Source organism: Copadichromis virginalis, linkage group LG3, assembly GCF_057382275.1.
Source record: "Copadichromis virginalis isolate Kocher_CV1m ecotype Utaka linkage group LG3, C_Virginalis_male_GT1.1, whole genome shotgun sequence".
Taxonomy (NCBI): domain Eukaryota; kingdom Metazoa; phylum Chordata; class Actinopteri; order Cichliformes; family Cichlidae; genus Copadichromis; species Copadichromis virginalis.
In genome coordinates, this window is record NC_140620.1 from 37422473 (window position 1) to 37566651 (window position 144179).

A 144179-nucleotide genomic window follows, 5' to 3' on the forward strand; every position below is an offset into this window, starting at 1 on the left:
TGTGGCACCTTGGAGGAGGCTAACAGGTACAGGCAGGCCAAGCATACTGCAACCCTGGCTGCAGCTGAAACTAAAACTCAGTTGTGGTAGGAGAGTAAAAAGTTTATAGTACACCTGGAGCACTGATGTCAACCAAGGATATTGTAAGCAGTAGAAGGAATACTTCAAAGATCTGATTGAAAAGCCTTCCATAGAGGATTCAGAGTCTGGGGATGAGTGGGCTCCATTAATAGGAGTGATGGTGGTGATGTAGTGAACTTATTAACAGTTATTAACATTCACAGGGTAGACGTGATACTTTGAGATGAACCTAAAAATACCAAAAACCTGGAGCAAAAGTTTTGAAACGCCTGTTTTGTGGTGACAGTTGAAGGCAGCTGTATGAAGGCAGTGTGAGAAATTTATTTTCATGGTTTCACAGCACGTCATTTTTTCCCTTTAGTTTAGTATGTGTCATCACTGCAGTGACACCATTTTTAATCTGCTGTCACACACTGTCATCCATACTTAAATGTACCAGAGAAAATTATTACTGTTATTCGGGTACAGGGAGCAAATATAAACATGTGTCATGCACACAGAGAACAAAGTGAAATTCCCACTGTGACCTTTGTGTGAATTCCCTGTTAATTCTCTGCTATGAGCTGATAACATAAAACAGCATATCTGTAACACAGAAGACTTCAGGCTGAAACCACAGGCTGCATTTCCTCTTTTCTAGGTGGTCACAAACCACGAGGCCTTTCAGTGGATAAAAAAAAGCCTCTGAGAGGATAGAAAGTAACCACCAACAGTCATTTACACACATGTAGGTGTAAAAAGAGATACAGAAGACTAGAGCAGCTTAAAGGGGTGGCAGTAAAGGCATACAGAGCAGTAGTTAATAAAATTCTATTTATTTACAGTTAATTCCTGTATTTTAAAGCCAACTAAAAGATGAACTCTTCCTAAATAAAACAATAAAAACAAGCCATGCAATGAAAAATAAAATCACACAGAGCAAACTAGCAATGAAAGAGAATACTATGCATGAAGTGACAACAGCCGTAAAATAAATCAGAATAATATGGTAAAGATATACTCTGTCGTCTATCAGTTGTATATCACCTGTTACTGGGTCTGGCTCCTCCTCCAGGTCTGACACTGGTTCCAAAGAAACAGCTCCACGGCCTCCTGCCACGACTTCCTTTATGTCCTCTTTGCTCTAAGTTTAAGTTTACCTCATTGCGTTCAGAGGATGAGGTTAGGAAGTAACAAAACTACTTTTCAAAATAAAAGCATACAAACAAAATACATATGTTGCAAAAGTGTACTAACTAACACAGAGTGTGATACTAAAATCATTTCCACCAAGTGACAAAAGCACTGAAGGCTGCTCAGAAGAAATAATTCATCCTCTTTCACTTTTAAGGCTCATCACACTTTGTTTTTTATAGACACAGAAAACTGTGTGTATTGTATTTATTTATTGCAACATGACATGGCAAATAATAGACTCTGAAGTCAAAGTCTTCAACTTTTATCTTCTAATATTTAACATCCAGCCAAGCAGATGAAGTCATAATAAAATGACTCCCTCTGTTGGCAACCAACTCCAAACACAACCCAGTGATTATATTTTGTACTAAAGTACTACACAAAACGTCCTTAAACGATGACTTAATGTATTTTTGATAATGAATACTTGCAATAAATAACTTAAAATATTGTAGTAACACATCAGGTAGCAAACAAACTGAACACAGAAGCACTAAATGAGCAAATCACAAATCAACAATCAGGAAAACAGCTGCTTATGAAATTCCCACGGTGCTCTTTGAATTCCTTGTTTCCTCTGCTGTGTGAAGTTTGCTGAAAACATCAAACCTGCTGAACAGAAGATTTGTGGCTCAACCCACAGGCACAGCCAGAAATCATGAGATGTTTCAGTTTCCTCTGATAAAAAGACAAACAGCAGAATAAACAGTTTGTTACACACGTGTAAGGACGACAGACCGCTCAGAAGAACAAAGAGGTTGTTCTCTATCGTCATGTTTCCAGTTTTAAAATACACCCATCAAAAAATATACACAATTCTTGTTTTATGACTTCAGACTAAGGCTGCCACAAATGCTTATTTTGATAGTTGACTAATCAGATCATGCATCCATTGGATCGTAAAACGTGCAGCTTATTGCACCAGCAGCATCTGCTCTTATATAACTATCATTAGCTTACAGCATTAAGTGTTTAAGATATGTGCTAACTAAAAATAAAGACTAGATGATAGTTTATTAAACTTTAATGAAATTTGCAGATTGTCTCAGTAAAGTTTAATAATAAACTCAGCCGTCTGCTCCTTGCTATCTAAAATATAACAGGACACTGGAGTAAATTCTACCATCTCACTCTTTTTAATCAGTTTTGTGTGATGTTTATTCAGCTGTGTAAAAACTATAACTTTAATCTCAGCCAAACCGATTTACTCAGGAACAAATAAAACACTGAGAAAAGCCAAAAAAATATATTTTTTTAAGTCATCTAAGTGACTTAGATCATGTTTAACCTGAGTAGCCAAAGACCGCAGGGATCTGAAAATGATGTGCCGGGGAGTTCAGTGTTCTCGCCGGCTCTTGTGAGCCTTGAAACCCCGGCTAGCTATCGAGCTGGTGGGTAACAAAAAGGAGCACTTTTGCCAATATGTGATGTCTTGATAAACAGAGCAGATATTTGAAGTGCACACAGCTACATTCTCAGCTGAAAATATCTTAAAAGTTTATTTTGTAACCCAGAAAGAGTAATAAGAGTAATATTAAAACTAAGTAGCTGCCGCCATTCTTGGAAACTGGAATTGGCTGGGCCGCGCTATGAATTTTGGGATAGGTTGGGCCACGAAGGATACACCCGACCCATCCTTCAAATCTGTTTTAAATGTTAAAAATATAGTTCAGTTTTAGAAGCTTTTATTCAAGTTGAGCAATTCAGATTCAATCTAACTATAAATGCATGAAAATGAATAAAAATGTTTAAGATAAAGCAAAACCCCCCAAAACAAAACAAAAAAGAAAAGAAATCAAGAAATACATTCATTACATTCAAATTCACACAGTACTGATCAGATCATTTATTTAAATAATGTAGATTTTTAAACAAATACAGTAAAAGTATGTGTTGCTGCCCATAACAGTACTTTTTAATGTAACACTGCTGACTTAAAGTCGTGCTATCAGCTACTAAAGATCACATATTTCACACTTTGTTCTCACTGATGTTGAAACAGGAAACATTCAGTTAAGTTTTATATATAGAAAGCTTTAAGAATATAAAAACAGCTGACTATATAGAACACAGTATGCTTTATGCTATAAGAGAGTACTAACTCTATATGATATTATGATGTAATATTGTAACTGCACATAAAGCTGAGCATGTCTGATATTTGGGCAGCAGAGGAGCAAGAGTGGCTTCATAAAAAGCTTCTTCTTGGCTTTGCTGCTACAGCTCTCCTCACTGACCTGTAAGACAAGCACAAAAAGACAAAGTGATTTCCAACATGTAAAGATATTATGAGCTGAAGACATTTAATAATGTGAAGAATAAATCAGCCTGCATGGCAGCAGAATTACTGAGAGAGCTTCCTGATGTGACTTCAGAATAAACTGCTGCATCAGCTGCAGGACTTGATTTTCCTGTGAATGACGAGAAGATCATTGAAAACAATAATATCATTAACCAGGAGGAAACTGGATGTCTCCACTAATGCAAAGATAAAATAGTAGATTTTTAAAAGCTGATGGATTGTGAATACATAAATATAAATATTAAAATAAACAGATTTACATTGTAAGAGCAGATAAACATGTTGAACAATATTCAGTGGAGATGATGGCAGACTTTGCTCACCTTTGTTTTTCTTGGCTTTTTCTTTTTTGGGCTGTTTGACCTCAGCATACATCAGACTGTCCTCTAAAAGAGACGTCAGAGCTCAGGACACATTTGTTCAGCACAGATATGATACAAACATGTTGAATACATATGGACTTTAAACTTTTTACAACTACAGTGAAAGAAATCTAAGTAAAAATCATTTGTTGCCTGTGACACTTCAGCTTTGCATGTGTGTGTTTTGTGATTGAGGTCTGGGTCAGAATCTGTGGATGCTGTGATTCAGTAAAGCTGAAACACTGATTAGTAAGTGAATAACTAAACTCCATGTTGACCGATAATTACCTGCAATATAATGATGTGATGACATGTTCAAGTACAAACACTGAATGAGACTGTTTTGACTGTACCTGCAGCTCCCGTCTTCACCTCAGAGTAAACAGCACTCTGCTCTGGTTTATGATGCTTCCCTGTGAAGATGATCGAATCCACAAAAGAAAAACATTTAATATATTTTTAAACTTTTCAAAAACTTTCCAGGCTTTTCTTCTACATTCTATATGTTTTGTATACTCACACTTATTTCCAAAGTTTTCCAGTTCAATATTAGAGTAAATGACATCTGGGGGTTTATCTGCACCTGAAATGTTCATATTTTAGTTACACAATTGTAAACCAATGACATGGTGCCAGTTTCCTTAAATTAAAAGACTGTTTCATCTCTAGCTGCTCTGTGCTTTTCACATGATGTACTGCACCAGTGTTTCAGTGCCTCACACATGAAAACCAACATGACACATTTTTCAAAGATAAATGAAAAAACAGAAAAACCTTTTACAGAGTTTCATTAGTTGTGTTTAAATCAACAACAGGACTATCAGATATTTTCAGAGCATGAACCCATCATGGTGTTACTGTTTGTGTTGTTCTGATATGAAACAATAACATTTGTGGATTCTTTCAGTCGAGTTAAAGATACAATCAGTTTATAAAATCCTGTTTGTTTCTGATCTTTTGTGCATGTAGTCAGTCAGTTATTTAGATGTTTGTGCAACTAGATTTTAATAAAAACTGAGCACAAACTGAATCTAAGACATGTGAAAGTTAATGGAGATCTGGAAAGACCAGCTGTGGGGAAGACAAGCGTCCTAGGGTCAGCTGCAGGGACAGTAGGGAGACCTCCACCCATTGCTCCACCACCACAAGATGTTCCATGATTAATGGAGCAAAACATCAATGAAGGGTGGCTCCCAGCTGATGACCCTTCAGCTACCATGATGTAACTGTTGGAGGTACACAGTGTTGGGGAGTAATGGAATACATGTACCGCCGTTACGTATTTAAAATACAAAATATGAGTAACTGTATTCCGTTACAGTTACCGTTTAAAAAGGTGGTATTTAGAATACAGTTACTTTGTTGAAATAAATGGATTACACTGTGGTACTTTCCTGTTTCATTTTGTCGCGGGTCAGGACTGATTGGGTTTTGTTTGACAGCTACGTTCTGTTGTTCCAGGCGGCAGCGTTACGGTTGCCATGGTTACAGGGCGACGCTCTCTCTCTCTCTCTCTGCGACTGTGTGTTTCCTGGGCGATCCCACAACTTAGACATTCACATTACTCACACCCTCATTACACATACATATAGGATCTTGGGGGTGGGCACAATACACGGAGTCCAAGTTACCATCAGGGTGTACACCTCACCCCAAGAATCATTGCCCACCTCTCAATTTTAAATACACGTAGACAGGGCTGGACTGGGACAAAAAATCGGCCCGGGCATTTTGACTAGAGACCGGCCCACCAAAAATGTGACGTCATTCAGAAACCGCAAAGGATTCTGGGAACTTGTGGCAAACAGGTACTAGCGCATGCAGGCTTTCAATTGAACTCAGTTACACAGCTATAAAAAGAAACACAAAAAATGGCAAGAAGCTGTTGTATTATTAACTGAAATAGCCGGTGTTGTGCCAAAAAGTGATTTCCGGTATTTGCCAAAAATTGATTGCTCGTATTTAAATTGCTATGAGTAACTTGTTGGGCTATAATATGTGAAACATATGTCAAATGCATCCCTCATGGATGACATAAAGTCATCTCTCCATCTCTCTCTGCTGCTCTTCTGTCTCCTGTCACGGACTTCTCCACTTTTGATGATAAATCAGCCTGATGCAACATGTAAGGATTGGCACAATTTGTTAAGATTGTGAGGAATTTGAGAAACTAACCTTAAGCATAAAATACAATTTACTATCAGTAACTTCATAGCACCCGCCCAGCAGTATATAAACGCCGCCATGCTAGCTAGTACGCAGTACCAGTTATTCTAAGCGACTGTAAAAAGTCAGCACAACGAAAACAAACTCCAACTAAACTTGGTTTATATCTGACACAGATAGACAGCAGGTCATAACCTCTTACCTAAAGTTCAGTTCACTTGCCACTATGACCGGCGGCCACCTCGGTCTCTCTTCCTCCTGCCTCCCCTTTCCCTTATCCACCTGCTGGCCTCCGCCACTTGCTGATGTTGCTAAATCTGTGGAAGCTCTGTCATAGCCACCGCCAAACAATTCAGTTATTTTTACACATTTGGCAGCGTCTGCCTGAAGGGCTTGTTTCTTTTTGCCCCTAATTTTTTCTGCACCTCCTTTCCTTTTTTGTTCTCCATTTTCTTTAGTTCGTCTATAAGATTGCTAAACAAGGGGGCGGGTGCATCCGACCTCCTCAGCTGTAATTGGTCCAGCCCAGAGTCGATCATGACCAATTGGCCAATCCAACACCTTTCATTATTTATACCCTTCCAAAAAAAAAAAATCGATCGGCCCATAAAAACAAAAAATCACCAGCGGCCCACCGGGCAAATGCCCGGTATGCCCGATGGCCAGTCCAGCTATGCACGTAGACATTGAGGGCTAGCAGGAGGAACTATGCGCTTACCTGCTGCTCCTTGGCAGGTAGCTCCATGCCCTCCTGGGTTTTAATTGCACCTTAGAACACACATGCATCAACACTACTATGAGCGGGTGGAGGGAGGTTTGGAGTCTTCTCTCACCCCCATTCTCTGCGGCCTGCTGGAGCGGGGGGGCTAGGAGGAGTTGGCCGTCCGGCTGCGGTCTGGGGTGTGGGGCCTCCCTGCTGCTGCGGAGTCGGGGCGGTCTGCCTCTCCCCACCGCAGGGAAAAGGGTAACACCACCTGGGTCTGGGTGCGGTTCCCCCCTCCAGGGGCAAGGGTACCTAGACCCGGTTTGTAGAGTACGCTTGGGGAGTGTGATCGTGTATACAGCGTCTCTTTATGTCTGTCTCCACGTCGGTTGAGTGTGAAGTGCATATGAGAGCATGAGGGTGGGAATGGATGTGTGTGCCTGTATGTTTGTGTCTATATGTCAGGTTGGGTATCAGACGCCACCTCTCTGGGGACATCTCGGGCCCTCCAAGGTTTGGAGGCCTATCTCCACCCACCACCACTTCCCCTACCGGTGGCGGACTCCCTCAGGTGTCGTGCGTTGGTTGTTCTTTGTATCTGGGGGTGGGCGTCCGGGTACACACCGGCTCACTCCTTGGCGGCCGCTTATTGGGGCTCGCTCGGGCCATTTCGGAGGTGGGGTGCCCCCGGCCTCTCGGCCTGGGGCTCGGTCACTCAGGCACAGCTGGCTGCCGGCGGAGCTCATGGGCGCGTCACTGCAACTCCCCCTGGCTTCTGCTCCGCGGCTGCTGAATGAGCCCTCATCTGGGACTCTCCTTAGCTCTTACTGGGACAGTGGCGCAGCTGCCCCTCTGTGGGTCTTCCTTGGTCTCTTGTGTTCTGGGGGCCTCTGGATGTCTGGAGTTTTGATCTCCTCCATACCTGCTTGATACCATAAAGGACAGGGCTGTGGCTCCCCACACTCCCTAGCAGATCATTACATGGAGAAACCTTTGGAATGCAAGCATGCTGATCCACACAGGTATGCACACAGGTGTACACATGGGTATTCACAGACGCGGACTACAGCTTTCTTGGCTGCTGCCTCAAAGCACACTGTGCGCTGTCTATCTTGCGTGTTGCACAATATCGTTTATTATTTAGTAACTATTGATATCAATGGCTGGCTAGTTTATTGTGATGGTGCTGTTTTTTTTTCTATTATTATGTTGCTCTTTGTTGTTTGCTGTCTCCTCTGTTTTTTTTCTCCATACAGGTGACCCAGGAGTTTTTTTTTTTTTTGTTTTTTTTTGTTTGTTTGTTTTTTTCTCTCTTCCCCCCTTCTCACCGTCTCTTCTCCCCTTTGGTTTTCTTTCTTTCTCTCCCCCTCTTTCTTTCATTCTTTCCCCCTGTCCTATCCCCCAGTCATGTCTGTCCCGTTTGCAACTAAAAATAAAATAAATTCATAATTATAATAAAGGTCAATCAAATGGACCAATATGGCAAGGCCATGATGATCCACTTGGTAAAATAAATCCGCTTGGCATCTTTCTTGGCCTCAAGACAACAATTCTGATGGCTATAGATCCAAACGGGACAAAAAAAGAAAAGAAAAAAAAAAAAAAAAGAGAGAGAGAGCGCCTTTTCGTTGTTGTTGTTGTTGTGCTAAGCTAACAGGCAGAATGCTACAAGCATAGCTCTAAAGAATGTAGCATCATGGGCAGTGTAGTCCGTGTTGCAGGGAGAATGGACTGCCATACACGTTATGTGTCTGTGAGCGCGAGGAGGGAGAAAAAGGGGAGTGGAAAGGTACGAGTTGTCATCGAGGAAAAACGGGAGCTGGAAGCATGTAAATATAATAATAACCACTTCAGCCAAGAAGAGTGCCTGACGAGCCCAGTTGTAAGTAAGCTATTAAGACTCGACTGTACACCGTGTTCGTGTTTTCCTCCGAAAACAATAAGTTCCGTTGGAGCAGCCTTTCAACGCCTCTTTCTGTCTCTCGCAAGAAAAGTTGACCCAGACAACAAAGTAAAGCTATTTTTTGGCTACGAGCCGACAGGGACCCCGCCGTATTAGTCAGAGGTCCCTTTACTACAGTTCGGAGTCGCGCACCTTCAGTAATAGTAATAAATCACACAGCAATAGAACATTCACGTTGTTGTAAAAAGCATGATAATATATTAAGTAATCCAAAGTATTCAGAATACGTTACTGTCATTGAGTAACTGTCACGGTCCGGGGCAGCGGCCGTGTGGAGAGTGGAAGGAGGACTCAAAGCGCAGCACTCATTCAGGTGTGAGGGTGATTTATTGATAATAACAAACATAAAGAGGAGATGGCAAAACAGAACTACGGATGAACTAAACTGGGTGAAACTACACAAAGGAGTGGCAAACCTGAACACGAAGGGAGAACAGCAGGGAGAGCACGCAGAGGATTTCACAGGGTAGATGCAGAGTACGCAGGGTAACACAGAGGATGAACACAGGTAGGAACACAGACGACGCGACCAGGAGCAGAGGAAATCACACGCTATAAATATACAAAGAGACACTGGGAAATCACACACAGATGGGGGAAACAGCTGGACCTGATTAACCTGACGAGACAGCGGAACACTAACACCAGGGACCAACAGAGGGAGCACAAACCCAGAACCCAGTGTCTAAAATCCCAAACACAAACCATCCCAAAACAGCCATGAATAATAATGAAAGTAATAACAATAAGTACATAAACATAAAGTCACTGAGTCATGGTCGCAGGACCATGACAGTAACGTAACGGAATACGTTACAGAATACATTTTGGGGCATGTATTCTGTATTCTGTAATGGAATACATTTTAAAAGTAACCTTCCCAACACTGGAGGTGCAACAGGTAACAATGTGTAGCAGGTAACTTCCTGCCTGTGCTTCCTTCAAGGTCCCTGAATGGTTGACCCGGGGTTTGATGTTTTGGTTTCTCTGGTTTTCTATTTTTGATCATTCTTAGTTTCATAGTTCTGTATTTTGTATTGTTGACATTCTCGTTTTCTCGTATGATGTTATGTTTACATTACAGTTATCTGTCTATTTGGTTAATGAGAGGTTGTTTATCCCCTTGTGTTCTCACTCTGTTCTTTCTCTCTGGTCTCCATGTTTTGTTTACTGTCTGCGTCAAGCTCGTGTGTCTTACTCCAGGTCTCAGTGTCACTCATTTCCTGTTTTATTTTGGACTCTGTTCTCGTCTGTATCGTGGGTCTAGTTTTACATCCTCCATAGTCATTCTGTTAACCTCTTTTCCATTAGTAACTACTCAGGTCAGGTCACCATGGTTTTCAGGGTTTTCCATCAGGTCATAGTTCCTGTTACCAGGTACTTTTTCAGTATTTACTCAGCCGGAGTTCCAGGCGACCCGAGGCGATCCCAAAATGTGACGTCAACAGCCTGCATCCCACTGATTGACTGCTCAGTGGCGTCACTCAATGACTTATGAGAGTATTACATTGATGAAAATCAAAACAGCCATTTTTGAAACCCAGCAATGAGGAAAACAGCTACAAAATCAACACCGTGGTCCCAGAGTGTGACGAAAATTCACAGACTGAGCAGCAGGTATATCATCGCCTCAACGTCCACCTTCATTGTAGTGTGTTTGACGCATCCTAATTACGTCACAGGATGCTCAGCCACGTTGCTATTAGGACGACCACACACATTAGGTGGTACTTGACTGTAATAGAAAACCAGTCAATACGATTCGAATAGTTGTGAGTTGATCCAGGTAGGTACTAATGCAGGGGTGGCAATTCCAGGCCCCGAGGGCCGGTGTCCTGCAGGTTTTAGATCTCACCTTGGGTCAACACACCTGAATCACATTATTAGTTTGTTACCTCTGGAGAACTTCAGGACATGTTGAGGACCTAATTTTTAAATCAGCTGTGTTGGTTCAAGGACACATCTAAAACCTGCAGGGACACCGGTCCTCGAAGCCTGGAGTTGTCCACCAATGTACTAATGGAAAAGGGGCATTAGTTATCACTGTGTTCCCACCTGTTTCCCATCATCTCATTATATTGTGTTTTATAGACTGTCTCAATCTTCCTTTACTGTCACATCCTTCATCAAAGTTTGTTTTAATAAGATTTGTAGAAATTTGTTTTCCTAGTTTTTTTTATTTGGATAATTTTCTAAGTTCTGTGATAAAGTTGTGTTTTAGTTTACTAACCGTGACAGATACTCAATGAAATGTCAATATCAATACTAATACTAATAATAACAATAATAATAACAGAAAAGAGGCTCTTACACTTGGACTGTCTGCAGCGATACAACAAGAGCAGGAGAATAATAATGAGAGAGACTCCACAAACCAGTCCAACAATCAACCACACAGGAGACGAAGAGCTGTCAGCTCCTGACACAGTTACTGTAACAACAAATAGCAATTAATTATTAATAAATTAGAATTTTATAAAAAAAAAATACTTTTATAAAATGGAGCCGAGTGACTTTGAGACTTAAATCAGACAATATAACGTTCCTTCTCAGTCATTGGTTTATAAAAATCCATCAGATGTTTTGATCCTGCTCACCTTTAACTGACATCCAGCTCTGTGCTGACTCTCTTCCTGAGTACTGACACTTGTAGAAACCTTCATCAGACTTTGACACTGCAGAGATCTTCAGCTCCCCTCGGGGATCATTTTGAATAAGTTTGTCATTGTGATAGAAAAACACATTGGAAAGTATTTTATGTGTTCTCAAACTGCAGCTCAGACTAACAGAAGCTCCCTCAGTCACAGGATGAACAGGACTCACCAGGATAGGACCATTACCATCATCTGTGACACAATCACACACAATTGTTTCAGTCACATCAGCTGGTGCACACTTTTAGAAAGAGCTGACAGACAATAATAAGAACAGATTGTACAAATGTTTTTCATCATGAAGATCTGATCTTGTGTATTTAAAAACTGCTATTTTTCTCCAGATAAAATGACTTCACATACAGCAAAGCTGGGACAAAAGTTCATGTGACGTCTAAATCATTCAGATCCAAGTAGTAAATGTATAATAACATACTCTGTACAGTGATGTTGACTGCACTGCTGAACTCTCCTGATCCAGACTCACACCAGTACACTGCAGTATCTGACTTTGATGTGTTGATGTCACATGTGGATCCAGTCATTCTCCTACAGTCAGAGAGTCGGCCGTCCTCAGAGAACTTCCTCACTCTCCACTCAGTGAAGTTTCCCTCACAGGTCAGTGAGACAGAGTCAGAGGTGAAGTGTTGCACTCTGTCAGGACTCACTGTGAGAGACTCTGCTGAATGAACATCTGGAAACAACATGCAGTGAAGACACAAAGCTCACAGATGTTAGGATCAACATATCACAGTGGAAATATACGTTTGACTTTTGTTTGGTTCACAAGAGTCCTGATAGTTATGCAGCCAGATTTACAGACTTTCAAATCATCAACATCAAGATTAAAAATCCTCAAACTGACCTGCAGACCAAACAAACTTTGGTCGACTGTGATCAGTGTGATACTCTGGGTCTCCTCTTCCAGCTCTGCACACATATCCTGCTGTGTGTGTCTGTCCATGAATGATGTAGGAGCCCTGTGCAGTCCCACTGCCATCAGGTAGCAGCTCATAACTGGAGGATTTCTCTGATAGATCAGGAACAGCTTTATACCAGTAGAAGCTCCATCCTGCAGACGGATGTTCAACCTCACAGTTCAGAGTTACTGAGGCTCCAGGACTCAGCCATGATGGAGACACAGTGAGGACAGGACGGGGTTCATCTGTTCAACAAAGATTTTCTCTCAATCTTTCGTCTCTTAACTCTGAATTCAATGTCACTAAAATGTTGACTCACAAATATTTACGATGAACTTTAAGAGTGAGACTATCTAAACATGTCAAATATCTCAACATGTACTAATAAAAACACATTTTTACAAACTGTTTCTATTTCCAGGTTAAATGAACTATGACTCTACTTACTGTCAGAAACTGTCAGTGTGACTGAATCACTCCACTCTGTTGTTTCATGCTGTGAACTTTTCATTCTGCCCTTACAGCGATAGTTTCCACTGTTGGATGATGAAGCAGATCTAATCCTGTATTCATTTTGATTTGGAGCTTTTATCATGCTGTTTGTTTCCCACTCATAATCCCACTCAGTGTCTCCTCCGTGGATCTCACATCGGACAGTGATCGTCTCTCCTCTGTATATCTCAGACCAGTTTGGATACAGAGTCACAACAGGCCTGTTTGAGGCTGTTACTGTTCAAGAAAGTACAATAAAAACACGTGAATGTCAAAAATGTTGAAGTTTTTTTTTTCTTCATCTTCCTCCTTAATCAGGAATTTATCTGACCTCATGTTAAACTGACCAGTTTTCCCAATCCTGACTGACTGGCTGTCCTCTGTGTAGTAAACTGGGTTTCCTCTTCCTCCTCTGCACCTGTAGAGTCCTTCCTGTGAGACACTGATTTGTCCATTTGAGTGGAAAACTGCATCTTGTGTGGTCAGGGCTTCAGAGGATTTCTCATCTCTGTACCAGTAGTATTTCCATCCAGATGATGATGATGGGCTCACAGAGCAGGTCAGGGTCACACTGCCCCCTACTGGAACAGCTGTGTTATCAGCTCTCAGTTTGGCCTTTGGTTTATCTGCAGTTCAGTTTAGAAAAAGAACAAAAGTCAATGACTGAATCAAACCAGTTGAAATAACTTGGTGGAAATATGGAAATAATAAATATCACATAACTTTAATGGTGAAGCTGCAACAAACTGTACAACTATCACACAAACACAACACCAATCTTTCATATTTAATTTGCTGCATTTCTAAGTTAAAAACACACATGAGGAACAATCAGTGGATTTAATGTTTCTTAGTGGATGTGGTGGAGCAGCTGAGACAGATCCAGCATTTGTTCTGCATTTCATCTTTCATGTATTAGAGCTGCACAGCAGAGAAGTTACTCTCATATCTTTTGTTCTCTTCACTGTGAATAAAAAGCTGCTGTTCAGGTTTTTGTTGTTGGAATAAAAACTAAACATTTTACTGACCAACATGAAAGACAGTTATAAAGCTGTAAGAAAGAAGAAGTGCTTTTTCTTATTTAGATACTCTGGATGAAAGATCTTACATGATACAGTCAGTGTGATGATATCACTCCACTCTGAGAAGAAATAGTCCCTTCTGCCCCGGCAGCTGTATCCTCCACTGTCAGACTCAGTAGCTCTGATGATTCTGTATTCATTGGATGTTGGAGGTGTGTTTAACTTGGCTGCTCTCCATTCATACGTCCACTGAGCTCCTTCACCTCCCTGAATCTCACATCTGACAGTGACTGTCTCACCGCTGTATATCTGAGTCCAGGATGTCTGCAGGGTCACAGTGGGCTTACTGGGAACTGTTCACAGAAAAATATCCAGTTAGAGACAAATAGAAACATAAAAATTCAGATGTTTAAAACATGAGAGTAACATGAGTGGAAAAAAAATCAACCTCAAACAGGCTACAGGGTTAAACCACACCTCGGGCCAGTCTGACCACAGGTAACTGTTTTCATCACGGCCACATCCCACTTAGTAAAATTGCTACAATCAGCACAAAGACAGTCAAAACCAGGCCAGAGGCAGGACTGTTTCATCAGGATGCACTGAGATATTTTCAAACACCCTGACCTGTAGCTGGTTTTTGATAGCATACTGTGCTACATGAAGAACTGTATAGCACAGCTGCACAGTAGCACAGAGGAATTAGCTCCACAGGGTTATACAGGTCACCCAGAGGATAGTCGGCCATCCTTTGCCCTCACTTGAAGACCTGCACAGCTCCCGCAGTCTCAGGAACACGAAGAAAATCCTTCAGGATCCATCTCACCCAGGTCATGCACTGTTTGAACGTCTACCTTCAGGCAGACATTTCAGAGCCATAAAGACAAAAACTAACAAACTAAGGAACAGCTTTGATCCCTCAGCCATCACCATGCTGAACGCTGAACAATCAGATCCAACACAACTCTCATATACAGTGTTTACATTGTTACAGCACAGTCTCATGTTTACACCTGCAGGTACGGCTGGTGTTTACATCAACACTGTAACACAGAAACATTTGTTTTGTTGTTTGTTATTAAAACAAAATCTGAAACTTTTCACTGCAAGATCTCACTTTTCTCCTCAATTTGAGGTTTTGTAGCTAAAACACATTTTTTAAAGGTCTGAATCGTTTTGTTGATGTTTTTTGGAGAGCACATTCTCTGTGAGGGTGAGTCCTTAATCTCACAATTTTGGACTTAAATCAAAAACAAAGTTGAATAAATGTTTCTATTTTCCCACATTTCCAAGTAATCTTAATGAGCAGAAAACTTATCTGAGGGTTAATAAACTCACAGCTATTAGATAAAGTTGTTAGCACACATTACATAATGACCTCTTAGTCTGGTAGAAATAAAATAATTGAACCCACGAGTTTCTGTAACTGTGACGTCACTGCTGGCCTCTGTGTAGTAAACTGGATCTCCTCTCCCTCCTCTGCAGTGGTACAGACCTCCTTGTGAGACACTAATAACTCTGTTTGCTTCATTTCCTCTCATGAGCTGAGCTTTAGAAGAGACTGAATCACGTCTGAACCAGTCAAACTTCCAGCCAGCAGAGCCCTCCACAGAGCAGCTCAGTGTCACACTGCCCCCTGCTGGTATGACTGAACTGTGTGCTGTCAGTGTGGCTCTGGGTTTACTTGCTGTTGAAGAAACAAAATAAGTAAAACATTAAATCACCCTCAAGAATAAACTTGTTACAGCACTGATCAAACTTTAAACTTTCACTGATTAATTTATCTACAAACAGAAACAAAGTAGTTTTTGTTGGAGCTCTTTAAAGCACCTGCAAGGATAGCATGCTAATGCTAAGCTAGCCAATAACCAAGAGTGATGAACTTCATCCTAACAAACTGATGAGCAGTCAGGCTGCAGCTCCATTTCTACCTGTTCATGTTTCTACTGTAGAATCACCATGACAACCGATGTAAGGTCTCTTTGTGCTGATTTTGTGTAAGAATTTTTTTGCTTTACTTTTTTCTAGTAATGATCCCAACAAAGAGGGGAAATACCTCCAACATGCACAAACATTTGACCTCACAGCCTCTAATTTGCATGAATGTCTTTGATATTGTGCTTAGAGATGGTGGCGACTCTCAAAGTGGAGCCAATGAGAATCAATAAATTCTTATCAATTCCCATCCCTACCTGCATGTGACACATTAGACTGTCTAACAAACTAAAGATTTCACTGATTTATCATCCTCTTATCAAACTGTCATCTCTGTACATTCCTCTTTAAACTGCTGATATTTTAAGAGCCTCCATGGTGTCTCTCCTTTCTGTTTGCACAGTGAGAAAAACTGTTGTCCTGAGCTGCCTGCAGACAGCTGGATCATTGTTGGAGTTTTCCTGTTAAGACAGATGTAAACATGAAAACATGAAATGTCAGCATGAATCATGGTCCAACTCACATGAAACTGTCAGTCTGAAGGCATCACTCCATCCTGTTAAGAGATAGTCACTGCTACCCCGACATCTGTAGTCTCCACTGTGGGACACTGAAACTCTGCTGATCCTGTATTCACTGGATGTTGGAGGGCTGTTTGTGTTGGGTGCTGTCCATTCATATTTCCACACCTTTCCTTCACCTCCCTGAATCTCACATCTGAGAGTGATTGTCTCACCAGTGAATATCTGAGACCAGCTGTGCTGCAGATTCACAGCAGCCAAAACTTTTCCTAACAAACAAATAAACACAAATATTAAACTAAAAAAATCATAAATTAATTGTTACTTCAGGTTAATCATGATGTTTCGTTTTATTTCACAACAAGATTTCACCCTCACCTTGTTTCTGAATTGTAACTGCAGCACTGTCCTCTGTGGAGAAAACTGGATCTCCTCTCCCTCCTCTGCAGTAATAGATGCCTCCTTCTGAAATACTGATCGTGTGCTCTGATGTTCCAGCTCCTATTTTCTGACCTCCAGAAAACTGTGAATCACGTCTGAACCAGTCAAACTTCCAGCCAGCAGAGCCCTCCACAGAGCAGCTCAGTGTCACACTGCCCCCTGCTGGTATGACTGAACTTTGTGCTGTCAGTGTGGCTCTGGGTTTACTTGCTGTTGATGTTACAGGAAAGACAAACATCAGACTGTCAGTTGCTTTAGGAAAATCTTTGTTACAATAAATAAAGATTTTAAAGAGAAAGTAAAACATTCAAGAATCATTTTAGAAATATGCAATTTGTTGTTTTTTTCAGTAAGTGCTTAATAGTAATGATCAAACTTTACACATTCACTCAGTCATTTAGCTTCAAGCACCAAACAGAAAACATTTACCTGCATGTGACACATTAGACTGTCTTCGTGCACAACTACACTACAGATTCCCTCTGATTTATTCTTCATCTATTCAAAGACAAATGTTACAAATACAAAGTACTTTATCCATGTTTAATCCATGGTCAGTTTGTTTGTGTCCTCTCTACATTTCCCTTTAATAATAGTCTAAAATCACACTACACTGAACGGTGTCTGTTATTGTTCGAGCACCGTGACCATCGCTGACATGGTTCCAACATCAAGTTCATGTAGTTTTCTATGATCTTAAATGTAATTTTGAATAATGTAAACACCTTATTTACAGAGGAAAACTGAACAATCAGAGAGGCTGACAGACTCCAATGAAGTCTCCAATAAAATAAAACCACACAGGAGTCCTTTGAGTTTAATTCAGCTAAAGATGGAGTTTGTGTTCCTCATGAGACCAAACTTGGCAAAATGTGAAAAACCTGTGGAGGGTCTTGTTTAACGCTGCCACTGCAGCTCGTCTAACATCTGATTGGTTACCATGTAGAGTAAGTCAGCACAGATCAATACTAGACAATCGAATGCGATGAACTGGTGGTACTGTGGACGTGGGGCAGCCAGGTATCCCAGAATGCATTTCAATTCACAAGCAGTAATTATAGTGGTATAGAGTATAAGTAAAGTTTTAAAATACCCTGTTTGTCTGTCACCAAGTGTAAATGACCTCATTAATATTTGGTAAAGTGTTTTGTAAACTTATGAGTGGCTATTATATTGTTGGAGTGAATGCTTTTATTTTGAAAGTCACAGAGCGACAAGGTGCCGTAAATCAAGTAGCGTAAACCATATGGCAGAAGCGCGAGTTTTAATGCACAGAGAGAAGGTGTGCTCTATGGTTAATGGACGGGAATGGGAAAAAGAACGGCTATTAAGGTGCAACACTGAGTGGAAAGCAGTTTCTTAGCACCTGGTTGATGAGGGAACAAGGTTTGTACCAAAGTTTGTCCTGTAGATATGTATTTTGTTGTTTTACGGAGCATATAGCTGCTGACCGCTACTAAGCATGAAGGCTAAGTTTTCACCCACTAGAGGGCGCAAACGTACCTCGTCATGTTTAGGCAGCGATGCAACGATTTCCCTGTTATATGCAATAATTTACAAGTTTTAGTGTTATTTGTTATGTAAGGTAAGGAGAATTAATTTGTGATTAATGAATAAGTCAAAAGGTTAAAGGTAACACACTGTTTGATTTACTAATAGTCTTTTATTCTGTATGTTGTAGCTCTTACGGTGTGTTCACATACACGGCTGTTTAATAAAAGGATTGCGAACCATCAGTTTGAGAGACCATCTTTTCAACCGGGGATGCTACACCAAGTGTACTTTTTTAATCCATACTCATTTTGTTCGATCCTATTTGCAAAAGTGCTTCAATGTTAGCTTGGCTAACTGTTAGCTGTTAGCTCTCGATGCCACAAAGCACGACTCCAGTCACACAGTTTAACACCCACACTGAGTGAACACTGGACATAATTCACTGAGGTTGTATCTGTGGGGTGATGTTTATTTCATTGATTTATTCAATGCTGATTAAATCAGTTTGACTCAGATTAAAGTTTCATAACTGCACAGTGTTACTGAAGTTTAATGTCTGACTGGAGCGCTTGTTGAACTGAAACATTCACTTGCTTTTTCTATGATGTTTATATGTGTTACATGTTAATTTTGAATTAAAACTAACATTAAAATATTTTTATACAAGAAGAAAAGAAATAATTTCTACCCTGAGAAGAAACGTCTGAACCAGCATGTTGATGCTGTTCATGGACACTGAAGACTGCAGCCTGTCCACAAATGGTTAAATGATATGTTTTGTAATATAAACAAAAACTGTCTGTTATCATGTTTGAAAGTTACTGGAATAAAAAATAAATAAATTAACATCTTATTTGTGATTTTATTTAATAGGCAGATGACTCATTTTCCCAGTTAAAGGTTAGATTAACACAATAAGTAATTTGAAATAATCTGGATGAAAGATCTTACATGATACAGTCAGTGTGATGATATCACTCCACTCTGAGAAGAAATAGTCCCTTCTGCCCCGGCAGCTGTATCCTCCACTGTCAGACTCAGTAGCTCTGATGATTCTGTATTCATTGGATGTTGGAGGTGTGTTTAACTTGGCTGCTCTCCATTCATACGTCCACTGAGCTCCTTCACCTCCCTGAATCTCACATCTGACAGTGACTGTCTCACCGCTGTATATCTGAGTCCAGGATGGCTGCAGGGTCACAGTGGGCTTACTGGGAACTGTTCACAGAAAAATATCCAGTTAGAGACAAATAGAAACATGAAGTCATTTTGAAGCCTGATTTTCTTTTTTCTGTTGTTCAGAGGAGAAAGATTTACTGCATCCTGGTGACACTTTGACTGTAAATGAAGCTGGATTTAAAAATCAGTGTTTACATTTATTTACCGTGTGGTACACGTGTGTGGTGGCCCACTGGTGTATCTGACTCACACAGCCTGTTCTCCACACACTCCACATTTATAAAGTGATCTACAAATCCTAACATTACAGCTAACAGCTGCATTTTCCCTTTGAAGAACCACTTACAGCTACAGAGACAGGGAGTGAAGGTGGACAGTATATCCTTGTTTTTATGGCAACAAATTTACCTTGAAAGTGGTACAACTGTGTATAATATGATTCACAAGCAGAAAGTAAGATTTACAGTTGTGTGCAGTGATTTGTGTGCAACTTTTCAGGTCTCCAGTTCACACAAACTATTGTACAAATGTGTCGACACAAACCTGAGTAACTGCTGATCATTGAGGCACAAATTTTAACGTCCGGATTGTTTTTCAGATTTCTTTCTTTAAAATTCATCGTCCATAATTCAGGATGATAATAAATATACTTAATACAACACAAGATGTCTTAATAAGAAGAAGAGCTTTTTTACCTTTTAAGAACTTTTTAACAAAAACTTTAAAGAGGAGAAAAACAGCACAGGCCTGTGCAGGCCTACTTTAAATAAAGCATCATTCTGCAGGTCTGTTTGAGTTCAGAATAAGTAAATAAAATGTAGCTGTGGTCCAATAATTGTAAAATAAGAAGAATAATCATGAAAACTATTTGTATATAATTATGTCTTCAGTCCATTTCAATGAGCGATCATCTTCTGTTGTTTTCATGCAGCCACGGGCAGCCCTGAGTATAAAATACATCAGCTCAGGGTCGAAAACATAAAGATATTTATTGCACAATAACAGCAGATCTGGTGATAATACACAGCTCACAACAGCTTAAATACATGTGGACGAATCACCTGACACGCACAGATCACGTCTCGTGCCCACGTGGGGTTTTGAGTCTAATTTAACTGCCAGCTTCACACAGATCCACAAATGTGAGCTGCTTTCAAGTCACAAATCATTGCTTGTTGATCATGTCGTGTGTGTTTGTAATACTTTCAACACAAATTTGTCTCCTTATGGAAAGCAGACTTTGTCGTGTTGACATGAGTGTCAGAACGGCAGGTTTATCTCCAGATCCACGGCTCTGACCCACGGAGACCTCTGGCTGATGCTCCGTGTTCTGAGTTTGGCTCGTAGCTGCTAACTAGCTTTCTGCTCTGGGTCAACTTATGGCAAAGTGCAGAGATGGAGAGAGGCGAGGGAAGGTTACAGCAGCACACTTTCTTCCTCTGAAGGCGGTGAACACAGTGAACAGCTGGATACTAACATGTGGCTCACAGCTGGGCCTGTCAGACTCTCTCTGGCTGCAGTAGCTGCTGCTATAAACACACTTTTCTTTTTCTCACTCTGTAAACTTCCTCCTGCAGATGTTGGGGATGTTGTGTGGGACTTTTATTTTTCATTTTTTCACCCAAAGCTTGCGGGAGCCACAGCTGAGGGGCGGAAGAGCCGCGGGTTACCGACCCTGATCTGATCTGATGTTAGCTGAGCTGTTGATGACCTCGGATGAAAACATGTTCAGGATTAACCTTTATTTTTGTTTGTTTGTTTGTTTGTTTAATGGCTCTGTGGCTTAATACATGTAGTCTTTCATGTCCACTTAAAGTCAGTTTAAGGTGAAGAAGCATTTAAAGAGAGAGGCCAAAAATATTTAATACAATACAATTTAAAGACTAACAGCAGCTAATGAGCGATAAATGTGCAGTTTTTTTTTTGGAGTTGATGCCACAATGTTTATTTTTACATTTGTATGAAACACATGAGAAACTTAAATAACAGAAAGTTTAAAACTCACAAATCTCCACAACTGTGACGTCACTGCTGTCCTCTGTGTAGTAAACTGGATCTCCTCTCCCTCCTCTGCAGTGGTACAGACCTCCTTGTGAGACACTAATAACTCCGTTTGCTTCACTTCCTCTCATGAGTTGAGCTTTAGAAGAGACTGAATCATGTCTGAACCAGTCAAACTTCCAGCCAGCAGAGCCCTCCACAGAGCAGCTCAGTGTCACACTGCCCCCTGCTGGTATGACTGAACTTTGTGCTGTCAGTGTGGCTCTGGGTTTACTTGCTGTTGAAGAAACAAAACCATTAAAAAAATTAAATCATCATAAAGAATACATTTCTTACAGCACTAATCACACTTTAAACATTCACAGAGTAATTAAAAAAAATTAGTTTCCCTGCATGTGACACATTAGACTGTCTAACAAACTAAAGATTTCACTGATTTATCATTCTCTTATCAAACTGTCATCTCTGTACATTCCTCTTTAAACTGCTGATATTTAAGAGCCTCCATGGTGTCTCTCCTTTCTGTTTGCACAGTGAGAAAAACTGTTGTCCTGAGCTGCCTGCAGACAGCTGGATCATTGTTGGAGTTCTCCTGTTAAGACAGATGTAAACATGAAAACATTAAATGTCAGCATGAATCATGGTCCAACTCACATGAAACTGTCAGTCTGAAGGCATCACTCCATCCTGTTAAGAGATAGTCACTGCTACCCCGACATCTGTAGTCTCCACTGTGGGACACTGAAACTCTGCTGATCCTGTATTCACTGGATGTTGGAGGGCTGTTTGTGTTGGGTGCTGTCCATTCATATTTCCACACCTTTCCTTCACCTCCCTGAATCTCACATCTGAGAGTGATTGTCTCACCAGTGAATATCTGAGACCAGCTGTGCTGCAGTTTCACAGCAGCCCAAACTTTCCCTAACAAACAAATAAATACAAATATTAAACTGAAAAAAATCATAAATCAATTGTTACTTCAGTTTAATCATGATGTTTCATTTTATTTCACAACAAAATTTCACCCTCACCTTGTTTCTGAATTGTAACTGCAGCACTGTCCTCTGTGGAGAAAACTGGATCTCCTCTCCCTCCTCTGCAGTAATAGATGCCTCCTTCTGAAATACTGATCGTGTGCTCTGATGTTCCAGCTCCTATTTTCTGACCTCCAGAAAACTGTGAATCACGTCTGAACCAGTCAAACTTCCAGCCAGCAGAGCCCTCCACAGAGCAGCTCAGTGTCACACTGCCCCCTGCTGGTATGACTGAACTTTGTGCTGTCAGTGTGGCTCTGGGTTTACTTGCTGTTGATGTTACAGGAAAGACAAACATCAGACTGTCAGTTGCTTCAGGAAAAACTTTGTTATATAACAAATAAAGATTTCAACATAAAAACTCAATAGTAATTTAAAAAAATCCAATTCATTTTCATTAATTTACAATTTATGTATTTTTTTAATTCAGTAAGTGCTTAATAGGTCACGACCCTGGATGATGGGTTAAGAAGATGGATGGAGTTCAATAATAGATCTCAGGTTTCTCAGGTAGGTCGGTCCCTGATCTCAGTGTGATCATCACACTTGATGCAAACAGGCACAAACAGCACAAGAAAAAAAAGTGACTTCAAAGCAAATTTGATGAGAATCAACAACTGGCAGCAGCACACATGAGGGCAGCACAGGTATCTCAGCTAACTGTTAGCCAGCTAGAGAGCCAGGAGCTAACGCTGGATGTATATAACATGATGAAAACTTTATCAGAGTGAATCAAGAATCAGGTGAGACTGTTTTTATGCTCTGTCACCAAACTGTACTCCTAAATGCAGAGACAGGTGAACTATACACTGTTAGCTGATCTGAGGCCAGTTGATTGTGGTCGCTCTTATTATCAGATTTTTTGTTAATCTGTTTTTTATTTAAATGTTTGTTTTAAGGATCATGATCACATAAATATATATGCAAAAAGATGCATAACCAGTGCACAGTCAGCAGCATTTATCATTCATAATTCACACAGATGTTTTTCATACTGTATGCTATCCCCGACCCCAACCAGGGCTGTGATGTGATAACAGAACTCTTCTCTGTTGATGATCAGCCTTTTCTTTTTTCAGCATCTGTATTTTCCATCGTCAGACAGCAGCTCTGCTCATTCTGTATTTATTGATCATGTTTGATCCACAACTTCAAATAAATTATAAAAACAAAATAATTGTGTCATAATTCTGAGCTGCAGTGGTGGAAACTACACATGTGCAGGTACTGAAGAAACTGAGATCATCACATCTGTGTTTAATGTTTGTTACGATTTTCTCTGATTTTGTTACTAAACTAAAACAAAGAACAATATGACTCAATGAAATGTGTCCAACTTACATGATACAGTCAGTGTGATGATGTCACTGCAGACTGAAAGACTCATGGTGCAGCAGCTGTATCCTCCACTGTCAGACTCAGTAGCTCTGCTGATTCTGTATTCAGATGTTCGAGGTCTGATTAATGTGGCATCTCTCCATACAACCAGCGACTGACTTCCTCCACATCTGACAGTGACTGTCTCACTGCTGTATATCTGAGGCCAGGATGGTTCGAGGATCACGGTGGGCTTATTGGGAACTGTTCACATAAACACATCAAGTTAGAGATTGATGGAAGCATCAAGTCATTTTGAAGCTGAACTGATTTTTATTGCTGCTGTTAAGAGTCAAAAGATTTACTGCATCCTGGTGACATTTGGACTTGAAAATAATAAGATGTGTTTTTATGAAACAAATTAAAGCAGTTAATTAATATTCTGAGTAAAACCACAGAGTGACTGCACAGACCTGCAGGATTTAACTCACTCACTGTTTATAAACCCATTTAGTATCTTAAATAAAACGATGCACAAACAGAGAAACAGGATGTGATTTAAAATGGTGCATGGAAATATCAGAGCAAAATTATTCATATTTGATAAATATGAAGAAAGGAAAATGAACCATTTCTCACCTTCAGCATTAACGTAGAAGAGAGAACCGAGCACTAAAGTAAAGATTAAACATCATCAGGATCAAACTGACAGAAAATCAAACTCAAAATGGACAAAAGTGTTTTTTAAAGATTAATTTTCACATGACACAGTTACTGCTCATCAAAATATTTCTGTGCATAAAACACTATTAATATATGAACTTGTACACAACAATGAGTCAAGTGCAACAAGCAGCGATGTATCCAACACGATACTCAGACTAAACTGAACCAAGGAACCAGCCAACATTTGTCTGTAACTTTCATAAACATCACAAATATGCTTTGTTCAAACTCTCACATAAACACTTCAAACCAGTGATACACTCTAATTCTCACACATGAGAAACACTTTCATTAATCAGTGCCATTCAAACAATGTCACAAATGTACTTACACAATAACCCCGTCATGCAGAGCAAAGAGTGCCCCATCCTCACATCCAGCCCTGCTGCACTCTGATCCTCAGCTGATCTCAAACACTTTGACTTTACATCAATAATAAAAAGAGAAGCTGCATTTAATACAGATAAGACCAGAGTGTTTCTTCTGACTGTGGCCTCTCTGTGCTTCCTTTCCTTTTATACAAACCTCAAACAGCTCCTGTAGCTTTGACCACAGCAGTTGTGTGACGTGTTCACATTTCCTGTCCACTGCAAACATGCAGGCTTGCTTCTTGTGTTTGCTTCTTACCTTCTGTTGTTTCAGGTCAGGTGACATATTTTACCAGCTCATAATTATGTTTTATTCTCAGAGACTTTTATGTGATGTGTGCAGTGTGCTGTGGATCATCATAATGTTGGAATATTTTATCTTGAGTCATCTTATCAGTCAATGTTTGTGTAGATCCACAGACATTTATTGTACGATACATGAATGCTGTCTTCCCAAAATGTGTTGTTTTCAGTTTCTGGCCACCACACTCACTCACTCTCCAGGATTATGCACAGACAATGATCTCCAAATATTTATTTGGTTTCATCTGTTCCCAATATCATATCAAATATCACTCATAGGTGCCAGTGTTCACATTTGAACAGACAAGTATGATGGTTTGAAAGAGGAGTGAAAGAGGCCGTCTCTACTGTGAATGACCATCATTAACCAGAGGTGGTGCCTTATGGCGTCAGCTGTCAGCCAACTACAATCCTGTTTTGAGATCTCTTCCCAGGCACATCAACCTCCACTAGTATCTTTCTTCAGGTGACCTCAATACATCACATGATGGGGTGAGGCAACCTCTCACAGCATTCTCACCCAAAATCTCCGATGATAATTTCTGAATAAGCCAGAAGTTGGAAATTTCTTTTTTTTTGTGGAACTCAACTCACATTTACCGCTTGGAAAGTCTGAGCAGACACACATACTGTGACTTAAAACAATGGTAAAATTGTAAACTTTCATCTGTACGGCCACTCTTTTGTATTTTTGACTCACTAAATAAGTCATACACAGAGCACTGATTAGCTTTGATTCATGAATGTGTTTTTTAAGTACAAAAAGCTCCATAACGGCTCACTTTCTTTTTTTTTTGCCTGTCCCATTTAGATCTTTAGCCATCAGAATTGTTGTCTTAAGGCCAAGAAAGATTTACTTTACCAAGTGGATCATCATGGCCTTGCCATATTGGTCCATTTGATTGACCTTTATTATAATTATGTATTTATTTTATTTTATTTCCTGTTGTTACAGACGGGACAGACATGATTAGGGGATAGGACAGGGAGAAAGAATGAAAGAAAGAGAGGGAGAGAAAGAAAAATAGAGGGGAGAAGAGACGGTGAGAAAGGGGGGAGAAAGAAAAACAAACAAAACACCTGGATCAACTATGTGGAGAAAAAAAAACAGAAGAGAAAACAAACAAAACAGAGCAACATAATAAATACAACACCATCACAATGAACTAGCTAGCAGTAGATAACAGTAGATACTAAATATTAAATGTTATTGTGCAGCACGCAAGATCGACAGCGCACAATGTGCTTTGAGGTAGCAGCCAAGAAAGGTGTAGTTTGTGTCTGTGAACACCCGTGTGTACACCTGTGTGGATCAGCACACTTGTATTCAAAGGGTTTCTCCATGTAACGATCTGCTAGGGCAGCGGTCCCAAACCCCCGGGCCTCGGACCGGTACCAGTCCATGAGTCGTTTGGTACCAGGTCGCGAGAGTTGAGGCTCAGGTGTGAAATGCATGGTTTTGAGGGTCTTTATCGGTTTTCAGCGTTATTTTGTTATCGTTTTTATCGTTAACTCGGTTTTCCTGGGTCTTTTCACGTGTGTTATAAATCAATCTTCTTTTTTTCGGTACCGGTACTAGTTTTATTTTGTTGTATTTATCCGCGACACCTTAAAGGCCGGTCCGTGAAAATATATATCGTATATCTCTCCCCCACCTGCAGAGTGAGCTCCTGTAGAGAGGAGACCTCCTGCAAAGATATAACAGCCTCCTCACCAGTTAGAGAGCCCTCCAGTTGGGCCGATGCACCAGGGGTCCCCTGCACTGGGCTGAGTCCCCATGCACCCACAGCTCCAGCGACACAACAACCAGGACCTAAGCCCCCAAGGCCCAGCCAGCACCCCAGACCAGGGCGGAGCACCCCAGACCCCCAAGCCTCCACGCCCGTCCCAGACCCACCCAAGGGTAGCCAGGCTACCAGGCCAGTAACCAACGTCCGCCAGCACAGACCCTCCCCAGACGCTCGCACCTTTTTTCACAGCTTGGCTCATGTGATGACTCACGTCATTAATTGTGGGTCTATGACCCACTTAAAGTAAAACCCTCACTGAGGTTGAAATACCTGAGACTCTCTACTGTTTGCTTTTAGAAATGAAAGAGCCTCTTAGATGAGAGGTGACACGTCTTCAAGAAAGTTAAAGAAGTTTAGTCACTTTCCTTCCAAACTTCTTAGACCACCATGAGCTGAATGACTGTGGTTCATACTGTTGCCTCACAGGAAGAAAGTTGTTGGTTTGAATCCACCAGCTGGGCTGTTTGTGTGAAGTTTGCATCTTCTCCCTCTACCTATCTGACTTCTCCCCAGAGTCCAAAGTCATATATTATTATGTTAACTGGTGATTCCAATGATTGCCTGCAGGTGTGAATGTGAACATGAATGGCTGTCTGTCTCTCCATAACCTGTCTAGGTGATCTTTTACACAATGAAAGCTACTACAGGCTCCGCCCACATTAGAGTCCAAAAGGACAGCAGAGCAGTGAATGCTTTGTGTGGTAACTTTGTGATTGGCTAATCCCCTCCATATGAGAATGCGGTGTACCTCAGTTTCTCACTTCTCATTCTCAATATACAGTCTATAATATTAATAATAGTTAAAGCCTGCAAACACAGCATCTATCCTTATTCTGTCAAACACTTTCTTACAAAGGTTACAGTTAAGGTTTGTTGCAGTATCATCTACACACACTCACAAACATGTTGATATCGAAGTGTTTTAGATTGTTGAACAGCAGGTGTGTTTTTCCTTCCCTCCACTTTTCTGTGGGAAAGGAAAAATACATTAAGATGTTACTTCATGTTTTTATGTTATTTGCAGTTTATATGTAAACATAAGTGCAGAAGTTTCAGTACATATCAATATGTTATGAGGCTTGAAGACAGCAAGTCTCTGTGATACTGCAGAGTCCAGCAGACAGTTTGGAGTCAAACACTGACGTCATCATCACAGGTGTAGGAACCATTTCTGTAACAGCAGCCAAACAGACACATTAGTATCAGTAGGTTTAGATGATTTACTGGCTCCTCTGCTGGTTACAAAGCTGTGATTATACTTTGGAGTTTTGTGTTATACTGTGAGGAACTGGCCTGTTTGGAAGTTGCAGTAAGAAGAAAAGCATGCAGGGAGGAACAGAAGTATTTGAACACCCTGCAAATTTGCAAGTTCTCCCACTTAGAAATCATGGAGGGGTCTGAAATTCACAATGTAGCTGCATTCCCACTGTGAGAGACAGGATTTTGAAAACAATTCAGGAAATCACATTGCATGATTTTTAAATTTATTTGTATCACTGTATCTGTATATGATGTTGTGGACAGAGAGAGTGATGGATGATTTTATTTATCTCAGAGATAAATGAACATTTACAGCACGTCCATGCAGAGACTCTTAAAGACATGAGCGTGAGAAACAAGCTTTTCACCGTTTCTCTTGATGCCCACATGCTTTATTTATCCTTTAGTCCAGCATGTGTCATCACCACAATAAAGCTACTTTTAACCTGTTTTCACACATTGTCATACCTGCACATTTCCACTGTGCTGTGTTGACTTTAAAGAAGACAAACGTTAGACTTCAGGCTGAAACCACAGGCTGCATTTCCTCTTTTCTTGGAGGCCCAGACAGAAATTTTGTGGTGTCTGATTTTCAGCAGATAAAAATAAACCAACAACAGTCTTTTCCACACATGCAGTCATCACAGTCTGCTCAGAGAAACAAAGAACAAGCAGGGAGGGGGTGACGTGCACCATTAGACTCATATGTACTATCATCTACAGGTTGAGGAATCTGCAGTACTCTGAAACTTCCTTAATCCCACCCCAAACCCCTGATTTTTTTTTTTTAATGAAACTGATAACTCTGTAGGATGAACAAGGATTGCATAAAAAATGTGAGAAACTGAAGCATGTTTTAACACAGTCCCAACAGTGGTGGTCTCACAGGGGCTCGAGCTCTCCATCGGTGGAGGGTACTCAACCAGCCTGGAGGAAGGCCAAGGGATGGGTCATGTGACTTACCACTAGTTGGTCCTCACAGATGACTCCCCAACAGGTTGGTGCACAGTCCATGAAGGCTCTCGGCTCAGCAGCTGTTAGATCAGTCATTGGTTGTCTCAGACATTTACAGTGAGGTCAATAAGTATTTGATCATCCTGTGATTTTGCAACTTCTCTTACTTAGAAGTGATGGAGGGGTCTACAATTTTCAGCATAGGTGCATTTCCACTGTGAGAGACAGAATCTAAAAAGAAAAATCCGGTAATCACATTGTATTATTTTCGAACAATTTATTTGTGAATTACTGTGTCAAATAAGTATTTGATCACTTGCTTATCAACCAGATTTCTGACCCTCAAAGACCTGTTATTTTGCTTTCAAATAGTCCAGCTACACTCTGCTCATGATTCTAAATAAGTAGCACCTGTTTGAGGTCGTTAGCTGTCATAAAGACACCTGTGCACCCCACAATCAACCAAGTCTAAGTAGCAGCATAGGCAAAACCAAAGAGCTGTCAAAAGACACAAGAGACAAAACTGTAGACCTTGCTGGAAAGGGCTACAGGGCAATTGCTAAGCAGCTTGGTGAAAAAAGAACAACTGTTGGAGCAATTGACAGGAAATGGAAGAGGCTAACGATGACTGTCAATGTCCGTCGGCCCCACGGAAGATCTCTCCTCGTGGGGTTTCAGTGATGCCAAGAATAGTGAAGAATCAGCCCAGAACTACACGGGAGGAGCTGGTCGTTTCCAAGGCTACTATCAGTAATACACTAAGACATCATGGTTTAAAATCTTGCATCGCACAGAAGATTCCCCTGCTTAAGTCAGCCCATGTCCAGGCCTGTCTGAAGTTTGCCAGGGATCATCTGGATGATCCAGAGGAGTCATGGGAGGAAGTCCTGTGGTCAGATGAGCCCAAAGTAGAACTTTTTGGTCTTAACTCCATTCACCGTGTTTGGAGGAAGAAGAATGATGAGTATCATGGCCTGCATTTGTATAGCGCTTTTCTAGTCCATAGGACCCCAAAGCGCTTTACACTACATTCAGTCATCCACCCATTCACACACACATTCACACACTGGCGATAGCCACAGCTGCCCTGGGGCGCACTGACAGAGGCGAGGCTGCCGGACACAGGCGCCATCGGGCCCTCTGACCACCACCAGTAGGCAAACACGGGGTTAGTATCTTGCCCAAGGATATTTGGCATGCAGCCAGGATGCAGCCTGGGATCGAACCACCGACCTTCTGATTAGTGGCTGACCTGCTCTGCCACCTGAGCTACAGCCACCCCATCATCCCAATAATACCATACGTACAGTGAAGCATGGGGCTGGAAGCATCATGCTCTGGGGGTGTTTTTCTGCATAGGGGACGGGACGACTGCACTGTATTAATGAGAGGATGAACGGGCCATGTATTGTGACATATTGGGCAAAAACCTCCTTCCCTCAGTTAGAGCATTAAAGATGGGTCATGGCTGGGTCTTCCAACATGACAATGACCCAAAGCCCACAGCCAGGAAACCAAGGAGTGGCTCCGTAAGGAGCATATTAAGGTTCTGGAGTGGCCTAGCCAGTCTCCAGACCTAAATCCAATAGAAAATGTTTGGAGGGAGCTGAAACTGGAGGAGTGGGCCAAAATCCCTCCTGCAGTGTGTGCAAACCTGGTGAAGAACTACAGGAACCGTTTGACCTCTGTAATTGTTAACAAAGGCGTCTGTACCAAACATGTTTTGACTCAAGTGATCAAATACTTATTTGACACAGTAATTCACAAATAAATAGTTCAAAAATCATACAATGTGATTTCCGGATTTTTCTTTTTAGATTCTGTCTCTCACTGTGTAAATGTACCTATGCTGAAAATTGTAGACCCCTTCATGATTTCTAAGTAAGAGAAAAAAAATCACAGGGTGATCAAATACTTACTGACCTCACTGTAAATGCTGGAGCTGCAAGCTGTCGTCCTGGCACTCAAGTAAGTTCTGTTGTGTCTGCAGGGGCACCATGTCATTGTCATAACAGACAGGGCAGAAGACAACCTTTTTCTTTTTTTCCAGGGAGTCAACATTTTACCATCTGTTTGTCTCCCTGCAGAACGATGTCCCTCCCCTTGTGTGTGACAACCTGGCAAACCCTTTTGCCTTCCCTCCATACTCCCTCCTCCAGTCATTCCTTTGCCAGGTCCAGACCAAAGAGGTGGGGTTGATCCTGGTGGCCCCACTTTGGCCCCACATGGCCTGGTTTCCAACTGTCCCACCACTCAGAAAGGGACACCCTTTTCTGAAGGTCCTCCTGTCCCAGGTGAAGGGGGTCACTGTTCCACCTTTTCCCAGTAGGGCTCAGGCTGGCAGCCTGTTGTTAGGTATAGCTATGGGTGGACTCAAGAGCAGAAAACATGGAAGTTTGGGGTTTGCAGTGAAGGAAGTTTATTTACAGTGAAAGGCTATATACAGGGAAGGAACGTATTTACAAGACAGGACATGTATGGAAACACAGAGCCAGGATGTGCAGGGTGAACATGCACTGGTGGCGCACTTGATCTCAGGGGGAGGGATAATAGTGTTAGTGGTGTTTTGCCATAAACCGAGAAGAACACAAACGGGAAAATAAACGAGAACTGGAGAGCTTACTTGATACAGTCTGACATATAGACACTGGGGAAGTTATTAGAAGCCAGACTTAAGAGGCACGGAGGGAGACTGAGAGGTGAGGTGCTGGGACATGAACTGAATCTCCGTATAGACTCGGAGAAGATGATCTCCACAAGCTCCGGTAGGCGGGCGAACAGTTATACAGACACCCCTGAAAAGGACAATACTCTGACACTAGACGACCATCGTGCAGCTCCTTAAGAACGCTTCTGATGAAAGCGTCTGACGAGTAGCAGGTGTGCCAGAGGCTCAGTGAATTGGTGCCCTGCCTACCTGTGCCATAAAAAAGGAGACAAAAAAAAAACACAACAATAATCCAGCTCCACAGTTGACATTATCCTGCAGTTTCTGTAATCCCTGATCCAACTTGATCCAGAAGTGAGAACACTAAAGGAGTCTTTTACACCGCCCACCAGGACTACTAATCCTTCTGCTGGTGGCTGTTGGCCTCCTGGTGTGGTCCACCAGCTGGACCCCCACAGTTGACATGATCCTGCAGTTTCTGCAGTCTCAGCTGGAGGTGATAAATGTGCAGTTACCCTGCGAGACATGGTGGCAGCAATCAAGGCTGTTCTCTTGGGTCATTTAGCACTTAATGAGGCCGACTCCTCCTTAATTTCACAGTTTCAGATGGAGACCCAGTGACTTACAAGTAGAAGGACTGGAATATTTAACAGTCATCCAAGCAGATTAATTCATTGCAATAAATAACTCAATTGCGCCCTCTGTTGAATACCAGCTCTAAACACAACCCAGTGTTTATATTGGAGAGGTGTTTTTGCATGAGAAAGGTGGAGAATGACAAGGATCTGACTGTCTGAAGTTACACAAAGATCTGGTTTTGTGGGCAGAGAGAGTGACAGATTCTCTTGAGATTTCTTATTTCAAATATAATTACACTGTTGCAGTGACATGATGTAACCCAGGGACAGGGACCCTAGAAACAGTACAACAGTAAATTATTTCATTTTTCTTTTTAATGAAAATTATTAACCTATGCCCATAAATGTGAAAGAGAGATCTATATGTGCATGCAGCTAAATTTGTGCAGGTCCACCACGACAAACAGTCACGTGTTAGAGAGCACAGCTCATGCAGTGAGAACCTTGTGCGCTGTCCATGGTGCTGAAATTGTAACAGTTTAATAAATTTAATATTTCACTATTTCTGGACGTGTGCAATAAGATGTGTGTGCAAGATTTGATATTAATCTGATACCAAGTAAAATACAAGGCCTGTATCGCTGATACTGATACCAGTACCAATACTTTTTAAGTATTAACTACATCATCAGATTGCTAATTCTGAATGAAGGAGTTTTCATGACCATTAAGTTTTTTTCTTTTGTCCTTTGGATTATTAATTAGTTAAAAACTGGGACCGAAATAAAAAACAATAATCTAGCACATCTAATAGTATTTTAACTACAGTAATCATACAGTATCCTTTGCACATTTAGCACAACAGGGTAATTATATTGAATTAAATCTGAGTCATACTATGTTTGTTATATTTGTTTCAATTCCTGTAATTGTTTTCATTTAAATGTTTCAGTCAGATAAATGTATTATATCAATGTTTTAGCATAAATGACACTTTATGAGTAAGAATCAGCCGGTTCCACTTTGAAAATTAAAGTAATATAACTGAAATATTACTATTACCACAGTTATCTACATAGATATTCTCTGCTTACTGCGTTGCTGGATGGTCCTGGTTAGCTGAGCACGTTTGCTTACTTGTTTGCCTGGCACTGCTGAGTCAGTGACAGTAAAACATAAAACACAAGAGAGGAGAAGCAAACTGTGGCTGCTCTGTGACACCTGAAAGCAGCAGCATTTACACAGACAGCCAGGTTGCCTCTTTGATGAAACTGCAGCGGTGCACACAGGAGAACAGAAACTGAAGTATCAAGCTCATTACACTCGTATTGATCAACACTGATACAAATGCTGGTATCAAAATTATCAATATTTGAATCAATCTGCACATGATTACTATTTATTTGAGTCCAATAAAACTTTATTAATGAAACTGTATTTTTAAAGTTTGTTAATGTAAATGCTTTGATCACTATGACATCCATCCAGGGCCTGATTATTTTCATGATAGGGTCCAAAGTCAATATTATTCCTCTGTTCTGTCTGTTCTTCAGTCATATCAACTCTTCTCACTCCTTACAATAAATTATAAATGGATTAATGTCTCCCTCTATTGGCCACCAGCTGTAAGCACAGTCCAGTGATTGGACTTGGAAGCTGTGTTCAGAGTTTGACATGGGAAATATGGGACAAGGAGCTATAACTTTATATCCACACTGACACTTAAAGCCCATCACAGGACCGACCTTGAACACTGATGTCTCTCTGATGTGGAGAATAGATGACTTCAAATGTTCTGTTCGCAAGATTTCGGGTAGCAATGAAGTGAAAACAGAATAACTAAATGAACATATCATAAATAATGATAAGAACAGCTGTTAGGAAGCTGGAGTTCATGGAGGAAACCCACACAGATGCAAACTCAAATGAATGTGCATCTAAAAAGTAAAATATGAGAACTTACATTAAACAACGACTTGATGGTTCTTTGATAATAAATAAATAGCTTCAAATGTTCGAGTAACACATGTAGCAGTAAAGTGAACACAGAAGGACTAAATGAACAGATCATAAATCAACAATCAGGAAAACAGCTGCTCATGAAATTCCCGCTGTGCTCTTTGTCTGAACTCCTTGTTTCCTCTCTGCTGTGTGAAGTTTGATGAGAACATGAATCAATCATAAATCTGCTGAAAGGAAGACTTGTGGCTCAAACCACAGGCTGTGTTTCCTCTTCTCTATGTGGCTCAGTCAGAAATCATGAGCTCCTTTAATTTCAGTGCATAAAAAAGTCATGAAGCAGAAGAGAAAGTTAGAAACTATATTTTAAGTAGTTTAAAAGCGATTTGATTTTATGTGTCACACACAGAGTTATCATGGTCTTGCTGAACATGTGATTGACACTGTCAATATAAATCGGTATTACATGAAAGTACAGGCCGAACCACATCGAGAAAACTGGAAAAACTGCTACACAGTAAAAAGGCTGCTGAGCATCATCAGAGCAGTTGTTACTTCCCATCATGTTGATAGCTTTAGTTCATTTTGGAGGGTTTGAAGCTGTTTTAAATGACAATGAGTGCTTTTAAATGAAAGCTCTCTTTCAGTGGATTCATGCACAACACTGAACAGCTGTAACATTGTCAGGGGTTGACATTTGTTCAAACACAAGTAAGAGAAATGAGACACTGTAGACCGACTCTGAGAGTATTAGAAAGCGTGCGCACGGGTGTGAATGCCTCTCAGAAGACACACACCCCGAGTGCAGGCTCGGTTGCTTTATTTATAGTGAAAGTAAGAACCCTTTCTGTAAGCAGTCGGGGAGAGGTTAGACGTTAACTCAGTGCTTATCTTGACCTCACACCTACTCACATACTAAAATATAACAATACAGAAGTATATCATGCTTATCTGACATCACATATTGAAGTAAGTAATGCATCATGTTCTCTTTAACAATAAGCTTGGTTATGTGAAAATATATGAACACACAAAATATAAGGCACACTTGATTATATTGTATTATAGAGATTTGGTTATATTGTATAATGAAGAAAATCTCTTGACAAACATGTACTCTCAGTCTGACACACAACAACAACAACACACTTTATTTATATCACACTTTTATTAACAAAGTTGCAAAGTGCTTCACAGAAAGACATTTATAATATATTACAAATAAAATAAACAATTAAAAAGATTAAAAAAAAGATCTACAGTACATTAAAGTAAATAAAAATTATTATCTAAGGGGAGAGAAACAAGTGAAACACACTAAACGATTCTTTCTGAAGGAAATATAAACTCAGGCATCAGGATCATTGCTTTGAATTCAAAACCTTCTCCTTTTCACTCAAAGTGACTTCAAGTATTTAAGAGACTTTAAAGAGAAAAAACAGCTAAAGAGCTGCTGTTAAGACTTTAGAGCTGTGGCTGAATTTGGATTTTGTCACAATCTGTGGCTGCAGACTCTGTGGCTCTTTGTAAGGATCCAAATGCAGACAACGAGAGGCAAAATCAAAATTTTAACAAAAAAACGTTTTTCATGGCCAACAAACATGAACCAAATCAGGTTAACCAAAAATAAATAAAGAAAAAAAAAACTAAGCTGGGAAAGCTAAAACTTAAACTAACAGAAAATGTGGAACACTGGGAATACCTTGAAACACCTTGGAAGGATTGAGAGATGATCAGTGAAGTGGAAACACATTGGAAAACAGCTCTGATGAATTGAATATAACGAGACAGGGAAGCCAAACCAAACACACTGAACACAGGATGAAATACTGTCACACTAAAACAGGAAGTACACGAACGCACGAGCTTGATGCAGAAACAGGGATAAACAAATAGGGAGACAAAAGACGAAACAGAAGGAGAAGACAAAACACATTGACACAACTAAGACACACGGAGGGCGAGTGAGCAGAGACATGGATGACACAACAGACTCTCACAAGCGACACAGGGATGAGACAAACACACAAGTGGAACCTCACAGACAACAAACCATAAACTGGAAATCAAGAAAACTCAGAAACATAGAAAGAACTAAACTCCTGCTTAAACTGTATAAACTTAAACCTAGACCATCTTCACACTTTCACAGAGAGACTCACAAAAGCAAAATAGCCTCAGAATCTTTGGTCAACGACCCAGCACCCTGACAGATTGACATTATTGTAGTCAGAGCTCTCCTCTGCGTCACCACGTTGCCCTGTTGAGGTGATCAAATGAAAGCATTTCAAAACAAACACCTTCTGTTCTCTGCTTAAATGCATTTATTATCAGTGAGAATAATTACCAATGTACATTTTGCATTTAAAATCTCACATTTTGTGCACTCACTTGTCTTGTTAATGACTTTGAGCTGAATCACAGATGCGACATTGGCAGCAATGAAATAATAATCTTACTGATGTTAATGTTCCCTTCCGTGAATCTCTAAATTATTATCTTGGAGGGGTTTGTGTGTCCCATGGATCCCAGGGGCTGTGTTGTTGTTGGAGGAGGGGGGGGGGGGGGGGGGGGGGGGGGCTCCTGGTAGGGTCTCCCATGGCAAATTTTATCCGGTCCCTCACCCAGGACCAGACAAAGAATAATAAAAAAAAAAACCTGAATGAAAGGAACAGTTCACTCTGCCCTTGAAAGGGTTAATGGGGTCCCACTATGAAGCAAGGCCTGGGGAGGGTGCCTAAGAGCAAGCACCTGGTGGCCAGGCATTGGTCCATGGGGCCCGGCTGGGCATAGCCCAAAAAAAGGACATGGGTCCACCCTCCTATAGGCCCACCACTCGCAGGAGGAGAGGGGAGTAGATTGGCGCTACGTCCACTGTACCGGTACGTCAAGATGAAGAGAGAACTGACCGTAAATGTGAAGCTCTCAGTTTACATCTCTACCCTCACTTATGGTCACAAGCTCTGGGTTAGTGACCCCAAAGAACGAGATCGTGGATATAAGCAGTGGAAATAAGCTTACTTCAAAGTTTGGCTTGCTTCTTCTTTAGAGATAGCGTTAGGTGTTTGGCCATGTGGGAGGGGCTCAGAGTAGAACCACATTTGAGGTGGTTCAGGCATCTGACAAGGATGCCTCATGTGTGATGTTTTTCAGGCATGTCCCACTGTGAGGAGACCCTGGGGCAAAACAAGGAAATGCTGAAGAGATTATATCTCTCGGCTGGTGTGGGAAGCCTTGGTGTTCCCCCAGACAAGCTGGAGGATGTGGCCTCTCTGTTTAGGATGGTGCCCCCACAACCTGGTCCCAAGTGTAAGAAAATAGTTGGACGCATGGACTTCAATGTTAAACACAGTTATTATATAATCATCCAGCTTCCACAAGCTCAATATTAATGAAAGTTTATACTTTACCATTTTCAGAGTTTTCAGACCTTCTGATTATCTCATAGCCACAACGATCACCTGCAGGTCAGAGAAAATCAGTCACCTCATGTCTGTGATGCTATTTTAAAAACAAATATTATTGAAAATAACATTTATATTAAAAGCTGCAGCAGATTTAATAAGTACAGTCTTGTTGCAAACAGCAGCATAATATTATAACTGGATGAAAAACTAACCAGCAAGAAGAGAGGAGTACACTTGTTGCTGATGGTGTTGATTGAAGGTCTGCTCATTAACAGCACCTTTATTAAAAATGTAAAATAAGACTTTTGCTTTTAAATGAACCTCATGATGCATTTGTGTCTTTGAAGGATAAAGAGTTTGTGTTAAGTAAAGGAAAAGGTCTCACTGTTGGTTGTTGTGCAGCGATACAACAAGAGCAGGAGAATAATAATGAGAGAGGCTCCACAAACCAGTCGAACAATCAACCACACAGGAGACAAAGAGCTGTCAGCTCCTGACACAGTTACTGTGACAACAAACAATAAAGTTTAACTATACTTTATAATTCATAAAATCATTTTAGGAAAGTTCTCAGAAAATAAAGCGAGGTGACTTCAAGCCTTAAAACAAAACTCATTTATAAAAATCCATCAGATGTTTTGATCCTGCTCACCTTTAACTGACATCCAGCTCTGTGCTGACTCTCTTCCTGAGTACTGACACTTGTAGAAACCTTCATCAGACTTTGACACTGCAGAGATCTTCAGCTCCCCTCGGGGATCATTTTCAATAAGTTTGTCATTGTGATAGAAAAACACATTGGAAAGTATTTTTTGTGTTCTTAAACTGCAGCTCAGACTAACAGAAGCTCCCTCAGTCACAGGATGAACAGGACTCACCAGGATAGGACCATTACCATCATCTGTGACACAATCACACACAATTGTTTCAGTCACATCAGCTGGTGCACACCTTTAGAAAAAGCTGACAAACAATAATAAGAACAGATTGTACAAATGCTTTTTTTTTATCATGAAGATCTGATCTTCTATGTTTAAAAACTACTATTTTTCCCACATGAAATGACTTCACATACAGCAAAGCTGGGACAAAAGTTCATGTGATGTCTAAATCATTAACATCCAAGAAGTAAATGTATAATAACATACTCTGTACAGTGATGTTGACTGCACTGCTGAACTCTCCTGATCCAGACTCACACCAGTACACTGCAGTATCTGACTTTGATGTGTTGATGTCACATGTGGATCCAGTCATTCTCCTACAGTCAGAGTACAGTCGGCCGTCCTCAGAGAACTTCCTCACTCTCCACTCAGTGAAGTTTCCCTCACAGGTCAGTGAGACAGAGTCAGAGGTGAAGTGTTGCACTCTGTCAGGACTCACTGTGAGAGACGCTGCTGAATGAACATCTGGAAACAACATGCAGTGAACAGACAAAGCTCACAGATGTTAGGATCAACATATCACAGTGAAAATATTATTTTGCTTTAATGTTTAAAGGTCAGTGTTAGAAGCAATGTTCGTATAATTTTCACCTTCAATGCTAAACACCCTGCCCCCAAAAAACCCCCATCAATTTACATTTTTTTGCTGTTGCATTACTTGAAAAAAGATAGAGAGAATCAAACTGACCTGCAGACCAGACAAACTTTGGTTGACTGTGATCAGTGTGATACTCTGGGTCTCCTCTTCCAGCTCTGCACACATATCCTGCTGTGTGTGTCTGTCCATGAATGATGTAGGAGTCCTGTGCAGTCCCACTGCCATCAGGTAGCAGCTCATAACTGGAGGATTTCTCTGATAGATCAGGAACAGCTTTATACCAGTAGAAGCTCCATCCTGCAGACGGATGTTCAACCTCACAGTTCAGAGTTACTGAGGCTCCAGGACTCAGCCATGATGGAGACACAGTGAGGACAGCTTTTATCATGCTGTTTTGTTCCCACTCATAATCCCACTCAGTGTCTCCTCCATGGATCTCACATCTGACAGTGATCGTCTCTCCTCCGTATATCTCAGACCAGTTTGGATACAGAGTCACAACAGGCCTGTTTGAGGCTGTTAATGGAAAATTGTATTTAGTAGTCAGTATAATCTTTTAGTGATATAAGTTTGCATATGGTAGAATACTGCATGTAGTTATTTGTATTAGGAAATATTCAACCATGTATACTTAGAGGCATATAATTAATTGTGTGTGATCACTAACAGGCTGCAGGCTTGGGGTGCACCCCAGGAATGCACCCCCACGTCCTGGGAGCACGAGAGAGCTTGTACCTGGTTTTATTGTTTTATGGCAGGATTAACGTAGTTACGTTTTGTTTTAGTCTAAGTGCTCTTTGTTTAGATGAACTGCAGGACTTCCTCACCGTGTTATCTAGGGTGAACCATCTAGGGTGAGGGGGAGGCTACCCTCTTCCTGACCAAGGATGTTTGACCCTTTGATCAGCAGTAACAGACACACACACACACACACACACACACACACACACAGACACACACACACACTGAAGTATAAATAAAGACCGGGGCAGTTTCTTAGTGCGAGTCTCTCAGTAGGGAGCTGCCCTTGCTAGCAAGAACTCTGTGTGTTTCTCTTCTCTGAGTCTTTACTGAAGAAGTGTTTTAGAACATTTTCCCTAACAGAGGCTGTTACTGTTCAAGAAAGTACAATAAAAACACATGAATGTCAAAAATGTTAATGCCTTTTGTTCTTCATCTTCCTCCTTAATCAGGAATTTATCTGACTTCATGTTAAACTGACCAGTTTTCCCAATCCTGACTGACTGGCTGTCCTCTGTGTAGTAAACTGGGTTTCCTCTTCCTCCTCTGCACCTGTAGAGTCCTTCCTGTGAGACACTGATTTGTCCATTTGAGTGGAAAACTGCATCTTGTGTGGTCAGGGCTTCAGAGGATTTCTCATCTCTGTACCAGTAGTATTTCCATCCAGATGATGATGATGGGTTCACAGAGCAGGTCAGGGTCACACTGCCCCCTACTGGAACAGCTGTGTTATCAGCTCTCAGTTTGGCCTTTGGTTTATCTGCAGTTCAGTTTAGAAAAAGAACAAAAGTCAATGACTGAATCGTGTACATACGGATGTTCACTGTTCATAGACACAAACTACATCTTTCTTGGCTGCTACCTCAACATTGATTTTTTAGCATTTACTTCTATTTACACTTGGATCAATGCAATCGTGTTGTGTTTATTATGTTGCTTTATTTTTCGTTTGTTTCCTCTTTTTTTCTGTTTTTCTCTCAACAGGTGATCTGGGACATTTTTTTTTCTTTTTAAGTTCCTTTCTCACTGTCCCTCTGCTTCTGTTTCATCTTTCTTTCTCCCCCAGCCACGTCTGTCCCATCTGTAACAACTGAAAATAAACTAAAATAAAGTAAGATAAAATAAAATAATAACAACAAAGATTGATCAAATGGACCAATATGGCAAGGCCATGATGATCCACTTGGTAAAGTAAATCTGTTGTGTATCTGTGTTCAGACATCAATTCTGATGGCTAAAGAAATGGGACAGGCAAAAAAAAGGGGGGGAGGGGGGGGAATAAATGACTGAATCAAAACCTTTTAAATAATTAGATGTAAATGGTGAACATCACCAAATCTTGGTGATCTTGAAGAGATACTAACTGTACAATCGTTTTGATCGAAGCTGTGAAAGTTTTATATTTTCTTTGCTGTATTTAAAAAGTACTTGAAGATTGATTAATAAGCTGGTCCGTCTTTAGGACCTGGGAGTTTAAAGGGATCAATCTCAATCAGCCTCCTGCTAAAGGTGAGTGGCAGTGACTCAGAGTTGTGAGAATGTTGATCATAGAAACAGTAACATTATTTTTGGTGGTGTGTCTGTGTTTGTTTATTTATTTTAAAAGATGGCAGTATTTGATCAGATGGTAGTTCAGAATTATATTTATTATTTTCTTTATATAAATTGTAGATCAATTGTTATTTGTTTGAATATATTATTTATTTATCCTGTTTATGCCATTGTTGTCCTCAGGTGGTGGAGCAGCAGGTCAGCATTGGCGTCTCTATACCAGCTGAAAGTTCATGACACAAAATCATGAGTGAATGTATATTTCAAACTAAATGACTGAACTCACAGGTTTTCTCAATGATGACATCATCACTTCTGTCAGTGTAGTAAACTGGGTTTCCTCTTGTTCCTCTGCAGCTGTAGATTCCTCCTTCAGATACTCTGATATCTCTGTTTTGTTGATCTCTGATTTTACCTTCAGAGGTTGTTTGGGTTCGTCTGAACCACTCATATTTCCATCCATCAGAGCTCTGCACAGAGCAGGTCAGTGTCACACTGCCCCCTACTGGTATGATTGTTGTTCCTGCTGTCAGTGTGGCCCTGGGTTTATCTGCAGTTATGGACAAGAAAAGAAAGAAATGTACACCTGATACAATATGAATGTATAAAAGATTTAAAAAAATCCTTTTTTTTTTAATCGCCCCCCAATAAAATCTACAAATGTCTTCATTATATATATTTTTTCTACATTTTAAGTCACTTTAAATTTTTCTGAATTCTGTCTCAACATGGTGACAGAGCTGCACAGATAAGCACAGTATGAATGTTTGTTCAATCTCAGGCCTGAAGAAGTCACACTGAATGTAAACTAATGCAGTTCACTGTTGAAGGAAACACACACACACACACACACACACACACACACACACACACACACACGCACACACACACACACACACACACACATTTAGACAACAGAAACATCGTCACCTTAAATTATATGGATCTTTTGATGTTTCTTTTTTCATTATTTAAATTAAGTTTCATCCACAGTTATTCTTGTTATACAGTAAAACATGCACATGCTGTAATGACATAATGTCTGAGTATTTTGGTTGCAGTGTGTACTGTGAACAAAGTTAGGTAAAATGCAAGGATCTTTGTTAAAGTTCCAACACATAAGAAATACAATACTTTCAATGAAACATTTATTAAACACACATTTTTATAATTCAGATGAGTATTTTAACAGGAATCATCACATTATTAATCACTGAGGACTTACCTAATACAGTTATAAAGACAGTATTACTGATCTCTCTATAATGTGACCCCTTCCAGGTACCAGAACACTGATATTCACCACTTTGATCTGTAGAGTTAATTTCCAATGTGTAGTCTTTGTTCTCCCTGTAGGGGACATAGTCTCGACCATCCTTCTTGATTTCGTAATACCAGTCAGTGTCTCTTCCTTCATTCATGTCACACTTGAAGGTAACAAACTCTCCAATGAAATAACTGGACGAGCTGGGTTCAATAGTTAGCACAGCGTCTAGAATCCAACACAAACAATCAGACAACAGACAATCTGAAACACTTTATGCTCAAGGCAGAATGTTGATTGATTATTAATACTTTATTTATGTAGAGTCATACAGGTTGAGAATAATCTTTGCTAAATAAAAAGGAAGAAATAGAAAAAGTGAAAACTGTTCAGTCACCTTGAGCGTGTCCACTGCAGACGAGCGTACAGAGCACTACAATAAAGACAGAAACTTCAGACATTATCAAACTAAAGACACGCAAATCATGTGAGTGTTTTGTTGATGTTAGATTTGAAATGTAACATAAATAAAACACTGTTGGTAATGATGTGTCTCATTTCTTGATCAATGGTGAGTTAATGACCTTCTTAAGGAACAATCCCACCAGGGTTTAAAGTCCAGTCGCTTTCTTACCAAGCTCCTTAAAACACTTGGAGATTTACATCTACTATGATCTGAGTCAGTGCACTAAAATAGAATCCAGTCTACAAACAAACATGGTGATAACAAAACATTAGTGTCCTAAAAACGGTACAGTCCATCCTCTTTGGGCAACAGATGAACGACTGGCTTCCAACAGGGAAATGATCTCCCCAGTATTTCCTTTATGTATTTGACAATCTCAAAAAGTGATGTCATTGACAAATTGCAATGGGTCACTTCTCTCAACAAGAATTTCTCTAGAAGGTGGTATATAATATAAGGTGGAAATAATTTACATGTCTTCAACAGCAAACACCATTAAGCTGAAGTTAAACCTGCCTACTGGGAGGTTTTTTGTTTTTGTTGTTTTTAAATCTCTATTTATGGCTGGACGAGCTCTAATCTTCCTTTAGGAAGCAAGTTTCATTTAGTAAGGAGTAGGATCAGTGTAGTACTCTTTTATATCTTGACTAAGGAAGCAGTTTACTGTTAGTCTGCATTAAAAATTGTTTAAATCTAGCACTGGCTTTAATCACTGCCGTTATATGTTTAATCAGTGTCTACTATGATTGGTTACATTTTATATTAGGATGTCAAAAGCATCAAATTATCACTGATGGAGAAACAAACCTTTCTTAGATAAACTAAACCAGCTCCACTCTGATCTGAGTCAGTGCACTAAAATCTAATCCAGTCTACAAACAACCATGTTGGTAACAAACATGAGAGTCCTCTGATCACATGACCTGAAATGGTACAAATGACTGATGCTCTGTTCTTCTTACTAAAACATGTTTATGGATCAGTATGAATCAAACAATAGAAGTCAGTGATGAACTCACAGAATAGGCCCAGCTCACAGAGCAAAGTGGCTCCCATCCTCACATCCAGCAGTGACACGTCTGAAAACTTCTACAACTTTCTGTAAAGAGAGAGAGTGAAGCAGCAGCACAGCAGATACCAAAGAGCTGAGAAGGAAACAAAGAGGTTATAAAACTTCTCTCTGCTTCCTTCCTTTTACACAGAAATAACAACTTAACAAGGTCTGACCAGATTTTTATGAAAAGGCCTTTAATAAAAAAGACTAAACTGACCAATAACAGACAGACATTAAGTTTCATTTCACATATGTGAGCTGACTGAGGGTTAAAGAGGAAATGAGGAGAACACAAGTCCAAGACTTGTTTTAAGTGTGAAAAACATTTATTTTATTTAAATATTGTTAACATAAAATAATAACACAAATAATTCTCATAAAATGTTTTCAGTGAGAACAGCTGCAGTAAAAACAGATGATAATAACAATAATTTGGAAGGTTAAATATTTGGATACAGCACAGCCACAAACACAGCAGTTATATGAATGTTGTAAGTGGTGAAACAGGAAGAATGTAGTTTTAACATTTGTGCTTTAAACCATGTTTAGTTTAGTTTAGTTTAGTTTAGTTTAGTTTAGTTTAGTTTAGTTTAGTTTAGTTTAGTTTAGTTTAGTTTAGTTTCCTGATCTATGTCTGTTTTTAGATTTAACACTGCAGCAAAGTTTTACAGAGAATAGTCACAAGAGAAAATAACCAGTGAGCAGCAGTTCACTGGGTGAAAATAACTCAATGTTAGAGGAGAATGGCCAGACCACTCATTGCAACCGAGATATGCAGAACAGTGTCTTTGAATGCACAACATGAAGTAAATGTCATATAGCAGCAGATGACCACACCAGCTGCCATGCCTGTCAGCTAAGAACAGGAAACTGAGGCTATAATTCAAAACCAAAACCTGACATGAGTTTGTAAAAACATTGTCTGATCTGATGAGTCTCAGTTTTTGCTGCAACATTCAGATGGTAGGGTCAGAATTTGGCATAACATCATGAAAGCATGGATCCATTGTATCAGAAATTAGGCTGACTGATACTAAGTGTCTTTTACAGAGAACAGATGCAAGAGTGTCTGATCATGTAAATCAAATTTATTTCACTTTCATCTGCAAATAAAGTTATGTCCATGTTTCCTTTTTTAGGCTGTGGGACTGTAACCTTTAAAGTTTAAATTGATCCAGTTTAAAGTTTCAGAGCCTCAGAAATCAACAGCTGCACTGAGAGCGCACTCAACAATAAAACAATTAATGGGAATAAAAATGTTTCATTCATCGCTCTGTGCTCTACATCTTCAGATTAATGAGTTTCTACTGCATTCATATCTTATGTTTGATATCATTTATTTATTTTAACCACTATTTAACAATATCTCTGCAGCAGGTGGCACTATGTGTCCCTCCAAACTATCAAAGCGCAGCTGATTCACAGAAGCAGGATTCAGCTTCGAGAGCAGAGTCCTGCAAATGTGTTGACTGTGTAGACTTTTCATTGGGACAGAGAGGGGGAGGGACTTTCACCCACCCAACACATGCTTCGTGCATCCTCTAAGGTCCTGACTGCACGCTGTTTGAAGTTGATGATGTCAGTGTCTGAAACAGGAGCTTTGCTGACCTCTGACCTTTCCTACTAAAGTGTTGAACATTATGATCATTCAGCTGTTAGTGAGGGGAGGAGCTGCGTGCCTGTCTGTCTGCAGCAGTGCTGTCAAATTATGCCTCAGCTGGAGGAAGCCAAGACAAGACTACTGATATCAACATTGATATGTTGATATCAATGTTGAATGAGCAGAATGAGCAGAATGAGCATCTTCATTCTGTTTTAGTAATGATTACTAAGGAAGTGTCAATTTTGGACAACCCTACTCTACACACGTACAATGATAAAACTACTCTGATATGTTCAGTCTCTGAAGTTTCACTGCAGATATTTGCGTTTCTAAAATGCAAACATCTGCAGTGATCTTTCCTCTTCTTAACATTAAAAAGTAAAAATAAAAAGTCTAATTATTTATTGAGTAAAGAGAAAAATAACAATGTCTCACCATCAGCATTAACGTAGAAAAGATTACCGAGTATCAGAATCAGAATCAGAATCAGAATACTTTATTGATCCCTGGGGGAAATTATTTTTTGTTACAGTGCTCCATTTTAAACCAACATTAAGACAAGACAGACAATACGCTAACTAAGAATGTAATGAAGTAAAGATTAAACAGTTCAGGATCAAACTGAGAGAAAATCAAACAAAACAAACAAACTTAGAGCATTGTTTTAAAAGATTCTTATTCATATAACAGTTGCTGCTCAGCAAAATATTTCTGTGAATACAGAATTTTATTTGGCAACAATTTTATTTGAAACATGAAAAACTGTTTTAAAATGATAGTTATAAAAATAACTATTGTTTACAAAAAATATTTATAAAAGTTATTACACAAAATGTACTTACACAATAACCCCGTCATGCAGAGCAAAGAGTGCCCCATCCTCACATCCAGCCCTGCTGCACTCTGATCCTCAGCTGATCTCAAACACTTTGACTTTACATCAATAATAAAAAGAGAAGCTGCATTTAATACAGATAAGACCAGAGTGTTTCTTCTGACTGTGGCCTCTCTGTGCTTCCTTTCCTTTTATAGAAACCTCAAACAGCTCCTGTAGCTTTGACCACAGCAGTTGTGTGACGTGTTCACATTTCCTGTCCACTGCAAACATGCAGGCTTGCTTCTTGTGTTTTATTCCTATCTTCTGTTGTTTCAGGTCAGGGGACATATTTATGTTTTATTCTCAGAGACTTTTATATGATTTGTGCAGTGTCGTGTCATGACTAGGGATGGGTATCGTTTAGGTTTTATCCGATACCAGTACCAAACCGGTACTTTTGAAACGGTGCTGGTGCTTAAACGGTGCTCGAACCGGTGCTTAAAGAATGGAAAAACACAAACTTTGTCCAAAAACCTCTCATGTTTAGCTAGTTTTTTTGCAAAAAGATAACAATGTTAGCCTTTTCTGCAGCTATGGGGCATATATGGTATCACTCTTGGCTGGAAGCAGTGCTTAAACAATGGAAAAAACACAAACTTTGTCCAAAAACCTCTCATGTTTAGCTGTTTTCCACTTTTTCTTTGGTCATTTTAGCCTTTTTGGCCAGGGTGAAGGGAGTATCTGCCATCAAACAAGAAGACAGCCGCATGTAACTATGACGGCGTTTGCTAGTTCACCTTACATGCATTAATGTAATAACGTGGTTAGCCTACTCAATGTAAATTACACACGAACAACATTAAGCTACTCACGCAGAGAAGAACGGCTGCTGCTGCCATCATCATCCTCATCATTTCTGCTACACTGGCAGGGCTAGGGGCCAGGACTCTCCTCTTCGGTTTCTTGCGGGATGTTACTAACTCCGGTCCAATGACAGGCATCACACCCATAGTAGGTACGGTGCATTTCTCGGCTTTAAAAAAAATGCTATGCGTCGCCAGGTGTTTCATCAGATTCGAGGTGTTACCTCCTTTGCACAGTATCACCTTAAAGCACTTCTTGCAGGCTGCTGAGTTTGCATCTTTGGCTGTGAAGTACAGCCAGACTTTTGACCGCTTCGCCTTGGGCATTTTTAATCTGTAGCTCTGCTCTAAAAGAACGTACGTACCTGGGCCCGCCTACTATCCTTGGAAAGGTAAAATGATTGGCTAGAATCTGAAGTGTATCACATCTCAGGGAAAAAAAAGCACCGAAATGTGCGCTGCTTTTCGGCCTGTTTATGTCAGAACTGGTGCCATGATAGCACCGGATACCGGTACCTATCTTGAACCTTGAATTGGTCACATGATAGGGTGAGGCAAGGTCTCTCCTGAAATCTCTGGTTAGAATTCCTGAATAAGTCGAAGTAAGTTGCCATTCACAATTTTTTTTTGTGGAACGCTTCCTCAACTCAGATCTCCCACTCTGAAAGTCTGAGCAGACCAGCGTACTCTGAGTTAACGATCCAAGATGGCGGCACTCAACATAAACAGGAGTAAAACTGTTATGGTTCGAGGTCGTTTGACCCAGCAGTTTGAGTTTTTTGTGTTTTTGTGATTTCTTTGTGTTGTGATCTTTTAGTTTTCTATTAGTTAGTATTGAGGTTAGACCTGGTTTTGCTTCCAAGTTTAGTCATATTTCTGATCGATGTTTTCTTGTCGCTGTGTCATTCCCTGTTTCCTGTCTGAGTCATGTCCTCTGTGTTTGTTCCTTAGTCATGTCCGTGTCTCGTCTCCTTGTTCCCTTGCCACGTTCCCCTCGTACTTCCATGTCGCCTCTGTCAGTCTTGTATGTCCACGTGTGATGTGTCCAGTCATGTCACTGTTTTCACCTCCCATTTCTGCTTCTATGTCCCCATGTCTGTTTCTTCCCTGGTTCAGGTGTCTTTTTCCGTTTTTTCTGTTTTATTTTGACAGTATCACGTCCTGTGTTTGGTTTGTCTTCCTTGTGCGTCATTATGTTTATTGCAGTTGTGTTTCCCGTGTGTTCCACTTCCCTCGTCAGCCTCTTGTGTATTTTTGGTGTGAGTTTTCATTCGTTCATTGGCAGGTCATCTTTTCACCATGTGCCATGTTTCTGTTCAGTCAAGTCTCGGGTATTCATGTCCATGTTAGCCACATTCAGGTTTCATGTTCACTGTGTCTAGTGTTAGTTTTCCCCAGTTTAGTTCACTGTTAACATCATCCTAGTTTCTGTTTGCTTTTGTTTATATTGTTGATCCAGCCTAAAGTAAACGGTTTGTTTTTTGTTAAGTTCATTCCTGTCTCAACCGTCTGCTTTTGGGCTCGCGCCACTCTCCAGTCATCTGGCCACGACAAAGTCTGTACTGCCACTGTGGTGTATTTTTGACTCACTAAAAAAGCCATGATTAGGTTTGAGTATTATGCTGCACTACTATTCATACCTGCGTGGCTCTAATTTACCAAGAACCAAAACAAATCCTGTTTCCTAGCTTTTTCTGCAACATGCTAACTCAGGAGTGACGTCACTCCCAATTTCCAACATCCGAGTTCAGAGGTGTCTGGAATGCAGCATAATGACCCAAACCTTTATTCACACCTTCGCTCATGTGATGACACACATGATTAGTATTGGGTCTACGAGCCTTTTTAAGAGACAACTCCCACTAAGGATAAAATACTCTGGAGTCTCCACTGTTTGCCTCTAGAAGTGAAGAAGCCTCTTAGATGAGAGGTGACACGTCTTAAAGAAACTTAAAGAAGTTTAGTCACTTTCTTTCCAAACTCCTTAGATCACCATGAGATGGATGACTGAGAACCTACACAGACATTAAACATTAAGAAGGTTGCAGGTTTGAATCCACCAGCTGAGGATTTTTGTGTGGAGTTTGCATGTTCTCCTTGTCTGGGTTCTCTCCAGGTACTCTGGCTTCCTCACACAGTCAAAAGTCATATATTATTATGTTAACTAGTGATTTAGGTGATTACCTCTAGGTATAGATGCGAACATGAATGGTTGTCTGGCTCTCCATAACCTGTCTAAGTGGACCTCATCTTTCACACTATAAAAGTTATTATAGGCTCCGCCCACATTAGTCCAAAAAGACAACAGAGCAGTGAAAGCTTTAAGTTGTGGTAACTTTGTGATCGGCTAGTCCCCTCCATATGAGCATGCAGTGTACCTCAGTTTATCACTCAAAAAACAAGACAGTGGCCATTGTCAATATACAGTCTATAATATCAATCTAAGTTAAAGCCTGCAAACACAGCCTCCATCCTTAATCCTGTCAAACACATTCTTACAAAGGTTATAATTAAGGTTTGGTGCAGTATCATCTACACATACAAACATGGTGACATCCGGGTGTTTTAGATTGTTTAACAGCAGGCGTGTTTCTTCTTCCCATCACTTTTGTGTTTGAAAGGTAAAATACATTAACATATAATTTCATGTTTTTAGCTTATTTGCAGCTTATACATTTTTGTGTTATACTGTGAGGAACTGGCCTGTTTGGAAGTTGCAGTAAGAAGAAAAACATGTCTGTATATGATGTTGTGGACAGAGAGAGTGATGGATGATTTTATTTATCTCAGAGATAAATGAACATTTACAGCACGTCCATGCAGAGACTCTTAAAGATGTGAGCGTGAGAAACAAGCTTTTCACCGTTTCTCTTGATGCCCACATGCTTTATTTATCCTTTAGTCCAGCATGTGTCATCACCACAATAAAGCTACTTTTAACCTGTTTTCACACATTGTCATACCTGCACATTTCCACTTTGCTGTGTTGACTTTAAAGAAAATAAACCGCAGGCTTCATTTCCTCTTATGAGGTATCTGACTTTCAGCAGATAAAAATAAACCTGTTGGAGAAAAGACATAACCAACAACTATCTCTTACACATGTAGGCATCAAAGTCTGTTCAGAGGAAGAAAGACGTTATTCTGTATTGTCTTATTTACAGTTTGATCTTGTAGTTTTACTGCTTATTGCTTCTTAAATAAAACAGGTCACTATATTAATTTAAAAAAAGATTTGCATTTATCAAAATAATCTAGTTTTCTCCACTCTGTACGAGTGCAATGTATGGTGTCCAAACGACCAAGTTAACCAGCAGAGTATGAGGAGGAAGCAGAGGGGCGGGGATCAGGAAGGTCAGGTGGTTATCAGGAAGATAGGAAAGAGCAAAAGGGTTGGGTATAATTTCTGGATTTCCATCATAAAAAAATGTCCACCAGAAAAAGTCTCAACACGATGTAAGACAATGTCACACCAACAGGGGGCACTATAATCTGAACCTTAAAGCCATGTCTGCTGATTCAGAGCTTGAAAACAACGTTTAAATAAAGGAGATGAAAGAAAATAAAATTAGTAAAATACACAAAAGGTAAGATTGTGTTAAAGCTGCATGTTGGCCATGACTTGTTGATGTCCACTTCTCTTTATGGACCTGAAACAAAGAACAGAACAAATACAACTGAAAAACTGACAAAGACTAAAAGGTGCTGAAGATGTGGGGCTGCTGTCTGATGAGATGTGTGTTGCAATAACCTGTCAAAACACAGATCAGTACAAATGATTAAACTTGTGATGGTGCTTTGTACAGTTTATTTAACATGTTGTGTCACAACGTTAGAAATTATGCATCACTTTCAGCCAATAATCAATAAGAAACGTTTCACCCTTTCTGTAGCCACACAACAACAGAAGGAGGATAATTAGCTTGAATCCATGTTGTTCATGTTGTTTCTGACTCAGTCGATGTCACAGCTGCTCACTGATTCTGTTCTGTTGCTGCTGCTCTCCCTGCTTCAGGTTTTACATGTTTGCATGTCATCAGCTGATCTCAGAACAGCAACATGACACTAAATATTAATGGTGTGTGAGTCCACTCCCATGTGTTTCATTTATAAATTTCCTCCAAATTAACTGTGGGAACAATAAATTATAAATGGATTAATGTCTCCCTCTATTGGCCACTGGTTGTAAACACAATCCAGTGATTGTACTTGGAAGCTGTGACAAGCTGGGATAAGGAGCTATATCTGTATATCCACACTGACACTTAAAGCCTGTCACAGGACCTACCTTGAACACTGATGTCGCTCTGATGTGGATAATAGATGATTTCAAGATAACCTTTATTAGTCCCACATGTGGGAAATTTGTTTTGTCACAGCAGAGAGTGGACAGTGCAAAGTTAATTAGCAATTAGAGAACACTGGAAAACAATAAGAATAATATTCTGTACACAACTGTACAGAATAGAATAGAATAAAATAATATAAAATGTATAATAGGATAAAAATAGAATACAAATGCTATATTCAACTGAGTAAAAATATAACTTTGTCAGAAAACAGTATTGCACTTAGTCTTATTGCACATGTGTGTGTTTGATCAGCTGCAAAAGTCTTTGTTGTGGAGTCTGACAGCAGTGGGGAGGAAAGACCTGCGAAATCTCTCCATCCCACTCAGTGGGTGCTGCAGCCTGCCACTGAAGGAGCTGCTCAGTGCTGTCAGAGTCTCCTGCATGAGGTGTTGGGTAGCAATGAATTGAAAATAGAATAACTTTCTGATGTGGAGAATAGAATAGAATAGAATAGACAATGCAGAGCATATTCAGGTAATGCCACCAGGCGGCACCCTGGTAACTGTTATTGATGCATTTACATACACATGTATAATAACTTGCATCTTGACAGTTACAGGATAGAAATACAGATACTCAGAGTTGCACTGATGACCTCTTTGTTTTCTCTTTCAGACAAAAAGAAAATAGAAGAAAGAAAAACAGTCACCAGTGTAGTTATAGTTGTTCACCTACTTTATAGGACAAGGTCATGATTGCTAGTGAAGAGAGAAAACCATCTACAGCACATACTGAGGTGTTAGAGCATATGACCAGCAGTGTTTATCACCATCATGCTGACTTCAGGGGAAAACACTGAGCTAGCTCAACCCAGCTGGTTTAGTTTACCTGACTGAGCAGGAGCCTGACCTGTACCTGCACCTTACTGTGACTAAATGTTTGTGTTTGTGTCATATTTTTAAATTCTTGTGCGATCAGTTAATGATCAAAAGGGAGCGTAATGGAAAGGTTTAATCCTTCTACTTCTTTCAGTCATGCTGACCATGGTTGATGCAGAGCTTTAGTTCTCTGTGATATTCTGTCTCCATCTTTCATATGAGATTCATCACATGTACAAGTTATCTTTTCCTTTGACTTCATCCTGTGACAGCAGCACACAGAGAGCTTCTCTCTGTAAATGTTCTACTTCAGTCCTCTGTGTCAGATACATGCAGACTGCTGTCATGCTCTGAACTGTTAGTGACCGCTTTGCAAATAATACTCACATCTGTTTATTTCAGGTTTCCATGACAACACCATTACAAACTGTTTAAGTGGTTGTTTTGTTACTTTGTGAATAATCTCATACAGGAAACAAAAATCAAAGATAAAATGTTCAAATGTGAAAAGATTTTATTTCTCCTTCAAACTACAAAAGCACAGAATGATCAGAAACAAAAATATACATATATGCACATTTAAGAAATAATTCTTATTTATATAATGTATGAGATCTTTGGACAAACACAGTTAAAGTATTTGTTGGTGCCCATATCAGTATTTACTTGTGAAACACTGCAAACACTGACTTTAAGTTGTGCTGTCAGATACTAAAGATCACATATTTCACACTTTGTTCTCACTGCTGTTGGAACATGTTAGATACATTTAAGGTTTATTACAAAATCTTTATACAAATAACTGAATATAAAGAGCACGAATACACCTGCATTTGTTTTATGCAATAAGAGAGCAATATGTCTGATATTATGATGTAATATTGTAACTGCACATAAAGCTGAGCATGTCTGATATTTGGGCAGCAGCGGAGCAAGAGTGGCTTCATAAAAAGCTTCTTCTTGGCTTTGCTGCTACAGCTCTCCTCACTGACCTGTAAGACAAGCACAAAGAGACAAAGTGATTTCCAACATGTAAAGATATTATGAGCTGAAGACATTTAATAATGTGAAGAATAAATCAGCCTGCATGGCAGCAGAATTACTGAGAGAGCTTCATGATGTGACTTCAGAATAAACTGCTGCATCAGCTGCAGGACTTGATTTTCCTGTGAATGACGAGAAGATCATTGAAAACAATAATATCATTAACCAGGAGGAAACTGGATGTCTCCACTAATGCAAAGATAGAACTAGATTTTATTAACCAAGTAATTAGTACGCATGAAAACCTAAATACAAATATTAATATAAGCAGATTTACATTTTAAGAGCAGATAAACATGTTGAACAATATTCAGTGGAGATGATGGCAGACTTTGCTCACCTTTGTTTTTCTTGGCTTTTTCTTTTTTGGGCTGTTTGACCTCAGCATACATCAGACTGTCCTCTAAAAGAGACGTCAGAGCTCAGGACACATTTGTTCAGCACAGATATGATACAAACATGTTGAATACATATGGACTTTAAACTTTTTACAACTACAGTGAAAGAAATCTAAGTAAAAATCATTTGTTGCCTGTGACACTTCAGCTTTGCATGTGTGTGTTTTGTGATTGAGGTCTGGGTCAGAATCTGTGGATGCTGTGATTCAGTAAAGCTGAAACACTGATTAGTAAGTGAATAACTAAACTCCATGTTGACCTATAATTACCTGCAATATAATGATGTGATGACACGTTCAAGTACAAACACTGAATGAGACTGTTGTGACTGTACCTGCAGCTCCCGTCTTCACCTCAGAGTAAACAGCACTCTGCTCTGGTTTATGATGCTTCCCTGTGAAGATGATCGAATCCACAAAAGAAAAACATTTAATATATTTTTAAACGTTTCAAAAACTTTCCAGGCTTTTATTCTACATTGTATATGTTTTGTATACTCACACTTATTTCCAAAGTTTTCCAGTTCAATATTAGAGTAAATGACATCTGGGGGTTTATCTGCACCTGAAATGTTCATATTTTAGTTACACAATTGTAAACCAATGACATGGTGCCAGTTTCCTTAAAGTAAAAGACTGTTTCATCTCTAGCTGCTCTGTGCTTTTCACATGATGTACTGCACCAGTGTTTCAGTGGCTCACACATGAAAACCAACATGACACATTTTTCAAAGATAAATGAAAAAACAGAAAAACCTTTTACAGAGTTTCATTAGTTGTGTTTAAGTCAACAACAGGACTGTCAGATATTTTCAGAGCATGAACCCATCATGGTGTTACTGTTTGTGTTGTTCTGATATGAAACAACAACATTTGTGGATTCTTTCAGTCGAGTTAAAGATACAATCAGGTTGTAAAATCCTGTTTGTTTCTGATCTTTTGTGCATGTAGTCAGTTGGTTATTTGGATGAAACTGAACCTAAGAAAGGTTCCTGTCAATGGAGATGAATGAAGAGTCAATATTAATAATGATAATAAAGATCGGTTTAAGTGCTGACCACTTACTCGAGGTCTCAGTGTCAGTCATTTCCTGTTTTATTCTCCCCTGTTTCTTGTGTCATTCTGTTAACATGTTTTCCATTAGTAACTAAAACACGGTTTTCAGGGTTTTCCATCAGATAGTTCTGATTCCATCAGATCCAGTAGTACCATTTTAGTATTTACTTAGCCGGAGTTCCAAGTGATCCGAGGTGATCCCAAAATGTGACGTCAATAGCGTACATGCCACCGATTGACTGGTCAGTGGCATCACTTGATGAGTTACGAGAGCGTCTTGTTGATAAAAAACAAAGAAGCCATTTTTGAAACCCGGCAACCCAGAAATGGCTACACAAGCAACACCGTGGCCCCGAGTCTATAGAAAGCCACAGACCGAGCAGCAGGTAAATCATCGCCGTGATGTTCACCTTTGTTGAATCATTTGTGACAAATACTAATTAAGTCATGGGGTGCTCGACCACGTCACTATGACGATGACCACACACGTTAGGTGGTACTTGAGCGTGATAGAAAACCAGTCGATCTGAGTAATTATTAATGGAAAAGAGGCTTTAGTTAGTTAGTTAACACCTGTTACTCATCATCTCATTATCATGTGTTTTATAAACTGCCTCAGTTTTCCTTTGCTTTGTCACATCTTTCCTCATAGTTTGTTTTTCTAAGAATTGTAGAAATGTGGTTTCCAACTTTTATTTAAATTTGGATTTGTACTGAGTTTAATTTCTACAATAAAGTCGTCATTTAGTTTAGTAACCCTGAAAGATTCCTAATGTAATATGAATAATAATAAAAACAGAAAAGAGGCTCTTACACTTGGACTGTCTGCAGCGATACAACAAGAGCAGGAGAATAATAATGAGAGAGACTCCACAAACCAGTCCAACAATCAACCACACAGGAGATGAAGAGCTGTCAGCTCCTGACATGGTTACTGTAACACAAAACAGAAATTAATTATTAATAAATTATAATCTTATAAATAAATGCATTTATAAAATAGAGCAGATTGACTTTGAGACTTAAATCAGACAATCTGGGTCTGGGTGCAGTTCCCCCCTCCAGGGGCAAGGGTACCTAGACCCGGTTCGTAGAGTACGCTTGGGGAGTGTGATCGTGTGTACAGCGTCTCTTTATGTCTGTCTCCACGTTGGTTGAGTGTGGAGTAAGTGCATATGAGAGCATGAGGGTGGGAATGGATGTTTGTATCTGTGTGTGCCTGTATGTCTGTGTCTATATGTCAGGTTGGGTATCAGACGCCACCTCTCTGGGGACATCTCAGGCCCTCCAAGGTTTGGAGGCCTATCTCCCCCTACCACCACTTCCCCTGCCAGTGGTGGACTCCCTCAGACATCGGTGCGTTGGTGGTTCTTTGTGTCCGGGGATGGGCGTCCAGGTACACACCGGCTCACTCCTTGGCGGCCGCTTATCGGGGCCTGGAGCCTGGGGCTCGCTCGGGCCACTTCGGAGGTGGGGTGCCCCCGGCCTCTCGGCCTGGGGCTCGGTCACTCAGGCGCAGCTGGCTGCCGGCGGAGCTCACGGGCGCGTCACTGCAACTCCCCCTGGCTTCTGCTCCGCGGCTGCTGAGTGAGCCCTCATCTGGGACTCTCCTCAGCTCTTTCTGGGACAGTGGCGCAGCTGCCCCTCTGTTGGTCTTCCTTGGTCTCTTGTGTTCTGGGGGCCTCTGGATGTCTGGAGTTTTGATCTCCTCCATACCTGCTTCATGCCCTGGAGGACGGGGCTGTGGCCCCCCCACACCTTCGAGCAGATTATTACATGAAGGAACCTTTTAAAAGAACAAGCGCGTCCATGCTCACAGGTGTACACACGGGTGATCACACCCACAAACTACACCCTTTTTGGCTCCTACCTCAAACCACACTGTGTTCTGTTGATCTTATGTGCTGCACAATAATGTTTAACATTTAGTATTTACTGTCATATTCCCATATATCATTGTGATGTTGTTTATTCTATTACTCTTGTTCTCTTCTGCTTGTTTTCTTTTTTCTTTCTCAGCAGGTGATCCAGGTGATTGATATATGCATTTTTTTCTCTGCCCGTTCTGTTGGTTTTTGTCTTTTGCCCTTCTCCCCCATCCCTCTTCTCAGCTGTTTTTCTTTCCCTCTTTCTTTCCCCCAGTCAAGTCTGTCCCGTATTCAGTAAGTGAAAATAAAATAAACAATAAAAGGTGAATCAAATGGACCATTACGGCAAGGCTGGGATGGTCAATTTGGTAAAGTAAATCCGTTGGGAATCTTTCTTTGCCTTTAGACAACAATTCTGATGGCAAAAGAGCCAAACGGGACAGGCAAAAAAAAAAATTAAAAAAAATAAATAAATAAAAATCAGATGTTCTAATCTAATGTTCCTTCTCAGTCACTAAACTCATTTACAAAAACGTATAAATTGTTTTGATCCTGCTCACCTTTAACTGACATCCAGCTCTGTGCTGACTCTCTTCCTGAGTACTGACACTTGTAGAAACCTTCATCAGACTTTGACACTGCAGAGATCTTCAGCTCCCCTCGGGTATCATTTTGAATAAGTTTGTCATTGTGATAGAAAAACACATTGGAAAGTATTTGTTGTGTTCTCAAACTGCAGCTCAGACTAACAGAAGCTCCCTCAGTCACAGGATGAACAGGACTCACCAGGATAGGACCATTACCATCATCTGTGACACAATCACACACAATTGTTTCAGTCACATCAGCTGATGCACACTTTTAGAAAAAGCTGACAAACAATAATAAGAACAGATTGTACAGATGCTCATCATGAAGATCTGATCTTGTGAATTTAAAAATTGTGTGTATGTGTTTTTTATTCCCATATGAAATGACTTCACATACAGCAAAGCTGGGACAAATGTTCATGTCACGTCTAAATCATTCAAATCGACCAAAAGAACATGAAGAATGTATAATAACATACTCTGTACAGTGATGTTGACTGCACTGCTGAACTCTCCTGATCCAGACTCACACCAGTACACTGCAGTATCTGACTTTGATGTGTTGATGTCACATGTGGATCCAGTCATTCTCCTACAGTCAGAGAGTCGGCCGTCCTCAGAGAACTTCCTCACTCTCCACTCAGTGAAGTTTCCCTCACAGGTCAGTGAGACAGAGTCAGAGGTGAAGTGTTGCACTCTGTCAGGACTCACTGTGAGAGACGCTGCTGAATGAACATCTGGAAACAACAAAGCTCACAGATGTTAGCATTCAAAATATCACAGTGAAAATATTCTTTGTTTATCAAAATCTTATGTAAAAAAATAACAAGCATAAATAATAAAATGAGTTTAAACATCCAAATTAAAAATACTTATTGCAAAGAGAAAACATTTAAAATGTAATATGCGCTGTTTTCATATTGTCACATTATGAAAGTGCAAAAATAATAAAAAGAAACAAAGAATTTCAGTTTGATCAGAGAGAGATTTGGAAATATTCAATATACACAAACATTTAATTGTCATTATTGAATTTCAATGAGCTGAATTTTGGTGAAAAATTGATGAACAAAAGTTAAGAAATAAAATTGGTTTATTGAGAGGATAAACAGAATCAAACTGACCTGCAGACCAGACAAACTTTGGTTGACTGTGATCAGTGTGATACTCTGGGTCTCCTCTTCCAGCTCTGCACACATATCCTGCTGTGTGTGTCTGTCCATGAATGATGTAGGAGTCCTGTGCAGTCCCACTGCCATCAGGTAGCAGCTCATAACTGGAGGATTTCTCTGATAGATCAGGAACAGCTTTATACCAGTAGAAGCTCCATCCTGCAGACGGATGTTCAACCTCACAGTTCAGAGTTACTGAGGCTCCAGGACTCAGCCATGATGGAGACACAGTGAGGACAGGACGGGGTTCATCTGTTCAACAAAGATTTGCTCTCAATGTTTCGTCTCTTAACTCTGAATTCAATGTCACTAAAATGTTGACTCACAAATATTTATGATGAACTTTAAGAGTGAGACTATCTAAACATGTCAAATATCTCAACATGTACTAATAAAAACACATTTTTACAAACTGTTTCTATTTCCAGGTTAAATGAACTATGACTCTACTTACTGTCAGAAACTGTCAGTGTGACTGAATCACTCCACTCTGTTGTTTCATGCTGTGAACTTTTCATTCTGCCCTTACAGCGATAGTTTCCACTGTTGGATGATGAAGCAGATCTAATCCTGTATTCATTTTGATTTGGAGCTTTTATCATGCTGTTTGTTTCCCACTCATAATCCCACTCAGTGTCTCCTCCATGGATCTCACATCTGACAGTGATCGTCTCTCCTCTGTATATCTCAGACCAGTTTGGATACAGAGTCACAACAGGCCAGTTTGAGGCTGTTACTGTTCAAGAAAGTACAATAAAAACACATGAATGTCAAAAATGTTAATGCCTTTTGTTCTTCATCTTCCTCCTTAATCAGGAATTTATCGGACTTCATGTTAAACTCACCAGTTTTCCCAATCCTGACTGACTGGCTGTCCTCTGTGTAGTAAACTGGGTTTCCTCTTCCTCCTCTGCACCTGTAGAGTCCTTCCTGTGAGACACTGATTTGTCCATTTGAGTGGAAAACTGCATCTTGTGTGGTCAGGGCTTCAGAGGATTTCTCATCTCTGTACCAGTAGTATTTCCATCCAGATGATGATGATGGGTTCACAGAGCAGGTCAGGGTCACACTGCCCCCTACTGGAACAGCTGTGTTATCAGCTCTCAGTTTGGCCTTTGGTTTATCTGCAGTTCAGTTTAGAAAAAGAACAAAAGTCAATGACTGAATCAAACCAGTTGAAATAACTTGGTGGAAATATGGAAATAATAAATATCACATAACTTTAATGGTGAAGCTGCAACAAACTGTACAACTATCACACAAACACAACACTAATCTTTCATATTTAATTTGCTGCATTTCTAAGTTAAAAACACACATGAGGAACAATCAGTGGATTTAATGTTTCTTAGTGGATGTGGTGGAGCAGCTGAGACAGATTCAGCATTTGTTCTGCATTTCATCTTTCATGTATTAGAGCTGCACAGCAGAGAAGTTACTCTCATATGTTTTGTTCTCTTCACTGTGAATAAAAAGCTGCTGTTCAGGTTTTTGTTGTTGGAATAAAAACTAAACATTTTACTGACCAACATGAAAGACAGTTATAAAGCTGTAAGAAAGAAGAAGTGCTTTTTCCTTATTTAGATACTCTGGATGAAAGATCTTACATGATACAGTCAGTGTGATGATATCACTCCACTCTGAGAAGAAATAGTCCCTCCTGCCCCGGCAGCTGTATCCTCCACTGTCAGACTCAGTAGCTCTGATGATTCTGTATTCATTGGATGTTGGAGGTGTGTTTAACTTGGCTGCTCTCCATTCATACGTCCACTGAGCTCCTTCACCTCCCTGAATCTCACATCTGACAGTGACTGTCTCACCGCTGTATATCTGAGTCCAGGATGGCTGCAGGGTCACAGTGGGCTTACTGGGAACTGTTCACAGACAAATATCCAGTTAGAGACAAATAGAAACATAAAAATTCTGATGTTTAAAACATGAGAGTAACGTGAGTGGAAAAAAAATCAACCTCAAACAGGCTACAGGGTTAAACCACACCTCGGGCCAGTCTGACCACTGATAACTGTTTTTGATCACGGCCACATCCCACTTAGTAAAATTGCTACAATCAGCACAAAGACAGTGAAAACCAGGCCACAGGCAGGACGGCTTCATCAGGATGCACTGAGATATTTTCAAACACCCTGACCTGTAGCTGGTTTTTGATAGCATACTGTGCTACATGAAGAACTGTATAGCACAGTTGCACAGTAGCACAGAGGAAATAGCTCCACAGGGTTATACAGGTCACCCAGAGGATAGTCGGCCATCCTTTGCCCTCACTTGAAGACCTGCACAGCTCCCGCAGTCTCAGGAACACGAAGAAAATCCTTCAGGATCCATCTCACCCAGGTCATGCACTGTGTGAACGTCTACCTTCAGGCAGACATTTCAGAGCCATAAAGACAAAAACTAACAAACTAAGGAACAGCTTTGATCCCTCAGCCATCATCATGCTGAACGCTGAACAATCAGATCCAACACAACTCTCATATACAGTGTTTACATTGTTACAGCACAGTCTCATGTTTACACCTGCAGGTACGGCTGGTATTTACATCAACACTGTAACACAGAAACATTTGTTTTGTTGTTTGTTATTAAAACAAAATCTGAAACTTTTCACTGCAAGATCTCACTTTTCTCCTCAATTTGAAGTTTTGTAGCTAAAACACATTTTTTAAAGGTCTGAATCGTTTTGTTGATGTTTTTTTGGAGAACACATTCTCTGTGAGGGCAAGTCCTTAGTCTCACAATTTTGGACTTAAATCAAGAACAAAACTAAATAAATGTTTCTATTTTCCCACATTTCCAAGTAATCTTAATGAACAGAAAACTCATCTAAGGGTTAATAAACTCACAGCTATATGACCTCTTAGTCTGGTAGAAATAAAATAATTAAACGGACGAGTTTCTCTAACTGTGACGTCACTGCTGTCCTCTGTGTAGTAAACTGGATCTCCTCTCCCTCCTCTGCAGTGGTACAGACCTCCTTGTGAGACACTAATAACTCTGTTTGCTTCATTTCCTCTCATGAGCTGAGCTTTAGAAGAGACTGAATCACGTCTGAACCAGTCAAACTTCCAGCCAGCAGAGCCCTCCACAGAGCAGCTCAGTGTCACACTGCCCCCTGCTGGTATGACTGAACTTTGTGCTGTCAGTGTGGCTCTGGGTTTACTTGCTGTTGAAGAAACAAAACCACAAAATTAAATCATCATAAAGAATACATTTCTTACAGCACTAATCACACTTTAAAGATTCACAGAGTAATTTATCTACAAACACAAAGATTAATTAGTTTCCCTGCATGTGACACATTAGACTGTTTAGTCCACTTGCTTATTAATCCTGTTTATTGGTTCTTGCACTCTCGCTACGATCAGCTGATTCCAGTTTGTATCAAAGGAGGAAAATGGTGGTGCAGAAATTACTTTTATTGTTACTACACAAAGGATGGGAACGATGGTAAAGTGGAGACTGCTGCAGGACAGAAACAACTGCATTAACGTGATCAACTGTTAACACAACTTCAGCTCTTCACAGTACCTGCACAGACAGTACGCTAACACTAAGCTAGCCAATAACCCAGAGTGATGAATTTCAACAGGTAAGAAACTGATGAGCAGTCAGGCTGCAGCTCCGTTTCTACCTGTTCATGCCTCTACAGTAGAATCACCATGACGACCAATTTAAAGTCTCTTTGTGCTGGTTTTGTGTAAGAACTTTTTTGCTTTACTTTTTTTGAGAAATGATCCCAACACTGATTCCAACAAAGAGGGGAAATACCTCCAACATGCACAAACATTTGACCTCACAGCCTCTAATTAATCTGCATGAATGTCTTTGATATTCTGCTTAGAGATGGTGGCGACTCTCAAACTGGAGCCAATGAGAATCAATAAATTCTTATCAATTCCCATCCCTACCTGCATGTGACACATTAGACTGTTTAACAAACTAAAGATTTCACTGATTTATCATTCTCTTATCAAACTGTCATCTCTGTACATTCCTCTTTAAATTGCTGATAATTTAAGAGCCTCCATGGTGTCTCTCCTTTCTGTTTGCACAGTGAGAAAAACTGTTGTCCTGAGCTGCCTGCAGACAGCTGGATCATTGTTGGAGTTTTCCTGTTAAGACAGATGTAAACATGAAAACATGAAATGTCAGCATGAATCATGGTCCAACTCACATGAAACTGTCAGTCTGAAGGCATCACTCCATCCTGTTAAGAGATAGTCACTGCTACCCCGACATCTGTAGTCTCCACTGTGGGACACTGAAACTCTGCTGATCCTGTATTCACTGGATGTTGGAGGGCTGTTTGTGTTGGGTGCTGTCCATTCATATTTCCACACCTTTCCTTCACCTCCCTGAATCTCACATCTGAGAGTGATTGTCTCACCAGTGAATAACTGAGACCAGCTGTGCTGCAGTTTCACAGCAGCCCAAACTTTCCCTAACAAACAAATAAACACAAATATTAAACTGAAAAAAAATCAACAAGGAATAAAAACAAAATCATATTTATAATGTGTTACTTTCATATAATCATTAATTTGTGTTATCTCACAACAAAATTTCACCCTCACCTTGTTTCTGAATTGTAACTGCAGCACTGTCCTCTGTGGAGAAAACGGGATCTCCTCTCCCTCCTCTGCAGTAATAGATGCCTCCTTCTGAAATACTGATCGTGTGCTCTGATGTTCCAGCTCCTATTTTCTGAGCTCCAGAAAACTCTGAATCACGTCTGAACCAGTCAAACTTCCAGCCAGCAGAGCCCTCCACAGAGCAGCTCAGTGTCACACTGCCCCCTGCTGGTATGACTGAACTTTGTGCTGTCAGTGTGGCTCTGGGTTTACTTGCTGTTGCGTTTACAGGGAAAAGTTTATCAGATTGTCACTTGCTTCAGGAAGAACTTTGTTATAGAAATGATCAGACTTTACACATTCACTCAGTCATTTAGCTTCTAGCACCAAACAAAAAGTATTTGCCTGCATGTGACACATTAGACCAGGGGTCGGCAACATGCGCCTCTTTAGTCTTACAGTGCGGCTCCGCGTGGTTTGGGAAAATAAATTAGAAGTATTTAGCTGAAGTGTAATTTATTTATTTAGTTCTTTTTTAACTTGTAGTTCTAAATTGGAAGATTATTGTGATCTTAAAATATAAAAATACAATTCTATTCTATTATTTTTTCATCGCTCAAAATAAGCGTCATACCCGCTGAAACGACATGCATTTATCGAGACTTTCAACCCCAGGTAGGCCAATTATGGATCTTCGGATCCACATTATGTCAGCAGCTGTTCTCCTCCGTGAACTATGTTAAAAACAAACACCGCTCACGCCTCACAGATGACAGCTTACAGTCCTGCGTAAAGATGAAAGTGACTTCGTACAGCCCCGATCTGCAGACGCTGTGCGCAGAGGTTCAGGAGCAGAAGTCCCATTGTAAACATACCACGGCAGACCCGACGATGTTTCCATGAACACACTTTACAGCTTCTCTTTATTGACCACTTTTCACACACGGTTACTGTACGCATACAGCCGGCTGTAGCTTTTCAGCTCACAGCCCGACACACACCAACAACAGCATAGAGAGCACAGACGTTAAGACTGCGAGGCGTGATTGTGGGTGCCGCTCAGGTGCGTCCGCCTCCCCTGCAGCAGCGCTTCAGACCACGCCCCGTCACACAGATTAACCAGGTAAAATACATATTTAGGCAGAATTTTGCAAATATCTATTTTTCATCTTTTAGCAGCAAAGTGCTTTTTTTCCAATTATTTTTTAAAAGTCAGGTCAAGGCTCCAAAAGCCCAAAGGTGATATAAGGCTGGAGGCTCACCACAGTTTCTGTTTGCTACATGGATCATTTTAGTTCAGCTGGGTGTCTTTCCTTTTGTTATATTTCTTTAAGAGTTCAAAATGTGTTCATTACATAAATAAAATGTAAGTTTCTCTGTAGCATGGATTTCATAAGCAACACACCTTAGTTGTTCACACAAAGCATAAAGGTAAAAAAAAAACAATATATACAGTGTTATCTTCATTTTAGATGTCAAAAAGTATTTGCGGCTCCCAATGTTTTCTTTTGCGTGGAAATTGCGTCCAAATGGCTCTTTGGGTGTAAAAGGTTGCTGACCCCTGCATTAGACTGAGTGTCTTCATACAAAACTGCACTACAGCTTCACTATTCAAAGACGAATGCTGCACAAACAAATTACTTTTAGATGTTTTTTGTGCTCTCTGCATTTTCCTTTAATAACAGTCAAAAGTGACACTAAACTGAATGGTGTCTGTTATTGTGAGAGCACCGTGACCATCAGTCATCACTGACATGGTTCAAGTTTAGGTAGTTTTCTATAATCCTATAATTTAATTTCCAATGATGTAAACAACTGATCGACATAGAAAAACTAAAAAATCAGAGAGGCTGACAGACTCCAATAAAGCCTCCAATAAAATGAGACCACATGGGAGTCTGTTGAGTTTTATTCAACTAAAAAAAAAGATGGAGTCCAAATGTCAGTTTTGGAGGATCTCGTTTAGCGCTGCCTCTTGTCTAACATCTGATTGGTTACCGTGCACAGTAAGTCAGGACAGATCGATATTAGAAAATCGCTGCTATGAACTGATGGTACTGTGGACGTGGGGCAGCCAGGTATCCCAGCATGAATTTCAACTCACAAGCAGCAATGTTAGTGCTCTACACTGTAAGTAAAGTTTTAAAATACCGTGTTTTTCTGTCTCCAAGTACGGAATTTTTTGGACTGTAAGGCACACTTAAAATCCTTTAATTTTCTCAAAAATCGACAGTGCACTTTATAATCCGGTGCGCTTTATTTATGAATTGTAGTTGTGCTTACTGACCTCGAACCGATTTTATGTGGTACGTGGTGCTCAAAAATCAGTCCAAAAATGTTTTAGTACAACTTTGGTAAAAGCTACACCGCTTGATGGATTGTCGGAGCATCACGGCTACCACAGTCAGAATCCTCAGTAATCTGGATTAAAACTCAGCTTCAGGTCCCAAAGTCAAAAGAACACATGTGGCATCACTGAGAGTTAAAAATGGTCTAAATTCTTTCATCCTTAATAAAATGATCAGTGTTGATGCTTTGCTTGCTGTTGCTGGCCAGCTAGCTTTGCTAATTGTTAGCGGAAGGAATGTTCTGAGCTCACGATGCTACAAAGTATCCAGTCAGACAGTTAAACATGCTGTTCGTGGACACTGAAGACTGCAGCCTGTCCACAAATGGTTAAATGATCAGTTTTGAAATATAAACAAAAACTGTCTGTTATCATGTTTGAAAGTCTACTAGAATAAAAAATAATTAACATCTGATTTGTGATTTTATTTAATAAGCAGACGACTGATTGTCCCAATTAAAGGTTAGATTAACACAATAAGTAATTTGAAATAATCTGGATGAAAGATCTTACATGATACAGTCAGTGTGATGATATCACTCCACTCTGAGAAGAAATAGTCCCTCCTGCCCCGGCAGCTGTATCCTCCACTGTCAGACTCAGTAGCTCTGATGATTCTGTATTCATTGGATGTTGGAGGTGTGTTTAACTTGGCTGCTCTCCATTCATACGTCCACTGAGCTCCTTCACCTCCCTGAATCTCACATCTGACAGTGACTGTCTCACCGCTGTATATCTGAGTCCAGGATGGCTGCAGGGTCACAGTGGGCTTACTGGGAACTGTTCACAGAAAAATATCCAGTTAGACACAAATAGAAACATGAAGTCATTTTGAAGCCTGATTTTGTTTTTGCTGTTGTTCAGAGGAGAAAGATTTACTGCATCCTGGTGACATTTTGACTGTAACTGAAGTTGGATTTAAAAATCAGTGTTTACGTTTATTTACCGTGTGGTACACGTGTGTGGTGGCCCACCGGTGTATCTGACTCACACAGCCTGTTCTCCACACACTCCACATTTATAAAGTGATCTACAAATCCTAACATTACAGCTAACAGCTGCATTTTCCCTTTGAAGAACCACTTACAGCTACAGAGACAGGGAGTGAAGGTGGACAGTATATCCTTGTTTTTATGGCAACAAATTTACCTTGAAAGTGGTGCAACTGTGTATAATATGATTCACAAGCAGAAAGTAAGATTTACAGTTGTGTGCAGTGATTTGTGTGCAACTTTTCAGGTCTCCAGTTCACACAAACTATTGTACAAATGTGTCGACACAAACCTGAGTAACTGCTGATCATTGAGGCACAAATTTTAACGTCCAGATTGTTTTTCAGATTTCTTTCTTTAAAATTCATCGTCCATAATTCAGAGATGATAATAAATATACTTAATACAATACAAGATGTCTTAATAAGAAGAAGAGCTTTTTTACCTTTTAAGAACTTTTTAACAAAAACTTTAAAGAGGAGAAAAACAGCACAGGCCTGTGCAGGCCTACTTTAAATAAAGCATCATTCTGCAGGTCTGTTTGAGTTCAGAATAAGTAAATAAAATGTAGCTGTGGTCCAATAATTGTAAAATAAGAAGAATAATCATGAAAACTATTTGTATATAATTATGTCTTCAGTCCATTTCAATGAGCGATCATCTTCTGTTGTTTTCATGCAGCCACGGGCAGCCCTGAGTATAAAATACATCAGCTCAGGGTCGAAAACATAAAGATATTTATTGCACAATAACAGCATATCTGGTGATAATACACAGCTCACAACACCTTAAATACATGTGGACGAATCACCTGACACGCACAGATCACGTCTCGTGCCCACGTGGGGTTTTGAGTCTAATTTAACTGCCAGCTTCACACAGATCTACAAATGTGAGCTGCTTTCAAGTCCCAGTGTGAAACAAATGTGTACAAATCATTGCTTGTTGATCATGTCGTGCACATTTGTAACACTTTCAAGAGATATTTGTTTCCTTGTGGAAAGCAGACTTTGTCGTGTTGACGTGAGTGTCAGAACGGCAGGTTTATCTCCAGATCCACGGCTCTGACCCACGGAGACCTCTGGCTGATGCTCAGTGTTCTGAGTTTGGCTCGTAGCTGCTAACTAGCTTTCTGCTCTGGGTCAACTTATGGCAAAGTGCAGAGATGGAGAGAGGCGTGGGAAGGTTACAGCAGCACACTTTCTTCCTCTGGAGGCGGTGAACACAGTGAACAGCTGGATACTAACATGTGGCTCACAGCTGGGCCTGTCAGACTCTCTCTGGCTGCAGTAGCTGCTGCTATAAACACACTTTTCTTTTTCTCACTCTGTAAACTTCCTCCTGCAGATGTTACTCTCACTCGCTGCTTCGCACATACGCAGAGAGAGGTGGTCCCTGTCTTCACCACAACATTCAACTAGGGGTGCAACGATACTCGTATCGATATTGAACCGTTCGATACAGTGCTTTCGGTTCGGTACGCATATGTATCGAACAATACAAAATTTTTAATTTATTTTATCAACTTTCCTTCTGACGATGCTGTCTGTGTTGAGCTTAGCTTCTGTCTTGCTAGCTTGCACTGCGCTCAGTGGATCTGCGCTCGACAGTGCAGCCTAGGCGGAGCAGTCGAACGCAGATTCACTGAGCGTAGGGCAAGCTAGCGAGACAGAAGTTAAGTGCTCGTTGCAACATGGCAAATTGAACCTCCCCCACCCTCATTCAGATGTGGCGTTTGGAACTATTTTGGTTTTCATGTGACGTATGACCCTGAAGGTAAGCGCGTCATGGACAAAAGTAAAACAGTATGTTGGATATGCCACGCAATGCTCAATTACATGGGTGGGAACTACTGCGTTAGCGCAGTTTGCTTGTTAACATGTTGGCCATCCAGCCCCACGCACGGGGCGATCCGCAGTGGCTCGTTAACGGAGATTTGCCGTGTTGTGGCGTTAACGTCATTTCAACGAGATTAACGCTGACAGCACTAGTGGGAACACAACGAATATGACTGCACATTTACTCCGACATCATCCTAGTGCAAAGACAAGTGGAAGCAGACAAAAACAACAAGCACGTATGCTACAAACTTTACCCGAGTCATTTAGACAGCCGTTAGCACATGATTCTCCTTATGGGGACCTGATATGTTTAATATGCTGCTGAGAATATAGCCCAGAAGAAGCGTATAGTATAGCTTTTATTTTGGAAAGAGCCATTTCTCTGTAATAAACTCTCTTTTCCAAAGATGAGTGATTCCTCAATCAGATATATATATATATATATTTTTTGATTACTTTGTTGTTTCAGCAACATTAAATTTTAAATCTGTACTTCTGAGTTAAAATATATATTTATAATTTTAATAAATGACAAATTAAAAAGGCATGAACATTTTTTTGTATCGAAAAAATATCAAACCGTGAAACCAAAGTATCGAACCGAACCGTGAATTTTGTGTATCGTTGCACCCCTACATTCAACCTGTGGCACGGAATACACGGAATACATGACCCATCAGGCCACTTTCTTAAAGCAAGGTTGGACTTTTATTTTTATTTTTCATTTTTTCACCCAAAGCTTGTTTTTATGGCTCTGTGGCTTAATATTATGGACTGTATATTGAGAATGAGAAGTGAGAAACTGAGGTACACCTTATTCTCATATGGAGGGGATTAGCCAATCACAAAGTTACCACACCTTAAAGCATTCACTGCTCTGCTGTCCTTTTGGACTCTAATGTGGGTGGAGCCTATAGTAGCTTTCATTGTGTAAAAGATCACCTAGACAGGTTATGGAGAGACAGACAACCATTCATGTTCACATTCACACCTGCAGGCAATCATTGGAATCACCAGTTAACATAATAATATATGACTTTGGACTCTGGGGAGAAGTCAGATAAGTAGAGGGAGAAGATGCAAACTTCACACAAACAGTCCAGCTGGTGGATTCAAACCAACAACTTTCTTCTTGTGAGGCAACAGTATGAACCACAGTCATCCAGCTCATGGTGGTCTAAGAAGTTTGGAAGGAAAGTGACTAAACTTCTTTAACTTTCTTGAAGACGTGTCACCTCTCATCTAAGAGGCTCTTTGACTTCTAAAAATAAAACAGTAAAGAGTCTCAGGTATTTTAACCTCAGTGAGGGTTTTACATCTCTAACTGGAAGGTTGCCGGTTCGATCCCTGGGCTCTCTGTCCTGGTTGTTGTGTCCCTGGGCAAGACACTTTACCCTACCGCATAGGGGCCGATGGCAAGATATGACAGCCTCACTTCTGTCAGTCTGCCCCAGGGCAGCTGTGGCTACGACTGTAGCTTTCCTCCACCAGTGTGTGAGAGTGAATGAATATTGGAATTTTAAAGCGCTTTGGGTTCCTTGAAAAGCGCTATATAAATGCAATCTATTATTATTATTATTATGAAACACATGGGAAACTTAAATAACAGAAAGTTTAAAACTCACAAGTCTCCACAACTGTGACGTCACTGCTGTCCTCTGTGTAGTAAACTGGATCTCCTCTCCCTCCTCTGCAGTGGTACAGACCTCCTTGTGAGACACTGTTTGCTTCATTTCCTCTCATGAGCTGAGCTTTAGAAGAGACTGAATCACGTCTGAACCAGTCAAACTTCCAGCCAGCAGAGCCCTCCACAGAGCAGCTCAGTGTCACACTGCCCCCTGCTGGTATGATTGAACTTTGTGCTGTCAGTGTGGCTCTGGGTTTACTTGCTGTTGAAGAAACAAAACCATTGAAAAAATTAAATCATCATCAAGAATACATTTCTTACAGCACTAATCACACTTTAAACATTCACAGAGTAATTTATCTACAAACACAAAAATTAATTAGTTTCCCTGCATGTGACACATTAGACTGTTTAACAAACTAAAGATTTCACTGATTTATCATTCTCTTATCAAACTGTCATCTCTGTACATTCCTCTTTACATTGCTGATATTTTAAGAGCCTCCATGGTGTCTCTCCTTTCTGTTTGCACAGTGAGAAAAACTGTTGTCCTGAGCTGCCTGCAGACAGCTGGATCATTGTTGGAGTTTTCCTGTTAAGATAGATGTAAACATGAAAACATTAAATGTCAGCATGAATCATGGTCCAACTCACATGAAACTGTCAGTCTGAAGGCATCACTCCATCCTGTTAAGAGATAGTCACTGCTACCCCGACATCTGTAGTCTCCACTGTGGGACACTGAAACTCTGCTGATCCTGTATTCACTGGATGTTGGAGGGCTGTTTGTGTTGGGTGCTGTCCATTCATATTTCCACACCTTTCCTTCACCTCCCTGAATCTCACATCTGAGAGTGATTGTCTCACCAGTGAATATCTGAGACCAGCTGTGCTGCAGTTTCACAGCAGCCAGAACTGTTCAACAAACAAATAAACAGAAACAAATCATGTGGGAGCAAAAATACATTTAAATATATTAAGTCTTACTTTAATTTAAACATGAATTTGTTGCATTTCAGAAAAACCTATAAACATTCACCTTGTTTCTGAATTGTAACTGCAGCACTGTCCTCTGTGGAGAAAACGGGATCTCCTCTCCCTCCTCTGCAGTAATAGATGCCTCCTTCTGAAATACTGATCGTGTGCTCTGATGTTCCAGCTCCTATTTTCTGAGCTCCAGAAAACTCTGAATCACGTCTGAACCAGTCAAACTTCCAGCCAGCAGAGCCCTCCACAGAGCAGCTCAGTGTCACACTGCCCCCTGCTGGTATGACTGAACTTTGTGCTGTCAGTGTGGCTCTGGGTTTACTTGCTGTTGATGTTACAGGAAAGACAAACATCAGACTGTCAGTTACTTCAGGAAAAACTTTGTTATATAACAAATAAAGATTTCAACATAAAAACTCAATAGTAATTTTAAAAAAATCCAATTTTTTTTTATTAATTTACAATTTATGTATTTTTTTAATTCAGTAAGTGCTTAATAGGTCACAACCCTGGATGATGGGTTAAGAAGATGGATGGAGTTCAATAATAGATCTCAGGTTTCTCAGGTAGGTCGGTCCCTGATCTCAGTGTGATCATCACACTTGATGCAAACAGGCACCAACAGCACAAGAAAAAAAAGTGTCTTCAAAGCAAATTTGATGAGAATCAACAACTGGCAGCAGCACACATGAGGACAGCACAGGTATCTCAGCTAACTGTTAGCCAGCTAGAGAGCCAGGAGCTAACACTGGATGTATATAACATGATGGTAACTTTATCCGAGTGAATCAAGAATCAGGTGAGACTGTTTTTATGCTCTGTCACCAAACTGTACTCCTAAATGCAGAGACAGGTGAACTATACACTGTTAGCTGATCTGAGGCCAGTTGATTGTGGTCGCTCTTATTATCAGATTTTTTGTTAATCTGTTTTTTATTTAAATGTTTGTTTTAAGGATCATGATCACATAAATATATATGCATAAAGATGCATAACCAGTGCACAGTCAGCAGCATTTATCAGTCATAATTCACACAGATGTTTTTCATACTGTATGCTATCCCCGACCCCAACCAGGGCTGTGATGTGATAACAGAACTCTTCTCTGTTGATGATCAGCCTTTTCTTTTTTCAGCATCTGTATTTTCCATCGTCAGACAGCAGCTCTGCTCATTCTGTATTTATTGATCATGTTTGATCCACAACTTCAAATAAATTATAAAAACAAAATAATTGTGTATAATTCTGAGCTGCAGTGGTGGAAACTACACATGTGCAGGTACTGAAGAAACTGAGATCATCACATCTGTGTTTAATGTTTGTTACGATTTTCTCTGATTTTGTTACTAAACTAAAACAAAGAACAATATGACTCAATGAAATGTGTCCAACTTACATGATACAGTCAGTGTGATGGTGTCACTGCAGACTGAAAGACTCATGGTGCAGCAGCTGTATCCTCCACTGTCAGACTCAGTAGCTCTGCTGATTCTGTATTCAGATGTTCGAGGTCTGATTAACTTGTCTTCTCTCCATACAAACACCGACTGAGTTCCTCCACATCTGACAGTGACTGTCTCACTGCTGTATATCTGAGGCCAGGATGGTTGGAGGATCACGGTGGGCTTATTGGGAACTGTTCACATAAACACATCAAGTTAGAGATTGATGGAAGAATAAAGTCATTTTGAAGCTGAACTGATTTTTATTGCTGCTGTTAAGAGTCAAAAGATTTACTGCATCCTGGTGACATTTGGACTTGAAAATAATAAGATGTGTTTTTATGAAACAAATTAAAGCAGTTAATTAATATTCTGAGTAAAACCACAGAGTGACTGCACAGACCTGCAGGATTTAACTCACTCACTGTTTATAAACCCATTTAGTATCTTAAATAAAACGATGCACAAACAGAGAAACAGGATGTGATTTAAAATGGTGCATGAAATATAAAATATCAGATTAAAATTATACATATTATATAAATGTGAAGAAAAGAAAATGAACCATTTCTCACCTTCAGCATTAACGTAGAAGAGAGAACCGAGCACTAAAGTAAAGATTAAACATCATCAGGATCAAACTGACAGAAAATCAAAATCAAAATGAACAAAAGTGTTTTTTAAAGATAAGTTTTCACATGACGCAGTTACTGCTCATCAAAATATTTCTGTGCATAAAACACTATTAATATATGAACTTGTACACAGCAATGAGTCAAGTGCAACAAGCAGCGATGTATCCAACACGATACTCCAGACTAAACTGAACCAAGGAACCAGCCAACATTTGTCTGTAACTTTCATAAACATCACAAATATGCTTTGTTCAAACTCTCACATAAACACTTCAAACCAGTGATACACTCTAATTCTCACACATGAGAAACACTTTCATTAATCAGTGCCATTCAAACAATGTCACAAATGTACTTACACAATAACCCCGTCATGCAGAGCAAAGAGTGCCCCATCCTCACATCCAGCCCTGCTGCACTCTGATCCTCAGCTGATCTCAAACACTTTGACTTTACATCAATAATAAAAAGAGAAGCTGCATTTAATACAGATAAGAGCAGAGTGTTTCTTCTGACTGTGGCCTCTCTGTGCTTCCTTTCCTTTTATACAAACCTCAAACAGCTCCTGTAGCTTTGACCACAGCAGTTGTGTGACGTGTTCACATTTCCTGTCCACTGCAAACATGCAGGCTTGCTTCTTGTGTTTGCTTCTTACCTCCTGTTGTTTCAGGTCAGGTGACATATTTACCAGCTCATAATTATGTTTTATTCTCAGAGACTTTTATGTGATGTGTGCAGTGTGCTGTGGATCATCATAATGTTGGAATATTTTATCTTGAGTCATCTTATCAGTCAATGTTTGTGTAGATCCACAGACATTTATTTTGCGATACATGAATGTTGTCTTCCCAAAATGTGTTGTTCTCAGTTTCAGGCCACCTCACTCACTCACTCTCCAGGATTATGCACAGACAATGATCTCCAAATATTTATTTGGTTTCATCTGCTTCCAATATCATATCAAATATCACTCATTTAAAGGTGCCAGTGTTCACATTTTGAACAGACAAGTATGATGGTTTGAAAGAGGAGTGAAAGAGGCCGTCTCTACTGTGAATGACCATCATTAACCAGAGGTGGTGCCTTATGGCGTCAGCTGTCAGCCAACTACAATCCTGTTTTGAGATCTCTTCCCAGGCACATCAACCCCCACTAGTATCTTTCTTCAGGTGACCTCAATACATCACATGATGGGGTGAGGCAACCTCTCACAGCATTCTCACACAAAATCTCCGGTGATAATTTCTGAATAAGCCAGAAGTTGGAAATTCTGAGTTACCAGTTGAAAAGTTTTTGTTTTTTTTGTGGAACTAAACTCACATTTACCGCTTGGAAAGTCTGAGCAGACACACATACTGTGACTTAAAACAATGGTAAAACTGTAAACTTTCATCTGTACGGCCACTCTTTTGTATTTTTGACTCACTAAATAAGTCATACACAGAGCACTGATTAGCTTTGATTCATGAATGTGTTTTTTAAGTACAAAAAGCTCCATAACGGCTCACTTTCTTTTTTTTTTGCCTGTCCCATTTAGATCTTTAGCCATCAGAATTGTTGTCTTAAGGCCAAGAAAGGTTTATTTTACCAAGTGGATCATCATGGCCTTGCCATATTGGTCCATTTGATTGACCTTTATTCTAATTAGGTATTTATTTTATTTTATTTTCGGTTGTTACAGACGGGACAGACATGATTAGGGGATAGGACAGGGAGAAAGAATGAAAGAAAGAGGGAGAGAAAGAAAAATAGAGGGGAGAAGAGACGTGAGAAAGGGGGGAGAAAGAAAGAAAAACAAACAAAACACCTGGATCAACTATATGGAGAAAAACAAACAAAAAAGCGCAACATAATAAATACAACACCATCACAATGAACTAGCTAGCAGTAGATAACAGTAGATACTAAATATTAAATGTTATTGTGCAGCACGCAAGATCGACAGCGCACAATGTGCTTTGAGGCAGCAGCCAAGAAAGGTGTAGTTTGTGTCTGTGAACACCCGTGTGTACACCTGTGTGGATCAGCACACTTGTATTCAAAGGGTTTCTCCATGTAACGAGGGCAGCGGTCCCAAACCCCCAGGCCTCGGACCGGTACCGGTCCGTGAGTCGTTTGGTACCGGGCCGCGAGAGTTGAGGCTCAGGTGTGAAATGCATGGTTTTGAGGGTCTTTATCGGTTTTCAGCGTTATTTTGTTATCGTTTTTATCGTTAACTCGGTTTTCCTGGGTCTTTTCACGTGTGTTATGAATCAATCTTCTTTTTTTCGGTACCGGTACTAGTTTTATTTTGTTGTATTTATCCGCGACACCTTAAAGGCCGGTCCGTGAAAATATTGTCGAGCATAAACCGGTCCGTGGCGCAAAAAAGGTTGGGGACCACTGTGCTAGGGAGTGTGGGGAGCCATAGCCCCGTCCCCCAGGGCATGAAGCAGGTATGGAGGAGATCCAGGCCCCAGACATCCAGAGGCCCCAGAGTACGAGGACCCAAGGAGGACCACCAAAGGGGAGCAACCGTGCCACCCTCCGGGGAAGAGCTGAGTAGAGTAGAGCCCCAAACAAGAGGTCACCCAGCAGCTACGGAGCAGAGGCCAGAGGGGGTTGCAGTGGCGTGCCCGTGGGCTCTGCCGGCAGCCAGCTGTGCCAGAGAGGACCGAGCCTCAGGCCCAGAGGCCAGAGGCCTGAGGGCACCCCACCCCCCGGAAGGGGCTCAGCCGGGCCACAGGCGCCAGGCCCCGCCAATCGGCCACCAGGAGTGAGCCGGTACATACATGAGCGCCCAGCCCCAATCGACAAGAACCACCAACACACCAACGTCTGAGCCACCGGCAGGGAGTGTGGTGAGGGGAGATAGGCCTCCATACTTTGGAGGGCATGAGATGAGAGGGAGGCAGCTGAGGATGGGGAGGGAGGAAAGGGAGGAAAGGGAGGGGAAAGCGGCCCCTCCCTGGGGTCAGCTCCCCCGCTAACCCCAGTAGCCACCCCCACACTCTGGAACCCACCAGGGCAAGGGGACCTAGGCCCACCCGGACTGGGGCCCACAGCAGCAGCACCGCCCAGCCCCACAGAGGGGGGCAGCCCACCCGACCCCACCGCAGAGAAAACTGCACCCACCCCATCATCCAATCATCTCCCAAACGACACAAGACAATAGACACCCAGGTTGAGTTCATTCTCTACCTCTCCTATATCTCTCCCCCACCTGCAGAGTGAGCTCCTGTAGAGAGGAGACCTCCTGCAAAGATATAACAGCCTCCTCACCAGTTAGAGAGCCCTCCAGTTGGGCCGATGCACCAGAGGTCCCCTGCACCGGGGCTGAGCCCCCATGCACCCACAGCTCCGGCGACACAACAACCAGGACCTAAGCCCCCAAGGCCCAGCCAGCACCCCAGACCAGGGCGGAGCACCCCCAGACCCCCAAGCCTCCACGCCCGTCCGAGACCCACCCAAGGGTAGCCAGGCTACCAGGCCAGTAACCAACGTCCGCCAGCACAGACCCTCCCCAGACTCTCGCACCTTTTTTCACAGCTTGGCTCATGTGATGACTCACGTCATTAATTGTGGGTCTATGACCCACTTAAAGTAAAACCCTCACTGAGGTTCAAATACCTGAGACTCTCTACTGTTTGCTTTTAGAAATGAAAAAGCCTCTTAGATGAGAGGTGACACGTCTTCAAGAAAGTTAAAGAAGTTTAGTCACTTTCCTTCCAAACTTCTTAGACCACCATGAGCTGAATGACTGTGGTTCATACTGTTGCCTCACAAGAAGAAAGTTGTTGGTTTGAATCCACCAGCTGGACTGTTTGTGTGAAGTTTGCATGTTCTCCCTCTACCTATCTGACTTCTCCCCAGAGTCCAAAGTCATATATTATTATGTTAACTGGTGATTCCAATGATTGCCTGCAGGTGTGAATGTGAACATGAATGGTTGTCTGTCTCTCCATAACCTGTCTAGGTGATCTTTTACACAATGAAAGCTACTATAGGCTCCGCCCACATTAGAGTCCAAAAGGACAGCAGAGCAGTGAAAGCTTTGTGTGGTAACTTTGTGATTGGCTAATCCCCTCCATATGAGAATGCGGTGTACCTCAGTTTCTCACTTCTCATTCTCAATATACAGTCTATAATATTAATAATAGTTAAAGCATGTAAACACAGCATCTATCCTTATTCTGTCAAACACTTTCTTACAAAGGTTACAGTTAAGGTTTGTTGCAGTATCATCTACACACACTCACAAACATGTTGATATCGAAGTGTTTTAGATTGTTGAACAGCAGGTGTGTTTTTCCTTCCCTCCACTTTTCTGTGGGAAAGGAAAAATACATTAAGATGTTACTTCATGTTTTTGCAGTTTATGTTAAGTAAGTGCAAAAATTTCAGTACATATCAATATATCATGAGGTTGTAATGCCTCCAGACATGAAGTCTAAAAACTTGTGGACTCTGTGATACTGCAGAGTCCAGCAGACAGTTTGGAGTCAAACACTGACGTCATCATCACAGGTGTAGGAACCATTTCTGTAACAGCAGCCAAACAGACACATTAGTATCAGTAGGTTTAGATGATTTACTGGCTCCTCTGCTGGTTACAAAGCAGTGATTATACTTTGGAGTTTTGTGTTATACTGTGAGGAACTGGCCTGTTTGGAAGTTGCAGTAAGAAGAAAAACATACAAAGACGAGCGACCGTGGCTCAGGGGGTTGGGAATCGCATCTGTAACCGGAAGGTCGCCGCTTCGATCCCTGGGCTCTCTGTCCTGGTCGTTGTGTCCCTGGGCAAGACACTTTACCCTACTTGCCTACTGGTGTTGGCCAGAGGGGCCGATGGCGCGATATGGCAGCCTCGCTTCTGTCAGTCTGCCCCAGGGCATCTGTGGCTGCAACTGTAGCTTGCCTCCACCAGTGTGTGAATGTGAGAGTGAATGAATAGTGGCACTGTAAAGCGCTTTGGGTGCCTTGAAAAGCGCTATATAAATCCAATCCATTATTATTATAAGTATTTGAACACCCTGCGAATTTGCAAGTTCTCCAACTTAGAAATCATGGAGGGATCTGAAATTCACAATGTAGCTGCATTCCCACTGTGAGAGACAGGATTTTAAAAACAATTCAGGAAATCACATTGCATGATTTTTAAATAATTTATTTGTATCACTGTATCTGTATATGATGTTGTGGACAGAGAGAGTGATGGATGATTTTATTTATTTCAGAGATAAATGAACATTTACAGCACGTCTGTTCTGTCACCATGTAACCGTATTCTGTTTAAATAGATTTTCCCTGAGAAAGTTACTCTTTAGTGCCCCCTTTTGGCATGACCTGGTGTAACGTGCTAAAATCCGTCTCTGTTCTATGATGTCATCAGAAAGCGCATGTTATTGTTTGGGGAAAGGACTTCTCCCGTTCTCCCGTCCGCTGCTGTAGTGGCATTTGTCTCCCTTAAGACGGTCTTTAAGGGCATTGTCGGTATGTAATTCTGTTCCATCTTTACTAATGAACAATCTACTTGAAGAAATGTGATTGCAGTGTTTGCTTAATAGAAACGTTTGTAAAGAGGGAATTAGCTAACGCTTTCGGCTAAACAAGTCATTGTACTGTTATTGTGTATTTCTCCTCATCTATGGTTTCTAAGAGCATTTCATGTCATGTTGTTTCTCAGTTTTACCCTACTTCAACTGGCCTAAGTAAAGGGAGTGAAGTCAAACCCTCTTGTCTGCGTGGTCATTTTGAAGAGGAGTTTAGTCTGAATGTCGACTCTAGCAAGGCGTTAGAGGCAGAGGACATTATAGTAAAACGACAGCCTCTCTAAGACCAGTCTCGTGGGGAACTGGACAGCAATTAGAGCTATCCTCCGGAAACAGCTCAGATGTAGGAAGAAATCCAATCGACAGCAACATGTCGCAGAGAACCAGCGCATCAATGAAAACCAGATCTAATATATCTGGCTCCTCCAGGCATACCAGGAGCTCAGCTGCAAGTAAGGCAGCCGCTGCACAAGCACGTGCAGAAGCTGAGGCGGCTAAGGCTGAAGCAGCATTTGTGGATAAAGAGAACGATCTGAAGCTGCAGCAAGCGGAACTGGAAGCTTCTATGCAGCTTCGAAAAATACGTCTTGAAGCGTCATTAGATAAAGTACGCATGGAAAAAAGGGCTGCAGCTGCAGAAGCAAAAGCAGAAGTTTTGGAGGCTGCAGCGATCCAAGATGATGGCGAGGGTCTTAGTGAGATAGATGTTCCTGCTGACGACCCAGTAACGCGCACAAGAGAATATGTGAAGGGTGCCTCACACGGCAGCCAAACCACGCCCATTCTAGAAACCTCCAATGATAACACGGAGACGAAACTCCTTCAGCATTCACCGACCATAGACTCCTACTCCAAGATCTTTACGCCAGGATCTGATGTACATTTTCGACCAAGCCTCAAGCCAGTTGCGACACCACACATCCAAACCCAAACCACACCCATAATAGCAAATCTAAAGGATCATTTCCCAGGCAAAGCTGATCAAAGTGAGACCTACACCCCTAAACAAGAACCAACGGTCAATTATGCACGACAGCCTCTGGACAGCGGCTACACCGGCGCGGCGTATATCACAACCCCAGACAACTCCGGTCACCCACATGAGACCACATGCCGGGAAAGGGGCCCACTGTACACTCCACTAGAAATGGAGCAGAACATGTCAGACCTTGTTAGATTTATGGCTCGACGTGAACTGGTGACTACAGGGCTCCTTCACTTCAACGACCGTCCCGAATGCTACAGAGCCTGGAAAGCATCGTTTATGAATGCCATCAGAGGTCTCAACCTCTCACCAAGTGAACAGCTTGACCTCCTCGTGAAATGGCTAGGTAAGGACTCAGCTGAACATGCCAGACGAATACGATCCGTGTATGCGAACCAACCAGCTAACGGACTCAGAGCTATGTGGGACAGGCTTAATGAGTGCTACGGTGCACCAGAGGTCATCGAGGGTGCCTTTTTGAAAAGATTAGACAACTTTCCCAAGATTCCAAACAGAGATGGTCGTAAACTAAGAGAGCTGGGAGACTTGCTGTCGGAGATACAGGCTGCCAAAGAAGATGGTGACTTGCTTGGGCTTAGTTATCTGGATACCCCTCGTGGTGTTACCCCTGTCGTCCAGAAGCTGCCATTTTATCTCCAGGAAAAATGGCTTTCTTTAGGCTTTAAGTACAAAGAAGATCGCGGGGCTCCCTATCCCCCATTCGGTTTCTTTGTAGACTTTGTGTGTCGGGAAGCACGGATGCGCAACGACCCTGGCCTCACACAGACAGCATACAGTAGTGAGTTATTAGGCAGTAAGCAATCGTCTAAAGCCGAAGGTCACAAAGCTGTGGCAGTTTTTAAAACGAGGGTCTCGCCGGATCCTCGGCCCCTTTTCAACGGTACAAGGACTGCATCGTTTCGCACCCAATCTGGAAGCGAGTCATCCACTAGAGATGATCCAGCAGAGCGCTGCCCGCTACACAACAAACCCCACCCCTTACCCAGGTGTCGCGGGTTTAGAGAGAAGCCAATGGAAGAAAGGAAAGCACTCTTAAAAAGGTACGGAATATGTTACAGGTGCTGCAGAGCCACACATTTGGCAAGGAATTGTGAAGACGACATCTCCTGCTCAGAGTGTGGAAGCAAGAGCCACATTGCAGCCCTCCACCCTGGATCTGCCCCATGGTCCACCAACACAGCACATTCCGCACCAGATCAGGGCGGGGAGGGAAATTCCAACCTGAATGAAGGTGATGTTTCCACAGCATGTACTGAGGTCTGCGGAAATTATCCCGCAGGGCGTTCCTGCTCAAAAATATGTCTGACCAGGGTGTACCCAACCGACTGCCCTGAAGCTGCAGTTACGGTATACACAATATTAGATGATCAGAGCAACAGATCACTTGCACGTACCGAGTTTTTCGACCTATTCAACATTGCAGGGCCTCCTTCACCATACACTTTGAAGACATGTGCCGGAACACAAGAGACAGAAGGCAGACAAGCACGTGGCTTTGTGATCGAACCCATTAACGGGAGTGTCACACTCTCTTTGCCGTCACTGATTGAATGCAACGAGATCCCAAATAACCGCGCAGAAATACCAACACCAGAGGTAGCATTAAACCACAGTCATTTGAAGGCCCTTGCAAAACACATTCCAAAGCTGGACTCCCAAGCTTCCATCCTGCTCTTGCTAGGCAGAGATATCATCAGAGTTCATAAGGTCAGAAGACAAGTGAATGGCCCACAAAACGCACCCTATGCCCAGAAGTTGGATCTGGGTTGGGTTATTGTAGGAGATGTGTGCATTGGAGATGTCCACAGACCTACGGTTATCAGCTCTTGCTACACTAACGTACTGAAAAATGGACGTCCTTCTCTCTTTCAGCCATGCCCAAACGATTACTATGTAAAAGAGAAGTATAGTAGTGATAGCTCCCCCTCATTTCCCCTAACATGCAAACATCTCCCTGCTAGTGAGAAATGGGCCACCTTAGACTGTAATGTGTTCCAGACAACAAAGGACGACGACAAAGAAGCTCCTTCAATCGAGGACGGACAGTTCATCCACATCATGGAGCAAGAGGTCTATAAGGACCAAGAAAACAGGTGGGTGGCTCCCCTGCCTTTCAGATCTCTACGACCAAAGCTCCCTCATAACCACGAGCAAGCACTTGAACGTCTCAAATCTCTACAGCGGTCCTTCAGAAGGAAGCCTAAAATGAAGGAAGAGTTTGTCTTGTTCATGGCAAAGATCTTTCAGAATGGGCACGCTGAAGAAGCCCCACCTCTGAAGCCTAATGAGGAGCATTGGTACCTACCTTGTTTTGGGGTTTACCATCCCAAGAAGCCCTCCCAAATAAGAGTCGTCTTCGACTCCAGTGCCCAGCACAAAGGTTTGTCTCTGAACCAAGTACTCCTAACGGGACCAGACCTCAACAACACCCTGGTAGGAGTCCTCCTTCGGTTTCGGAAAGAACAGATCGCCTTCACTGTGGATGTGCAACAGATGTTTCATTGTTTCAAGGTGCGTCCTGAAGACCGGAACTTCCTCAGGTTCCTCTGGTTTAAAGAGAACAACCCAGAGAAAGAGATTATGGAGTTCCGTATGAACGTGCACGTCTTTGGAAATAGTCCTTCGCCGGCTGTGGCTATCTACTGTCTTAGACGTGCAGCACAGGAAGGCCGGAAGGAGTATGGGGAGGACGTAGAACAGTTTGTCACTCGTGACTTTTACGTAGATGACGGGTTAAAGTCCTTGCCCACAACAGACGCAGCTATCGACCTGCTCAAAAGAACTCAAAAAATGCTGGCTCGCTCTAACCTTAGGCTGCATAAGCTGGCTTCGAACAGCAAGGAGGTCATGAAGGCCTTTCCCAGTGAAGATCATGCCACAGACCTGAAAGATTTGGACCTTACTGCTGACACTCTACCAATGCAGCGTAGCCTTGGGCTGTACTGGGACTTGGATTCAGACTGTTTTACTTACCGCGTCCAGGACGAGAGAAAGGCATTCACTCAACGAGGAGTTCTCTCAACGGTGAACAGCCTGTACGATCCTCTAGGATTCGTCTCCCCCGTGACAATTCAAGGGAAACTGCTGCTTCGAGAACTGGCCTCACAATCTTCAGATTGGGACACCCCATTACCAGCAGAAAAGGAAAAGGTGTGGGAAAGTTGGAGAGATTCTCTGCAGGAGTTAAGACATCTGAGGATCCCCCGACCATACTCAAACATGTCACCATCTACTGTCAAGTTAACAGAACTCTGTGTCTTCTCAGATGCCTCAGAGAAAGCAGTAGCTGCCGTTGCCTACTTGAAGACTGTGGATGCAGATGGGGGATGCTGCACTAGATTGGTTGCAAGTAAAGCCAAACTGGCCCCACGTCCAGAGCATAGTATACCTCGGTTGGAGCTTTGTGCAGCAGTCATGGCAGTAACTCTGTCTGAGGTCATCACCTCCGAAATAGACATTGTATTTGACGCAGTCACCTACTACACAGACAGTAAGGTGGTGCTCGGATATATCTACAATGAGAAGAGAAGGTTTTATGTATACGTGAGCAACCGAGTCCAGAGGATCAGACGAAGCACTACGCCACAGCAGTGGCGATATGTCTGCTCAGAAGACAACCCCGCAGACATCGCCTCACGGTCTATCACAGCAGACCACCTTGAGAACACAATATGGTTCTCTGGACCGGCATTCTTGTCTCGACTTGAAGGGGCGTCACCGGTGGTACAGAGGTTTGACCTTTTGGAACCAGATCAAGACAGTGAAATCAGGCCTCAAGTCACAACACTGTCGGTCACTGTCCTCAAACATCTCGGCTCTGGGCGGTTCAATCGCTTCTCATGCTGGGGTTCCCTCATAAGGGCTCTTGGTACCCTTATTCACATTGTTCAGAGCTTCAAAAAAGGAACGGAGTGTGTCGCTCAGAAATGTGAGGGTTGGCACCAGTGCAGCACACCCCCAACCAGGGATATTCTTGAACAGAGTAAGCTAGTCATTATCAAAGCAGTTCAACAAGAGGTCTATAGGAAAGAACTGGAGTGTCTTGCATCAAACGCCAACATTCCCAAGAGCAGCCCACTCGTTGCCCTGGATCCTTTCATTGACTCAGACGGGCTGTTAAGGATCGGGGGTCGCCTCATTGAGGCAAAAATAGGATTCCACGAGAAACGGCCACTGGTCCTGCCTGGACGGCATCACGTAACCACTCTCATAGTGCGTCACCTTCATGAGCAGGTACGTCACCAAGGACGTCTTTTCACTGAAGGGGCTGTCCGAGCTGCAGGTTACTGGATCGTTGGTGGCAGGAGATGCATTAATAGACTCGTTTTCGAGTGTGTCACTTGTCGAAGGCTGAGAGGGAGGTGTGAAGTCCAAAAGATGGCAGACTTGCCACCTGACAGGCTCAGCATGGAACCACCCTTTAGCAACGTCGGCATTGATGTGTTCGGGCCCTGGTCTGTATCAGCCCGTCGCACGAGAGGAGGCCACGCCGAAAGTAAGAGGTGGGCTGTCCTCTTTACCTGTCTGTGTGTCAGAGCTATACACATTGAGGTAATTGAGTCATTGGATGCCTCCAGTTTCATAAACTCATTCAGAAGGTTTATGGCGATTCGAGGACCTTTGAAAAGCATACGCTCCGACCAGGGTACTAATTTCACCAGAGCTTGCAAGGATATGGGGATTCCCTCGAATCTTGATGGGAAACACATGGAGAGGTTTCTGTCAGAACACGGATGTACGTGGACCTTCAACACACCACATTCCTCTCATATGGGAGGAGCGTGGGAAAGGATGATCGGCATCACACGTCGTATCCTGGACTCGATGCTTCTTCAGATGGGCTCCTCCAAACTCACGCATGAGGTACTCACAACATTCATGGCTGAGGTCTCGGCCATAGTGAACAGTCGACCATTGGTGCCCGTGTCAAATGATCCTACAGATCCTTTCATTCTTACACCGGCTTCATTGCTTACTCAGAAAGTAGGTCCATGCCCAGTACCAGAAGGAGATTTTGGACATAAAGACCTATTGAAGCAACAGTGGCGCAGGGTCCAAAGCTTGTCTAACACATTTTGGGACAGGTGGCGGAAACAGTATCTGTCAACACTACAGTGTCGAACAAAGTGGACTTCTGACCGGCCAAACCTTAAGCAAGGAAGTGTGGTGCTTCTTAAGGACAGTCAGTGTAGCAGGAACGACTGGCCCTTAGGTATCATCGTCGATGTGTATCCCAGTAAAGACGGAAGGGTGCGCAAAGTGCAAGTGAAGGTCATTAAGAAAGAGGGACCAAAGCTTTATGTCCGACCCGTGAATGAGATGATCTTGCTCATTCCTCCAGATGACTGAAATGTGTTTGACCTTGTCATATTAATAGGTGAAACCTGCTGAGTTTCAGACGGGGAGTGTTCTGTCACCATGTAACCGTATTCTGTTTAAATAGATTTTCCCTGAGAAAGTTACTCTTTAGTGCCCCCTTTTGGCATGACCTGGTGTAACGTGCTAAAATCCGTCTCTGTTCTATGATGTCATCAGAAAGCGCATGTTATTGTTTGGGGAAAGGACTTCTCCCGTTCTCCCGTCCGCTGCTGTAGTGGCATTTGTCTCCCTTAAGACGGTCTTTAAGGGCATTGTCGGTATGTAATTCTGTTCCATCTTTACTAATGAACAATCTACTTGAAGAAATGTGATTGCAGTGTTTGCTTAATAGAAACGTTTGTAAAGAGGGAATTAGCTAACGCTTTCGGCTAAACAAGTCATTGTACTGTTATTGTGTATTTCTCCTCATCTATGGTTTCTAAGAGCATTTCATGTCATGTTGTTTCTCAGTTTTACCCTACTTCAACTGGCCTAAGTAAAGGGAGTGAAGTCAAACCCTCTTGTCTGCGTGGTCATTTTGAAGAGGAGTTTAGTCTGAATGTCGACTCTAGCAAGGCGTTAGAGGCAGAGGACATTATAACGTCCATGCAGAGACTCTTAAAGACATGAACGTGAGAAACAAGCTTTTCACCGTTTCTCTTGATGCCCACATGCTTTATTTATTCTTTAGTCCAGCATGTGTCATCACCACAATAAAGCTGCTTTTAACCTGTTTTCACACATTGTCATACCTGCACATTTCCACTGTGCTGTGTTGACTTTAAAGAAGACAAACGTTAGATTCAGGCTGAAACCACAGGCTGCATTTCCTCTTTTCTTGGAGGCCCAGACAGAAATGTGGTATCAGATTTTCAGCAGATAAAAATAAACCACATGCAGTCATCACAGTCTGCTCAGAGAAACAAAGGGGGGTCAGAAAAGAATTAAAGGGTGACCTGAACCACTAGACTCACATGTCATATGTACTCTTGTCTACACGCTGAGGCATCTGTCAATTAATATTAATCTGAAACATCATCACCCTCCTTTTTTCTTCTTTGTGTGTGTGTTTGTATTCAGATTTGTGAAGTTGTGCCCTTAATCTTCATAACATCAAAATCAATAATCAAAAACACCAGCAAAGTGCATCATGATGAGACCCAGAATCAAAACATTACAGCAAAGCTGAATACACTAGTGTATATAACACCCAGCAGTGTGGTAAATTGTGCTGAGAGAGCATCTGCACCCCATAAGACCAAGAAGCCAAGAGCACCAGCATGCTGTGTGAGAAACATGCATGAAAGTCAGAACACCTCTGTCAGTGCAGTCACGTGGCTAGTGGGTCCTCTCTGTGGCTGACTGGCTGTTAACCCAGTGAGTGAGAGTTTCTCCCACTGCATTGGGCCGTATCCTTCTGCTGCACTAAAGGACAGTTTTGCAGCCATGTAGCTCTGCTCATGTCATGTGCAGCCTTCCCACATCACATAATTTCTGGGCATGACTGTGGAGTCCATCAGAGCCTCCATGTCCCTCACCCTGAATTGACAGCAGACCTTCGGGGTGTGCCTAGACCCATTTGGGCTTCACTCGTGGGGTCAGCTCCTGAGGCTGAGGGCTCTACGGTCAATAGGTGTTATATCAGTCATTGGGCGTCTCTGACATAAATATGCTGGAGCTGCAAGCTGTCATCCTGGCACTCAAGCAGTTTCTGTTGTGACTGTTAGGGTGCCATGTTATCATCAAGACAGAAAGCATGGTCACAGTAGCCTACATCAACAGGTAAGGGGGCCGAGGGTCTCCCCTCCTCTGCATGATAGCTACCAGACTGTGGCAGTGGGATCACCCCGTTCTACTCACTGAAAGCAGTTTATGTGCCAGGACCATTGAACGTGACAGTGGACATTACAATATTTTGAGGGGGAGCCCGATCCAAGAGGAGTGGAGACTCCATCCAGATGTGGTCCACCAGATCTGGAGTCGCTTCAGAGGGGCAGAAGTTTTTTTCCCCCAGAGAATCGACACATTGCCATCTGTTCTTCTCCCTGCAGACAACTTGGTGCACTCCTCACCACAGGCTCTTCTCTGTGCCTTCCCTCCATACCCCTCCTCCAGTTATTCCTTCACCAGGTCCAGACCGAGGAGTTGATCCTGGTGACCCCTCTTTGGCCCTACATGCTAGTTTTCAGCTATCCTGCCACTCATGACCAGGACACCCCCGGAGCTCCCTGTTCTGAGGGACCTCCTGTTCCAGGTGAGGGGGTCACTGTTCCATCTTTTCCCAGTAGGGCTCAGGGTGACAGCCTGTACCCTGAGAGGGAGAGGCTCCATGCCTGGCCTGATCTAAAAGTGAGAATGCTGCAGGAGTTTTGTGCGCCATCCACCAGGACTGCCTACTGCTTCCTTCGGGGGCTGTTTGCCTCCTGGTGTGCGGCCCACCAGCTGGACCCCCACCAGACCACAGTTAACATGATTCTTTGTGAGCTGCACACTCTGTCGGTCCAAAGGCAATGATGAAGGTGACACAGGGGTTATCCTCCGGCCTAACCCTGGGTTGCTGCTGACGACCCCATCTGAATTTCACCTGTCCAAGTCAGTGGAGTTATGAATATTCCTCACAGGGGACCTGCACAAGGAGGCAGCTGGGAGCCAGGTTGCCCTGTGCCATCTCTGTGCTTTGGCACAGAACTTCTTGCTTGCCGTTCAGGAAGTCAGACCAGCCGTTTGTGAGCTTCCACTATGGAATTCTGGTCAGACCCTTGTCTAAGTCTCGATTGTCCCACAGGGTTGTGGAGGCCATTCAGCAGGTGTATGCCTCTTCGGATGTTCCCCTCCCTTCCAGAGTGCGGACCCACTGTGTCACAATATTAAAAATTTTAATCACTTTCAGCCAATAATCAATATACATATATTTTTAATTAAAATTATTAACCTATCACAGAGAGCGCTATGTGTGCATGCAGCTAAATTTGTCCACCACTACAAACAGTCACGTGTTAGAGAGCACAGCTCATGCAGTGAAAACCTTGTGTGCTGTCCATGGTGCTGAAATAATATCAGTTTAATGAATTTAATATCACTACTTATTAGTCGTGTGCAATACTGCAAGATTTGGTATCAATCTAATACCAAGTAAAGACCAGGCCTATATCGCTGATACTGATACCAGTACCAATATTTTTTGATAATTACCATCATCAGTGTTGCTAATTCTGAATGAATTTTCATGACCTTTAAGACAGCCAGGTTGCTTCTTAGATGAAACTGCAGCAGTGCGTACAGGAAAGAAACAGAAAGTAAAGTATCGAGTTCATTACACTCGTAAGGAAAAAGAACGTGTTGGTTGACCAGGAGGACTGGGAGACTATGACAGATACAATAAATTATAAATGGATTATGTCTCCCTCTATTGGCAACCAGCTGTAAACACAGTCCAGTGATTGTACTTGGAAGCTGTGTTCAGAGTCTGACATGAGAAATATGGGAGAGGAACTATATCGGTATGTCCACACTGACACTTACCCTTATTTACCATGGGCCCACCAGCGGAGAATGCGGTTTAGAAAAGAAGAGAAGCTGAGATTTACAGGGATATTTGGTGTATTACGGTACAATCACAATAGTGTAAGCATAGTTTGATTTCCAAAAATGATAACACTTCGCCCAGTCATGAAGAATTTTCTTAATACTGTTTGTTTAAAGAAAATTTTAACATATTTAAATGATGCCTTCTCTGTGCGATTGGTGAAATAAAAAAATGTGATATAGGCTTTTAGGCAAGAAGTGCAAAACAAAAAATAACTTAAAAACCTCTGGAATTAAAAAATGGTACAGAAAGAAGGCCTTATCTGTATAAGAAAAATTACCTGTACCGCGATGGTACGAGGGAAATTTCTTTTGCAGTTCGTCTGAAAAGCTGCACTTGCGCTTTGGCATCTTTTAAAGATCATCTGTTCCATCTGTGAGGCAGAACAACCACTCACAAAGCAGCAGCTCGGCATGTGACATCACACATATAACCCATATGTGTGATGTCACACCTGTAGGCCAAAAGAAAAACCCGGACATTTTCATCAGTCTCGAAAATCCCCTCGGACAGAACGTGAAAAGTGGACATGTCCAGGGAAAAGAGGACGGTTGGTTACCCTAGATCACACGCTATCGCTGTCTTAACACAGAAAAGTCAACTCCGGCTGGTTTTACCAGGGTGACTCGCACTACTGTATCTCTCGACCAGTTGGGCTAGAGAGAAACGGTTACTGAAAGATGAGAAGAAAAACATTACGAAACTTTACGGTGCATCATTAGAATGCACGGTCCAATCACAGGTAAGTAATGATGGCACATGGAGCACTTGGCTCTCCACAATAGAGAGAGATTTGCAATATAAAAAGAAGGATATACAAAAAATTGAGTGGGCTAGGCTCAAATACTTTTTTGTACTAGTATAGTTCATATTTAAAGTTGATGTTGTATTACATTTCATTTATGTTAAATCTGTTTCCACTTCACTATAAATCTGAAAAAACAGAGTCTGTTTTTTCCCCACTGCTGTTCCACTGTCATACGAATACAATAAAGTATAACGACTGCCAGGTATTGAAAGCTGAGGATTTTCTGGGGGAAAAAAGGGCAAAAGCTGTCACTTACAGTATGATTTCTGACACTTTTACAGCCAAGATTATGATACCTGGTAAAGGGTCTTTTAAAGGACCTTTGAACAATGATATCTGCTGTTTTAAGAACAGGCTCAAGACCCACCTTTTTAATTTAGCTTTTACTTAGCGTTTATTTATTTTATGCTTATTTATTCTATCCTGTTATTCTATTATTAATTTAGGCTTTACCTAATATTTATTGATTTTATTCTTATTAATTTTTTAATCTTCTTACTCCATTTATATTTATATTGTATCCCGTTCTTATTTATTTTATCATTTTACCCTGTATATATCCTATTGTGTCATATCTCCAGTGTTTCCTCGGAGGGGGCTCTCTGCACCGGGGCTGTGATCAACCGTCGCTGCTGGGTCTCTGGGGGTCCTCTCAGCCTGGCTGGAGGCTACATTTTTTGTATGAAAAGTGCTTTATAAATAAAGACTGATTGATTGATTGATTGATTGATTGATTGATTGATTGATTGATTGATTGAGTGATTGATTGATTGATTGATTGATTGATTGATTGATTTTTTGTCTGTACCGTTCGGCACTGTATTTTTGTCTGACATTTTTCTAAATAAGAGTTTTCATCAGTTCTCACAGTGTGGTATTTTTCCTAGTACAGGTAGATCATATAAAATGTGCAGTCCACACAGAGAACAAGTGCAGTGCTACAGGGGCACACCTGACACTTTTGTATCCCTTCAACTAAGGAAATACTTTATATTTATATCTGACAATATCAGCATGTAGCTGTCAAGAGAACAACACTGTGCTGTTATTGTCTGCATTTCTTGTTGCCTCTTTGCTAAAACAAGTCATTTACTTTTTCTCTTCAACCACAGGCTGCTTTTCCTCTTTTCTGGGGGCTCAGGCAGAAATCATGAGTCACTTTCAGCAGATTAATAAATAGGATATAGCAGACAGTTAGAAAAGACATTTTTATCCACATATAAGCATCACGGGTCACTCAGAAGAACAAAGACGTTTTGTCGTGATATTATTTGATTATTTTTAAAGCACCACAATTATTTTACACACATCAAACTTAAACAGCATAAAAGACACAAACATCACCTACAGAAAACAATTTGATCACACACAAAATGTTCTCTGTCATGGCCTCAGTGATGACATGAATAACATTGTAAAATCTGAACATTGACAATAAGTTTTCGTGTTCTTATAAATCAGCACTATAATGCATCATAAGACAGTGTAATATTTCATTCCTGTTTTTTCTCAGAACAAATAATCAACTAATTTTATTACATGTACATGGGGATTTTCACAGTTCAGCATCAATCATCAAAATCTGCTGGGGCAGTCCCAACAGCACACAGAGGTCAACAACCTTTGTCTTCTCAAAACTAGGCGCCTGCTAATGTCTCTCTATCTGCTGTCTCCCTTTCTCGTGTCCTTGCTGCCCATTTCTTCGCACACTGTGTTCTCCTTTCTGTCGCCTCTGCTTCTCACATACACCTCTGACTTATTCTCCCAATTCTGTGTGTCTGCTCTATGTGTGAGTGTTTAGCAGCTTGACCTATGGCCTACTTAAATGAATAACGGATATAATGCTTTACTATCGTTAATACAACTAAATCCCTAATACTAAAATAATCTATTCTTACACTTTAAAGATAACATGTAAAATTCAGCAGGAAGTGAGTGAACATCTTATAGAAATAAAACAAAGAGACTGAAACAAACTCACAGAACCAAATCATGAAATTGTGTCTTGATGGAAACAATGTCCCACACCATCCACCCTCCACTTATTACAACAGAAATAAACACAATAGGATTTTAATACAAAGATGAACCATATAATCAGTCTTCCAGTGTTGATATTAAACCAAGAGCATGTCATTGTTTACACTGACGTTGCTCATGTTGTTCGTGAGTCTTGAGTTTTGTTGAAATAATCTTTTTATGGACCTGAAACAAAATCAGAACAAATACGACTTCAAAAGTGAAAAACAAAGAAAAAATGTTGCCAAAGATGTGATGATGCTTTCTGACACGTTCATGCTTTAATCACACAGAACTGATCTCATCTATTTTATTCAGACATCACAACAGCAGCAGAACACAACTAAAGCCAATCGTATAAAAAGTGATTCAGCTCATCAGCTCCACAAACTTTAGCAATGATGTCACACATTTAACTGCACATGTAATCTGATTACTAATGATTCAGTGTCTGTAGAGTTCACATTTGTACCTGAGGCTGATTCAGGATTCACGTTATTGTAGTCAGAGCTCTCCTCTGTGCCATCATGTCTGCCTGTTGTGATGATGGATTATTGTGTTTAATAACATGGAGACTGTCTTCCTCTAAAATTACACAAGTTACAAAAACATTCGACCAATTATTACATTTCATGTTTCTTGTACTCACTCCTTTTATCAAGACCTTCAAGCTGAAATCCAGATGTGACGTTGTTGTATTCATCTGCTGAAATAATGAAGTTTGATCAGTCAGAATAAATATTTACATTTCTTACAGCTCTGCTATTATCAAAGTTTATACTGTTTGTACCACTTCCAGTGTTTCCAGAGCCTCTGATTGATTCATAGACTGAAAGATCACCTACAAGTCATTGAAAATAAGAAAGAAGGAAGAAAAATATTATTTCTTTTTGTTTTTGTCACTGTTTGCTGGAAAACTGAGTGTTGAAAACTGTATTAAAGAGAAAAGTAATAATTTCTGGTCTCACCATGAAGAAGAGAGGAGTAAACCTGAGTTTCATTCTGGTTGGATGTTTGTTGTGAAGCAGAGCTTTGATTGGTGCTCTGAGACTGAGTGAGACTGAAACAAAAAAATGTAAGTTTAATGAGGAATAATTCAAAGTTAGCTTCATTTGAAGTTATATAAATGAAACTAAACTGCTGCACCAACCTGTTACAACAGGGTTCTGTAAAAAGCACAAAGATTATTACATCAGTTTGTTTAAAAGTGTCACAGCATTAAAATAAATATTTTTCTTGTAAATTTTCAAACAGAAAGTCTCTCACCCTTTATCTGTTTATAGCAACACATCAGCAGCAGCACGGCAATAATTCCACTAACAAGTCCGATGATGAACGGAACGATAAATGAACTTCTTTCACGTCCAAAACCTGAAACTAGAAAATGTCAGATTTTGGATCTGAAATCTTAATATAAAGAAACAAAAGCTGATGTTTACATTGAGATTTTCTGTTTCCTGTCAGAAACTGTCAGCATGACTCTGCTCTGTGGTTTCATGTTGTGACTCCTGTTCTACACTACTTGCAGTCTTACTTGTAGAATTGTTACAGAACTAATTGTGAATTTATGTTGATTTGGAGATTTGCTGAAAATGATTGTTTCACATTCATAATCCCACCTAGTCTCCCCTCCTTGGATCACATTCCTGACACTGATTCTCTAGACTCCACATTTTACATGACTATTCATGTTCAACCATTTCCAATAAGATCATTATTACAATGCCAAAGAGGTTACCATGAGATATAATGCTGTTTGACCTTCATAGTAATCCTCAATCATCAATCTATTCAACATTGCTGAATCTAAACTAACCAGCTGTGTTAATCTGAACTTCTTGGCTGTCCTCTGTGTAGTAAACTGGGTTTCCTCTTCCTCCTCTGCACCTGTAGAGTCCTTCCTGTGAGACACTGATTTGTCCGTTTGATGGGGAGACAACATCCACTCTGGTATTATCTCTGTACCAGTAGTATTTCCATCCAGATGATGATGATGGGTTCACAGAGCAGGTCAGGGTCACACTGCCCCCTACTGGAACAGCTGTGTTATCAGCTCTCAGTTTGGCCTTTGGTTTATCTGCAGTTCAGTTTAGAAAAAGAACAAAAACAAATAAATTATTGAATCTAAATAATTTAAAAAACTAGATGGAAATGGTAACATGACCAAATCTTAATGACAAGATAAAATAAACTTTAAACTCATTTTTATCAACACTGTGAAAGTTTTATATTTTCTTTGCAGTATTTAAAAAGTAATTTGTCATGGTCTGGTGACTCTGTGTTTATGAATGAACAAATGAATGAAGCCCATATTTGTCACTTCCAGTTGCCTGCAGTGGAAATGGACCCTTCCCACCTTACATATATTATACAAACATCACATTACAGGTCAGAATAGGTAGCATTTAAGAAAGGCAATGAAAATACACAATATTGGAGACAGAAGGAGAAAAAAAGGACTCGACTCAGACTGCGTTCCACTAGGAGAGCAGTCTGTGTGTGTCTGTGTCAGTTACACGCATATGTCAAGAATCAAGAATCAAGAATCAAGAAAGCCTTTATTTGTCACATGCAAGTTGCCCTGCAGTGAAATGGACAGCATTATGGAAAAACACTGAAATGTACAACACAATGGGCAAGTCGAGGAGGGGAAAAAAAGAGACCTCTACTCATGCTGGGCTCCTATGGGGGGACAGCATGAGAACAGAAAACAAACAAACCTCCTCTGCACAAAGAGCACATAAATGTCCACAGCACGACATCATGAAGCACGCGACAAGCAACAGGGGTGGGTAAGGAGTGAGAAGTAAGCCGATGCAGACGCAGCGATCCTGCCCTGCAGGCTGCAGCTATTCATCCAGCGCTGGGCCCAGACCCGTCATCTGACTCGGCCTTGGAGATAAGCATATGAGGGCGTTTGGAACAAAGAGTCTAAACACAGTTTGTCATCAGGGGAGAAATTGTTTGTTATGTTCAGCTCCAGCCTTGAGACCACAGCTGGGACCGATGTGGTAGAAGCATGAAATAATGGTGGTGTTCTTGCTTTAGTATGAACCACTGCATGTCAATTTTACAGTCAATCTAATGTCCATCACTGGTTCCTCACCATTCTCGTTGGAGAGCCGTGAGCCTCTCCACGATGTTATCAAGCTACACCGAGATGTTATCCAGTTTGCTCATAGAGCATAAGTGTTCACGACAGCTGTGAGCCTCTCCAAGATGTTGTCAGATGTTGTCAGAGTCTCAGCACTCACAGCAGCTGCAAGCTGGCAGATGTGCCCACTACCACACATTTGGACTGATTTGTGACCACTGTTTGGGAGGGATGGTTATATTGTGTATCTGGAATGAATTTTAGGTCTCTACGTCCATCCCATGGGGAATGGGAGCAGTAACAAAGGTGTTGTGTTTATATTTTTGTTGAGTGTATATAAAAGGATGGAGTGGTTTCCAGTAAAAAGGAAAAGTGAGCAAACACTGCATCATCAAAAACATCATTCACTGTTATTTCCATCTACATATAAAATAATGTTGAGCTGTGTGTGCGCGTGTGGTTTGTGGATCGGCTGGGAGAGAGGAGTCTGGAGGACTGAGGATGTCACAAATTGAATGTTTGGGTCAATTATGAACACTTTTTTTTTAATGTGTGTGTGTGTGTGTGTGTGCCTGTGTGTGTGTGTGTGTGCGTGTTCATATTTAGTATGTTAATCAGAATTTAACACCAAAGGGCCGTAGTCCGTGACAAACATAACAAAACTCTGTTTGTATTTTTATTCCAGAACCAGTATATCATTAATAATTCAAAAACATTGGTACCAGTTCAGCTCAGTAGGTGAGCAGTCTGGCCAGGTTCGAGTCCCAGCACGCACCCCTTTCTTCATTTATATTCTCTCACTCGGCTTTCCTGTCTATCTACATTGTCTTTTACTTTTACTATATAAACATGTCAAACAGTCAAATCTTAATATAAAGAAACAAAAACTGATGTTTACATTGAGATTTTCTGTTTCCTGTCAGAAACTGTCAGCATGACTCTGCTCTGTGGTTTCATGTTGTGACTCCTGTTCTACACTACTTGCAGTCTTACTTGTAGAATTGTTACAGAACTAATTGTGAATTTATGTTGATTTGGAGATTTGCTGAAAATGATTGTTTCACATTCACAATCCCACCTAGTCTCCCCTCCTTGGATCACATTCCTGACACTGATTCTCTAGACTCCACATTTTACATGACTATTCATGTTCAACCATTTCCAATAAGAACATTTTTACAATGCCAAAGAGGTTACCATGAGATATAATGCTGTTTGACCTTCATAGTAATCCTCAATCAACAATCTATTCAATATTGTTGCTGAATACTAACTCACCAGTTGTGTTAATGTGAACTTCTTTGCTGTCCTCTGTGTAGTAAACTGGGTTTCCTCTTCCTCCTCTGCACCTGTAGAGTCCTTCCTGTGAGACACTGATTTGTCCATTTGAGTGGAAAACTGCATCTTGTGTGGTCAGGGCTTCAGAGGATTTCTCATCTCTGTACCAGTAGTATTTCCATCCAGATGATGATGATGGGTTCACAGAGCAGGTCAGGGTCACACTGCCCCCTACTGGAACATTTGTGTTATCAGCTCTCAGTTTCGCCTTTGGTTTATCTTCAGTTTAGAAAAAGAACAAACAAATAAATGACTGAATCTAAGTCATTTAATCAACTAGATGGAAATGAGAAACATGAACAAATCTTGAATAAAATAAACAGTAAACTCATTTTGATCAACACAGTAAAATTTTACATTTACTTTGCTGTATATAAAAAGTAATTTGTCATGGTCTGGTGTGTTAGGGTCCCTGGGTCGTTGACCCAGTGTTTTGTGTTTTTGGTTCTTTGATTTTGTTATTTCATTATATTCTAGCTTTGCTTTATGGGTTTTAGGATCATTCTTCGTTTAGGTTCTCTTGGTGGGGTTTGGTTAGAGTTTTAGTGTTCTGGTTTTCTGTCTGTGTTCCATAGTTGCTGTCTCCCCTGTCTGCTGTATCCCCACATCCAGTCAGTGTCTGTGTCTGCCCTGGTCCCACGTCTTTGTTCCCTTTGTTATAGTGCCTGCCTGTGAGTCTGTGTTATGTTTCCTGTTTTACTTTGAAAGTCCATGTCTGATGTTAATGTGTCTGGTTTTGCTTCCCCTTGTCTCGTTAGGCTAGATTTGCCCCAGCTGTGTTTCCCTCCTGTTACCCAATCCCTGATTGCTCCCTCTGTGTATTTAAGCCCCGTGTTTCTTTGTGTCTGTGTTGTGATCTACTCTCATTTATGCTGTGTGGTCCGTTTGCCTGGTCATGTAAGTTTATTTGGATTTCAGATTTCTGTTACTTTTTGCCATCCAGCAATAAAAGCTGAGTTTTGAGCCACTTTCTGCCTCCGAGTGTCTGCACTTTGGGTCCTTCTACTTCCACTCCTACCTGCACACAGCCTTAACCTGACAGAAGATCACGACCAGAACACGGACCCCGCAGACTCTTCAGCTTTTGGATTCAACGCTGAGATGGAGCGGATGATTAAGCTCCTTGACCGCATTGCTCAGGCCAATGATTTGAGGACCATGGCAGTTGGGCTAAGCGCGGTAGATGCCATCATTCGGAGCAACCCTCGGCTTACTCAGCTTTCTATGGACACTGTGCTGGGCAGCTCCATAGCTGCCTGGAGGGAGCAAGTCAGGGCTGGCGAGCTTGTTCTCTCTACCTCCACCTCCACTTCTTTACCGCCGCCCCAGGACAACGCACACTCACCACCTGCCTCGTCGCTACCTCAGACTGCCTCTCCTTCCTCACACCAGCCGGGACCTTGTTCGCCTGCCCATTCGCCTGCCTTTTTCCTGGCGGCCATGTGGTCGGAGGATGAGGAGGTCGTCTCCGTTTCTCCGCCAGTTTCAGTTCCCTCATTCAGAAGGAAACGACGCCACCGTCGCTCCTCTCCTCAATCTTCTGTTCTGCCACCTGTTGTTCCTGCTGGGGGTTCTGGAGAACTGCTTCAGCCGTCTCTTCCTGCTGGGGGGTCCGAGGAGCCGCTTCAGCCGTCTGTTCCCGTTGGAGGGGCCGAGGAATTGCTTCAGCCGTCTGTTCCCGCTGGAGGATCCAAGGGGCCCGTTCAGCCACCTGTCTCGTCCGCTGGAGAGTCCGAGGGGCCCGTTCAGCCACCTGTCTCGTCCGCTGGGGGTCCGGGAGGACCCAGCCAGCACATCCCAGTGTCTGCTGATGGTTCTGGCGGACCCAGCCAGCACATCCCAGTGTCTGCTGATGGTTCTGGCGAGGCCATTCAGCCACCACCGGGTCCAGCCTCGGCCTCTGCAGCTCCACCGGGTCCAGCCTCCGAGTGTTCAGCTTCGTCTGCTCCTGAGGTCCCCATGCTGTCTGGGCCTGCACGTCCCGTCCGGCCGATGACTGGACGTCGTTGCCATCATGGCCGGCCCCCTGAACTACGCCGCCGCCGGTGCCTCCCGGCCTCCTGAACTGTTTTCTGGGCTCTTGGACCGTCAGCCTCCGGGCCGCCCCCCTGACCTGCCCGGGTTTGGACTGTTGTGCCATCAGCCTCCGGGCCGCCCCCCTGAACTTTTTTGAGACTCTGCGCCTTTCATGGGCTCTTTTGTTTGTTTGCTTTTGGACTGTTCCTGGGCTTTAGTGCTGTTGTTTTGGACTTTGTTCCCTGTGTTTTGGTTTCTGGCTCGGTGTGTATCATTTGTTTCGTGCCCTCCGTCCTGTTTTTCCCCCACCGCCCGCCCTGTTTGGGTTGTTTTTGGTGTTCTGGTTTGGGCTGTCTGGAAGCCAGCCCTTAAGGGGGGAGTACTGTTAGGGTCCCTGGGTCGTTGACCCAGTGTTTTGTGTTTTTGGTTCTTTGATTTTGTTATTTCATTATATTCTAGCTTTGCTTTATGGGTTTTAGGATCATTCTTCGTTTAGGTTCTCTTGGTGGGGTTTGGTTAGAGTTTTAGTGTTCTGGTTTTCTGTCTGTGTTCCATAGTTGCTGTCTCCCCTGTCTGCTGTATCCCCACATCCAGTCAGTGTCTGTGTCTGCCCTGGTCCCACGTCTTTGTTCCCTTTGTTATAGTGCCTGCCTGTGAGTCTGTGTTATGTTTCCTGTTTTACTTTGAAAGTCCATGTCTGATGTTAATGTGTCTGGTTTTGCTTCCCCTTGTCTCGTTAGGCTAGATTTGCCCCAGCTGTGTTTCCCTCCTGTTACCCAATCCCTGATTGCTCCCTCTGTGTATTTAAGCCCCGTGTTTCTTTGTGTCTGTGTTGTGATCTACTCTCATTTATGCTGTGTGGTCCGTTTGCCTGGTCATGTAAGTTTATTTGGATTTTTGGATTTCAGATTTCTGTTACTTTTTGCCATCCAGCAATAAAAGCTGAGTTTTGAGCCACTTTCTGCCTCCGAGTGTCTGCACTTTGGGTCCTTCTACTTCCACTCCTACCTGCACACAGCCTTAACCTGACATGGTGACTCCGTTATTTAGTGGTTTTTCATGGTTTTGCCTTTTGTATTTCTAGTTCCCTTTGTTATTCTTTGGTACTTCAGTTATTATTCTAGCCCTTTCGTTTTGTCACTGTGCCTCTCTTGTGTTCCTTGTGTTACGTCTAGTACTCCTGGTTTCTATGTTCATGTATTCCTGTTTTGCTTCGACAGTCCCATGTGCTGCGTCAGTCTATTCTGTATTTTTCCTCCCTGTCTTCTCTCATCAGATTAGGTTCAGCTGTGCCTCCCTGTTATGTATTCCCTCGTTACCCACTGTATGTACTGTGTGTGTTTCCCTTTGTTCCCTGTCGATTCGGCTGCGTTTCTCCTGTTTATCACAAACTGCATTTCTCAGGTTTTGATGTTCCAGTTCCCACGTCTCAGATCTTTAATTTCTTATTTTGGTTTTTTAACGTTTTCCCAGTTTAGCTTTTGCTTGTTTAGTCTCTTTCACCTTTTGCTTTTGTTTGTATTCTGCTCTGCCGTAATAAAGGTTCACTCTCAGTTCAAGTCGGTTTTCAGTGTCTGCATTCGGGTCTGACCTCTCTCAGCACCCAACACTGAATACTTTCACTAAAGTGATTGGTCATCATTGCTTTTTGTATTAAACCAGGTCATGTGTATGTTATATTTTAACAAATGGCAGTGCTTTATGACATGACAGACCAGAGTGACTTATTCTTTCTTATAGAAATTGTAGATTTGCTGCTATTTCTTTGAAATTATTATTATTATGTCATCATTGTCCTCAGGTGATGGAGCAGCAGGTCAGCATTGGCATCTCTATACCAGCTGAAGGTTCATGACACAAAGTGGTGACAAACTGTCTACAATGAGGCTACTATCAGCTGCAGCTCTTTGTCTGACTAACAATGTAACATGCTTTGTAGACCATTGAATTCATCCTGTGCTGACCATGATGACATTTGTCAAATGGAGATCACACAACAAACATGACTTACTTGATGCTGACAATGTGAAGGCTTCACTCCACTCTGTTGAAGAATATGAGTCATCTCTGCGTCGACTCTTACACATGTAGTCTCCACTGCTGGACTCAGAAACTCTGAATGTCACATCATTATTGTGTGTCCACTGTGTGGGTGTGCTGGGTCCTCTCCATTCATACTCCCACTCAGTGGTTTCACCTCCTTCCTGCACCTCACATGTCAGAGTGATCGTCTCACCTCTGAATATCTGAGGCCAGTTGGGTCGTTGTTTTACAACAACTTTATTGGAAACTGTTTACACATATTAACAGTTGAGATACAAACATGAAATCAACACAGAAAACTTAACACTGTATGTTTGATAATCATGAGTGAATGTATATTTCAAACTAAATGACTGAACTCACAGGTTATCTCAATGGTGACATCATCACTTCTATCAGTGTAGTAAACTGGGTTTCCTCTTGTTCCTCTGCAGCTGTAGATTCCTCCTTCAGATACTCTGATATCTCTGTTTTGTTGATCTCTGATTTTACCTTCAGAGGTTGTTTGGGTTTGTCTGAACCACTCAAATATCCATCCATCAGAGCTCTGCACAGAGCAGGTCAGTGTCACACTGCCCCCTACTGGTATGATTTTTGTTCCTGCTGTCAGTGTGGCCCTGGGTCTATATGCTGTTATGAAAAAAGAGAAGAAAATGTACACTTCATCCATTATAAAGGTAGTTTAAAACATTTCAAATGTTTGCCATTTTTCTGTCTCAACATGGTGACAGAGCTGCAGTAATTCAGGTTGTAGATCTCTAAATAAACACAGTATAAATGTTTGTCCAATCTCAGGCCTGAATAAGTCACTGGATGTAAACTAATGGAGTTCACTGTTGAAGGAAACACAATGATGGGTTCAGAGGGATCTGCCTAGTTTCAGGTTTAGATAACAGAAACATCACCTTAATTTTTTTTAAGCTTTTGACGTTTCTTCTTCTCCTTATTTAAAATTTATTTCATCCACAGTTATTTTATTTATACAATAAAATACACACATACAGTAATAATAAATGACAGAGTGTGAGTATTGTAGTGCTGACATTAATGTATTGAGAATTTACATCTGTATTTCAAGAGGAATCATCACATTATTAGTCATTGAGGACTTACCTAACATAGTTACAGAGACAGTATTACTGATCTTTGTATAAGATGATCCCCTCCTGCGACCACAGCACTGATATTCTCCACCGTGACTTGAATATTTAATTTCTAATGTGTACTCTTTGTATGTGCTGTAGGGGACAACTTCTCGACCATCCTTGTTGGTTTTGTATTCCCAGTCAGTGTCTTCTCCTTCATTCATGTCACATTTGAAGGTAACAAACTCACCGAAGAAAAAACTGGACCAGTTGGGTTCAATAGTTAGCAGAGCAGCTAGAATCCAACACAACCACAAAGTTAACAGCCTGAAACACTTTTATGCACAACACAATCTGTGACAGTATGTTCATACACTGTTCATATATTGAATAATAATTACATATAAAACATAGGTGAACTGTAATTAAGATTCAGTATTTTGAGATGAAACCTTACTAAATAAATGAAAAGAAAGAAGTAAAGTCAAAACTTTTCAGTCACCTTGAGCGTGTCCAGTGCCGAGGAGAGTACAGAGCACTACGATAAAGACAGAAACTTCAGGATTTATCAAACTAAAGACATGTTCATGTTTACAGTTACAGTTATAGTTCGTCCATGTCTGGCTTTACCTTTCCCCAGTTCTGGTTATAGTTTAATTTTACCTTTAACTTTTGCTTTTTGCGTTTCTCATCAGCCTGAATAAACAACTTACTTTTTGTTAAAGTTCAGTTCTGTCCCTCGTGTTTTCTGCTGCTAACACACCGGCACTGATTCAGAAATAAACCTTTCTTAGATAAACTAAACCAGCTCCACTCATTCATGGCTTGCAAAAGTATTCGGCCCCCTTGAACTTTCCCACATTTTGTCACATTACAGCCACAAACATGAATCAATTTTATTGGAATTCCACGTGAAAGACCAACACAAAGTGGTGTACATGTGAGAAGTGGAACAAAATCATACATGATTCCAAACATTTGTTACAAATAAATAACTGCAAAGTGGGGTGTGCGTAATTATTCAGCCCCCTTTGGTCTGAGTGCAGTCAGTTGCCCATAGACATTGCCTGATGAGTGCTAATGACTAAATAGAGTGCACCTGTGTGTAATCTAATGTCAGTACAAATACAGCTGCTCTGTGACGGCCTCAGAGGTTCTCTAACAGAATATTGGGAGCAACAACACCATGAAGTCCAAAGAAAACACCAGACAGGTCAGGGATAAAGTCATTGAGAAATTTAAAGCAGGCTTAGGCTACAAAAATATTTCCCAAGCCTTGAACATCCCATGGAAAACTGTTCAAGAAATTCAGAAATGGAAGGAGTATGGCACAACAGTAAACCTACCAAGACAAGGCCGTCCACCTAAACTCACAGGCTGAACAAGGAGAGCGCTGATCAGAAATGCAGCCAAGAGGCCCATGGTGACTCTGGACAAGCTGCAGAAATCTACAGCTCAGGTGGGGGAATCTGTCCAACTATTAGTCATGCACTGCACAAAGTTGGCCTTTATGGAAGAGTGGCAAGAAGAAAGCCATTGTTAACAGAAAACCATAAGAAGTCCCATTTGCAGTTTGCCACAAGCCATGTGGGGGACACAGCAAACATGTGGAAGAAGGTGCTCTGGTCAGATGAGACCTAAATGGAACTTTTGGCCAAAATGCAAAACGCTACGTGTGGCGGAAAACTAACACTGCACATCACTCTGAACACACCATCCCCACTGTCAAATATGGGGGTGGCAGCATCATGCTCTGGGGGTGCTTCTCTTCAGCAGGGACAGGGAAGCTGGTCACAGTTGATGGAAGGTGGATGGAGCCAAATACAGGGCAATCTTGGAAGAAAACCTCTTGGAGTCTGCAAAAGACTTGAGACTGGGGCGGAGGTTCACCTTCCAGCAGGACAACGACCCTAAACATAAAGCCAGGGCAACAATGGAATGGTTTAAAACAAAACATATCCATGTGTTAGAATGGCCCAGTCAAAGTCCAGATCTAAATCCAATCGAGAATCTGTGGCAAGATCTGAAAACTGCTGTTCACAAACGCTGTCCATCTAATCTGACTGAGCTGGAGCTGTTTTGCAAAGAAGAATGGGCAAGGATTTCAGTCTCTAGATGTGCAAAGCTGGCAGGGACATACCCTAAAAGACTGGCAGCTGTAATTGCAGCAAAAGGTGGTTCTACAAAGTATTGACTCGGGCGGCTGAATAATTACGCACACCCCACTTTTCAGTTATTTATTTGTAAAAAATGTTTGGAATCATGTATGATTTTGGTTCCACTTCTCACGTGTTTGTATTGGTCTTTCACGTGCAATTCCAATAAAATTGATTCATGTTTATGGCTGTGATGTGACAAAATGTGGAAAAGTTCAAGGGGACCGCAAGCCACTGTATGTGAGCTGACTGAGCGGCTAAAAATGAAATGAAGAGATCACAAGTCCAATACTTGTTTAATTGTGAAGAACATTTATTTTATTTGACATGTTAAATACTGTTTGTCATAAACCATCACTAGTATCAAACATTTGTCTTCTCACATGTAAAGATACATTATTTACAATTTTTTAAAACTATTTATAATTTGTTTTTATATTTACAAACCTCCAAGCACACAAATGTATGAATAAAAGACAATAAATATCAACATATAAAAATATAAATAGTTAAACTAAACTCCTCTCTACCTGCATTCATACACTGCTGGAACTAATTAGAGGTGTTTTTACACCTGAAAATTAATTTGAACACACTGCTAGATTAAAATAAGTTTAAAAATTAATGTCTTAAAACTTGACTGAGGTCTTACAGAAACAGACATTTTGTTTTATTTGTTCCTTGTTATGCTTTTTTATATTTTTTAGAAACTTTATTGCTAACTTTACTGAGCATAACTACCCTCACAAACATCGATGACAACTTAAATCACAAACACAATGACGCTGTTAATGTATGTGGCAGCCCTACTTTTTAAAATACTGAATTCAGACAGGGTCAAACCGCTGTGGATATTTATATGAAGAAACATGGTTTACAGTAAAGAATATAATGACCTTTTCCTTCCTATCATAGATATAATTATCAAGTACACTGTTGCTGCTTTGTAAAGAGCCACACGTTGTTGATGAGACACTAAAAGCTGCAGTACAAAATACAGCCAGGTATTTTCTTACACTTATGTGTCCAGCACAAAATCATTAAAGTCTTTGAACTACACAGTAAATACATTTCCATCAAGCATGAAAAAAGTAACTTGACTGTACCCGTCTCTCACCCTAAGACAGCTGGAAGAGGGTCAGTTGGAAGTCTTTTTCACACAGAACACACACCAAGAATATCTGAGCAACCAAATCAAATAAATTTCACTTTGATCTGCAAACAAACTAAAGTGATTTCCATGCTTCCTTTAATAGGCAGTGGGACAGTAACCTTTAAAGTTTAAATGGATCCAGCTTAAAGTTTAGAGCTCGCCTGAGAAAGCAACACTGGGAGAGCACTAGTAATTTGTAGTGTCACACGAATGCTCTAGCAACATTATACATATATTATAAATAGGATGAAGAGGAAAAACACCTCACCTTGAGTATTTCTATAGGAGAACGTAATGAGCACTGAAGTAAAGATGAAAAAGTCATGAGGCTCAAACTGACAGAAACTGACTCATGATGAATCCGGGCATTTTGTAAAAGTGAATTTCCAAAATTCATCAAAAGGTTTCTGTGCATATAAACTAATATCAGGACATTTCAAAATTTAAGGAAACAAAAAACCTAAATTTTTAAATTGTTAATAGTTTAAAAAACTAATAATGTAACAAATTTTAAACAATAACAATGAGTCAACTCCAAAAACAGTGGTGTATCCAACAAAATGTTCCACCCTAAACTGAGCCAAAACAGCAACCAACATTTTGCTTTAAAATCATCAAAATATTCTCAGTTTGAACTCCCAGTTAAATTGTTTTAAAGCAGTGATGCACTGTAATTCTAACAAATAATACATCAAACAACATCAAAAATGTACTTACAGAATAACCCCGTCATACAGAGCAAAGTGTGCCCCATCATCACTGCACTCTGATCCACTCTGATGTGATGCAGATGATCACAAAGTGTTTTCTATGAATAATAAATGCAGAAATAGAAGCTGAACTTAAACCAGATAAGGTCAGTTTTTCTCTGACTTTTTTTTCTGTCTTTCACCTCTCTGTGCTTCCTTCGCTTTTACACCTACCTCAAACAGTTCCTGTAGCTTTGACCACAGCAGTTGTTTGACATGTTTACATTTCCTGTCCATGGCAAACACATATAGGTTTCTTTCACATGTTGTGTTTCACATGTCTTTCTCTATAATATACAAATGTGTATTTTGTTCCAAGTCAGGAAGTCAGTTCATAGTTTTTGCCTTTTACTTCTTCGAAAACTCTCACGGCATTTTTAAGTGTCCTGTGAAACAATTTTAATCTGCAATGTTCATCTTCTGTCAGGTCTCTGGGAACTTGGAGTCACCTTATCAGCCAGTAATTTTATATATCCACAGATATTCATAGTGCCATCTATAAATCTTAAAAAAAAAAATGTATATGTACTGGTTGTCATAACATTACTACCTTGGGGACTCTGCACACACAGCAAGACCTAGTCCTGTTCTGGACTCCATCTGAACACATTTATCTTGGTCTGATTGGACAAAAGTGGTGTCCCAGCATTCATCAAGCCAAATCTTTTTTTTTTTTTAGAACAGTTTAGTTTTGCAGTTATATGTGTTGTTCTTAGGCAGTGTCCTTTATGCTGTTTGAGCCGCAACTCAATTTTATTTATTTATTTTTTTCAAAGTAACTGTCGGTCTGATGTACCTCTCTCTCTCTCTCTCTCTCTCTCTCTCTCTCTCTCTCTCTCTCTCTCTCTCTCTCTCTCTCTCTCTCTCTCCTGAACTCACATTTATTCTGTCTTTTCATTTATTTATTTATTTTAATGTCCAGTGGATAATGGAAATCACGGGTGCATTTTTATTGTTGTTTACTTCTAACTTATAAATATCAAAGTTTTGTAGAGTTTAGAGCTTTGTAGTCTTTGCTTTTGATTGATTATAACAAGAAATATGTTAAGATGTTTCCCCCATACTTCATAAAAACATATATGATGTATTTCATAGTTCGATTAAAGATTATCATGTAGCACTGAAGTGAAAAAGCTCGCTCAGCCTCAGAATAGATCTGTGAATGTTCTCACTTTGTGCTGGAAATATGTTTTAAATTTGGCTGTGACTCCAAACACAGGAAATGACTCACTGTGTGGCTGAACTGTAGCTAAAGCTTAACACGAAATCTAAAGACAACATTTATATTCAGTGTTACTTTTTTTTATCTGACGGCATATCAAAGTAACATTAAGTACTAACACATTTGATCTGGAAACAATTCTTTGTCTTACTTGGACATCAACATACAGATTAGACCTGAGCATCTGACTAAATGTCAAAAATCAGGAAAGAAAATCCAAATAGATGATGTGAAAAACTTATTTAAAAGCTGCAATTAAAAAAAAAACAAAAAAAAAAAGGTTTGTTTCAAAAGCTACATGTTGTGGATCAAGTTTATGTCTGTGAAGGTTCTCAGTTATCCAGGTCATCGTAGTCAAAGGAGCTTGGAAAGAAAAGCGTCTGGACTTCTTTAAGTTGCTTGAAGACGTTTCACCTCTCATCCGAGAAGCTTCTTCAGTTCTAAGGTCAAATGGTGGAGAGTCCCAGATATAAACCTAGTGGGAGTGACCCCCCACAGAGGGACAAAAGGACCCCCTGATGATCCTCTAATCGCCTGACCCAAGGTGTGAAACTGGGTGTGGGTCCCAATCAGCCAGAGTTTCGGGTGAGTTCATTGTAAAACCTGGCCCCACCTTATCATGCGAATTCCTGAGGTCAGATGGCCCAGGATGTGAGTGGGCGTTAAGGCGTCTGGGGAGGGATCTCAAAACTGGATTATAGATGGCAGAGAGTTGGTGTCGTAAACCACCGCCTCTGTTCAAAGATGGTCGCTCACAGTGGACATAGATGGCTTCTTTCACTCCTCTTTCAAACCATCTGTCCTCTCTGTCCAAAATGTGAACATTGGCATCCTCGAAAGAGTGTCCTTTATCCTTAAGATGCAGATGGACTGCTGAGTCTTGTCCTGTGGAGGTGGCTCTTCTGTGTTGTGCCATGCGCTTGTGAAGTGGCTGTTTGGTCTCTCCAATGTAGAGGTCTGGGCATTCCTCGCTGCACTGTACAGCATACACCACATTGTTAAGTCTGTGTTTTGGCGTTTTGTCTTTCGGGTAAACCAGTTTTTGTCTGAGCGTGTTGCTGGGTCTGAAATGCACCGGGATGTCATGCTTGGAGAAAACCCTCCTGAGTTTTTCTGATACACCGGCAACATAGGGGATGACAATGTTGTTGCGTCTGTCTTTCTTATCCTCCCTCGCTGGTGTCTGGTCTTCTTTTCTGTGCCTCTTTGCTGACTTTAAGAACGCCCATTTAGGATAGCCGCACGTTTTGAGTGCTTCCTTTACATGTGTGTGTTCCTTCTTTTTTCCTTCAGGCTTAGAGGGAACATGTTCTGCCCGGTGGTGTAGGGTCCTAATTACTCCAAGTTTGTGTTCCAGAGGGTGATGGGAGTCAAAGAGGAGGTACTGGTCCGTGTGTGTGGGCTTCCGGTAAACTTCGATGTTGAGGTTGCCCTTCTCTTCAATGTGCACAGCGCAGTCCAGGAAAGGCAAACAGTTGTCCTTTGTGTTTTCCCTGGTGAACTTGATGTTTTTATCCACAGCGTTAATGTGCGCAGTGTAGGATTCCACTTCTTGTGTCTTGATTTTGACCCATGTGTCGTCTACATATCTGTACCAGTGGCTGGGTACTCTTCCTTTGAAAGAGCCAAGAGCCTTCCTTTCCACTTCCTCCATGTAAAGGTTGGCTACAATAGGTGACACGGGGGAGCCCATGGCACAGCCATGTTTTTGTCTGTAAAAGCCTTCGTTGTATTTGAAATATGTAGTGGTGAGGCAGAGGTCTAACAGTGTGCAGATCTGATCGGGTGTGAAGTTGGTCCTGTCCTCCAAGGAGCTGTCTTCTTGTAGTCGTTTTCTGACAGTCTCCACGGCCTCCGTGGTGGGTATGCAAGTGAAGAGAGAGACTACATCAAAGGACACCATGGTTTCATCTGGATCCAGGGTAAGTTTCTGGACCTTGTCGGTGAAGTCGGTGGAGTTCTTGATGTGGTGTGGGGTGTTCCCCACGAGAGGAGCAAGGATGGTAGCAAGGTGTTTAGCAATGTTATAAGTGGCTGAGTTTATGCTACTGACTATGGGTCTGAGTGGGACAGCTTCCTTGTGGATTTTAGGAAGTCCGTAAATGCAGGGTATGGCATCCCCTGGGTAAAGGCGGTGATATGTAAGGCGGTCAATAATTTTGTCCTTTTCAAATTCTTGAAGGCAAGCTATAACTTTCTTTTTGTAGCTGCTTGTGGGGTCTCGCTTTAAGGCTTCGTAGGTATTGTTGTCCCTGAGGAGAGTAGTGATCTTTGTATGGTAATCTGTAGTGTTTAGGACCACTGTGCATCTTCCCTTATCAGCTGGTAAAACAGTGATGTTGTGGTCTTTGCTCATTGAAGCGACTGCCTTCTTTTCCTGTATTGTGAGGTTGGATGGAGGGACTTTGGCACTGGAGAGCGTGGCTGAGACTTTCATCTTGATTTGCTCTGCTTCTGTCTGTGATAATTTATTAATCCGTATGGCAGATTCTGTGGCTGTGATGAGGTCCACTATGGGCAACTGTTGTGAGATCCCTTCCCAGATGCCTTAACGCCCACTCACATCCTGGGCCATCTGATCTCAGGAATTCGCATGATAAGGTGGGGCCAGGTTTCACAATGAACTCACCCGAAACTCTGGCTGATTGGGACCCACACCCAGTTTCACACCTTGGGTCAGGCGATTAGAGGATCATCAGGGGGTCCTTTTGTCCCTCTGTGGGGGGTTACTCCCACTAGGTTTATATCTGGGACTCTCCACCATTTGACCTTAGAACTGAAGAAGCTTCTCGGATGAGAGGTGAAACGTCTTCAAGTAACTTAAAGAAGTCCAGACGCGGATCAAGTTTATGCAACTCTACCATGTAGAAATTTAAAGTATGTATTTCTAGTATTTAATTTACAAATGTTTTGAATTACATCCTTCTTTAAACCAAAGACTGATATTGATTACTTCGATTAAACCGAAGTCCAGCCCTCTGTCCAAACTATTTAAGTATGTGTAGAACACCACATCAGAAGATGCTGTGATGTATTACCTGACTTATGGTGATGACCAAAAGTCTTGTTCTGTAGCCTTGTTGAGAGATATATGAGCATTTACAGCATGTCCACGCAGAGACCCTTGAGGGCAGCTGCTTTTCAGTGTGAAAAACAAGCTTTTCACAGTTTCTCTTGATGCCCACACAGTTTTTTTCTGTCGATTTTTGATCTGTTTTCACAGAATATTATGCATACTTAAATGTAGCAGTGATAATTATTACAATTATTTTACTACATATAAATCATTTAAAAATTTACCATCCACACAGGGATCAAAGTGAAACTTCCTTTGTTCTTTTTGCATCTTTTGTCAACTCTCGTCAACTCATTCTTGTTTGCTGCACGCTGCTCTATGATCTTTAAAACAGACCACTTTGGGCTGAGACCACAATCTGCATTTCCTGTTTTCTCGGTAGCCTGACTCGAAACCATGTTGTTTTTCAGTAGATTAAAAATAACAGTTTTACACACATGAAGGCCTGCTCAGAAGAACAAAGATGTTTCCAGTTTGGTCTTTTAATACTGCTTGATATTGCTTCTCATCATTGTAGTTTTTTGTAGATCTGAATTTACTGTATTTTTGTTTGATTGTTTAAAAAAAGTTTTGCGTTAATGAAAAAGTCTACAGTATTCTGTATTTGCAGTTTATATTGAGAGATTTATCCAATAACACAAACAGAGGTCAATACAGTCTGCTCTGGTGCTCAACAGCTCCAAAGTTCTTCATGTCAACAGCTGAGGTTGTTGATTTTGACCATACACTATGTACTTCACACATGATTGCAGTGCTGCAAATATAGTGCTGCACAGTAGAAAAGGCAGAAAGAAGGCTGCAAAGGGACAAGAGTCACACACACAAACTCTTCACAATCCATTAACAATTCAATCATTCAATTAATTTCAAAATACTTTACTTCATTAATGAATTTAACTTTTACTGAGACAAATAGGACATACAGTAAGCTGTATATATATATATATATATATATATATATATATATATATATATATATATATATATATATATATATATATATGTAGTGGAAGAGTCAAAGAGAGACACCTGGAATTGCTAAGCGAAGGGCGGACAGTCCTGATCCTTAAGAACCCCCAAAAGGGACCGGTCCCATCCAACTACCAGCCAATAACCTGCCTCAGTATCACATGGAAGCTCCTGTTAGTTGTCATAGGGGCTAAGATGTGCACATTGAAGAGAACGGCAACCTCAACATCGAAGTTTACTGGAAGCCCACACACACACGGACCAGTACCTCCTCTTTGACTCCCATCACCCTCTGGAACACAAACTTGGAGTAATTAGGACCCTACACCACCGGGCAGACAAGAATGATGGTTTAAAAGAGGAGTGAAAGAGGCCATCTATGTCTACTGTGAATGTCCATCACTGACCACAGGTGATGGATAATGACATCAGCTGTCAGTCACCTACAATGCAGTTTTGAGATCTCTTCCCAGGTACATCAACCCCAACTAGTATCTTTCCTCAGGTGACCTCAGTAGGTCACATGATAGGGTAAGGCAAGCTCTCACAGTGATCTCACCCCAAATCTCAGGTGAAAATTTCTGAATAAGCCAGAAATGGGAAATTCTGAGTTACCAGTCAAAATGTTGTTTTTTTTTGTGGAACTCAACTCACATTTACAGCTTGGAAAGTCTGAGCAGACACACGTACTGTGAGTTAGTAATCCAAGATGGCAGCACTGAACTTTCAACAGCAGTAAAACTGAAACTTTCTTCTGTGCTGCCACTCTTTTGTATTTTTGACTCACTAAATAAGCCAAACACAGAGCACTGATTAGGTTTGATTCATGAATGTGTTTTTTGAAGTACAAAAAGCTCCATAATGACCCACACCTTTTTTCACAGCTCGGCTCATGTGATGACTCACGTGATTAATTGTGGGTCTATGACCCACTTAAAGTAAAACCCTCACTGAGGTTAAAATACCTGGGACTCTTTACTGTTTGCTTTTAGAAGTCAAAGAGCCTCTTAGATGAGAGGTGACACATCTTCAAGAAATGTAAAGAAGTTTAGTCACTTTCCTTCCAAACTTCTTAGACCACCATGAGCTGGATGACTGAGAACCTACACAGACATTAAACCAGAAATAGAAAGGAGGCACATAGATACAGTAGTTCATACTGTTGCCTCACAGCAAGAAAGTTTCCTGTTAGAATCCACCAGCTGGGCTGTTTGTGTGAAGTTTGCATCTTCTCCCTCCACCTGTCTGGGTTCTCTCCAAAGTCATATATTATTATGTTAACTGGTGATTCAGGTGATTGCCTGCAGGTGTGAATGTGAACATGAATGGTTGTCTGTCTCTCCATAACCTGTCTAGTTGGACCTCATCTTTCACACTATGAAAGCTACTATAGGCTCCGCCCACATTAGAGTCCAAAAGGACAACACAGCAGTAAATGCTTTAAGGTGTGGTAACTTTGTGATTGGGTAGTCCCCTCCATATGAGAATAAGGTGTACCTCAGTTTCTCACTTCTCATTCTCAATATACAGTCTATAATATTAATAATAGTTAAAGCCTGCAAACACAGCATCTATCCTTATTCTGTCAAACACTTTCTTACAAAGGTTATGATTAAGGTTTGTTGCAGTATCATCTACACACACTCACAAACATGTTGATATCGAAGTGTTTTAGATTGTTGAACAGCAGGTGTGTTTCTCCATCCCTCCACTTTTCTGTGGGAAAGGTAAAATACATTAAGATGTTGCTTCATGTTTTATGTTATTTGCAGTTTATATGTTAACATAAGTGCAAATGTTTCAGTACATATCAATATGTTATGAGGCTCGAAGACATGAAATCTGAAAAGGCCTAAAAACTTGTCCAGCAGACAGTTTGGAGTCAAACACTGACGTCATCATCACATGTGTAGGAACCATTTCTGTAAAACCAGACAAACAGACACATTAGTATCAGTAGGTTTAGATGATTTACTGGCTCCTCTGCTGGTTACAAAGCAGTGATTATACTTTGGAGTTTTGTGTTATACTGTGAGGAACTGACATGTTTGGAAGTTGCAGTAAGAAGAAAAACATGTCTGTATATGATGTTGTGGACAGAGAGAGTGATGGATGATTTTATTTATTTCAGAGATAAATGAACATTTACAGCACGTCCATGCAGAGACTCTTAAAGACATGAGCGTGAGAAACAAGCTTTTCACCGTTTCTCTTGATGCCCACATGCTTTATTTATTCTTTAGTCCAGCATGTGTCATCACCACAATAAAGCTACTTTTAACCTCTTTTCACACATTGTCATACCTGCACATTTCCACTGTGCTGTGTTGACTTTAAAGAAGACAAACGTTAGACTTCAGGCTGAAACCACAGGCTGCATTTCCTCTTTTCTTGGAGGCCCAGACAGAAATTTTGTGGTGTCTGATTTTCAGCAGATAAAAACAAACCAACAACAGTCTTTTCCACACATGCAGTCATCACAGTCTGCTCAGAGAAACAAAGAACAAACGGGGAGGGGGTGACCTGAACCACTAGACTCATATGTACTATCATCTACAGGTTGAGTCATCTGCCAATTAATAGTACTCTGAAACTTCCTTAGTCCCACCCCAACCCAAACCCCTGAATTCATTTTAAATGAAACTCAGACTTTCAGCTTTCAGCAAATGTGAGAAACTAAAGCATATTTTAACACAGTCCCAACAGTGGTGGTCTCACAGGGGCTTCATCGAGCTCTCCATCTGTGGAGGGTACTCGACCATCCTGGAGGAGGGCCAAGGGATGGGTCCCGTGACTGCCAGTTAGTCCTCACAGATGACTCCCCAACAGGTTGGTGTACAGTCCATGAAGGCTCTCGGCTCAACAGCTGTTAGATCAGTCATTGGGTGTCTCACACATAAATGCTGGAGCTTCAAGCTGTCACCCTGGCACTCAAGCAAGTTCTGTCGGGTCTGCAGGGGCACCATGTCATCGTCAGAACAGACAGGGCAGAAGACAACCTTTTTCTTTTTATATAGAGAGTCAACATTTTTCTATCTGTTCATCTCCCTGCAGAACAATGTCCCTCCCCTTGCATGTGACAACCTGGCAAATGCTTTTCCCTTCCCTCTATATTTCCTCCTCCAGTCATTCCTTTGCAAGGTCCAGACCGAGGAGGTGGGGTTGATCCTGGTGGCCCCACTTTGGCCCCACATGGCCTGGTTTCCAGCTGTCCCACTACTCCTGTCCAGGACTCCCTTTTCTGAAGGTCCTCCTGTCCCAGGTGAAGGGGGTCACCGTTCCATCTTTTCCCAGTAGGACCCAGTAGCGCTAGGGGTGTTTTGCCGGAAACCAAAAAGAACATAAATGGGAAAATAAATGACAACTGGCCAGCTTACTTGATACAGTCTGACGTACAGATTCCAGGGAAGTTAGAAGCCAGACTTAAGAGGCACAGAGGGAGACTGAGAGGTGAGGTGCTGGGACGTGAATTGAATCTCTGTATAGACTCGGAGAAGATGATCTCCACAAGCTCCGGTAGATGGGTGAGCAGTTACACAGACCCCCCTGAAAAGGACAATACTCCGACACTAGACGACCATCGTGCAGCTCCTTAAGAACGCTTCTGATGAAAGCGTCTGACGAGTGTGCCAGAGGCTCAGTGAATTGCTGCCCCACCTACCTGCAGTGATGGGAATAATGGTGTTACAAGTAACGGTGTTACTAACAAGGTTACTTTTTTCAGATTAATGAGTAATCTAACTAATTGCTATTTCAATCGTTACAACATAGTTACCGTTACAAACGTTACGCAACGGCATGCGGTGCGGTTGCGTTACTTTTTGTCAACAGACGGTTGAAGCTGTGTTCAGCTTACCACATCCTATATCAGTTGCACAGAAGTAGCTGTCTACGTAAGTCATCTGGGTGCTAAGGCTTTAAGTAACTGCGCGTGCTCCTGCGGACGGCAATCACTTTCTGGAAGACGACCACTTTTTGGCACAACACCTGGAGCTAAGGGGGCAAAACAATCGCATGAGTGCTGCTGTTCGACTGAGGAAGAATAAAGTAGTCGTGGTAAGCCAATCACACGACTACTTCAAGATGACAAAGCAACAGGGTGATATATAACAGTTTTTAAATTGTGTTTATAGGCCAGAGTCATGATAAACAATATGTACGTGTGTTTTTTCCTGAATAGTTTCGTCACGTTTACTGTCTAAGAACAACGCTAGCAAACAGTTTCAGACTGACACCCAGTGACTTACAAATAGAAGGACTGGTCCCCCATTTCCTCCCATGAGTCCTGGATCTGGTTCTTCAGTGCTGTGCTTTTGAGATGCTGGAGGTTGCTGAACTGCAATGTCTGTCCCTGAAAACCACTTTTTTTTGCTGGCCATAAAATCTGCCAGGTGGATTAATGAGCTCTGTCGGTACACAGGCAATGCTGCTGCTGGTTGCTGGACTGGAAAGTGGTGATCCTCCGGCCCAACAGTTACGAACATCTCCCACTCGGGACCTGGACAAGGTTGCAGGCCTGGTTGCCCTGTGCCATCTCTGTGCTTTGTCACAGCATGTCTTGCAAATCTGGTCGTTCAGGAAGACAGACCAGCTTTTTGTGAGCTTCCACTGTGGAATTCTGGGCAGACCCCTGTCTAAGTCACAATTGTTCCATAGGGTTGTGGAGGCCATTCAGCAGGCATATGCCTCTTCAGATGCTGATCTTGGTTCTTTGGACACAGTTACACCTACATTTACAACACACAGAGATTTATTTTTCTTCTGCAAAATATGAGAACTTCCATTAAACAACAACTTGAGAGCTTCAAATGTTTGAGTACATTAACCGACTTGATGGTTCTTTGACAATAAATAAATAGCTTCAAATGTTCGAGTAACACATGTAGCAGTAAAGTGAACACAGAAGCACTAAACGAACAAATCAAACAGCTGCTCATGAAATTCCCGCTGTGCTCTTTGTCTGAACTCCTTGTTTCCTCTCTGCTGTGTGAAGTTTGATGAGAACATGAATCAATCATAAATCTGCTGAAAAGAAGACTTGTGGCTCAAACCACAGGCTGTGTTTCCTCTTCTCTATGTGGCTCAGTCAGAAATCAGGAGCTCCTTTAATTTCAGTGCATAAAAAAAATCATGAAGCAGAAGAGAAAGTTAGAAACTATATTTTAAGTAGTTTAAAAGCGATTTGATTTTTACCAGCTCACTTTATTAAACAGATAATAAAGAATCTACAGTGTAATAACATAGATAAAATAGAAATAGAAAATCAAGATTTATATGTCATACACAGAGTTTTCATGGCTTTGGTGAACATGAGACTGACACTGTCAAAATAAATTGGTAGTACATGAAAGTACAGGCCAGACCTCCCAGAGAAAACTGGAAAAACTGCTACACAGTAAAAAGGCTGCTGAGCATAACGTCACAGCAGTTGTTACTTCCCATCATGTTTATAGCTTTAGTTCATTTTGGAGGGTTTGAAGCTGTTTTAAATGACAATGAGTGCCTTTAAATAAAAGCTCTCTTTCAGTGGATTCATGCACAACACTGAACAGCTGTAACATATACTCTCAGTCTGACACACAACAACAACACACTTTATTTATGTCACACTTTTATTAACAAAGTTGCAAAGTGCTTCACAGAAAGACATTTATAATATATTACAAATACAAGAAACAATTAAAAAGACAAAAACAGATCTGCAGTACATTAAAGTCCATTAAAATTACTATCTAATGGGAGAGAAACAAGTGAAACACACTGAGCGAAGTGAGGAAATATAAACTCAGGCTATCAGGATCATTGCTTTGAATTCAAAACCTTCTCCTTGTCACTCAAAGCGACTTCAAGTATTTAAGAGACTTTAAACAGAAACAGAAAAAACAGCTAAAGAGCTGCTGTTAAGACTTTAGAGCTGTGGCTGAATTTGGATTTTGTCACAATCTGTAGCTGCAGACTCTGTGGCTCTTTGTAAGGACCCAAATGCAGACAAAATCAAAATTTTAACAAAAAAACGTTTTTCATGGCTGGAAACAAACATGAAGAAAATCAGGTTAACCAAAAATAAACAAAGAACTGACTGAGAAAAAACAAACAAACTGGGAAAGCTGAAACTTAAAGTAACAGGAAACCTGGAACACTGGGAATACCTTTGAAGGATTGAGAGAACATGGAGACATAAGGATTAGCAGATGCACTGACAACAGACACTATGGCTGTATCCCAGTTCAGGGTCTGCAGCCTTAAAGTACGCAGCCTCAACGATCCTCAAGGGCCGTGTACTCAAAGACCGCTAAGGCCGGAAGTGCGAGGCTTGTGTAATGGGACGTTCTAGCCTCCGTTGCGCTGATACTGTTGTTTGTCAATAAAGTAAAAAAAAAAAAAGCCTCCGTTGCGCTGCCCAGGTTGCCTAGCAACCACGATACTAACCACTGGAAACGTGTCACAGCTTTGTTTGACAGAAATGAAGGAGAAAATCTTTTGTTCATTTATTTGTTTCTACATGAGCTTTGATCTTTCTCTGTAAGATTAAGCTCAGCTATTGAACGGCGTATATTTTAAAGTAAAGGCTTTGAAACCAAGTTAGTACAAACGTCACTAATGTCACATAACTTTGCCGACATGTGGCCAACAGTAATGTTTAATGTTCTTCGTTATTAAACATTTGCACATAAATAAGTGACATAATATTCAGTACTTAAAGTGTACTCTTCGGCCGCCCCTCATCCGCCGTTTTTTTCTGCAAATTTATCCACACCCATCACGCGCTGTGCATTCTGGGATATGTTGGGCCACGAAGTCTACACTGCCACAGGCTTAAAATTCAGGGAAATGAATGACGCATTTCAGGGCCGCATTTCGAGCAGCCTTTGAATTGGGACAGCCTTCGGCACGCCGCTGTGACGTAATCGGCCTTGAAATGCGTACTTTAAGGCTGCAGACCCTGAATTGGGATACAGCCAATATATACACAAGAGGGTGATCAGTGGAAACACATTGGGAAAACAGCTCTGATGAATTAAATATAACGAGACAGGGAAGCCAAACCAAACACACTGAACACGGGATGAAATGCTGTCAAAATAAAACAGGAAGGACACGAACGCACGAGCTTGATGCAGAAACGGGGATAAACAAACAGAGAGACAAAAGACGAAACAGAAGGAGAAGACAAAACACACTGACACAACTAAGACACACGGAGGGCGAGTGAGCAGAGACATGGATGACGCAACAGACTCTCACAAGCGACACAGGGATGAGACAAACACACAAGTGGAACCTCACAGACAACAAACCATAAACTGGAAATACAAGAAAACTCAGAAACACAGAAAGAACTAAACTCCTGCTTAAACTGTATAAACTTAAACTTAGACCATCTTCACACTTTCACAGAGAGACTCACAAAAGCAAAATAACCTCAGAATCTTTGGTCAACGACCCAGCACCCTGACAGATTGACATCATTGTAGTCAGAGCTCTCCTCTGCGTCACCACGTTGCCCTGTTGAGGTGATCAAATGAAAGCATTTCAAAACACGCATGGACTTCAATGTTAAACACAGTTATTATATAATCATCCAGCTTCCACAAGCTCAATATTAATGAAAGTTTATACTTTACCATTTTCAGAGTTTTCAGACCTTCTGATTATCTCATAGCCACAATGATCACCTGCAGGTCAGAGAAAATCAGTCACCTCATGTCTGTGATGCTATTTTAAACACAAATATTATTGAAAATAACATTTATATTAAAAGCTGCAGCAGATTTAATAAGTACAGTCTTGTTGCAAACAGCAGCATAATATTATAACTGGATGAAAAACTAACCAGCAAGAAGAGAAGAGTACACTTGCTGCTGATGGTGTTGATTAAACATCTGCTCATTAACAGCACCTTTATTAAAAATGTAGAATAAGACTTTTGCTTTTAAATGAACCTCATGATGCATTTGCGTCTTTGAAGGATAAAGAGTTTGTGTTAAGTAAAGGAAAAGGTCTCACTGTTGGTTGTTGTGCAGCGATACAACAAGAGCAGGAGAATAAAAATGAGAGAGACTCCACAAACCAGTCGAACAATCAACCACACAGGAGATGAAGAGCTGTCAGCTCCTGACACAGTTACTGTGACAACAAACAATAAAGTTTAACTATACTTTATAATTCATAAAATCATTTTAGGAAACTTCTCAGAAAATAAAGCGAGGTGACTTCAAGCCTTAAAACAAAACTCATTTATAAAAATCCATCACATGTTTTGATCCTGCTCACCTTTAACTGACATCCAGCTCTGTGCTGACTCTCTTCCTGAGTACTGACACTTGTAGAAACCTTCATCAGACTTTGACACTGCAGAGATCTTCAGCTCCCCTCGGGGATCATTTTGAAGAAGTTTGTCATTGTGATAGAAAAACACATTGAGAACACAAAAAATACTTTCCAAACTGCAGCTCAGACTAACAGAAGCTCCCTCAGTCACAGGATGAACAGGACTCACCAGGATAGGACCATTACCATCATCTGTGACACAATCACACACAATTGTTTCAGTCACATCAGCTGCTGCACACTTTGAGAAAAAGCTGACGAACAATAATAAGAACAGATTGTACAAATGTTCATCATGAAGATCTGATCTTCTATGTTTAAAAACTGCTGTATGTGTTTTATTTTTCCCACATGAAATGACTTCACATACAGCAAAGCTGGGACAAATGTTCATGTGATGTTTAAATCATCCAAATCCAAGTAGTAAATGTATAATAACATACTCTGTACAGTGATGTTGACTGCATTGCTGAAATCTCCTGATCCAGACTCACACCAGTACACTGCAGTATCTGACTTTGATGTGTTGATGTTACATGTGGATCCAGTCATTCTCCTACAGTCAGAGTACAGTCGGCCGTCCTCAGAGAACTTCCTCACTCTCCACTCAGTGAAGTTTCCCTCACAGGTCAGTGAGACAGAGTCAGAGGTGAAGTGTTGCACTCTGTCAGGACTCACTGTGAGAGACGCTGCTGAATGAACATCTGGAAACGACATGCAGTGAAGACACAAAGCTCACAGATGTTAGGATCAACATATCATAGTGAAAATATTCTTTTACTTTAATGTTTAAAGGTCAGTGCTAAAAGACGCAGTGTTCGTATAATTTTCACCTTCAATGCTACCCCCCCCCCAAAAAAAAAACCCCCATCAATTTACATTTTTTTGCTGTTGCATTACTTGAAAAAAGATAAACAGAACCAAACTGACCTGCAGACCAGACAAACTTTGGTTGACTGTGATCAGTGTGATACTCTGGGTCTCCTCTTCCAGCTCTGCACACATATCCTGCTGTGTGTGTCTGTCCATGAATGATGTAGGAGTCCTGTGCAGTCCCACTGCCATCAGGTAGCAGCTCATAACTGGAGGATTTCTCTGATAGATCAGGAACAGCTTTATACCAGTAGAAGCTCCATCCTGCAGACGGATGTTCAACCTCACAGTTCAGAGTTACTGAGGCTCCAGGACTCAGCCATGATGGAGACACAGTGAGGACAGGACGGGGTTCATCTGTTCAACAAAGATTTGCTCTCAATGTTTCGTCTCTTAACTCTGAATTCAATGTCACTAAAATGTTGACTCACAAATATTTATGATGAACTTTAAGAGTGAGACTATCTAAACATGTCAAATATCTCAACATGTACTAATAAAAACACATTTTTACAAACTGTTTCTATTTCCAGGTTAAATGAACTATGACTCTACTTACTGTCAGAAACTGTCAGTGTGACTGAATCACTCCACTCTGTTGTTTCATGCTGTGAACTTTTCATTCTGCCCTTACAGCGATAGTTTCCACTGTTGGATGATGAAGCAGATCTAATCCTGTGTTCATTTTGATTTGGAGCTTTTATCATGCTGTTTGTTTCCCACTCATAATCCCACTCAGTGTCTCCTCCATGGATCTCACATCTGACAGTGATCGTCTCTCCTCTGTATATCTCAGACCAGTTTGGATACAGAGTCACAACAGGTCTGATTGAGGCTGTTACTGTTCAAGAAAGTACAATAAAAACACATGAATGTCAAAAATGTTAATGCCTTTTGTTCTTCATCTTCCTCCTTAATCAGGAATTTATCTGACTTCATGTTAAACTCACCAGTTTTCCCAATCCTGACTGACTGGCTGTCCTCTGTGTAGTAAACTGGGTTTCCTCTTCCTCCTCTGCACCTGTAGAGTCCTTCCTGTGAGACACTGATTTGTCCATTTGAGTGGAAAACTGCATCTTGTGTGGTCAGGGCTTCAGAGGATTTCTCATCTCTGTACCAGTAGTATTTCCATCCAGATGATGATGATGGGCTCACAGAGCAGGTCAGGGTCACACTGCCCCCTACTGGAACAGCTGTGTTATCAGCTCTCAGTTTGGCCTTTGGTTTATCTGCAGTTCAGTTTAGAAAAAGAACAAAAGTCAATGACTGAATCAAACCAGTTGAAATAACTTGGTGGAAATATGTCAATAATAAATATCACATAACTTTAATGGTGAAGCTACAACAAACTGTACAACTATCACACAAACACAACACTAATCTTTCATATTTAATTTGCTGCATTTCTAAGTTAAAAACACACATGAGGAACAATCAGTGGATTTAATGTTTCTTAGTGGATGTGGTGGAGCAGCTGAGACAGATTCAGCATTTGTTCTGCATTTCATCTTTCATGTATTAGAGCTGCACAGCAGAGAAGTTACTCTCATATGTTTTGTTCTCTTCACTGTGAATAAAAAGCTGCTGTTCAGGTTTTTGTTGTTGGAATAAAAACTAAACATTTTACTGACCAACATGAAAGACAGTTATAAAACTGTAAGAAAGAAGAAGTGCTTTTTCCTTATTTAGATACTCTGGATGAAAGATCTTACATGATACAGTCAGTGTGATGATATCACTCCACTCTGAGAAGAAATAGTCCCTCCTGCCCCGGCAGCTGTATCCTCCACTGTCAGACTCAGTAGCTCTGATGATTCTGTATTCATTGGATGTTGGAGGTGTGTTTAACTTGGCTGCTCTCCATTCATACGTCCACTGAGCTCCTTCACCTCCCTGAATCTCACATCTAACAGTGACTGTCTCACCGCTGTATATCTGAGTCCAGGATGGCTGCAGGGTCACAGTGGGCTTACTGGGAACTGTTCACAGAAAAATATCCAGTTAGACACAAATAGAAACATAAAACTTCTGATGTTTAAAACAGGAGAGTAACGTGAGTGAAAAACAAATCAACCTCAAACAGGCTACAGGGTTAAACCACACCTCGGGCTAGTCTGACCACTGATAACTGTTTTTGATCACGGCCACATCCCACTTTGTAAAATTGCTACAATCAGCACAAAGACAGTCAAAACCTGTCCAGAGGCAGGACGGCTTCATCAGGATGCACTGAGATATTCTCAAACACCCTGACCTGTAGCTGGTTTTTGATAGCATACTGTGCTACATGAAGAACTGTATAGCACAGCTGCACAGTAGCACAGAGGAAATAGCTCCACAGGGTTATACAGGTCACCCAGAGGATAGTCGGCCATCCTTTGCCCTCACTTGAAGACCTGCACAGCTCCCGCAGTCTCAGGAACACGAAGAAAATCCTTCAGGATCCATCTCACCCAGGTCATGCACTGTTTGAACGTCTACCTTCAGGCAGACATTTCAGAGCCATAAAGACAAGAACTAACAAACTAAGGAACAGCTTTGATCCCTCAGCCATCATCATGCTGAACGCTGAACAATCAGATCCAACACAACTCTCATATACAGTGTTTACATTGTTACAGCACAGTCTCATGTTTACACCTGCAGGTACGGCTGGTGTTTACATCAACACTGTAACACAGAAACATTTGTTTTGTTGTTTGTTATTAAAACAAAATCTGAAACTTTTCACTGCAAGATCTCACTTTTCTCCTCAATTTGAAGTTTTGTAGCGAAAACACATTTTTTAAAGGTCTGAATTGTTTTGTTGATGTTTTTTGGAGAGCACATTCTCTGTAAGGGTGAGTCCTTAATCTCACAATTTTGGACTTAAATCAAAAACAAAGTTGAATAAATGTTTCTATTTTCCCACCTCTCCAAGTAATCTTAATGAGCAGAAAACTTATCTGAGGGTTAATAAACTCACAGCTATTAGATAAAGTTGTTAGCACACATTACATAATGACCTCTTAGTATGGTAGAAATAAAATAATTAAACTCACGAGTTTCTGTAACAGTGACGTCACTGCTGTCCTCTGTGTAGTAAACTGGATCTCCTCTCCCTCCTCTGCAGTGGTACAGACCTCCTTGTGAGACACTAATAACTCTGTTTGCTTCATTTCCTCTCATGAGCTGAGCTTTAGAAGAGACTGAATCACGTCTGAACCAGTCAAACTTCCAGCCAGCAGAGCCCTCCACAGAGCAGCTCAGTGTCACACTGCCCCCTGCTGGTATGACTGAACTTTGTGCTGTCAGTGTGGCTCTGGGTTTACTTGCTGTTGAAGAAACAAAATAAGTAAAACATTAAATCACCCTCAAGAATAAACTTGTTACAGCACTGATCAAACTTTAAACTTTCACTGATTAATTTATCTACAAACAGAAACAAAGTAGTTTTTGTTGGAGCTCTTTAAAGCACCTGCAAGGATAGCATGCTAATGCTAAGCTAGCCAATAACCAAGAGTGATGAACTTCATCCTAACAAACTGATGAGCAGTCAGGCTGCAGCTCCATTTCTACCTGTTCATGTTTCTACTGTAGAATCACCATGACAACTGATTTAAGGTCTCTTTGTGCTGATTTTGTGTAAGAACTTTTTTGCTTTACTTTTTTCCAGTAATGATCCCAACACTGATCCCAACAAAGAGGGGAAATACCTCCAACATGCACAAACATTTGACCTCACAGCCTCTAATTTGCATGAATGTCTTTGATATTCTGCTTAGAGATGGTGGCGACTCTCAAAGTGGAGCCAATGAGAATCAATAAATTCTTATCAATTCCCATCCCTACCTGCATGTGACACATTAGACTGTTTAACAAACTAAAGATTTCACTGATTTATCATCCTCTTATCAAACTGTCATCTCTGTACATTCCTCTTTAAACTGCTGATATTTTAAGAGCCTCCATGGTGTCTCTCCTTTCTGTTTGCACAGTGAGAAAAACTGTTGTCCTGAGCTGCCTGCAGACAGCTGGATCATTGTTGGAGTTTTCCTGTTAAGACAGATGTAAACATGAAAACATGAAATGTCAGCATGAATCATGGTCCAACTCACATGAAACTGTCAGTCTGAAGGCATCACTCCATCCTGTGAAGAGATAGTCACTGCTACCCCGACATCTGTAGTCTCCACTGTGGGACACTGAAACTCTGCTGATCCTGTATTCACTGGATGTTGGAGGGCTGTTTGTGTTGGGTGCTGTCCATTCATATTTCCACACCTTTCCTTCACCTCCCTGAATCTCACATCTGAGAGTGATTGTGTCACCAGTGAATATCTGAGACCAGCTGTGCTGCAGATTCACAGCAGCCAAAACTTTCCCTAACAAACAAATAAACACAAATATTAAACTGAAGAAATCATAAATCAATTGTTACTTCAGTTTAATCATGATGTTTCGTTTTATCTCACAACAAAATTTCACCCTCACCTTGTTTCTGAATTGTAACTGCAGCACTGTCCTCTGTGGAGAAAACTGGATCTCCTCTCCCTCCTCTGCAGTAATAGATGCCTCCTTCTGAAATACTGATCGTGTGCTCTGATGTTCCAGCTCCTATTTTCTGAGCTCCAGAAAACTGTGAATCACGTCTGAACCAGTCAAACTTCCAGCCAGCAGAGCCCTCCACAGAGCAGCTCAGTGTCACACTGCCCCCTGCTGTTATGACTGAACTTTGTGCTGTCAGTGTGGCTCTGGGTTTACTTGCTGTTGATGTTACAGGAAAGACAAACATCAGACTGTCAGTTGCTTTAGGAAAAACTTTGTTACAATAAATACAGATTTTAAAGAGAAAGTAAAAAATTCAAGAATCATTTTAGAAATATGCAATTTGTTGTTTTTTTCAGTAAGTGCTTAATAATAATGATCAAACTTTACACATTCACTCAGTCATTTAGCTTCTAGCACCAAACAGAAAACATTTACCTGCATGTGACACATTAGACTGTCTTCATGCACAACTACACTACAGATTCCCTCTGATTTATTCTTCATCTATTCAAAGACAAATCTTACAAATACAAAGTACTTTATCCATGTTTAATCCATGGTCAGTGTGTTGTCTTCGTAGAGCTTTGAAAAATAACACAGCATCCACTTGTCTTTTGTGAGCTACTGCTCCAAACATTTTATTCACCATTCACAAACCAGTCTTCTTTTATGGAGGCAATGCCCCTGGAGGCATTCATGAGCCCTCTCACATGCAGCGCTCCCTGCTGGCAAACCCTATCACCACATGAACACCCATACATCACCACAGTCAGTTTGTTTGTGTCCTCTCTACATTTCCCTTTAATAATAGTCTAAAATCACACTACACTGAATGGTGTCTGTTATTGTTCGAGCACCGTGACCATCGCTGACATGGTTCCAACATCAAGTTCATGTAGTTTTCTATGATCTTAAATGTAATTTTGAATAATGTAAACACCTTATTTACAGAGAAAAACTGAACAATCAGAGAGGCTGACAGACTCCAAGGAAGTCTCCAATAGAATAAAACCACACAGGAGTCCTTTGAGTTTAATTCAGCTAAAGATGGAGTTTGTGTTCCTCATGAGACCAAACTTGCCAAAATGTGATCAACCTGTGGAGGGTCTTGTTTAACGCTGCCACTGCAGCTTGTCTAACATCTGATTGGTTACCATGTAGAGTAAGTCAGCACAGATCAATACTAGACAATCGACTGCGATGAAGTGGTGGTACTGTGGACGTGGGGCAGCCAGGTATCCCAGAATGCATTTCAATTCACAAGCAGCAACTATAGTGCTATCGAGTATAAGTAAAGTTTTAAAGTTTGTCTGTCACTAAGTGTACTTTTTTAATCCATGGTCAGTTTGTTGCTGACGGAGTGTTTTGAGCTCTCGATGCCACAAAGCACGACTCCAGTCACACAGTTTAACACCCACACTGAGTGAACACTGGACATAATTCACTGAGGTTGTATCTGTGGGGTGATGTTTATTTCATTGATTTATTTAATGCTGATTAAATCAGTTTGACTCAGATTAAAGTTTCATAGCTGCACAGTGTTACTGAAGTTTAATGTCTGACTGGAGCGCTTGTTGAACTGAAACATTCACTTGCTTTTTCTTTGATGTTTATATGTGTTACATGTTAATTTTGGATTAAAACTAACATTAAAAATATTTTTATACAAGAAGAAAAGAAATAATTTCTACCCTGAGAAGAAACGTCTGAACCAGCATGTTGATGCTGTTCATGGACACTGAAGACTGCAGCCTGTCCACAAATGGTTAAATGATCAGTTTTGTAATATAAACACAAACTGTCTGTTATCATGTTTGAAAGTTACTGGAATAAAAAATAAATAAATTAACATCTGATTTGTGATTTTATTTAATAGGCAGACGACTGATTTTCCCAGTTAAAGGTTAGATTAACACAATAAGTAATTTGAAATAATCTGGATGAAAGATCTTACATGATACAGTCAGTGTGATGATATCACTCCACTCTGAGAAGAAATAGTCCCTTCTGCCCCGGCAGCTGTATCCTCCACTGTCAGACTCAGTAGCTCTGATGATTCTGTATTCATTGGATGTTGGAGGTGTGTTTAACTTGGCTGCTCTCCATTCATACGTCCACTGAGCTCCTTCACCTCCCTGAATCTCACATCTGACAGTGACTGTCTCACCGCTGTATATCTGAGGCCAGGATGGCTGCAGGGTCACAGTGGGCTTACTGGGAACTGTTCACAGAAAAATATCCAGTTAGACACAAATAGAAACATGAAGTCATTTTGAAGCCTGATTTTCTTTTTGCTGTTGTTCAGAGGAGAAAGATTTACTGCATCCTGGTGACACTTTGACTGTAAATGAAGCTGGATTTAAAAATCAGTGTTTACATTTATTTACCGTGTGGTACACGTGTGTGGTGGCCCACCGGTGTATCTGACTCACACAGTCTGTTCTCCACACACTCCACATTTATAAAGTGATCTACAAATCCTAACATTACAGCAAACAGCTGCATTTTCCCTTTGAAGAACCACTTACAGCTACAGAGACAGGGAGTGAAGGTGGACAGTATATCCTTGTTTTTATGGCAACAAATTTACCTTGAAAGTGGTGCAACTGTGTATAATATGATTCACAAGCAGAAAGTAAGATTTACAGATGTGTGCAGTGATTTGTGTGCAACTTTCCAGTTCACACAAACTATTGTACAAATGTGTCGACACAAACCTGAGTAACTGCTGATCATTGAGGCACAAATTTTAACGTCCAGATTGTTTTTCAGATTTCTTTCTTTAAAATTCATCGTCCATAATTCAGGATGATAATAAATATACTTAATACAATACAAGATGTCTTAATAATAAGAAGAGCTTTTTTACCTTTTAAGAACTTTTTAACAAAAACTTTAAAGAGGAGAAAAACAGCACAGGCCTGTGCAGGCCTACTTTAAATAAAGCATCATTCTGCAGGTCTGTTTGAGTTCAGAATAAGTAAATAAAATGTAGCTGTGGTCCAATAATTGTAAAATAAGAAGAATAATAATGAAAACTATTTGTATATAATTATGTCTTCAGTCCGTTTCAATGAGCGATCATCTTCTGTTGTTTTCATGCAGCCACGGGCAGCCCTGAGTATAAAATACATCAGCTCAGGGTCGAAAACATAAAGATATTTATTGCACAATAACAGCAGATCTGGTGATAATACACAGCTCACAACACCTTAAATACATGTGGACGAATCACCTGACACGCACAGATCACGTCTCGTGCCCACGTGGGGTTTTGAGTCTAATTTAACTGCCAGCTTCACACAGATCCACAAATGTGAGCTGCTTTCAAGTCACAAATCATTGCTTGTTGATCATGTCGTGTGTGTTTGTAACACTTTCAACACAAATTTGTCTCCTTATGGAAAGCAGACTTTGTCATGTTGACATGAGTGTCAGAACGGCAGGTTTATCTCCAGATCCACGGCTCTGACCCACGGAGACCTCTGGCTGATGCTCAGTGTTCTGAGTTTGGCTCGTAGCTGCTAACTAGCTTTCTGCTCTGGGTCAACTTATGGCAAAGTGCAGAGATGGAGGGAGGCGTGGGAAGGTCACAGCAGCACACTTTCTTCCTCTGGAGGCGGTGAACACAGTGAACAGCTGGATACTAACATGTGGCTCACAGCTGGGCCTGTCAGACTCTCTCTGGCTGCAGTAGCTGCTGCTATAAAAACACTTTTCTTTTTCTCACTCTGTAAACTTCCTCCTGCAGATGTTGGGGATGTTGTGTGGGACTTTTATTTTTCATTTTTTCACCCAAAGCTTGCGGGAGCCACAGCTGAGGGGCGGAAGAGCCGCGGGTTACCGACCCTGATCTGACCTGATGTTAGCTGAGCTGTTGATGACCTCGGATAACAACATGTTCAGGATTAACCTTTATTTTTGTTTGTTTGTTTGTTTGTTTTATGGCTCTGTGGCTTAATACATGTAGTCTTTCATGTCCACTTAAAGTCAGTTTAGGATGAAGAAGCATTTAAAGAGAGAGGCCAAAAATATTTAATACAACACAATTTAAAGACTAACAGCAGCTAATGAGCGATAAATGTGCAGGTTTTTTTGGAGTTGATGCCACAATGTTTATTTCTACATTTGTATGAAACACATGAGAAACTTAATAGAAAGTTTAAAACTCACAAGTCTCCACAACTGTGACGTCACTGCTGTCCTCTGTGTAGTAAACTGGATCTCCTCTCCCTCCTCTGCAGTGGTACAGACCTCCTTGTGAGACACTAATAACTCTGTTTCCTTCATTTCCTCTCATGAGCTGAGCTTTAGAAGAGACTGAATCACGTCTGAACCAGTCAAACTTCCAGCCAGCAGAGCCCTCCACAGAGCAGCTCAGTGTCACACTGCCCCCTGCTGGTATGACTGAACTTTGTGCTGTCAGTGTGGCTCTGGGTTTACTTGCTGTTGAAGAAACAGGAAAACATACATCATATTATCATTTACTTCGGGGAAAATAACAATAACAAAATGAATTAATTAATAAGAAAATAAATATTCAAACTTCAAATACCAGTTCAGTTTCGAATGAACATCAATGAGTAGTAGACAGATGTAAACATGAAAACATGAAATGTCAGCATGAATCATGGTCCAACTCACATGAAACTGTCAGTGTGAAGGCATCACTCCATCCTGTTAAGAGATAGTCACTGCTACCCCGACATCTGTAGTCTCCACTGTGGGACACTGAAACTCTGCTGATCCTGTATTCACTGGATGATGGAGGGCTGTTTGTGTTGGGTGCTGTCCATTCATATTTCCACACCTTTCCTTCACCTCCCTGAATCTCACATCTGAGAGTGATTGTCTCACCAGTGAATATCTGAGACCAGCTGTGCTGCAGATTCACAGCAGCCAAAACTGTTCAACAAACAAATAAAAACAAATATTAAACTGAAAAAATAATATTTATAAATGGTTACTTTAATGTAGTCATTGTTTGTTTGTTTTTTATTTCACAGCAAAATTTCACCCTCACCTTGTTTCTGAATTGTAACTGCAGCACTGTCCTCTGTGGAGAAAACTGGATCTCCTCTCCCTCCTCTGCAGTAATAGATGCCTCCTTCTGAAATACTGATCGTGTGCTCTGATGTTCCAGCTCCTATTTTCTGAGCTCCAGAAAACTGTGAATCACGTCTGAACCAGTCAAACTTCCAGCCAGCAGAGCCCTCCACAGAGCAGCTCAGTGTCACACTGCCCCCTGCTGGTATGACTGAACTGTGTGCTGTCAGTGTGGCTCTGGGTTTACTTGCTGTTGTAGTTACAGGAAAGACAAACATCAAACTGTCAGTTGCTTCAGGGAAAACTTTGTTATATAACAAATAAAGATTTCAACATAAAAACTCAATAGTAATTTTAAAAAAATCCAATTCATTTTCATTAATTTACAATTTATGTATTTTTTTAATTCAGTAAGTGCTTAATAGGTCACGACCCTGGATGATGGGTTAAGAAGATGGATGGAGTTCAATAATAGATCTCAGGTTTCTCAGGTAGGTCGGTCCCTGATCTCAGTGTGATCATCACACTTGATGCAAACAGGCACCAACAGCACAAGAAAAAAAGTGTCTTCAAAGCAAATTTGATGAGAATCAACAACTGGCAGCAGCACACATGAGGACAGCACAGGTATCTCAGCTAACTGTTAGCCAGCTAGAGAGCCAGGAGCTAACGCTGGATGTATATAACATGATGAAAACTTTATCAGAGTGAATCAAGAATCAGGTGAGACTGTTTTTATGCTCTGTCACCAAACTGTACTCCTAAATGCAGAGACAGGTGAACTATACACTGTTAGCTGATCTGAGGCCAGTTGATTGTGGTCGCTCTTATTATCAGATTTTTTGTTAATCTGTTTTTTATTTAAATGTTTGTTTTAAGGATCATGATCACATAAATATATATGTATAAAGTAGGGGTGCAACGATACACAAAATTCACGGTTCGGTTCGGTTCGATACTTTGGTGTCGCGGTTCGATATTTTTTCGATACAAAAAATGTTCATGCATTTTTAATTTGTCATTTATTAAAATTATATATTTTAACTCAAAAGTACAGTTTTTAAATTTAACCCTAACCCTTGTGCGTGTTTTTTATTTTGACAGCGAATGCGCACCTGCGGACCACTTATGTGCAGCCCTGGTTATTTAGCTCGTCATATTGCAGCCACAGAAATTCTTTTGTCCATGAAACCATAAAGCTGCACTTTCTTTTTGCCTTATAGTCTGATTTGTCATAACTTCTCCGTTTTGTGGTAAGCTTTTCTTTGGCTGTCACTTCTTCACCCTGACCTGTCTTATTTGGCTCAGCAGAACTGAAATGCTTTTACACACTCACTCACATAAGCTCAGCGATTCTCTGCGCGATCAACCTCTCACATGTTTAAGCTTGCTGCATCATGTTTGCATAGTAAGCTAACGATTAATAAGACGATGTCAGAGGAATTGGTGCGCAAATTATCATCACTCACAGATCAGTGCTGTCGCTCTCTATACACAGTTCATACGATTGCAAAGTGAAAGCAAAAAAACAAGCGCAAATTCAAACGCGACTTCAATATGTCACATATTGACAGTGGATCACCGATGCCAATGACATAATTACCCAGCTACATTTCTGAAAGAATGCAAAAGCATTGACATATATTTTTCCTACAATAGCCTGACGGGCAGGGCAGAGATAGATTTTGGTAGCCCGACTGAAAAAATCGCTAGCTCTGGGACGTCGGGCTAGCAATATTGCAAGCCCTGTATCTGATTGAGGAATCACTCATCTTTGGAAAAGAGAGTTTATTACAGAGAAATGGCTCTTTCCAAAATAAAAGCTATACTATCCGCTTCTTCTGGGCTATATTCTCAGCAGCATAAGGAGAATCATGTGCTAACAGCTGTCTAAATGACTCGGCTAAAGTTAGTAGCATGCTTGCTTTTTTTTGTCTGCTTCCACTTGTCTTTGCACTAGGATGATGTCGGCGTAAATGTGCAGTCATATTCGTTGTGTTCCCACTAGTGCTTTCAGGTTAATCTCGTTGAAATGACCTTAACGCCACAACACGGCAAATCTCCGTTAATGAGCTACCGCCGATCGCTCCGTGCATGGGGCTAGACGGCCAACACGTTAACGAGCTAACTGCGCTAACACACTAGCTCCCACCCATGTAATTGAGCATTGCGTGGCACATCCAACATACTGTTTTACTTTAGTCCATGACTCGCTTACCTTCAGGGTCATACGTCACATGAAAACCAAAATAATTCCAAACGCCAGATCTGAATGAGGGTGGGGGAGGTGCCCTGCGCTCTTCCTTCTGACGATGCTGTCTGTGTTGAGCGCTCAGTAGATCTGCGCTCGACAGTGCAGCCTAGGCGGAGTAGTCGAACGCAGATTCACTGAGCGCTCAACACAGACAGCATCGTCAGAAGGAAAGTTGATAAAATAAATTACAAATGTTGTATTGTTCGATACATATGCATACCGAACCGAAAGCACTGTATCGAACGGTTCAATATCGATACGAATATCGTTGCACCCCTAGTATAAAGTGTATAACCAGTCAGCAGCATTATCATTTATAATTCACACAGATGTTTTTCATACTGTATGCTATCCCCGACCCCAACCAGGGCTGTGATGTGATAACAGAACTCTTCTCTGTTGATGATCAGCCTTTTCTTTTTTCAGCATCTGTATTTCCATCGTCAGACAGCAGCTCTGCTCATTCTGTATTTATTGATCATGTTTGATCCACAACTTCAAATAAATTATAAAAACAAAATAATTGTGTCATAATTCTGAGCTGCAGTGGTGGAAACTACACATGTGCAGGTACTGAAGAAACTGAGATCATCACATCTGTGTTTAATGTTTGTCACGATTTTGTCTGATTTTGTTACTAAACTAAAACAAAGAACAATATGACTCAATGAAATGTGTCCAACTTACATGATACAGTCAGTGTGATGATGTCACTGCAGACTGAAAGACTCATGGTGCAGCATCTGTATCCTCCACTGTCAGACTCAGTAGCTCTGCTGATTCTGTATTCAGATGTTCGAGGTCTGATTAACTTGTCTTCTCTCCATACAAACAGCGACTGACTTCCTTCACATCTGACAGTGACTGTCTCACTGCTGTGTATCTGAGGCCAGGATGGTTCGAGGATCACGGTGGGCTTATTGGGAACTGTTCACATAAACACATCAAGTTAGAGATTGATGGAAGCATAAAGTCATTTTGAAGCTGAGCTGATTTTTATTGCTGCTGTTAAGAGTCAAAAGATTTACTGCATCCTGGTGACATTTGGACTTGAAAATAATAAGATGTGTTTTTATGAAACAAATTAAAGCAGTTAATTAATATTCTGAGTAAAACCACAGAGTGACTGCACAGACCTGCAGGATTTAACTCATTCACTGTTTATAAACCCATTTAGTATCTTAAATAACACGATGCACAAACAGAGAAACAGGATGTGATTTAAAATGGTGCATGAAATATAAAATATCAGATAAAATTATACATATTATATAAATGTGAAGAAATGAAAGAAACATTTCTCACCTTCAGCATTAATGTAGAAGAGAGAACCGAGCACTAAAGTAAAGATTAAACATCATCAGCATCAAACTGACAGAAAATCAAACTCAAAATGAACAAAAGTGTTTTTTAAAGATTAATTTTCACATGACGCAGTTACTGCTCATCAAAATATTTCTGTGCATAAAACACTATTAATATATGAACTTGTACACAGCAATGAGTCAAGTGCAACAAGCAGCGATGTATCCAACACGATACTCCAGACTAAACTGAACCAAGGAACCAGCCAACATTTGTCTGTAACTTTCATAAACATCACAAATATGCTTTGTTCAAACTCTCACATAAACACTTCAAACCAGTGATACACTCTAATTCTCACACATGAGAAACACTTTCATTAATCAGTGCCATTCAAACAATGTCACAAATGTACTTACACAATAACCCCGTCATGCAGAGCAAAGAGTGCCCCATCCTCACATCCAGCCCTGCTGCACTCTGATCCTCAGCTGATCTCAAACACTTTGACTTTACATCAATAATAAAAAGAGAAGCTGCATTTAATACAGATAAGAGCAGAGTGTTTCTTCTGACTGTGGCCTCTCTGTGCTTCCTTTCCTTTTATACAAACCTCAAACAGCTCCTGTAGCTTTGATCACAGCAGTTGTGTGACGTGTTCACATTTCCTGTCCACTGCAAACATGCAGGCTTGCTTCTTGTGTTTGCTTCTTACCTCCTGTTGTTTCAGGTCAGGTGACATATTTTACCAGCTCATAATTATGTTTTATTCTCAGAGACTTTTATGTGATGTGTGCAGTGTGCTGTGGATCATCATAATGTTGGAATATTTTATCTTGAGTCATCTTATCAGCAAATGTTTCTGAACATCCACAGACATTTATTGTGCAATACATAAATGCTGTCTTCCCAAAATGTGTTGTTCTCAGTTTCTGGCCACCCCACTCACTCACTCTCCAGGATTATGCACAGACAATGATCTTAAAATAGTTATTTGGTTTCTTCTGTTCCAAATATCACTCATTTAAAGGTGCCAGTGTTCACATTTTGAACAGACAAGTATGATGGTTTGAAAGAGGCCGTCTCTACTGTGAATGACCATCATTAACCAGAGGTGGTGCCTTATGGCGTCAGCTGTCAGCCAACTACAATCCTGTTTTGAGATCTCTTCCCAGGCACATCAACCCCCACTAGTATCTTTCTTCAGGTGACCTCAATACATCACATGATGGGGTGAGGCAACCTCTCACAGCATTCTCACCCAAAATCTCCGGTGATAATTTCTGAACAAGCCAGAAGTTGGAATTGTTTTTTTTTTTTTTTGTGGAACACAACTCACATTTACCGCTTGGAAAGTCTGAGCAGACACACAGACTGTGAGTTAGCAATCCAAGATGGCAGCACTGAACCTAAAACAACAGTCAAACTGTAAACTTTTATTTGTACTGCCACTCTTTTGTATTTTTGACTCACTAAATATGTCATACATAGAGCACTGATTAGCTTTGATTCATTAATGTGTTTTTAAGTACAAAAAGCTCCATAACGGCTCACACTTTTTGCCTGTCCCATTTGGATCTTTAGCCATCAGACTTGTTGTCTTAAGGCCAAGAAAGGTTTACTTTACCAAGTGGATCATCATGGCCTTGCCATATTGGTCCATTTGATTGACCTTTATTATAATTATGTATTTATTTTATTTTCGGTTGTTACAGACAGGACAGACATGATTAGGGGATAGGACAGGGAGAAAGAATGAAAGAAAGAGGGAGAGAAAGAAAAATAGAGGGGAGAAGAGACGGTGAGAAAGGGGGGAAGAAAGAAAAACAAACAAAACACCTGGATCAACTATGTGGAGAAAAAAAAACAGAAGAGAAAACAAACAAAAAAGAGCAACATAATAAATACAACACCATCACACTGAACTAGGTAGCAGTAGATAATAAATAATAAATGTTATTGTGCAGCACGCAAGATCGACAGCGCACAATGTGCTTTGAGGTAGCAGCCAAGAAAGGTGTACAGGGAGTGCAGAATTATTAGGCAAATGAGTATTTTGTCCACATCATCCTCTTCATGCATGTTGTCTTACTCCAAGCTGTATAGGCTCGAAAGCCTACTACCAATTAAGCATATTAGGTGATGTGCATCTCTGTAATGAGAAGGGGTGTGGTCTAATGACATCAACACCCTATATCAGGTGTGCATAATTATTAGGCAACGTCCTTTCCTTTGGCAAAATGGGTCAAAAGAAGGACTTGACAGGCTCAGAAAAGTCAAAAATAGTGAGATATCTTGCAGAGGGATGCAGCAGTCTCAAAATTGCAACGCTTCTGAAGCGTGATCATCGAACAATCAAGCGTTTCATTCAAAATAGTCAACAGGGTCGCAAGAAGCGTGTGGAAAAACCAAGGCGCAAAATAACTGCCCATGAACTGAGAAAAGTCAAGCGTGCAGCTGCCAAGATGCCACTTGCCACCAGTTTGGCCATATTTCAGAGCTGCAACATCACTGGAGAGCCCAAAAGCACAAGGTGTGCAATACTCAGAGACATGGCCAAGGTAAGAAAGGCTGAAAGACGACCACCACTGAACAAGACACACAAGCTGAAACGTCAAGACTGGGCCAAGAAATATCTCAAGACTGGTTTTTCTAAGGTTTTATGGACTGATGAAATGAGAGTGAGTCTTGATGGGCCAGATGGATGGGCCCGTGGCTGGATTGGTAAAGGGCAGAGAGCTCCAGTCCGACTCAGACGCCAGCAAGGTGGAGGTGGAGTACTGGTTTGGGCTGGTATCATCAAAGATGAGCTAGTGGGGCCTTTTCGGGTTGAGGATGGAGTCAAGCTCAACTCCCAGTCCTACTGCCAGTTTCTGGAAGACACCTTCTTCAAGCAGTGGTACAGGAAGAAGTCTGCATCCTTCAAGAAAAACATGATTTTCATGCAGGACAATGCTCCTTCACACGCGTCCAAGTACTCCACAGCGTGGCTGGCAAGAAAGGGTATAAAAGAAGAAAAACTAATGACATGGCCTCCTTGTTCACCTGATCTGAACCCCATTGAGAACCTGTGGTCCATCATCAAATGTGAGATTTACAAGGAGGGAAAACAGTACACCTCTCTGAACAGTGTCTGGGAGGCTGTGGTTGCTGCTGCACGCAATGTTGATGGTGAACAGATCAAAACACTGACAGAATCCATGGATGGCAGGCTTTTGAGTGTCCTTGCAAAGAAAGGTGGCTATATTGGTCGCTGATTTGTTTTTGTTTTGTTTTTGAATGTCAGAAATGTATATTTGTGAATGTGGAGATGTTATATTGGTTTCACTGGTAAAAAAATATATATAATTGAAATGGGTATATATATATGTTTTTTGTTAAGTTGCCTAATAATTATGCACAGTAATAGTCACCTGCACACACAGATATCCCCCTAAAATAGCTCAAACTAAAAACTACTTCCAAAAACATTCAGCTTTGATATTAATGAGTTTTTTGGGTTCATTGAGAACATGGTTGTTGTTCAATAATAAAATTATTCCTCAAAAATACAACTTGCCTAATAATTCTGCACTCCCTGTAGTTTGTGTCTGTGCACACCTGTGTGGATCAGCACACTTGTATTCCAAAGGTTTCTCCATGTAACAATCTGCTAGGGAGTGTGGGGAGCCACAGCCCCGTCCCCCAGGGCATGAAGCAGGTATGGAGGAGATCCAGGCCCCAGACATCCAGAGGCCCCAGAGTACGAGGACCCAAGGAGGACCACCAAAGGGGGGCAACCTTCCCACCCTCCGGGGAAGAGCTGAGTAGAGTAGAGCCCCAAACAAGAGGTCACCCAGCAGCTACGGAGCAGAGGCCAGAGGGGGTTGCAGTGGCGTGCCCGTGGGCTCTGCCAGCAGCCAGCTGTGCCAGAGAGGACCGAGCCTCAGGCCCAGAGGCCAGAGGCCAGAGGCCTGAGGGCACCCCACCCCCCGGAAGGGGCTCAGCCGGGCCACAGGCGCCAGGCCCCGCCAATCGGCCACCAGGAGTGAGCCGGTACATACATGAGCGCCCAGCCCCAGTCGACAAGAACCACCAACACACCAACGTCTGAGCCACTGGCAGGGAGTGTGGTGAGGGGAGATAGGCCTCCATACTTTGGAGGGCCTGAGATGAGAGGGAGGCAGCTGAGGATGGGGAGGGAGGAAAGGGAGGGGAAAGCGGCCCCTCCCTGGGGTCAGCTCCCCCGCTGACCCCAGTAGCCACCCCCACACTCTGGAACCCACCAGGGCAAGGGGGCCCAGGCCCATCCGGACGGGGGCTGTAAGGAAGAGGACTCCCTTACTGCATTTATTTATATTGTATTGTCTGTATAGCACTTTAGAGCACACCTTTCACTTTATTAAAAGCACCTTATCAAGCAATTTATGAGCATTGCACTTTAAGCATGGATTTGCACACAAGAAGTTTAAATATTTATTGACTATTTATTAGGAATTTTAAAATCAGTTGGTGGCCTTATTTCAGATCCTGCACAGCTGCTCCTCGTCAAGGAATGTGGTGGTTGTCTGTCAGGAGAGAAGAATGGTGATTGAGATTAAGGTTTACCAATAAGGAAAACTAATGCAAATGTGTGTGTGAAATCAAGGGATAAAAGTGGTGCAAATAAGTGTTTGTAAGTTAATGATTACTCACCTTTCTTGCTTGTGTCCTATTCAAGGTGTTTGGGCAAATGTTTCCCCGGGGGTCCAGACACCAATTAAAGGTTCCGGGAGAGACCATGGGTAAAGAGTGTGGTGAATCTTTTTGTGCTTGGGTTTCTGGGTTTTTATAATATTGGGTTTGGTGTAACATTAAAGTGTGAAATATTTATTAATATGTAAATGTGAAAATGTATTTATGTATTTATTTATTCTTATTGATATATTGTATACTGTGGTGGAAGGTTGGGATTTAAGAATTTACCTGAGAGTGGAATAATGGTTAAGTCTGTGACAGCTGAACATATTTAAGGCTGCCAGTTGTCATTAGAGGGTGGATTTTTTTTTGTGCTGTGAAGAAGCGCGACCATTTAATTGTTGTAAGGAGAGCCATATAGCAAATAAATACTTTGTTCCACTACACTTGCCTTGGTCTGTCTCACTGTGTTTCCAGCCGCTAAGGGCTGCCCTGTTACAGGGGCCCACAGCAGCAGCACCGCCCAGCCCCACAGAGTCCGGGGCAGCCCACCCGACCCAACCGCAGAGAAAACTGCACCCACCCCATCATCCAATCATCTCCCAAACGACACAAGACAATAGACACCCAGGTTGAGTTCATTCTCTACCTCTCCTATATCTCCCCCCCACCTGCAGAGTGAGCTGACAAACATGTTGATATCGAAGTGTTTTAGATTGTTGAACAGCAGGTGTGTTTTTCCTTCCCTCCACTTTTCTGTGGGAAAGGAAAAATACATTAAGATGTTACTTCATGTTTTTATGTTATTTACAGCTTATGTTAAGTAAGTGCAAAAATTTCAGTACATATCAATATGTCATGAGGTTGTAATGCCTCCAGACATGAAGTCTGAAAAGGCCTAAAAACTTGGGGACTCTGTGATGCTGCAGAGTCCAGCAGACAGTTTGGAGTCAAACACTGACGTCATCATCACAGGTGTAGGAACCATTTCTGTAACAGCAGCCAAACAGACACATTAGTATCAGTAGGTTTAGATGATTTACTGGCTCCTCTGCTGGTTACAAAGCTGTGATTATACTTTGGAGTTTTGTGTTATGCTGTGAGGAACTGACCTGTTTGGAAGTTGCAGTAAGAAGAAAAACATACAGTGAGGAACATAAGTATTTGAACACCCTGCGACTTTGCAAGTTCTCCCACTTAGAAATCATGGAGGGATCTGAAATTCACAATGTAGCTGCATTCCCACTGTGAGAGACAGGATTTTGAAAACAATTCAGGAAATCACATTGCATGATTTTTAAATGATTTATTTGTATCACTGTATCTGTATATGATGTTGTGGACAGAGAGAGTGATGGATGATTTTATTTATTTCAGAGATAAATGAACATTTACAGCACGTCCATGCAGAGACTCTTAAAGACATGAGCGTGAGAAACAAGCTTTTCACCGTTTCTCTTGATGCCCACATGCTTTATTTATCCTTTAGTCCAGCATGTGTCATCACCACAATAAAGCTACTTTTAACCTCTTTTCACACATTGTCATACCTGCACATTTCCACTGTGCTGTGTTGAGATTAAAGAAGACAAACGTTAGACTTCAGGCTGAAACCACAGGCTGCATTTCCTCTTTTCTTGGAGGCCCAGACAGAAATTTTGTGGTGTCTGATTTTCAGCAGATAAAAATAAACCAAACCTACAACAGTCTTTTCCACACATGCAGTCATCACAGTCTGCTCAGAAGAACAAAGAACAAACAGGGAGGGGGTGACGTGCACCACTAGACTCATATGTACTATCATCTACAGGTTGAGGAATCTGCAGTACTCTGAAACTTCCTTAATCCCACCCCAAACCCCTGATTTTTTTTTGATGAAACTGATAACTCTGTAGGATGAACAAGGATTGCATAAAAATGTGAGAAACTGAAGCATGTTTTAACACAGTCCCAACAGTGGTGGTCTCACAGGGGCTACATCGAGCTCTCCATCGGTGGAGGGTACTCAACCAGCCTGGAGGAGGGCCAAGGGATGGGTCCTGTGACCTACCACTAGTTGGTCCTCACAGATGACTCCCCAACAGGTTGGTGCACAGTCCATGAAGGCTCTCGGCTCAGCAGCTGTTAGATCAGTCATTGGTTGTCTCAGACATTTACAGTGAGGTCAATAAGTATTTGATCATCCTGTGATTTTGCAACTTCTCTTACTTAGAAGTGATGGAGGGGTCTACAATTTTCAGCATAGGTGCATTTCCACTGTGAGAGACAGAATCTAAAAAGAAAAATCCGGTAATCACATTGTATGATTTTCGAACAATTTATTTGTGAATTACTGTGTCAAATAAGTATTTGATCACTTGCTTATCAGCCAGATTTCTGACCCTCAAAGACCTGTTATTTTGCTTTCAAATAGTCCAGCTACACTCTGCTCATGATTCTAAATAAGTAGCACCTGTTTGAGGTCGTTAGCTGTCATAAAGACACCTGTGTCATCCTGGCACCAGCCAAGTCTAAGTAGCAACATAGGCAAAACCAAAGAGCTGTCAAAAGACGCAAGAGACAAAACTGTAGACCTCGCTGGAAAGGGCTACGGGTGCCACCTCTCTGGGGACATCTCAGGCCCTCCAAGGTTTGGAGGCCTATCTCCACCCACCACCACTTCCCCTGCCAGTGGCGGACTCCCTCAGACATCGGTGCGTTGGTGGTTCTTTGTGTCTGGGGGTGGGCGTCCGGGTACACACCGGCTTACTCCTTGGCGGCCGCTTATCGGGTCCTGGAGCCTGGGGCTCGCTCGGGCCACTTCGGAGGTGGGGTCCCCCCGGCCTCTCGGCCTGGGGCTCGGTCACTCAGGCACAGCTGGCTGCCGGCGGAGCTCACGGGCGCGTCACTGCAACTCCCCCTGGCTTCTGCTCCGCGGCTGCTGAATGAGCCCTCATCTGGGACTCTCCTTAGCTCTTACTGGGACAGTGGCACGGCTGCCCCTCTGTTGGTCTTCCTTGGTCTCTTGTGTTCTGGGGGCATCTGGATGTCTGGAGTTTTGATCTCCTCCATACCTGCTTCATACCCTGGAGGACGGGGCTGTGGCTCCCCACACTCCCTAGCAGATCATTACATGGAGAAACCTTTGGAATGCAAGCATGCTGATCCACACAGGTATGCACACAGGTGTACACATGGGTGTTCACAGACGTGGACTACAGCTTTCTTGGCTGCTGCCTCAAAGCACATTGTGCGCTGTCTATCTTGCGTGCTGCACAATATCATTTATTATTTAGTATCTACTGTTATCTACTGCTAGCTAGTTCATTGTGATGGTGCTTTTTTTTTTTTATTATGTTGCTCTTTGTTGTTTGCTTTCTCTTCTGTTTTTTTTCTCCATACAGGTGACCCAGGTGTTTTTTTGTTTTTTTTTCTTCCCCCCCTTCTCACCGTCTCTTCTCCCCTTTGGTTTTCTTTCTCTCCCTCTCTTTCTTTCATTCTTTCTCCCTGCCCTATCCCCAAGTCATGTCTGTCCCGTTTGTAGCAACTGAAAATAAAATAAATTCATAATTATAATAAAGGTCAATCAAATGGACCAATATGGCAAGGCCACGATGATCCACTTGGTAAAATAAATCCGCTTGGCATCTTTCTTGGCCTTAAGACAACAATTCTGATGGCTATAGATCCAAACGGGACACAAAAAAAAAAAAAAAAAAAAAAGGAAAGGGCTACGGGGCAATTGCTAAGCAGCTTGGTGAAAAAAGAACAACTGTTGGAGCAATTGTCAGGAAATGGAAGAGGCTAACGATGACTGTCAATGTCCGTCGGCCCCACGGAAGATCTCTCCTCGTGGGGTTTCAGTGATGCCAATGTAACCCTGGTAAGATTTACAGCAATCAGAAGTACAGGGTTCTTTGAATGCATCGTAGTCCTTGTCTGATAGTTTAATTTCCGGGCTTGCCCTGAAGGCACCATCTGCAGCTCCGTGCGCGTGAAGGTGTGGTGTAGAGGAAAAAGGACGGCAAGGAAAAACTCCATGCTGCCGCGGAGCACGGTTTTTTCCAGTTGAAAGAGAGGAAAGAGGTTTAATTAACATTTGTGAGAGAGCTGTCGTTAGCGGTGAACCACAGACGGGTACCTACCTGAAAGGAGTCGGAGTATTTCTTTGAACTTTTTGAACTATTCTGGTGAGTTAGCCTAGCTCACTTAGCACCGCTATTGCAGTTCAATGCACTGGAAAAAATAACTAACCAGTCAGAATAGTAGTAAATGTGTTTAATGATGTTTAAGATGTGTTTTCATAGTATTGCAATGTTGTGACAGTTTTGTTTATTATGAGTGTCTAATGTTTTTACTTTCTTGGGTCTGCTAGTTCAGCCGCGGCCAGCTAAGTGGTTATGCGCAGTTCACGTGCAATAGCTGTGCTGTTACTGTGCATCACCCGCAGTTACAGTAATACGGTGTATTTACTTTTAATGTGTCACAAGATGCAAATTTATTTTAATATTTCAAAAGAACCAAGGACATTAGGAACAAGGACATTTAAGGAATGTGGACATCTAACATTCTGCATATTTGTGTGCAGACTGGTTTTTTTTTGAGGTACAGTTCCATGGGTGCCAAGTGAGGAGCTGGTATCGTGGGTCTAAGACACTGTTGCTGCTGTGGAGGCCTTCTCTGTGTCAGGACGCCGACACGTTGATGCCTGCCGTACCAGGAGGGCGGTAGGGAAAAAAACAAAAGGAAGCCCACCTGAGAGATACCTTATCATTTTCTTTGCTACTTTTTCTCCGCCTGAGATTCAGGTCGTTTTCAGTTCTTAACCCAAGACAGTGGGTAACTGAATAAACTGACACCATAAGGAACTGGACACTCACATGCTATTTTCTTTTCTTTTTCCTTTTCTTTGGGGTGTTGAAATATTGTGTTTCTTGTCTTACATCTATTTTGATTGTTTCAATTATTTTTGTGATGCATTTGAGATGGTTACTGCATTTGGAGGTATCCCTACATTGAGGATGAGCAAAGGGAACTGATCCAAAAGGAAATATATAAAGCAAACTTTGTTTCACAAGCCTGTGGTCGTGCGTGTTATGTGGGTTGGAAGTCTCATTGCTCTTACAGAGTTGCTACCGCCAATCTCCTTCCCAAACCTAGATTCGGATATTGTAGACATTGCACTTGGGCGAGCAGTATAGATCATCTCTTTATAGATAGAGGGACACACGTCCAGGTTACACCAAGAATGGTGAAGAATCAGCCCAGAACTACACGGGAGGAGCTGGTCGTTTCCAAGGCTACTATCAGTAATACACTAAGACATCATGGTTTAAAATCTTGCATCGCACAGAAGATTCCCCTGCTTAAGTCAGCCCATGTCCAGGCCTGTCTGAATTTTGCCAGGGATCATCTGGATGATCCAGAGGAGTCATGGGAGGAGGTCCTGTGGTCAGATGAGCCCAAAGTAGAACTTTTTGGTCTTAACTCCATTCACCGTGTTTGGAGGGAGAACAATGATGAGTATCATCCCAATAATACCATACGTACAGTGAAGCATGGGGCTGGAAGCATCATGCTCTGGGGGTGTTTTTCTGCATAGGGGACGACTGCACTGTATTAATGAGAGGATGAACGGGCCATGTATTGTGACATATTGGGCAAAAACCTCCTTCCCTCAGTTAGAGCATTAAAGATGGGTCGTGGCTGTGTCTTCCAACATGACAATGACCCAAAGCCCACAGCCAGGAAAACCAAGGAGTGGCTCGGTAAGGAGCATATTAAGGTTCTGGAGTGGCCTAGCCAGTCTCCAGACCTAAATCCAATAGAAAATCTTTGGAGGGAGCTGAAACTGTGTTGCTCAGCGACAACCCCGAAACCTGACAGATGTAGAGAAGATCTGTATGGAGGAGTGGGCCAAAATCCCTCCTGCAGTGTGTGCAAACCTGGTGAAGAACTACAGGAACCGTTTGACCTCTGTAATTGTTAACAAAGGCGTCTGTACCAAATATTAACATTTTTTGACTCAAGTTTGACTTATTTGACACAGTAATTCACAAATAAATAGTTCAAAAATCATACAATGTGATTTCTGGATTTTTCTTTTTAGATTCTGTCTCTCACTGTGTGAATGCACCTATGCTGAAAATTGTAGACCCCTTCATGATTTCTAAGTAAGAGAAAAAAAATCACAGGGTGATCAAATACTTACTGACCTCACTGTAAATGCTGGAGCTGCAAGCTGTCGTCCTGGCACTCAAGTAAGTTCTGTTGTGTCTGCAGGGGCACCTTGTCATTGTCATAACAGACAGGGCAGAAGACAACCTTTTTCTTTTTTTCCAGGGAGTCAACATTTTTCCATCTGTTTGTCTCCCTGCAGAACGATGTTCTTCCCCTTGTGTGTGACAACCTGGCAAACCCTTTTGCCTTCCCTCCATACTCCCTCCTCCAGTCATTCCTTTGCCAGGTCCAGACCAAAGAGGTGGGGTTGATCCTGGTGGCCCCACTTTGGCCCCACATGGCCTGGTTTCCAACTGTCCCACCACTCAGAAAGGGACACCCT

At 41.4% G+C, this 144179-nt stretch overlaps 4 protein-coding genes and 1 pseudogene across 4 annotated transcripts; 1 reads left to right on the plus strand and 4 right to left on the minus strand.

The window, feature by feature from the left end:
• Window positions 1-3504: 3504 nt before the first annotated feature.
• On the minus strand, window positions 3505-40826 carry LOC146714537 (basement membrane-specific heparan sulfate proteoglycan core protein-like; the record flags this gene model as incomplete). The annotated part of the gene is made up of 21 exons (XM_085440189.1): window positions 3505-3668; window positions 3883-3945; window positions 4275-4334; window positions 4442-4504; window positions 11065-11184; window positions 11351-11599; window positions 11844-12101; window positions 12273-12572; window positions 12775-13056; window positions 13167-13445; window positions 13928-14187; window positions 16296-16566; window positions 16676-16948; window positions 19184-19450; window positions 21417-21689; window positions 22067-22333; window positions 22444-22716; window positions 23788-23903; window positions 35250-35266; window positions 39695-39834; window positions 40541-40826. Coding segments are annotated over 21 exons (4242 nt in total), but the record flags the coding sequence as incomplete, so codon positions are not given.
• LOC146714538 (uncharacterized) lies at window positions 26938-31176 on the plus strand (annotated as a pseudogene).
• Window positions 40827-41789: 963 nt separating the features above from the next.
• LOC146714539 (uncharacterized) lies at window positions 41790-44396 on the minus strand. Its single transcript, XM_085440204.1, has 4 exons — window positions 44360-44396; window positions 42836-43102; window positions 41897-42160; window positions 41790-41833 (listed from the first exon to the last, which is right to left on the minus strand). The coding sequence occupies exons 1-4, from the start codon at window positions 44394-44396 to the stop codon at window positions 41790-41792; spliced, it is 612 nt and encodes a 203-aa protein (XP_085296330.1).
• An 8947-nt stretch (window positions 44397-53343) lies between these two features.
• LOC146714540 (basement membrane-specific heparan sulfate proteoglycan core protein-like) lies at window positions 53344-105381 on the minus strand. The gene is made up of 24 exons (XM_085440217.1): window positions 105345-105381; window positions 101821-101856; window positions 101347-101613; window positions 100597-100863; window positions 100202-100480; window positions 100029-100031; window positions 96115-96393; window positions 72754-72993; window positions 71404-71682; window positions 71025-71285; window positions 70369-70632; window positions 66424-66690; window positions 63567-63839; window positions 63167-63433; window positions 61883-62155; window positions 60582-60848; window positions 58927-59226; window positions 58282-58539; window positions 57773-58021; window positions 56159-56278; window positions 54791-54853; window positions 54624-54683; window positions 54232-54294; window positions 53344-54013 (listed from the first exon to the last, which is right to left on the minus strand). The coding sequence occupies exons 1-24, from the start codon at window positions 105379-105381 to the stop codon at window positions 53961-53963; spliced, it is 4725 nt and encodes a 1574-aa protein (XP_085296343.1). The 3' UTR covers window positions 53344-53960.
• A 12685-nt stretch (window positions 105382-118066) lies between these two features.
• On the minus strand, window positions 118067-132721 carry LOC146714541 (Fc receptor-like protein 5). The gene is made up of 15 exons (XM_085440230.1): window positions 132706-132721; window positions 132365-132604; window positions 129395-129673; window positions 129022-129282; window positions 128551-128823; window positions 126332-126598; window positions 124321-124593; window positions 123945-124211; window positions 122889-123161; window positions 121560-121826; window positions 119905-120204; window positions 119418-119678; window positions 118918-119166; window positions 118651-118770; window positions 118067-118149 (listed from the first exon to the last, which is right to left on the minus strand). The coding sequence occupies exons 1-15, from the start codon at window positions 132719-132721 to the stop codon at window positions 118067-118069; spliced, it is 3429 nt and encodes a 1142-aa protein (XP_085296356.1).
• Between the last annotated feature and the right edge of the window lie 11458 nt (window positions 132722-144179).

What these genes read in the sequence shown, in the direction of transcription:
- LOC146714539 (XM_085440204.1), bottom strand. Translation starts at nt 44,396, where the DNA reads ATGGGAGCCACTTTGCTCTGTGAGCTGGGCCTATTCT. An exon ending in CTGTGAGCTGGGCCTATTCT is followed by an intron (nt 43,103 to 44,359) that starts GTGAGTTCATCA and finishes GTTGGATTCTAG; the next exon opens with ACGCTGTGCTAACTATTGAA. An exon ending in TGTCATCATTGAGAAAACCT is followed by an intron (nt 41,834 to 41,896) that starts GTGAGTTCAGTC and finishes ATGAACTTTCAG; the next exon opens with CTGGTATAGAGACGCCAATG.
- LOC146714540 (XM_085440217.1), bottom strand. Translation starts at nt 105,381, where the DNA reads ATGGGGCACACTTTGCTCTGTATGACGGGGTTATTCT. An exon ending in CGGCACTGGACACGCTCAAG is followed by an intron (nt 101,614 to 101,820) that starts GTGACTGAAAAG and finishes GTTGGATTCTAG; the next exon opens with CTGCTCTGCTAACTATTGAA. An exon ending in GGTGAAGACGGGAGCTGCAG is followed by an intron (nt 54,295 to 54,623) that starts GTACAGTCACAA and finishes CGTCTCTTTTAG; the next exon opens with AGGACAGTCTGATGTATGCT.
- LOC146714541 (XM_085440230.1), bottom strand. An exon ending in CATCACACTGACTGTATCAT is followed by an intron (nt 124,594 to 126,331) that starts GTAAGATCTTTC and finishes TAACATCAACAG; the next exon opens with CAAGTAAACCCAGAGCCACA. An exon ending in TCGCTGCACAACAACCAACA is followed by an intron (nt 118,150 to 118,650) that starts GTGAGACCTTTT and finishes TCACCTCAACAG; the next exon opens with GGCAACGTGGTGACGCAGAG.